Raw genomic sequence first — 124,653 nt, 5'->3', positions numbered from 1 at the left:
AGAAATACAAAGGTGTTCAATTAATGCCTCAGCCAACACAAAATGTACAGTTAACTACATGTGACAGCTCAGGGTGTTTTTTTGTTATTAGCCACATCTGCAGGAATAATATTGAAGAAGGTAGCTGAAACTCCTAACAATAGATGCCAGTCTTAAACACTATTTTTTCTAATACTTAAAGTTTTTGGTGTGAAGCTGACACTGTCCACAGACTCCATGACTTCACAGGGTTCTATAGAAAACATATGTCTTCTCATAAATACTAAATAATTATTTTTCAATTGTCATGTTTACCCACATCGCTGTTGACATCATTAAATATAAGACACAGACATTCCTCTTTTTGTCAGAACAGTAACATGAACTGTATGCTTTGTAATATTGATTTCTTCTGGATGTCTCATTTATTTACAGTCTATGGATAAAATTTTGTTAATGTATTTCTCTGCTAACACTGACAAAGTCTAACTGCTCTGACAAATGACTAATAACCATAGTTGTATATTTAAAAAAGTGTAGTTTTAATACTTTAATTAAATATTTGGGTTGAATATAATTAGTTTTAACTGTGTTGTAGAAAAGTTAAACGTTAACTCACTGTTTATAGAGTTCTCTCAGGATGAGCAGCAGTAGGGGATGATAGCAGCCTAGCCGTTAGCTATGCTGTCAAGTGGACTGCTAACGTCGAGCTGAATGGGCGGAGTTAAGTCACGCCAGTCCCGCCTTACTGCTGTAGCTCGGTTGATCCGAAGTTAGGTTGAGACTGCAAATCCAATATGGATGCGGCCGTCGATTGGACTCATTTTCTGCCTATGTAACAGACGGGTCAGGGTTCGTCCAGTAATATTTACAGTCTACGGGCGAGACAGACTATCTTGTATGTTCTATGTGTGTGTGTGTGTGTGTGTGTGTGTGTGTGTGTGTGTGTGTGTGTGTGTGTGTGTGTGTGTGTGTGTTCTTGTTACCTTCCTCTAATGGGTCAATTTAGAGACACCTCACATTTCTTTAATTATGATTGGTCGAGGGGCGGGACAGAAGACGAGAGCAAGAGAGAGTAGTGAGAGAAGCGGGGTGAACGTGAGCTCTCCTCACACCGCTGCGGTGTGTTTCCTATCTGAGTAGCCATGAGCTAAATAACTGAGTAAGTGTTGGATAAAGTGAACGTTAGTAAGGTGCTAAACAGCTACCAGCTTTATTTAGTATATGTTTGTTTGAAAGTTAACTGTAACCTCCTCGGCTACTGCTTGTTAGCCCGAATGCTAATTCTGTGCTAGCGAATGTACAGACAGTTGGAGCCGCCGCTTAGCACCAGAGAGTGCGTCGCGGGAGCGGACTGATTCAGAGGGAGACCCGCTTGTAAAAAAGGCCTGTTCAAGTTAGTATTTGTTCTGCATCTCCCGTTTCTGAGTGCACCTGAATGTGTTGCTCTTTGTCTGGGCGCCCCTGAACACAGCATGCACAGCGCATCTCTGAAGTAACGGCAATGAGGGAGACATGCCCAGACAAGTTTTGGATTCAACTAAAAGGACTCGTATTTCTGACGGACTTTTATTATTACTGTGTGCGTCCGTGAAATAAAACCACACACAAATACACATAGGTTCAATTATTTCAAGGAAAGGAAAGGCCTCAAACTCATGCCTTGTACTGTTCACCTGAAATTTATATAAATGGCTTGAACTGGAACCGGATTCTCCATCTTTCTTCCTCACACATACCTTTGCATCAAAAATAGTGTCCTGACCCGACACCCTGAGGTGATTGCTGCCACCCTTTATTGGATCCTTAATACCTCTCATACAATTTTTGGTCCTTCTAGCCGGATCCAAGCAACCGCTTCAGTCAAAGATGTTCAGGTCATACGAGAGAGAGCTTAAAAGAGATGGAAATCGTCCACGAAGACAGAGCCACCTGCTATCACATCTTCAGGATTATGAGGTTGGTTACCCTGTTAGGCAACCCCCGCATGTTGATGAGCAGGCCGGAAAGGCTACCTCTGCTGATGTTCTGAGCTGTATTCATAGCATTAGGGAGGAAAATGACCAGCTGCGAAAGGATGTGCAACGCCTGACTGACATAATCTGTAGCTCCCCTGTACTGGCTCCACAACCTCACACATCCAGGCCCAGTTGCCGTAAGGATGAGACAGTTTCCACCTTCGTGACAACAAATATCATCCCCAGTATGGACCTTCCTACAGTCAACCTGACGATGGCTACTATGCTCCATATGTTGCTTCCTATCAGAGACACGGTAACAGGGAGTACCCTCTTAATCGCCGCTATGGTGAAAGTTACAGTCAGTCCTCTGCTTATCATCGACAGCCTTCTGTGAGAGCGGATCATGATGATATCTTCTATTTGCAAGATAGCAGACAGTATCTTCCAGATCGCAGAAGCTTTGCTGAAGAACGCTATCTTCCTTATGTTGATCGGAACCAACATAATGATGGACGTTATCCAGATGATCTTCGCTACAATGCCTACGATCAACTGCCCCCTTGCAGAACGTCTTCCTGCTCTACCCCATTTTAGTAGACACCCTAAGGTAGACATCTACAGTGGTCCTAAGCCAACCATTCCTGACTTTGCGCACAATGACCCAAGAGAGTTTGCAAGGTTGAAACTTGCGTTGGACAACATCCTTCCACTAGGTGCTTCGGAGCATTTTAAGTTCTAGATATTGACAGATCACTTGAAGCTGGAAGATGCAGTGCTCATCGCTGATTCGTACAGCAACGGTCGCTACCCATTCAGTGATACAATGAGGGCACTGACAGAGATGTATGGTCAACCTCAACAACTTGCATTAAAGCGGATCTCCAATTTGATGGATGGACCTAACATCAAGAGTGGTGATATCCTATCCTTCAAGTCATTCACACTCCAAGTCCGTGCTCTAGTTGGTATGTTACATCAGTTGGGAGGCCAGGGATGGACAGAGTTACAGTGCGGCTCGCACGTGTCCCGTCTCTTGTCTAAGTTGCCACATGACCTTAGAGCTAACTTCCAGAGGTTTGTGATCCCCATTCGCCCTCCTATTCCAACGCTGCTTGACCTAGATGAGTGGCTTGAGTATGAGGTTCGTGTACAGGTGGATGGAAGCCAATATTGCAGCAACTTAGGTAAAGAGAAACAAGCTCCATGCAAAGATCGTCGTGCTGAGTTCCAGAAGTCCCAGAAACCCACTACTATTCTTCATGGTAGTGAGCAGAAGGAGAAATCGGAGAGCAACTTTAAAGTCATGTCAAAGGAACAGAAGACAGAGTGGATTGAGACAAACAAGAGGTGCTGGAGATGTGGTCGTGAACATCTAGCTGCAAAGTGTACCCTGAAGGCCAAGTGCAAATAGTGTGACAGGAAGCACCTTGAGGTTCTCCATGACGTCAATACCAGCCAAACCCCTGCAGCAACAGATAGGTCTAAACCAACTACAGAAAGCTCCTGCCTGGTGAGTTCCACCTCAGAGACACTGTACCTAGATCCAACAAACAGTAGCCAGGTGTTACTCAAGTTGAGTCGTGTCATCTTGCAGAGCGGCAACAAGGTCCTTGAGACCTACGCTATATTGGACGATGGTTCGGAGCGCACCATACCTCTACAGGAAGCTGCTGATCGCTTAGGTCTTCAAGGAGCAATTGAAGACTTAGCTCTCCGCACTGTTCGTCAAGAGGTTCGCACTATTCATGGAGCCACAGTATCCTTCTCTGTAGCCTCTGCATCACATCCTGGTCGCACATTCCAAATCTACAGAGCTTTCACTGCTAAGGAACTTGGTCTAGCCAGCCATTCATACCCAGTTAAAGCCCTGCAGAAAAGGTACTGTCACCTCAAAGATCTACCGCTTCCAACCATCAAGGATGCAAACCACTGTTGCTCATTGGGTCTGACTATCCCCATCTTATAACTCCAGTGGAACCAGTTAGGCTAGGCCCTCCTGGTGGACCAGCAGCAGTACATACAAGACTCAGATGGACTCTTCAAGGTCCATCAAGATTCCTTCGCCATCGTCTAACTCCACAACAGTGCTTGTTTACCTCCTGTACCCCTCCAGAAACTGAGCTCTTCAACCATGTTGAGAAACTCTGGCAACTAGATACGCTGCCTTATCGGAGTGAGCGGCTCATCACCAGGTCGAAACAGGATGCAGAGGCAGTCCGACAGCTTGAGGAGAAGACAACTAGAGTAGAAGTGGATGGGGTTAGACGCTATGCTACTCCACTTCTGTGGAAAGGAATTCTTCCTCCACTCCATGCTACAAATGAGGCTGTGTTGAATCTGCTACGTGGAACAGAAAGAAGGCTAACAAGAGCACCTGATAAAGCAGCAACTTACTCAAAGGAGGTTCACAAACTGCTTGATGCTGGCTATATTACACCCATTTCTCCAGGAGAGGCTGAAGAGAGCAGAAATTCATGGTTCATACCCCACCACATGGTACACCACAATGGAAAAGATAGGATAGTCTTCAACTGCTCCTTCACATTCAAGGGCCAGAATTTGAACGACCACCTCCTTCCTGGTCCCACACTGGGATCGAGTCTGCTAGGAGTTCTCCTACGGTTCAGGGAGCATCCAGTCGCCATCAGCAGCGATATTAAAGGCATGTTCCACCAGGTCCGCCTGCTGGAAGAAGACAAACCATTCCTCCGTTTCTTATGGCATGACATGCAGTTAGACAAAGAACCAACTGTCTACAAGTGGCAGGTGCTCCCCTTTGGGACAACATGCAGTCCGTGTTGTGCCATCTTTGCGCTACAAACTCATGTCCTGCGCCACACAGAGCCAGAGGAAGAGGCTCGCCTGTCTATAGATCGCTGTTTCTATGTTGACAACTGTTTGCAGAGCCTGCCCTCTGCAAAGCAAGCTAAGGAACTGGTGGACCGATTGCAATCACTCCTAAAAGAAGGTGGATTTGAACTACGACAATGGGCTAGCAACATTCCGTCTGTCATAAGTCACCTAACCGCACTCTCGGACTAGTGTGGCAGTGCAAGTCTGATACTCTGCGGTACAAGCATCAACAGAGTGAAAGTTCGGAACCTACCATGCGTAACATCTATCGGCTGCTTGCTCAACAGTATGACCCTCTTGGATTCATTGTTCCATACACCACAAGAGCCAAGATCATTGTGCAACGGCTCTGGGACAAGAAAAGGGGCTGGGATGATCCCCACCTCCCAGAAGACTTGCTCCAGGCCTGGCAAGCGTGGGTATCAGAGCTTCCTCAACTGTCGCTAATAACATTGCCAAGATGCTACACAGACCCGTACCAGGACTGTAGCGACAGCCGTCGCAGCATTCATGTTTTCTGCGACTCCTCTGAACGTGCATATGGATCTGTGGCCTACCTGCGCACTGAAGAGAATGGAAATATCCAGGTAGCCTTCATTGCTGCAAGATCAAGAGTTGCACCCAAGAAACAACTCTCTATCCCAAGGCTTGAACTGTGTGGTGCACTAACAGGAGCTCAGTTAGCTTCAGTCCTGAAGAAGGAGCTGACGATTGATGTCCTTGAGATAGTGTACTGGACAGACTCAACCACAGTACTTAACTGGCTTCAGTCAGACTCCTGCCGATATAAAGTGTTTGTTGGAACTAGAGTGGCAGAAATACAGGAGCTCTCCGACCCAGCTGCCTGCCGTTATGTTGACACAGTGACCAATCCTGCTGATGATATCACAAGAGGGAAACAACTGTCTCAGCTGGTTGGAGAGAATCGCTGGAGCAAAGGTCCACCCTTTCTACTACTCCCTCCCAACCACTGGCCACAGGCACCTGTTGGAGAATCTACTGAAGAGACTGAGGAGCTGAGAAAGACAGCATTCTGTGGTGTTGGGCCACGCAGGCTTAGGACAGTCAAACAATGGACTTGGGCCTGCACCTCTGTAAAAGCCTCATTTGAGTTATTCACTGAGATCACAAAGAGGCCTAAAAGGACTCTTAATCCCAGAATCCCCTGCGGTACTTCACACCTACGCGTGAAGTAAGGGGGGACCCGCGGCCGGCAGTGTTCTAAATTCCGAGCTCGGATTGTCCAGTGAACGCATCTCAGTTTCTCGGAGAGCGTCAGACTATAACAGATTATAACGGTCTTATTCCATCCTGCAACGAAAGGACGTCAAAGGACATCTTTCCACTCGACGGAGAACCAACGAAGCCGTTCTCGCCGTAAGGGACCCTCGCCGCCATCAGACGCCTCTGCACCAGGACGGACAGAAGATCTGCTCCATCGCCGGACTCTTTTCCTTCACCAATCGCGGACAAAGCGATTCACAAGTGAGGCTTAATTAGGTCTGGGCAGAATTAGCTTTAGAGAGTGTTTTTAACAATTGTTGATCGAAGCAGAAACTGTAATTTTTATCTTTGTTGGACCGCTGCGTCCTGAGTTTTAACTGTTTAAAACTCTTGTTGTTGTTTCGGACCGTTGCGTCCTATATGTGTTTAGCGTAACAGCGTTATAACCGGGTATTACTCTTCTGATCAGAAAGGCCAGCGTAAGCCATATGAACTTGAATTCGGCTATTGGTTTGTTTCTGTGAATGAAGGGAATTACTCCGAGTTGTGGCGTGGGAGTCGGACTGTGATCCGGCCTCTTCAGGCACGCATTTCTCTTTTATTCTCTTTTATCCTCTTTTATTTCCCCTTCTACGAACATACACACACACACATTCCCGTGTAAACGTACATCTGGAAACCAACTCCACCACCGCGCCATTACGCACAGAGATTTATACACTCGCGGCTATCCAGACGCCTCAGAGACACAGATCGTGTAGGGCCGAACTCGGCCTCTTTTACACACATACCTACATTCACACCCCTTCCACAAGCCTTTGCTTGATAATGTTTGTTGCTTAGATTAGTTTATAATAGTTATTTGTTTAATTAAGTTCATTGACTTTGGATTGGTGTTGCTTTGTTTAAATAAATTCTGTTATAATTTAAGAGAGCAGTTATTTGTGATTACTCGTGTATTTGCATTGTGATATAAGCTGGGTGCGAAGGCTTTGTGTACGGATTTCACGCCTTCAATTTATTAAATATAGTTATTCATTATTAATAATATTAGTAATTAAATAACTAATTTGAGACTGATTTGAGTGATATTTTGGTGCCCCAAAAACGAGATTAAACATAGTTTAATTATATTTTATTTATATTATTAATAATTAAGTATAATTATTAAAGAATATAACCAAAGTTGACTTGATACAACCCCAACAGCGGTCTGCTGACAGGAACTGCCAGTCCCACCTTACCTGATATCCAGCAATTCAGCACATATCAGGAACTCCTGGAAGCCACAACGAGGGCACTACACGGGGCAGCTGACAGCAGTTTTCACTCTACATCTGATGACTTCCGCGAAGCAGAGGTTGTCCTCTTGAGACATGCTCAGATGGAGAGCTTCCCCGATGAATTTGGATTAATCAGATCAGGGAAAGCCATCCCAACAAGCAGCAAACTGCTTACTCTTTCTCCTGAGTATGACAAGTCTGCTGACCTGATTCGTGTAGGTGGCAGACTCCGCAGATGTGAAAGCCTGAGCCCGGAGTTTCTGCACCCAGTACTTCTAGCTCCCTCTCACCCTGTCACAAAGCTGCTAATTCAGCACTTTGACAATCAGGTCCCGAAAATGGCTGATTTGCCTCCCTCAAGTTTGAGACTCTTCAAACCTGCCTTTTACTCCACTGGAATGGACTGTTTTGGACCAATGCTCATCAAAGTAGGAAGGCGCACCGAGAAGAGGTGGGGCATCCTGTACAAGTGTTTTACTACTCGGGCAGTGCACCTCAATCTTTTGGTCAATATGGATGCAGATTCTTTCCTGATGTGGCTCCGACGCTTCATTGGTCGCAGAGGAAGACCCTTTGAGCTTCTGTCAGATCAGGGCACTAACTTTAAAGGAGGCAGTACGGAACTGCATGACGTATTTAATGGCATGGAACCTGCACTTCGAGACCAGCTGGCAGCTGAACAAATCCGGTTCCGTTTCAATCCCCCAAATGCTCCACACTTTGGCGGGTCTTGGGAACGCGAGGTGCGATCAGTGAAGACTGCTCTCCGCACCAACTTAGGAGCGCTGCATGTCTCAGGAGGTGTTAAGGACTGTTCTTATCGAGGTAGAGAGCATCCTTAACTCCAGACCGCTGGGTTATGTTTCGACAGACATAGCTGACCCAGATCCTGTCACACCAAACTCCTTGTTGATGGGGCGGCCAGACTCCTCCCTCCCACAAGTCGTCTACCCAGAAACCGAATTGCTCAGTCGCAAAAGGTAGAGGCACACTCAAGTCCTTGCTGATCATTTCTGGAGACACTACATACAGCACTTCCTACCCACCTTACAGACAAGACAGAAGTGGAACACAGAGAAAGATGACATCACTATTGGAACTATCGTCCTTGTCATTGATCAGCAGTTTCCAAGAGCTCAATGGCAAGTTGGAACTGTAAAGGCTGTTATTCCTGGAGAAGATGGCAAAGTAAGAACAGCAGTTGTCCAAGTGAAGGACCGAACCTACACCCGCCCTGTGGTACGCCTCATCCGATTACCTGCGCTACCCCAATAAGGGACGGATACATGACAGAAACCTCACTGATGGCAAATTTAATTAACAAATTTGGGGGCGGCTGTAAAAAAGGCCTGTTCAAGTTAGTATTTGTTCTGCATCTCCCGTTTCTGAGTGTGTTGCTCTTTGTCTGAGCGCCCCTGAACGCAGCATGCACAGCGCATCTCTGAAGTAACGGCAATGAGGGAGACATGCCCAGACAAGTTTTGGATTCAACTAAAAGGACTCGTGTATTTCTGACGGACTTTTATTATTACTGTGTGCGTCCGTGAGATAAAACCACACACAAATACACATAGGTTCAATTATTTCAAGGAAAGGAAAGGCCTCAAACTCATGCCTTGTACTGTTCACCTGAAATTTATATAAATGGCTTGAACTGGAACCGGATTCTCCATCTTTCTTCCTCACACACACCTTTGCATCAAAAATAGTGTCCTGACCCGACACCCTGAGGTGATTGCTGCCACCCTTTATTGGATCCTTAATACCTCTCATACACCGTTGTTTCCCTCCTGCTTTACCTTTCTGTTTTGTTACTGGACTGTTCTTCATTGCCACAGCTGAGAGCGGCTGGTGAGATGAGCTACGGACTTTTCTTCAGTGCCACAGAGAGGAGGTGTGGACTTTTCTTCCTCCACTGACGGAGAGTGGAGTTTTCTTCAGCACGGCTGAACCAGTGGGCGCGCACTGTAGCTGTTCCCACTCAACGTTCTTGAAGCCAAAATACGCCGCTTAGGGGCGCTTCCATCTTGCGATTTTGACGTCATTTGGAGCCAGAGTCTGCGCAGTAGGGTCCGGGGGCAGGAGCCCTGGTAAAACGCCCCGCCCACTTAGCATACTGCCCTGATGACTTACGCAGCCCAGCCATGCCGAAAGCGCTCTGCCTGTCTACGATATAGAACTGTGTAAGTACAACAAACCACCATATTCAAAGTCTAATATTTAAACACACTGTGTTTTAAAAAATCCCGCTATTTTGATCATTATTGAAAATACGTGGGCTGCTGGGTCCTCTGTTTTTGCCGAAATTGTTCTATATTTAAGCTATATTTAAGCTAGGTTAGCACCACAGACCGTAGACTACAGGTGTTAAGATATGTTGTATTTTGTTAGAAACTGATAGTCTGCAATGTGAGTCATGTCTGCTTTTCTAATATATTTAAATGAACAGTAAATCAATTGTTTTTTGTATCTTCATTTAGGCAAAGAAGAGATAAAAGCAGCTGGTCTGACATCTTCCACAGAGGTGAAGTGTTAATTAAAATCATCTGTTAAAAGTTATATATCCTGTGATTTTTATTTAAATTTCATAAGAGGATTGTCAAAACAAGCGATTGTTAACAATACAGTCTTCTAAAAATAAAAATCACACTGAGTCATACACCAGCTAAATGTTAAATAGAAAGGTGATGTTTTCTTTTCCATTTTACAGTCAACAGAACCTAAAAATGACTAATTTCAACCTTCGTCTGCACACCCGTTACAGAGGTCTGGCTGGGGTCACATAGTTTGAAGGAACCTCCTCCTTTTTTCACCTGTGCTTGGACTAAGAGCTGTGCCCGATGCCCTGCTCATCCACTGTGGTAGAAATGACCTTACACCAGCAGCTCTCCCAGATGAAGAGTCCTCTCTGCCATCACCCAAAAGGAGCTGATCGACGTCTGAAGAAGGTGGACAGAGTCTGGTGTTTTGTGACAGTGAACAGTGAGAAGGCTACCATAGTCATCCTCAGATAAAACACAGAGATCCAGGTCAATATTTAATTTATTTTTCTTAACATAATGTTGCCCTGTGTTTGAAAGGCCAGATGCTGGAGGGTTGTGTTGGATTTGCTTTTCCATCATATTTTAACAGTCAAACAATCATCCAGGATCTCTATACTTTATTTGATTTTTGTTGGGATTTCTTTGTTAAATTATTTTTTATACTTTCTCCTATGTTCCAGCAATTCAACCTGATGGTCTCCCTTACTTATTTTCCACATGGTTAATGAAGCCAGGGGTTGTTTATTGAAGATTTCTTTTCATAAAATGTTTAAATAAACTTTTAAAAAATCTGATATGACTGTTTCTGATTAACTGGAGTAAAACAACGTGTTGGTCACAGTAAAATAATTTAGCAGTTAAGTTTATAGTTCACATTTGAAAAGGCCTTGAACTGACATTAATTTCTTCTTGACCAACAACAGCTAAGACAACAGCAAAGCTAACAGACGAGCTCAGCTGGTCTCGTCTGAGATAAATGGCCTTCAAACTTATTTAATATTAAACATTTAAAGCCAATAAGCATAGCAAGATACGTATGAGATTCCATTTCAATTTATTCAATCACAGACTTGTCAAACAGTCTGGCATTTTGTGCTGCTGTTTTCAAGAGTTAATAACTGAAGAGAAGAACTCCATCGAGGATAGGAAACGCTCAGGGGACGAGTCCTCCATGTTGTCAGTGGTTGCTGATGGATCTGAATCTGAGAGCATCTTCTGTAATAAAGAAAAACAATCACAGAGTTAAATGTAAAGTATAATGAATTTTACTGTGATGTTTATGCCTCAGACCTGAAATCAGATCTGTCCTCAGGTTCTGCTAAGCTTCAGGTTCTAAAGTTTGTTTTTATGACAGGAGAACTATTTATGAGTGTTAGGGTTGTGTCAAGTCAACTTTGGTTATATTCTTTAATAATTATACTTAATTATTAATAATATAAATAAAATATCATTAAACTATGTTTAATCTCATTTTGGGGCACCAACCTGTAATCAGGTAAATATAACCAAAATATCACTCAAATAGGTCTCAAATTAGTTATTTAATTACTAATATTATTAATAATGAATAACTATATTTAATAAATTGAAGGCGTGAAATCCGTACACAAAGCCTTCGCACTCAGCATATATCACAATGTAAATACACCAGTAACCACAAACAACTGCTCTCTTAAATTATAACAGAATTTATTTAAACAAAGGAACATCAATCCAGAATCAATGAACTTAATTAAACAAATAACTATTATAAACTAATCTAAGCAACAAACATTATCAAGCAAAGGCTTGTGGAAGGGGTGTGAATGTAGGTGTGTGTGTGTGTGTGAGAGAGAGAGAGAGAGAGAGAGAGAGGGGGAAGAAGAAAAGGGGGGAGATGGCTTCTTACCCACGTGGTCGTTCATGATGGCGCAAACCTAAGACCTGGGTGCGTGCGTGCGGATGAAAGGGAGAGAAAAGGGGGGGGGAGATTACTTCGTCCCACGTGGTTGCCCTTGGCGACCACGTGGGACGTGGCGCGGTGGTGGAATTGGTCTCCAGATGTACGTTTACACGGGAATATGTGTGTGTGTATGTTCGTAGAAGGGGAAATAAAAGAGGATAAAAGAGAATAAAAGAGAAATGCGTGCCTGAAGAGGCCGGATCACAGTCCGACTCCCGCGCCACAACTCGGAGTAATTCCCTTCATTCACAGAAACAAACCAATAGCCAAATTCAAGTTCATATGGCTTACGCTGGCCTTTCTGATCAGAAGAGTAATACCCAGTTATAACGCTGTTACGCTAAACACAAATAGGTTGCAGCGGTCCGAAACAACAACAAGAATTTTAAACAGTTAAAACTCAGGACGCAGTGGTCCAACAAAGATAAAAATTACAGTTTCTGCTTCGATCAACAATTGTTAAAAACACTCTCTAAAGCTAATTCTGCCCAGACCTAATTAAGCCTCACTTGTGAATCGCTTTGTCCGCAATTGGTGAAGGAAAAGAGTCCGGCGATGGAGCAGATCTTCTGTCCGTCCTGTTGCAGAGGCGTCTGATGGCGGCGAGGGTCCCTTACGGCGAGAGTGGCTTCGTTGGTTCTCCGTCGAGTGGAAAGATGTCCTTTGATGTCCTTTCGTTGCAGGACGGAATAAGACCGTTATCTTTCTGATAATCTGTTATAGTCTGACGCTCTCCGAGAAACTGAGATGCGTTCACTGGACAATCCGAGCTCGGAATTTAGAACACTGCCGGCTGCGGATTACCTGCGCGCCAAAAAAACTTAAAACAAAGGAAGATTGTTGCAGGAAACAGGAGGTGAGCTTGGGTCTCCGAGCACTAGAAGTCAGCGCGTGGAAAGAGGTCGAGCAATGGAAGTCTTGGAGTTTTTGTAGCCTGGCCTGCTCCATGGGGGGTCTACCTCAGGTCCCCTCCAATGAGGAGAGAGAGGTTCTGGTCCCCCACTTACTTCACGCGTAGGTGTGAAGTACCGCAGGGGATTCTGGGATTAAGAGTCCTTTTAGGCCTCTTTGTGATCTCAGTGAATAACTCAAATGAGGCTTTTACAGAGGTGCAGGCCCAAGTCCATTGTTTGACTGTCCTAAGCCTGTGTGGCCCAACATGAGGAAAAACAAAATATATAATAAGACATGATGAATTCAATAATATGATCAGCTTTATGAATTTATGTTTTAAGACAAAAGTGTTCCTGCCACTTTCTTTTGAAGATTATTTTAAACTGTCATCACATGGGCCAGCCTGATAAATTAAACTAATGTTAAACATTCTCATATAATCAGACAGCCAATTTGTGTGCAGAACCTCACCGGAGCTGGAATTAGAGTCTGGACTGCTGTTTCCTTTGAGCATTGATTTCCTTGAAGACAGAAAGAAGAACAATTTAAACATGAACTTCTTGCAGAACCGTAGAGGTTGTTAAAATCTTCTGCTAGTCTTCCTTACATTTTAGGAAGGATTATAAATTGTTACTAAAATTACTTTGATGCCGATAGCGGTTACAATAACACGGTCCAATCATATGAGAGATCATTTTACCTATGAGTCCTATGTGAAGGCGCTCTCTTCAGAATCAGCACTGCAAAGACAATATGATGGCGTCCACCTTCACAAGCTGCTGCTTCAGTCTGGCTGCATCATCCTCACCTACAGGAACACCACAGAGATGCAATCAAATTACTTCACTTTATGCAAAGTAAAACAAAATTAGCTGTAATTCCTCAAAAAGATTTGAGACTGCTTTGTTGTTTGAGAGCACAGATTGTTTCTTTTCCCTTCTCTCTGTTTGCCTGTACATGACCTTTTAGTGCTGTAAAAGATGCTACAGTAAATCCTGGATCAGCTGTGCGGATGGTGTGACTGTGTGGTAAAGCTTTGTTGAAGTTGTCACGCACATGCTCATATGCCTTTGGAGAGTAAAAGTGCAGTGTGGTGGCAAACTGCTTATAAAATATAAAATATAAAATAGTATTTTATTGGTGAGGTCCCCCAATCAGAGCGTCCTACAGAGTAGCAGCAGCTTTAGAGGGAGGAGACGAGCGCATTATAGAGAGGAGCGCACCGGAGGGGGCGAGCTGGGGGAGAGACGCGCAACCTGAAAAAGGAAATCCCTGTTTAAAATATAATGTTGATGAAAAGAGGGAAATAGGACGACATAAATGTCAATGTTGAAATTCTTTTGAATACAGAGGCTGTGAATGTTCAGTTTTCTTTGGCTATAAAAAGGCAACAATAGCCTGTAGTTTAATCCTGGTGTTTCTCTTCGTTAACGATTATTGAAGCGAAATAAAAAATAAATGCATGACATTTAAAACATATTAACGTGTGTGGGGGAAAACGCGATCTTTATGTTTTCTTTTATTGTCTCCTCCTATGTCTCCTCCTAACTACAATAACAGCAGCATGTTGTGTGTAACACTGGTCTCCTGCATTAACACCTTCCTTTCAAAGGTGTTAAATACAGACACAGTCACAATCACCGCAATGTTTGTCAGGTTTTGTAAATTTTTAGAACAATTTCTCAATGAGTGTCATTAAATTTACAATATGATCAACTTGTGACTGTTGGAATTGGTGTGTGTGGAAGCCAATGCAGAACATTTATCACGTTTAAGCAGCATGATGCTCGGTTAATATACATTACACCACCGCCGGTTAATGTTTGCGTTCACGTTTCGGTTTGTCTCTTAAATCAGTAACAGTTATATTAAATCACATCTTACCTTTAGTTTTATCTGGATACATAGAGAAATATTCTACCCTCGTATATAGTACTATGAATTTCAGCCTGCACGGTGAAAGTAAAACCTGTTACTCTCGGTATAGCCCACTTATCACTCAGACTGTAAACATGTACACATTAGTAATGATGCAGGCCAGATTACAATTACGTGACTTTGTTTTTGCCCTAGATACTTTTTTGAGACTTGACCAAACGTATTTATTTTTGCTGTAAAATTAACTGTACAGTCAATGAACCGGATTTTATATTACGATTCTTGGTTTTAAATACAATTTCAATCACAATAACGACATAACAATATCAAGAAACATAGCATGTCAATTATTAGGTTTGCTCATTTAATAAAATAAAATAAAAAGATAAATCGTGCCGGATAAGTAACCTAGCTTTACAACATTTCAGCTAACCTTAGACTGCTTATGTGTTAGCTAGCTAGATAACAACTTTAACCAACCAATGACACATAAATCACTTTTTTACTTACCGAAAAAACTGCAAAGATCCCTTATCTCCCACAGGTCGGTTAGAACAGTTTACTGCAGAACAACTCATTTTGCCAGCTCAAAAAAGACGAAAAAACTGAACAGAAAAATTAAATGGCGTCTCAGCTTTCCTTCACTACGTAACTTTTGCTATTGACAAAGAAAGCTACGCAAGATCCGCGGCTGTCAATCATCGTCAAATATGACGTAAAATCCCATTTTTCAACCTCAAAATGAATCATAAATAACTTATTTAAAAATAACTTATTTAAAACAAACTTCACAGAAAAATGAGCACTTGAACACAATGTAGGGTGATAATAACTAATGATCACAGCAGAGTTTATGTTTGGAAAAAAATTATGTGACGAGTATTTTAGCTTTACAGTTTGACCCACATCCCATCTGTTATCATTGAGGAGGCGGGGTTTATGACCTATACTGCAGCCAGTCAGTAGGGGGAGCTCTAAAAATAAAAGCTTCACTAGACCGGGGACCTTGTCCCGTCCATTATTTTTACAGTCTATGGGCTGAACCGGGTTTGGACAAGTCTTCTTCTTTATTGCCTTTTCTGGATTAACGTTGAACTGACTGTTCGACGTGGGTGAGTGAGTACGCCGTGCCGCCAACGTTCATTGCATCAAACTCAATTCAGGCCTGCAACAGGGTGTTGTTTATTTTAATGCCGGCTTTTGTTATTTTTGTGTGGGCCCACATTAAAGTGTTAAAGAGTGTATTAATGTGTTCTAACGGATTTAAGCACTTAAAGTGAACTAGTAATAGCTGGTTATTTCTTTTGGTCAGTTTAAATAGTCTCATGGTATTTTGATAACCAACTAGATAAGTATCATAAGAGTGTTTGTATGGTGGCTCAAGAGGGCCATTAGTCAGGTTTAAAGGGTACTTGCCTATCATTTCATTTACCTCGTGGTAGTTTTACTCTAATTGAGTGCTGAGAGTGTGTTTTGTTTGTTTTCATTTACTAAAAAGTAAATACATTGATAATTGTCAATAAATACTTTAAAATGCATATTCACCTCTTGGTCGATTTAATAAATAAGCATATTTAAAAACCGAACCAAATCATTTTGTGTACGAGGAAGCAAGGTAAGGTAGGTTCATTTACAGGACATATAAACTTAAAGGAGCAATAATAGTAATAAGATTAACGTGAGTTCTAAGAGAAGAACCCAGGGCGCTGTATCTCCGACTAGTTGATACATAGTAAGCGCTACACACACAACAAACACATACACACACACAACAAACACATACACACACACAACACATACACATACACACAACAAACACAGACACACAACATACATACACACACGCACAAACACAAAACAAACAGACACACAACACACACGCACAGGCACAACACACACACAGACACAACACAAACAGAAACACACACACACAAACAGACACACATGCACACAGACAGACACACACACACAGACACATGCAGAGGCACAATACACACACAGATATAGGCACAACACACACACCCACACAAACACACAACACACACACATCAAACACAGACACACACACACTCTTTGTGTTGTTGTGTATCTGTGTTGTGTCTTTGTGTCTCTGTGTTCTGTCTTTGTGTCTTTGTGTTGTTGTCTTTTTGTCTTTGTGTTGTTGTGTCTTTTTGTTGTGTCTTTGTGTTGTGTCTTTGTGTTGTTGTGTCTTTGTGTCTCTGTGTTGTTGTGTAGTTGTTGTTGTGTATCTGTGTTGTGTTTCTGTGTCTTTGTGTTGTTGTGTTGCTGTGATGTTGTTGTGTCTCTGTTGTGTTTTTTTGTTGTCTCTGTGTTGTGTCTTTGTGTTTCTTTTTGTATCTGTGTTGTTGTTGTGTCTTTGTGTCTCTGCGTTTTGTCTTTGTGTCTCTGTGTCGTTGTGTTGTTTTGTTGTGTGTCTGTGTTTTTGTGTTGTTGTGTCTTTTTTTGTTGTGTCTTTGTGTTGTTGTCTTTTTGTTGTGTCTCAGTGTTGTTGTGTCTTTGTGTCGTTTTGTCTATGTGTTGTTGTTGTGTCTCTGTGTCTCTGTGTTGTGTCTCTGTGTTGTTGTGTTGTGTTCTTGAGGACTGACAGTTTTGATTCTGTGACTGAAGCTGTTTATTTGTCCAATAGGAGCAGTGTTTCTTTGTGTTATGTTGTTTGGTTGTTGTGTCTTTGTGTTGTTGTGTCGTTGTGTTTTTATGTTGCTGTGATGTTGTGTTGTTGTGTCTATATGATAAAAAAAAAGCATTTGATAAAAAAAAATGAAAAAGCTTACAGCACCTGGTATTCCCAGGCGGTCTCCCATCCAAGTACTAACCAGGCCCGACCTTGCTTAGCTTCAACAAATACTATCACAATACATACACCATAGAAATCAAACCTCCCCTCTGAAACAAACGACAGCCTAACAAAATGAAAATAAAGCAAACAAACTCAAACCACCCCTGATTCCCACAACTCATCAAAACTCTCCTGAATCCCCCCCCCCAAAGTAAACAACCCCCAAAAACAAAGAAAAACCCCAAAATACTCTCAAAATCCCCTGAACCCCCCCCCCCCCCAAATCAAACCACCCATTTCTCCCCATGACCAAAAAAAAAAACCCTGTACCAAAAAACAAAAACAAAATAATTTACACATCCCACATAATTCCCTCCTCATTTACTCTACACACATTCGCCCCTTCCACACACATTCTCACAAACTCACTCTCATTTGCTACGTGCAACAATTTAAGATGTGCTCTCCATTCATTCACAAACATTCTCCACACATTCATTCTCTTGCTTTCATATAGTGCATAATTCCTCCTGTTAAAAATCGCTTTTCGTGCAAAAGCCAAAATTATATTCATTACATTGTGATTTTTTTGTTTTGTTCCCACCCCCAACAACACTGACAATTCCCACCCCCTTTCATTCCAACACTCATTCCCACTACATTTCCCCAACATTTCTCTTATTTTTCCCCAAAAATAAACCAATTCCCCACACGTAACAAACAAATGTACTAAATCCTCATCCATACTTTCACATACACAACACTTTCTTTCATACCTCTCCTTATGGATCTGATGCAGGACGATGCAGGTGAAGATCCTCCTGTGCCTCAGTTTGAAATCTAAATCAAATATTGCATGCGGTGTATGCGGAATGTTAATGTTCTTTCATATCATGTTGCTTGTTATGTCCGGGTATGTGTCTGTCCATTTAACTTCGGATGTGGGTTTCTGTATTCTATGTGTGATTGCGCATCTATACCAAATTTTTGTAGTGACATCTGTAATGTTGTGTTTCTTCTCCCCTAGGCACAGGGAGATCCCCACCGCATTGTCCTGCATCACTCCCTCCTTCTCTTTGATTAATTTTTCCCATTCACTCGACAAAGACAATTTTACATTTTCAAACACTCTCTCAATCACATCCTTTCTACACACACACACACACATTATTTTTTAACCCCCTCAACACCATTTGTAAATCAAAATCCCCCCCCACAGTTCAATAAATCCCTTATTCTAATATATCCCGCTTTCGACATAGCCTCACACTTAATTACTTTCTCCCCATTTTTTAAATACGGGCTCGAGAGGAAGGGCAGCCGTAGCACTGACCCTCTCGCTCCGCACTCTGGTACAGTCCAGGATGAAACCTGATACCACGCACTGAGTACTTCCTGGAAAAACCGTGGCAAGTGTTTAAATGAATCCGGGTTATTGATCTGGTACAGGTTGTCCTCGTTGTAAAGTCCAAAACTGCACAGATATTGTTTGAAGTGGTTTTTCCAAACTACGTTCCGGTTCTGGTCTATAAATTTGACTATCAATTTGACTCTTAGTGCTACTTTTTTTCTAAGTAAATCAATCAAAGCTAGCCCCCCCTGATCTTTAGCCCCTATTATTGTTTTGTGAGCTATACTCGCTGCTTTGTTTTTCCAAATAAAGTCCCTAATGGTCTTTGAAATCTCCTTAAAAGGCCCAGTCCGGAAGCGTACTCAGCGCATGATTCACTTTGGACAACACAAGGGCATTTGTTACGGCTACCCTTCCTCTCAGCAATAGACCCCTCGCTCTTCACAAATTCAATGTTTTTTTAATTTTACCCACCACCTCTTTCCATGTTACATCATCACATTCATTCTCATTTTTCCCCACATTCACTCCCAACACTTTTCTTCTCTCACACACCGTTTTAAATCCCCACCTATTAACATAATTTGATTCCTTACCTAGTAACATAATTTCTGACTTATTTTCGTTTACTTTTGTCCCAGATGCTCTTTCATAAGTTTGTACATGTTTTAATATCAATTCTATATCCTCCTCTCCTTTTACCATTATATTCACGTCATCTGCATACTGAATTATTTTTAGGTTTTCCTTACCTATACCTTTTATGTTTACGTCTTCCGATATCAGCGCTGCTAGCGGCTCTGCCACCAAGCTGTACAGCAGTGCTGACATCAGACACCCCTGTCTCACTGATCTTGATATTTTAAAAGAATCAGTTAAATCCTTGTTGCATTTTATCTTACTTTCCGCTCCTGTATACAACACATTTATCCACTCTCATTCTCTCCCCGAACCCAAACTTCTCCAACACCTTCCCCAAAAACCTATGATCTACTCTGTCCAAAGCTTTATTTAACTCAATCCCTAACCATATTCCCCCCTCCCCTTCCATGTCCCTGACCGTCTGTTTTATTGAAATGATTGAGTCTGCTATGTCCCTGTTTGGTATGCTGTATGATTGTGTTTGTTCTATGATTGTTCCTATTACCTCCCTGATTCTATTGGCTATTGTTTTTGCAGTCTGTGTTTAGTAAGCTGATTGGTCTGTAGTTGTCCAGATTTTTATTGTCCCCCTTGTTTTTGTAAAAGAATAGTAACCACCCCCTCCCCCAAACTTTTCGGTATACATTTTACTTTTTCAATATATTTACTTAATTTACTCAATAAGGGCACTAACTGCTCTTTGAAAGCTTGATAAAATTCTGCAGTTAGGCCGTCGCTACCAGGACTTTTGTTTAAACCTTCTAAAGCACTTTTAATTTCTCCATCTGTAAACTCACATTCACACCACATTTTATCATCACGTTTTTTCTTTAAGGCACCCAAAGCTCTGTTCACACTCACACCATCACACTCCTGTCTAGAGAACAGACTTTCATAATAACATTTGACTATTTTTAATATTTCATTTTTATCAGTCACACTTTTACCTGCTACATTCACTAATTCGTTTATTTCTGTTCTTTTTTGTTTTTGTATTTCTAGACCCAAGAAAAACGCTGTACTCCTCTCCCCTTCATACATATATTGTATTTTACTCCTAATAGCTGCACCCCTACATTTTTTTAGTTCACTTTTAACTGTTCTTTTAAATGTATGTATTTTTCAACACATACCTTATCTGCACTGTCAAGCAATAATATTTCCTCATTTAGTGGTTTTCTTAAATTCTCTTCCATTCTATTTTCTCTCCACTTTTTCTCTTTACTATAATTAATACACTTTTTTTTAATTCTGACTTTTACCCCATCCCACCACACATTCATATCTTCACTCTCACTCCACTCATATCCCACATCATTCAACAATCTTTGCATGCTTTTCACAAACATTCCATCATCCAACAAACTACTATTAAAACACCATATCCCTCCTTTTTGTACATTAGTTTCTTTTCTAAACGTGATTACCATCCCAGCGTGACCGCTCCACGTACTGTATTAATTTTATATTCTACATCTTTAATCCACCTCACATGTCACCAAAGAAAAATCTATTCTAGATTGTTTTAATCTATTTAGTACAATTTGTCTTCTAGAAAAGACCCTCTCCCATGGATGTAGCAATCTCCAAATATCTATGCAATGTTTGGTCATTATTAGATCTTTTAGTGCCCCCCTGCTCACATCCCCCTTAAACACATTATTTTTAGACACATCAGTGGGTGTCATCGCCACATTAAAGTCACCAATTATCACACAATTTCCTCCCCACCATTTGCTTATTTCAATGAAAAAAGTTTTCCTTTCTTTTTCTTCGTTTGGTGCGTATATATTTATGATTCTTAAATTTTTCGTTTCATACACACAGTCTATTATTATTACTCTCCCCATTCTTTTTATTGGTGATGTCGGGTTCACTCCCCAGCCCGTCAGCTTCCAAACTATTTCTTCGTCCGTGACATAAGCCGGCAATTTTAAAAAAGACACCACCAGCTCATCATTGTTGAGTTCTCTCGCCACGACTCTGGTCTCCCCGATCTTAAATCCGTCCAGCAGCCTTTAATGTTGCTCACCGTTACCTCCAATTTTCCAGGTCCCAAGGTTCTGCAAGCCAGCAGGCCCCCACAGATCATTTTTATATTGTTCATTACCTGGTTTAGAGGCACCTTGTCCCCCACCATTTCAGTGTTAGTTTTTTTTCGAAAGCTACTTTTGCCTCTCCTTTCTCCGCTCTCTCTCAACCTCTCACATTCTCCGCACCAATCAGTCTTTGATCAGCCGCAGCCGGAGCAATCAGCCCGCCGCTCCTCTCTCTTCCTCTCTCTCCGTCGTCCATACCGTTCCCTGTTTCATTTGCAGTGTTCATCCGTCCTTTTTGTCCGTCGTCCTTCTCGTTGTCGTTTAATCCATTTCGTTGTTTCAGTGCCGTGTTTGTCTGTCCTCTTTGTTGTCCGTTATCTTTTCCCTTTTCCTTCTCTCCGGTCCGTGGTCCTGTCATCGTTGTATTCCGTTTGCTAGCGACATGCTAGCAAACAATCACAAAACAAAACATCTTCACAAAAATACGGCAAAAACAGGTAAAAAGGCAAAAAAGAAAAACGATCCCCCTAACAGTCAGTGACTGCTGGGGGACATTCACTCACAATCTGAGGTCTTTAAACAAAACTAAGGCAAATACAAAAACGAAATCCAAATCTCCTACTCTCCGCACATCTGCTTTCCTCCGACTCCATGCTGTCTCTGCCATCAAAAGGGGCGTGTTCAGGGTGGTATGGCCGTAAACCATTATAGTGTGCAGAAAGGGGCCTTTTAAAGATCTCATGCCCTCGGCCATAATTTTCTCCCCCACATTGTTGATTCTGGCTGATTTTTTGGACATGTGAATATGTCTCTATATGATTAAAAAAAAAAAAATGAAAAAGCTTACAGCACCTGGTATTCCCAAGAGGTCTCCCATCCAAGTATTAACCAGGCCCGACCCTGCTTAGCTTCCGAGATTGGGCGTGTTCAGGGTGGTATGGCCGTAAGCCATTATTGTGTGCAGAAATGGGCGTTTTAAAGATCTCATGCCCTCGGCCATAATGTATTTTGATACATATGAATTTGATAGTTAATGAACTTGTAATGGACAAGTAACTCTGCAATGCTTGATTCATTAGTTGTCAGCTATTTAATTCATGTGACATTTTTTTTTAGCTTTGGGTTAATTCATTTTGCTTTGTTTAACATTCAAATCTTGAAATAGTTCATTTTTTTCTTTGTAATATGTAACAGTAACTTGATTGAGGATCAAGTTGAGGATTCTCTGAATGTCAAAGGAGTCCAAGATAGCTTTGGTAGCAGTTGTGCTGATTCATCAGAGGATGCAGGTTCTTGTTCTGCCACATCCAGTGACACCATTATTCTGCATTCTCCAGGAAGCGCCTCTTCCCTTCGTTGTGAGTCTTGGCCTGCTCAGTTTGAGGTACCTACCTTCTCCCTTGACACTGAGTTTATTCTACAAGCTGCCAATGAAGCTCACAAGAAGGATGGAACCCTTCTCAACAATCCTGCTGTAAAATCTAACATTCTGGACCAATAGTGGGCCCATAAACTGTCTATAGGCTATATAGCATATGCTGTAGCCTATATAGTAATATAGTATAGCATTTATGGTATAGTATCGGCTGTATGGAGATACAAGACGGGGCGGGACGAAGAGAAATGCCGCTGCAGATTACAAAGGGTGCTATTACAGTGACAGGGACTTATCAGTGAGTGACCTGCTGATATTTAAGCAGAACAAGTGCTGATATGTCTGTGCGCATATTCCACTGATTAAACAAGTAAAGCAGACTTAATTAGCCGGACGGGAAACCAAAGATAGAAGCCAACTACAGTTTAACATTCAATGAAGTTGGATGCTCAGCCACAGAGCCAAATAGACAATACAATAAAACCACACATTATCAACCCACACACCACAACAAACTTTGTAAACAGTGTGCAAGCAATGGCCTGCCGTTCATACAGTACGATAACAAAGCAGACACGGCGGTCTACAACACATGCACCCACAAACAAAAGACCAGCATCTAAGTGTAATCTCAAATCATAATGAAACAACTTACCAATTAAGTTTTCATCAGCACTGTTGCTTTCCTGCACGGAGCTAGCTGGGTGCTCCTCTCTAACATGTTTATTTGCTTGGCTAGTAGTGTTTACGTTAGTGGAGCTAGCAACGGGAGGAGACTTGCCAGGTTGAGTTGTTGAGGGTTGAGTTGTCAATGAGAAAACATTTTTTATTTAGTTTTTTACACTTTTAATGTTACGAAAAACTGCAAGGTAAACAGAAATAAAGCAGACAGACGACTAGGTTTTCAAAACTCCAGACAGCAGCGGGGGCCCAGCAAAGGGAGTGCTAAGAGGTGGAATCAGTGACATTACAAACAGGCCACAGCACCCTGCTGGTGCTGTTTGCTGCCGAAGTTGAGAACCCCCTTGGCAGTGGAGGGGGGCCCCTCTCTGCTCTACTAAATACATTGTGTGTCTTGATTGCGGCAAAATAAAAGAGAGACTCAGACCTAGTCAAACTAACTTTACTCGAAAATTCCACTAAATAACAAAATGCATGTTAAATTTGACTCAAAGTGGGCCCCTTGAGACAACAGTGGGCCCAGGGCGGCCGCACCTTCTGCCCCCACGCTCGCTCCGCTACTGGTGAAACACCTTGGACTACCAGAGCTAAATGTAAACTGAAGAGAAAATCAGCTGCAGATAAAACTCCTGCGAAAAACTTAAAGGCAAAGAAATCTGAGGTAAACTACCTCCCACCTCATCCTCAAAGTGACCCTTGAAAAAGAGAGAGTGGAGCTTCTCTATGAGCACAAGAAGAGAGACAACGACACGTTGATCAGTGAGAAGATGGCAAAAACATTCTCACTACGTCGAAATGATGTTATCCTTAATAAACCACCAGTGATTGACATCAAAGCTAGATGGCCTGCCCTCTTTGAGCCTTCCCAAGTATGTATATTTTTATATTGTCTTGAATGTTTTCAAATGAAGGGTCTAAAGGATTTTGAAATTGTCTTTTTTTCAGTTTTGACTTAATTCATTTCTTAGTTTGACAGAATCCCTTGTATTGCCTTCACTGTTGTTTTAGGGTTAATTTAATACCCGTCTTCCTTCCCTGTTTTTCTGGAATTCTTTCTGTGTTAAGTGATTTTTTTCCCTCTCTGTCTTGGTCTCTCTTAGATTGACAAGGAATTTCTGAGGATCACGCTGAAGCCATTACAGTCCACATTCCTGGGGAAGTTGAATCAGTTCTCACCTAAACTGTTGAGCCTGTACAGGAGGAAGGAAGGAGCTGTGGGGAAGAAACTTGATGCGACCCTTGACATGTTAGATGAGTTATGTACTTATAACTATTTACAAATGAGTTTATGTTGTAGCTATATGATGTCTGTGCATAACATTCTTAAATATCTAATTTGTTGTAGGACAACAGCATTGAGTCCCAAAGAGAAGCTGTAATCAGAGGCCTTATTCTCTATCTTGGAGAAAAGATGGAGGATTTAATCGGTTTAACCCTAAGGACTACCAGGTAAATAAGAAATACCTCTGCCATTACTATGATTTGAAGCCCTGCCTGTTTGAGACAAAATATTTAATTCTAGGATAGCTAAAGGTAGAAGTAATTATATGCCTTCAGGTTCTAAACTACTGGTAAGTATTTTAACATATGCAATAGGGTCTTTTTAGTAAGCCTTCTCTCTTTTATTTTGAAATTCCTATTAATTTAAATGTTCATAAGAGAAAATTGTTTACACATCCTTACCAAGTCATGAGTCTCCATTGGAGATATGCCAATGTTCTGTGGCTAGCACAGAAAACAACAACTAAACACAATGACATTTACTGTAGGTGAAATACATCTTGTAGATTAAGAGGGATTGTTTGATTTTTTGTGTTTTGTTTTTAGCCAATACCTTGACAACAGTTACCTGCTTCTCCTGGCTGATAAGAGACTTAATGATTAAGAAATCTGTGCATCCCTCTTACTGATAAAGATGTAGGTTTGATTCTCTTGTATGGTGTATTTCACAGATATATGATGATGATGATGATGCTGCGGATGTCCAGGATGCCCTTACGACATTTGTTCTCAACATCTTTGTGGTCAGCAAAGCTGGGAGCGAAGGCCAGACGCAAGTTGGGATAGCCATCGAGGGAGCTGAGGTACTTTTTGGGGTTCCCAATGTGGCACATGCTTGTGCTTACCTTATGGGCCTCATCTATGCCCTGGAACTAAGCTACCCTAAGAAACTGAAGTACACCTTCGAGCTCTTTCAGAAGATCTTCCTTGAGCAGGAGGATGGGAACAAAAGATTGTCCTCCAAGTAGTGCTGGGTGATAAATCGTGAAGCTCAATTCGATCGATATTTAATTAATGCTCGATATGGAAAAGGGAACATCAATTTTATTTTTTAAACTACTTCAAAGTTTTTTCGCGAGATTCCATTGCTCCGCGAAATTTCCGTGGCAGCGCTTGTTGCGCGGAGACGAAAGGGCGGAGGAGACTCCACTCCTGCCACTGAGTAGCCTAGCTCTTGTAAGCGACCAACACGGAGGAGAAAGAGAAAGATGCGAGCGAGTCCAAATAAAGGGCACATATCGGAGGGCTCGACATTATAACTGGCCCGCTGAATGGATGAATGATTGACAGAGTCCGGGCCAGCTGATTGCACGTTCAGCTGGCGGCTTCACTGCTGCTACACTTGAATTGTACACTCGCACACAGATCTTAGCGCAAACACACGTTTGGTAAAACGGTTTTAAAACGATCATATCCTGACAAAAACCGAGCTTAAATCAGCATTCAAAAGAAAAAAATCACCGGAAGAGTTGAGAGTGACAGCAGGGCATGACGAAAACAGAACAAAGGAAAGTTTGATCCACAGTGACAGACAGCTGGAGGAGCTGGAACACATTACAGTTAAAGACTAGATCATGGTAAAGATAAAAGTTATTCAGAAAACATCTTAGCCCTTAAGAGAGCTCCTAAAGTAAAGAATCAAGGATGAAGAGTTTCTCACAGAGAAGAAAGAAGGAGAGATTCCAGCTCTATCACAGCCTCATATTAATATCAGATTAAGTAGACTCTTACAGTTACCAGCATGGTGAATAAACAGGAGCACATAAATATAAGAAAAATTCAAAATATTTTTATAATTAGAGCTCAATTAATTAAATAAAAGTTGTAATTGACTTTTGCATCAGAATGGTTCAAGAGTAAATTGGTGACTGTTATTTTTCGAATCAAAAGTAATGTTCCTGGACCAGCTGAACAATGGTCGGGCCAGTGATATTATTTTTTTATACAGTGGAGATTCAGTTTCATAGGCTACATTTATAAACTTTAATACGATAAATATCGAGTCATATCGAATATCGACATTAGGCAAAAAAATATTGTGATATCAAATTTAGGCCATATCGCCCAGCACTACCTCCAATGATCTTAAGGTCAGTCTTCATGCCTAAAAGCCACACACACTTCATTGAAGGTTGTGAGTTTGGTTTTATGCTGCACTTTCTCAGGTTACACTGTAAACTATGACTTTTTATACTGGTTTACAGTGCATTTAGTTTTTTTGAAAATGTCATCGTTATTTTGCACTTTCAATGGCTCTGGTTAACCCAAGCAAATTAACTTGTCACTCATTTTTTTTTGAGAACCTGCTTTTGTTTTAGGTTCTAAGTGTATTTAAGAAATCTGACTCTTCAGGAGTGAATTAACAGTAATTTGTTTGGAAAAAAATTGTGTTAATTTTGTTCCATAATGCTTCTTTAGAGGAAAAACAGCTTAAAATGTACTCTTGGCTATCTCATGTCTTGAAGATTTTTTGAACTTATAGTTACATTAATGAATGTTAAATTTAAAGTGGTTGCTCACAGTTGTATTTAAGCCAGATTTGTTGTATTTTGTGTTGCCTCAGAAGTGTAATGGTATTATTTTGGATTTATGATGTTCAGACTTTCATAAAATAGTCAGTTTGTTTTTCATTGCTGTTTGTTTCTCAATGTAGACAAAAAAGGAACTTTACATCCGCAACACACCATCTCAAGGACTGAATTCGAGCCCAGCTCAGAGGTTGCTGAGTAGGAGAACCAGAACTCTACTACCAACAAGAAATAGTCTTCTGCGACCAGAAGTGAAACAAACACAAGCCCATGTCAACAACCAACAGAGACAGGCCAAATACTTCAACAGGACAGTGAAGGACGTGGACACACTGAAACGTGGAGACCGTGTCAGGATACAGCCGTTTGAACCCCACACGATCTGGAGGAAGGCTACAATAATGAATCCTGTTGACCACAGGTCTTATGCAGTGTTCTTAGGAGGGACTGCCATCACCTCAGACGTGACCAAGGCATGGTGTCTAGTGAGCCTGAACAAACTGGGACTGTTGAATCTCACACAACACCAGAGGCTGTCTCAACCACACAACAGGCTTTTACAACCAAGTCTGGTCCAGTGGTTATTAGGCCAAATGACTTGAAGGACTATACAGATTCAACTGTGTTAATGAACGTGAAACAGGGACACAGAGAAAAAAAATAAAGGAGAAAAAAATGTTGAAAATTGTTAGATTTTGCATATTTTGAAAAAGCATTGTGGAAAAAGGAGGGTTATGGTTTGCATATGTGGCAAAGCATTGGAAAGAGAAAGAAGTTTATTTTATGTAAGTTGGTAAGTATTTTGTAAGAAGTTTTGCTACACAGTATTATTTAAGTGCAAAAGTTCTATACTACTCAAAAAGGAGCTTTTAACGGAAAATCCCAATAACAGCAGCAACTTGTTTCTTATGTAGCTCCTTGTGGCTTCATCTGGATAAATGTAGTAAGTGGACTGAACAAGAACAAACTTTTATTTGATAGGATTGTTTATATATGTTTGTAGTATGTGATGTTTTGAAAGTTCTTTCGTTGAATAAGATCACACTTCAAAGGAAAAAGAAAGGGGATGTAACAGTAGTATTGTTATTGGGTTATTGTTTCAGTACGAACCCTTTAGAGTGTGACACAGGTTAAGAACTGTTGGTTTGCCATGTTGTATCAGTGTGTGTGCAAACAGTGTAAGCAGCTGGAATTGCTTATCCGTCCATTCTGTATAGTGTGAAGACAGAACAGAATGAAACACAGACTGCAGTGTATCGTCCACTCTACAGAGAGGTCGATTGGCTGCAACCTGCCATCTCTCCATGACCTGTACACCTCCAGGACCCTGAGGTCCAACCTACCATCTCGCCATGACCTGTACACCTCCAGGACCCTGAGGTCCAACCTACCATTTCTCCACGACCTGTACACCTCCAGGACCCTGAGGTCCAACCTTCCATCTCTCCACGACCTGTACACCTCCAGGACCCTGAGGTCCAACCTCCCATCTCTCGACACCTCCAGGAACCTGAGGTCCAACCTACCATCTCTCCACAACCTGTACACCTCCAGGACCCTGAGGTCCAACCTCCCATCTCTCGACACCTCCAGGAACCTGAGGTCCAACCTACCATCTCTCCACGACCTGTACACCTCCAGGACCCTGAGGTCCAACCTACCATCTTTCCACGACCTGTACACCTCCAGGACCCTGAGGTCCAATCTACCATCTCTCCATGACCTGTACACCTCCAGGGCCCTGTTGGGCCACGCAGGCTTAGGACAGTCAAACAATGGACTTCGGCCTGCACCTCAATTGAGTTATTCACTGAGATCACAAAGAGGCCTAAAACGACTCTTAATCCCAGAATCCCCTGCGGTACTTCACACCTACGTGTGAATTAAGGGGGGACCGGAACCTCTCTCTCCTCATTGGAGGGGACTTGAGGTAGACCCCCCATGGAGCAGGCCAGGCTACAAAGCTCCAAGACTTCCATTGCTCTCTCTCTTTCCACACGCTAACTTCAAGTGTTCGGAGACACAAGCTCACCTCCTGTTTCCTGCAACAATCTTCCTTTGTTTTAAATTTTGGCGCGCAGGTAATCCGCAGTCGGCAGTGTTCTAAATTCCGAGCTTGGATTGTCCAGTGAACGCATCTCAGTTTCTCGGAGAACGTCAGACTATAACAGATTATCAGAAAGATAACGGTCTTATTCCGTCCTGCAACGAAAGGACATCAACGGACATCTTTCCACTCGACGGAGAACCAACGAAGCCGCTCTTGCCATAAGGGACCCTCGCCGCCATCAGACGCCTCTGCACCAGGACCGACAGATCTGTTTTATCGCCGGACTCTTTTCCTTTCACTAATCGCGGGCAAAGCGATTCACAAGTGAGGCTTAATTAGGTCTGGGCAGAATTAGCTTTAGAGAGTGTTTTTAACAATTGTTTGATTGATGCAGAAACTGTAATTTTTCTCTTTGTTGACCGCCGCGTCCTGAGTTTTACCTGTTTAAAACTCTTGTTATTCCCGTTTCGGACCACTGCGTCCTATATGTGTTTAGCGTAACAGCGTTATAACTGGGTATTACTCTTCTGATCAGAAAGGCCAGTGTAAGCCGTATTAACTTGAATTTGGCTATTGGTTTGTTTCTGTGAATGAAGGGAATTACTCCGAGTTGTGGCACGGGATTCGGACTGTGATCCGGCATTTTCAGGCACGCATTTCTCTCCTCCTCTACTCTCCTCTTTTCTCCCCCTGGTACTAACTCCACCACCGCGCCATTACGCACATTGGCTACACACACACAGAGATCTATACATTCGCGGCCATCCAGACGCCTCAGAGACACAGATCGTGTAGGGCTGAACTCGGTCTCTTTTAGACATTAAGGCCACATTAGGTCTTTGTTAGGTGTGTGCCATCGGAAGGGCGACCACATGGGACGAAGCCATCTCCCCCCTCTCCCCCCCTCCTCTCTCTCTCACACACACACACCTTCCACAAGCCTAGCTTGATAATGTTTGTTGCTTAGATTAGTTTATGATAGTTATTTGTTTGATTAAGTTCATTGATTTTGGATTGCTGTTGCTTTGTTTAAATAAATTCTGTTATAATTTAAGAGAGCAGTTGTTTGTGATTACTGGTTGTATTTGCATTGTGATATAAGCTGGGTGCGAAGGCTTTGTGTACAGATTTCACACCTTCAATTTATTAAATATAGTTATTAATTATTAATAATATTAGTGATTAAATAACTAATTTGAGACTGATTTGAGTGATATTTTGGTTATATTTACCTGAGTACAGGTCGGTGCCCCAAAACTAGATTAAACATTGTTTAATTATATTTTATTTATATTATTAATAATTAAATATAATTATTAAAGAATATAACCAAAGTTGACTTGATACAACCCCAACAGCCCTGAGGACCAACTTACCATCTCTCCTCGACCTGTACACCTCCAGGACCCTGAGGCTGACCCCTCTCACCCCGCACATGGACTGTTTGAGACTCTCAAACAGTCCATGTGCGGGTCCATCAGGACCACCCCCCCAACATATTACAGACTCTCATCCAGCCCCCAAGTGAGACAGCATTGAAGTTTGTGAAAGCTGAAACTGTTTTTATGCGTTACATTAACGCTCACTGGACTTTTAATACTGCACCTTTTGTACAGTGTGTTTTTATATTTCTTATACTCTATTTTATATATATTTGTAATTACTTCTTATATTTGATTTTATTTAAGTTCTTGCTATTTTGCTTCATTTCCTTTGTTTACTGCTTTTGCACCAAAACACCATGTCAAATTCCTTATATGTGTAAATGTACTTGGCAATAGAAAACGATGACTGATTCTGAATAAATAGTTATACTGCATTAATTTTGTCGGCTCTAAAAAATACTGCAATCAGCCAGTACAACAGCTTACAGTATGCATGAGTAACCTATTCAATTCTGTGATGTAGGTTGCTGCCAAAAATCCTAAAAATTCCCTGAAGAAACGAGAGACAACGTCATGTTGAAGTTACAGCAAACGTTTGAGTTATCAATGCTGACAGTAAATCTCTGGCTAGTATCTAATATTTTGTCAACAGTTTTTTTTTTTACATAGCTGTTGCAAAAAATGTGTTTCTTTGAACTGGTTTTTGTTTTCATAGAGAAAATGTTTATCTTGAAATGTATTCAAATTCTTTTACTGACACCTACTGTTCGAATTGTGTATTGCGATGAGTGGTCAGCATGCGGCATTCACATGATTAATTGAGGCAATTAAGTGTGCTACAAGGAGCTATTGCCAATAGTAGGATACAGGTGAAGGAGACTTGTGTGTGAAGAACATTTCAAATACTGAAAAGACTAAACATTTCTGGTATGTTCATTTGTAAAGGAGAGTTGGTTTAGCTTTGGTATAGTTATTTGTGCTCATAAATGCTTGTGTCTTTATTTACTTCATTTTAGTTTGTTTGCTGACAAAAAGAAAATAATAAATATTGGTCAAACATCAGTTTGAGCGTGGCTTACCTGTACCAGAAGAAGAAACTTTGGGAGCAGTTATACAAACTTATGCATAGTGTTCATGACAGTTATCAATTAAACCTAGAACAGACTGCAACTAACAGTGTCATTAGTTACAGTTTTATTTTCTATTTACATTCAATTTGTTACATAAATATAATGCATAATCTTCAGAAAAGCTTTCAAATCAATTAATACAAGAGCTTGATCATAATACGATGAGATTAAACACAAAAACTCAGGGTGTATGCTGGTCTGATCAAACACATGCGCATGAAAAAAATGAGCTAGAGTGTTCAAAGATGAAGTCACACACAGAGAACAGGCTACTGTAATAGATCCAGTAGTCATTAGCCTTTTAGTATAGACCAAGAGAACTGATACCCAAACAATGCTAACTTAATGAAAAGAGAATTGGGTTGTGAGGAATACACTACTAAAGATGTATCGGATGTAAATGACATTTCAAACCAACGGTTCTGTCAATCCTGCTCTCTGATTCCCTCTACAGTGCAATATATTTGCAAACGGAAGTTGTTGTCAGTTATAGCTCACAAAATGAGTTCAAGTGCCTTGAAATACATGCCAGTCCAGTTGAGCTAGAACAAATGCACATATGATATCATTTTGTAGATCAATGTGGGCACATGTTTGAAACACCTAGTGCAGAAGTTTAATATAAACCCTTAATGCAAAGTGAGTGACAGGGTCCACATTTGGGTCAAACACTAGCACTTGTCTAAAAGATGACATACCTTGTCTCAGTGTTTGAGATGCAGGTCATGTTGGGTTAAACAATGTGGGTGGAAAATAGAGGTACTGGACTGTGGAAAGGTAAACATTGAAGAGTGGGCTCCTTAAAAAAAAGATTCATGCAGATGAAAATCAAATCAATGTAATAGTTTCTGTCCATTAACTGTCTGAAAAATGATTGAACAACATTAACTCTCAACTGTAGCAATTTGTTTTAAATAAATCTGTTTCTATTATACTCATTGGTACAAAACAACAGTTTCTTTTCCTGTTGTCCAGTATAATTAAGAAAAACAAAGATGTTCATGTGTGTAGAGAAGTGGCCAATATTCTCTAGTCAGCAGGTTCTGCGTCCACAATGTCCAGGCCTTCTTCCTCGCAGGCCATGTTGCTCTACTCAGGCATTATTGATAATAATGAGAGCAGGACTAGCGGTCTGCTGACTAGTCTCACACATGGCTCCCAGCCTGGCTGGCTTGGCAAGGACTCTTGGAGTGTTTAGGTTGTAGACTCCTGCCTGGAGGAAACAGGCCCGTAGAGTCAGGCAAAGCACCTCTTGAGGCTTTAGCTGCAGCTTGTATTCAGTCTGACCCACCCAGGTGAAAGAGCTATGGACCTCTAGAGACTCTTGGCTGAAAGGACATAATTGAAGGAGATAAATTAGTAAATATGTTGATGTAAAAGTAAGACTCTTTGTTTTTGCGTAAATGTAAACACTAACCAGGTGCTTTTGTGCCGCAACTCAATGATGACATCCACTTGAGCCAAGGAACAGTTTGACAGAGTCAATGTAACTGGCACCACACAGATGCTACAGACAGAGGGCAAAACATCATCAGCAACATGTTTCTCTTAGTGTTGCTACATTACCTTTATTTAAATCAACTCTGGTGTTCTTATTGCAAAGGGGCGCAAAGCCTTTTCAATACATAAAGGTTTATACATAAGACCGGAGGTTGCCGCTTGGGTAAAACACATCTAATTAAGAATTACTTCCTTTCTATTGATATTACTTACACTGATGTTGTAACTGTAAAATTGCTCCTCATTGTTCCTCTGGATTTGTCAAATCCCCAAGCTAAGTACCAACCTCGAGTCTGAGTCAACAAAGAAGAATCTGAGTTGGGTTGAGTCTGAGCCATTCAAAGTTGGGCTTCAGTTCTCCACTTGAAAACAACAATTATTTAATTCCTCATGTGATATACTTCTAAGCTTTAGCTCTATATTATCTGTGAGGCTTCATATCCTAAATCTACAACTTAGAGCCAATTCATCATCAAATGATTCTAAATATGTTGAGCAGTGCATGCTTTCCATGTTGTATTGATGTATAAATGTATTCAGTTATTTACTTTAAAGAATTAGAGAAGCATATACAACAACTTGAATGGTTTCCATGTGTGCAGTAATGTCACTATTTCAAAGCTATTGTAAGTGTTATGAACTGAGAGGACAATGGGAACTCTCCAGAGATAAATGACAAACTTTTAGCATCTCAAATAGAATTGTGAAGAAAGCTATAATGGAGCTTTGGATTTGTAAGGATCACCATATCAACCCCAACTGACGTGGACGGACATTTTGTATATGTAGAAAACACATTTAATATATGAAGAATACATTCTGATTGATCCTATCTGGAAATGTAAATGATTAATGAAGTTGCAGCACAGCCCACATTATGGAACACACAAACTGCTGCTGAGATGTGAATGTTCAATACAATTCTACTTATTGGACTCAAAGTAACAGTTTTACTGAGTGATATTTGATCAGCAGTCTCTATGGTATAAGTTGAGTACTTTGTTAACCACTGTTCCCTGGTGAATGAGGCATTTCACTATTCTGAAAAGATTTGAAAAATGCATGTGCGTGTGTGTGTGTGTGTGTGTGTGTGTGTGTGGTGCAGTCTGTGTCCCACCTATCCTGGACAAATGGATGTGTGTAGGTCTCAGGGTAGTGCAGGTTGCTTTTGATGAGCTGGGACAGCTCTGCAGAGGGGAGGACGACTGGGGGGGGCAGCTCCGACTTAAACTTGAGTAGCACCATCTCCTGAGCTTCCTGCAACAAAAACAAATCATCACAAAAACATAACATGCATCTTTTAATGATAGAAATCTTTCTTCCACCAGATATGTGTGCATTGCATGTCTGTTCCGGTCCGTTACAGCTCCATAGGCTGCCAGACAGCTGGAGTGCCGAGACAAATGAATTCCTGCGGTCATTTTAGAGATTCACTCGCAACATTGTGAAATAATACGATGTATGTGGTATAAAACTGTATTAAACCATTTCAAACACAAAAACTAACACACATACGGTCATAGTTCTGAACTGTTTTATTCTGAAGATTAAACTGTATGTTTTAATCTTGTTTCTCAGTCTGACTTCCTGTCCTGCTCGATCTTCTCTAAATTGATGCGCCTTGCTCCGGCAAAAATAGAAGCCTTGTGTATCTGCCACGTAGGGTCCGGACTGATGGAGCTGAGACGGAGCCAGTGGAAGCACACACATTGTGCTATAACAGAGCGGAGACAGACCAAACATGCATCTGGTGGAATTTAGGCTTGAGAGTGAATTCTGACCTCTGTAAATGTTTTTGATATCAAAATGCCTTGTGAAAATCATGGTATGTCACCATTGTCTGCTGTGTGTGCATTCCATACCTCTTTGGGAAGTAAAGAACAGGCCTCTTTGCCAATGGTCTGCAAGGCCACATGGAGCTGGCCCTCTAGAATCAGCTGTTTGTTGTCCTCTACTACGTAAGCCTGTACAAGCACACAAATCCAAAAGTTCATATTTGTAATGTAATGGTGAAATCTTACATAGTGAAGCCCTGTTCACACAGAGCTTGACAGTTCCTGGTTAACTTGAGAACGTTCAGACTCTGACATTTTTAGGAATTTGTCTTTCACTCATGCACCTCACAGCGGGATATTGTCAGTAACAACATACTCTGTTTGGTTTGAGGAGGTCGAGGGCAGCTATGTAGCATGAGCAGGTGGAGGAGTCTTCCATAATAATGACGGTTACTGTATTAATATCACTTAGAAGGCACATTAGTACTGTGTCTGTCCCCCGGTCCAGACCCCTTTTTATAAGTCATCCAAACGTAGAAAAAAAAGGCGTAAATCGTCAAAATCTCATTAGAATCAAAACTACGAATACGATTTTCCAAAAAAAACAGAAAATTCACTGCAGACTTTTGAACATTAGGTCCTTAGTATCCAAATCTCTTTTTGTGAATGATCTGATATCAGATCAGCATATTGATTTACTTTGTTTGACTGAAACCTGGCTGTGTCGAGATGAATATGTTAGTTTAAATGAATCCACTCCTTCCAGTCAGTTTAGTACTCATATACCTCAAGGCGCTGGACGAGGTGGTGGAGTAGCAGCTATTTTTAATTCTAGTCTTCTAGTTAACCCTCGACCAAAGCTGAATTTTTCTTCTTTTGAAAGCCTGTTCTTAGTCTTTCACATCCAGTCTCAAGAACCTTTCAGCCAGTTCTAGTTGTTGTAGTTTACCGCCCTCCTGGCCCATATTCTGAATTTCTATCTGAATTTGCAGAATTTTTATCAAATGTAGTCCTTAGCAGTGATAGAATAATTGTTGTAGGTGACTTCAATATCCATGTGGATGTTGATAATGATAGCCTTAGCACAGCTTTCATGTCATTATTAGACTCTATTGGTTTCACCCAGGGTGTAAACGAACCTACTCATCATTTTAACCACACCCTGGATCTTGTTTTAGCTTATGGCATTGAAATCCAAAACCTTACAGTTTTCCTAGAAACTCCTCTTCGATCAGACCATTTCCTTATTACATTCGACTTTGTCCTACCAGAGAATTATCTCTGCTAAATAAAAATGTGCTCTCTACAAGTTTATCTGATAGTGCTGTAGCTAGAGTTAAGGAAGCTATTTCAGATGCTTTTGATTCAGTTTCAACCCAGTTGGAAACTCTTATGATAGCTTTAGTCCCTCTCAGCTAGATCAGTTTGTTGATAGTGCAGAGGATTCGCTGAGAGTTACTCTTGATTCGATTGCTCCCCTAAAATAGAAGGTTATCAAACGGCAGAGACTAGCTCCATGGTTCAACTCAGAAACCCGTAGTCTAAAACAAATCGTCGCAAAATTTTGAAAGAATATGGCGCTCAACCAAAACAGTAGAATCTCGTTTATTCTGGCAGGATAGTCATAGAAAATATATGAAGGCTCTACGTCACGCTCGAGCTGCCTACTACTCCTCTCTAATCGAGGAAAACAAAAGCAATCCTAGATACCTTTTCAGCAGTGTAGCTAGGCTGACAGAGAGTCATAGCTCCATTGAGCCTTGTACTCCTTTGGCCCTCACCAGTAATGATTTCCTAAGCTTTTTCAACAACAAAATTCTAGACATCAGAGACAAAATTGGTAACCTCCTGCCCTTACCTGGTGCTGATACGTCTGACACGGCAGAGACAGTTCCAGGACCAGATATAAGTCTAGACTGTTTTTCTCCAATCGACCTTTCAAAACTAAATTCAATTATTTCTGCGTCGAAACAGTCAACCTGTCTTTTAGACCCAATCCCAACCAAGCTGTTTAAGAAAGTCTTTCCATTAGTTAGCAACTCTATATTAGATATGATCAATATGTCTTTACTGACAGGCTATGTACCACAGTCATTTAAAGTAGCAGTAATCAAACCTCTACTCAAAAAACCTACTCTAGATTCAAGAATTCCAGCTAACTATAGGCCTATATCCAACCTTCCCTTTATCTCAAAGATCCTGGAGAAAGTGGTAGCAAATCAGCTGTGTGACTTTCTCCATGACAACAGTGTATCTGAGGAGTTTCAGTCAGGATTTAGAGTCCACCATAGCACTGAGACTGCACTAGTTAAAGTTACAAACAATCTACTTCTAGCTTCAGACGGACTTCTCTCTGTGCTCGTCTTGTTAGATCTTAGTGCTGCTTTTGACACCATTGACCATCAGATCCTATTATACAGACTAGAACATTTACTTGGAATTACAGGGACTGCTTTAAGTTGGTTTGAATCCTACTTATCAGACCAATCTCAGTTTGTACATGTTAATGATAAGTCCTCTACGTACACCAAAGTTAGCTATGGAGTGCCACAAGGTTCAGTGCTTGGACCAATTCTCATTATATATGCTTCCTCTGGGAAATATTATGAGGAAACACTCCATAGTTTCATTGTTATGCAGATGATACTCAGCTTTATGTATCAATGAAGCCCGATGGCACCAGTCAGTTATGTAAGCTAGAAACGTGCCTTAAGGACGTTAGGACCTGGATGACCAGAAATGTTTTGCTACTTAACTCAGACAAGACTGAAGTTATTGTGCTGGGCCCTAAAAACCTCAGAAAGACTTTTTCTAGTGATGTGACTGTCCTTAATGACATCAGCCTGGCATCTAGCACCACTGTTAGGAATCTAGGAGTTCTATTTGATCAAGATATGTATATATTTTCACCTTCGTAACATATCCAAGATCAGGACTATCCTGTCGCAAAATGATGCAGAAAAACTAGTTCATGCATTCGTTACCTCAAGGTTGGATTATTGTAATTCTCTTTTGTCTGGGTGCTATGGTGGGTCTCTAAAGACTCTTCAACTAGTCCGGAACGCTGCAGCTCGTGTACTGACTAGAACTAGGAAAAGGGACCACATTACTGCATATACAGTACATCATATTACTGCATGTATCTATCTGTAAATCTCAGTCACTAACCACCTACTTTCCTGGGAGCTCTTGAGCTCGCTTAGGCTCCTCAAAATCGTTGGTTGACGGACTGCCAGAACAACAACCTAATAAAAATTGATTGATTGATTGATTGTGAAAAGCAGTAAAGTTATGAAATGTAGAAAAATTCTGTTGTGCATCACGTCATCATCCAGTCTACGTTTGGGAAATGTTCCATGAAATAACCTGTTTCATTCACACAACTGTTCTCCTATGCACGTGAACCTTTCCTAGGGCACATGCAGAAATAAGTCATTTTCAAGACAGTTGGAGCAGATTCTTCTGTTTGCATTCACACAAGCTTCCCACCCTGCCCCAGGTATGGAGAATGTTCAGGAGTGCAGTACAAATGTGAAAGGGGCTTCACATTCTTGCTAACTTACCTAGCTTCCCTTATCCTGACACTTAGTCATGAAGTTGTTAATTCTCTTTCTCTGTTACATGTACCTTCCAAATGACGATGATGTTGAGGTCCAGCTCATTACACTTCTTTACGATGTTGTTAATGTCAGTGTCCTCAGTGGAAACAGAGCTCTGACTCTTGTTGCTGGATGATCTCCCAGAGGGTGCCACATTTACTCGCTGAGATTCTGAGGTCCAACATCCACGGAAAAAGAAATCTCCACAGGGTGTAGAGGAACTGATGATCTACACAGCATGAAGAGGTAAGGAGAAGGGGGAAAGACAGAAACTCTTTTTTAATGTTTCACTCTAATCCAACTCATCAATATTTTTTCAACTGCAGCAGGGATCTGTTTTCATAGAGAAAGATCTAAAAACCCATTATACACAACTGCCATCTGGTTTATTATTCAACAGAGGTATTAACAAGGACAAAAAGAGATGATGCCTATGCCCTCTTGCTGGGCTTAATGGTCCCACATAAATATATCAGAGATCCAGTATATCCTGTGTAAATGTGTCTCTGAGTCATGACTGTCTACAATGAGTGAGAAGCTTGAGTCCCACTGGCTGTGTTGTTGTCAGAGCCGTGTTGACATGGACGGGACGGCCGGCTCCTCCCCTTGTGTATAAAAGCTGTTCTAGTCAAGGACTAGAGAGAAGAATATCATACTTTACTTATTGATTATTTGAAACGTCACCTAAGCATTTTAGGATCACGGTCATTCAGTGTAAATTTACATGCAATGTGACGCCACGAGCTAACTAAAGAGCGCTAACATTAGCATGCTAACACAACAATGCAGCTCGAGACAAGGACAATTTTGTCCACAGCTTGTGCTTAGCGCTTAATTATGGTGCGTTCTATTTGATAACGCCTTCATGTGAACGTGAGTGTAGGGGGGTTGGAGGTGTGTCTCTGGAGGAGAGCGGAGGCTTCAGTATGTTTGTGGCCAAACAGCAGTTTGTTTTGGTTTTAAGGGCGACATCTACTGGATAAAAATGTTACACATTCTTCCTTTCAAAGTATGATGCGAAATGTTAACATATCAAAAAATAACCAAACTTGTCCTTACGAGGTATAAAAATGAAAACATACACTTGAACTGAATTAAACTGAGGATTTATCTCACCTGTTCATTTCCCAGATTCAGGTCTGCAAATGTGTACTTCTGTACAGCATCTGAGGTAGCTGAAATAATATACAAAACATAGCCAAATGATTTTTTGAATAAAAACAGGGACTCTAATGAACGCGTGTCAAACTGGTACCTTGGAGGGGCTTGCATCTTGTGGCCCTGAAACACAGCTTGGCTCTCTCTCTGCTAGTGAGTTTACAGTCTGGAGGGGGAAAGGACAGAAGATGGTAAATAGTCAGTGAAAATACACCAGCAACAAGTTTTAGGTCATGATAAATAAAATGAGTTCATTTTTGTTCAATGTAGCATTAAAGGCCATTGCGCACTGAGTCAATTTTTTTTGGTTCAAAATTGACGCACGTTAAAAAATAAATAGGATCTTATGTTGTGTCAATCATGTTTGCACACTGCCCCAGAGACTTTCGTCCGTCATTATTATTTCAGAACAGGTTTAGATTTTTTGCGTTTGTCTGGAGCGTCCCTACCTGTCAGACGTTGTTCAGGATCGATTGCTTCTTTTTTTTGAATGTGTGAACAGAGTATCAAAGTGGATCATTGACATCCTGAAACACACCTGGGATTATTATTTCTGCACATCCTTATTGACAGCTGAAATTCTACTCGCTCTTGTCTTGTTTTCATTTGGACTGTACGCGTTGTTTTTTTCCAAGTAGTGAAAGAAGCACAAAGTCAACTTCACTGCTCGATCACACTGCATGGTGAGTACGAGACGTTTGGTCTCGGTGGGAGTGGGGTTGTTGTAAGGCTCATCTTCGTGATGGTAGCTTGGGGGAGCAGTGCCAGAGTTAATTAGCACAGTTGAGAACTGATAAGCGATTGCTCTCCTTCTTCTCTCTCTGTAGTAGCACACACACAGACACACAGACACAGACACAGACACAGACACAGACACAGGCACGCTGGAGGAGACTTTTCTGTTTGGACATTTTAGATAAAAGAGAAGTGAATAAGATGTGGAGACACCGGGCAGGTTCTGTAAGCATTTCTTTATGTAGCCGTGTGCATATGTTGTATTGAACAGAACCCAGTAGCACTCAACTGTTTCAGTCTCATATTGCAATTTTTTGCAATTCATAGAAAAATAAACGCGTCAGACTCATTGGGCATGGTGTCTATCCGTGATGGGTTTTTTGTTTTTTGGATAATGGATCCTAAAACCGCATCCAAAAAAAAGGGACTCAGTGTGCAAAGGCCTTGAATGGTATATAGCTCGAGCATGCATTATGATATACCACCACTGATTATCAAAGTTCAATTGTGACATCCAGTTGCGTTCAATTATGAGCAGAGATGTGGTGGAATACATGAATATTTTTGTTATCCTCTTATCAGGGTTCTTTTGTTCATTTTCAGTTGTAAGAGTTTCTTCCATCCTGTTGGGTTGTTAGCTATAGCTTGTCTTTCATGTTATGTCTACAATGATATGAATTCACTTTACTATGGCATACCATGATCATATATTTGACTGTTAACGCCATTGTATATACTTGTGCCACTATAAAGACAAAAACAACTTTTTGACCACTAGTAGCACTTTTATTTTTAGACTGTGTCCCTACATTATTTTAAACAAGTAAGTAGGATGTGACACACGATTGAAAAACAAGCAAACAAAACAAAGCAAGTAGCAAGGGCGACAAGAAGTATGAGCAGAAAACAATAAGCTGAAGGTTTGTTGTATGAATGGAACACCCTCTGCTTTGAGAGCTGATCGAATAGAACAAAAAAAAAAGAGAAACCTGTTAGATTGAAGAAATGAATGCAGACCCATTTCATGATTAATGTCATTATAGTAGTTTAATGTTACTCTAATAAGAGGGTGAAATACATCTACTTCCTGTCCTTGGTGTTCAATATATGTGAAAGAAATCTTACACTGTGACTCACTTGCTAGAGACCGAGACAAGCTGCCGTGGCATATCCCTTCTACAGCCACACGTCTAAAAAGTGAACTTGTCTACTTTAAAAATAATTTGACATTACTTTAACCTTTTACAATAAAGTAAGGAACTTGGGGAAGAACCTGTGGAGTTTTACAGTTTACTAACAGTTGGGAGTGTATGAGCGGACACTTCACACACCTCCAGCTCTCACTTAACAATATACAACCCATGTTGTCTGCGTCTCCCCCAACATTTCTTCACCAAAAACATTTTTTTATTTTTTTTTATTTTTTATTTTTTTAAGGGTTTTCTTCTGCACAAAGCTTTATAATGGCAAACTGAACGTGCCTGCTCTACTGTTTCTGTGAGGTAACGGGAGTCGGTGCATGAAATCCTGAAGTGATCCTGTGTGATGTGCCAACATTTACATATGTTGTAGTGTGAGCATGTTTGAGATTATGGAGAAGAATATCTGATATACCAGGCTGACTAGAAGAAGTGACTTTAAAGCCAGTGAACTACATATTCTACAAACCTTTATCCTTGGCAGGATTGATACACTTGTGGAGGCGCCAGTGTTGACTGCTGCTCGAGACTTGGACAATGTGGAACTCTTGCACGCCAGCTTCACTCTGGATCCAAAAGGAGGCAGAATGAAAATAGTTTGTTCAACTTGACAAAAGAAGAAAGCTGGGTACTAAAAGTGTGTTTCTCTCACCGTGTTGATGTTCTCTACATCAATAAAGACCAGCGTTCCACCACTGCCCTTGTCATCCTGACTGTGATGTGGAGGAACGCTGCTGCGGCAAGCCGAGGCCTGCACACTTAGAGAACGACTGGCACAGATAAACACTGTGTGACGTAACACACGATGACTTCACATGAAAAAAAGAGAAAAAGAGTAAGAGATCATCGAAACAGATAAAAACATTCAGATTTGCACCACTGCTAGATCAAAGCAGTGTCAGTGTGAATATGTACTTTGACAAATTTACAACCTATTTCCACCCAAAATAGTTCAAGAGTGAAGCCACCAGAAATTAATTCTATGTTCAATAAGAGCTCCAGCAGAAACTTTTGAAATAAAACCCGACCCAAAGTTATGATGAAAATGATCCAAAAGACAGGATCAAAATTGATTGTTGTATAAAAACAATGATAAAGCGATATCTGTTATAATATCAGACATTTATCTTCAGTGATAAAGACGAGTATATATGTTGAGGTTTTGATATGCCGCAAGAACTGAAATAGTAAATAAAGATTTACAAAAATTAAAGAAAATATCACAGATTACATTTAGTCAAAGTTTTCCCTTCTACTACAAGCATATTACATATTACACATTACATATTATATATTACATAATACATATATATTACATATTATATATTATATAGTAGAGGTGGGGAAAGAACCCATACAGCATAGTATTGGGATATTTTGCAGGGTGATAATATAACGTCTCATGGCTGCTTGTGTTCAGTTACTACCTTAAGGACCTGACACACCAAGCAGACCACAAAGAACTAGTGGGGACAAAGGTCGCCTGTGGCGTTGCCTCAAAAAGTTGCACTTGAACACACCACCAAGACTACAGCCGACGACCAATCACCACGTACATTCTGCAGTGAGAGGAAATAACTATCCATGCCAGCAGGGGGCGGTAGTCCGTTGTTATGATACAAGAAGACAATTTTCATACTGCTGTCGGTCACCACTCGTATTATAGGTAGTCTACTAATGGAGAATTACGTCTGATAAAAAGTAGAAAATGGCGCTGGCGTTGTCAGCTCTTGGTCTTTTAGTGGAAAAAGAAAAGAAGAGACTGAGGAGACAAATAAGGAGAAAGCACACTAATGGGTGAAAGCATGGATACTACAGCGGCATGCTCAAGGGGCTTTACTGAACCTGAGAGGAGAGCTGGAGAGAAATTAAACCTCCCAACAGCCAATCAGAGCGATCCCAATCACCAACCACCAACGTTGATTCAACATGTCGAATCGACAGATCGGCCAAAAAACGGTTAAATATCAAATTGTTAATAAAGATGTCCGGGTTTATCCTGAATATGGTTATACAATATAGCATGATATAATGATTCATTTGTGCCTGCTCCAATATGTCACATATTCCCTTGCCCTTGAGCAAGGCACCGAACCCCAATAACTGCTCTGGAGCATTCGTTGTGGGCAGCCCCTCACTCTGTGACCTCTCCATTAATGCATGTCCGTAGGATCCTGTTTGTGTGTGTGTAGCATGTTCATTAGACAGAGAGTAAAACTGAATTTTCCCCTCACGGGATTAATAAAGGATAAATTATTATTATTCATGTGATACAAGCTTATTTATTTGTAAACATAAATAATAATATACATGCCTTCTTGAGTTGATTTCTATGTTTACCTCATTTTGAGTCCTTTCTCTGTGCTCTCATAGTAAAAGAGGAAACTGATTTCATGAACTCCCTCCTGGTCTGGTCCCCTGAGCCACAGAGGCAGTTGGGTGGACCCCCCTGGCTGCAGAGTGTTTCCATCTATGGGTATCTCCATCACACCAGACAGTTGACTGAAGTCCTCAGGTGAAACCAGCACCTCTGATGCCACCCAGTTGGACTGGGGGGGCGCCACCATGGTTTTATAGGCTGAACAGTTTTCAGTTGAGCTGGGGCTGAGGGGTGTTGTGGCCTGGCTGCCAAAGGTAAAGAAATGCGGGTGCGTAGACACCACTCGAAGGCCACACAGAGCAACACTGCTGACGTTACAGAACTCAACGTAGGCCTTTCTGATCTCACCACACAGAAGAGCAGTGGGAAACTGCAAGAAAAAGACCTGAAGTACACACACCCCCAAGATAAAGTCAGGGTATGTCTAGAACTAGAACAGAAACGTAATCACACATACAAACAAGTTGTTAAGCTTAGATTTTGTTTGTCAGGACACATGATAATTATGACAAGAATGAGATTTAACTATTTGAAACAACCAAAATGTTACATTTTCAATTTGTAAGATATTTACTGAATTAAATAATAAAATGACTTTTATACATTTATATGATCAGACATTAAGGAAACATGCTATGTTGAAGTGCTGGCTTCTCTGACAACAATGCAGCAGCCAGCATGTCCTTCTAACTTTAGATTCTGCTCCTGAATGCTCTGGATTTGTTGGAAACAGAGAAGAATTTTAGGCACCTTTGTAGGTGTTTCTGTATTTGTCTCCCTCAGGAGGAATTTGTCTAGGATACGGGGAAATTGCTGCATAGACAATACATAGAACAATTAAAACGTTCACACTCCATACATATATATATATATATATATATATATATCTCAGGGGCCATTCAGACTAGATCCTTGTAGAGATGATCTAGTCTGATGAAGTTATTCACAAAGTGTCTTAGCCCTTAAGAGAGCTCCTCAGGTGTAAAACTGGAGGGTGAAGAGTTTCTCAAGCTGAGGAGGAAACAGAGAAATGTTCTCCAAACACTACATGAAGAATATTATTTTTAACTCATAGTTGGGCCAAACAGACTAAAATGATTTTTGCAGACATTTCAATCCATCTCTGAGTTTTTAGTGTTCACCTCCACAGGTGGATCAAATCACTAATTAAGACTCTTTACATGATGATGTAACTGTGAGCATGTGATTTCAAACATCTTGTATAGGCTATACACTTTCAAAGTATGTCTCACAAATTATCACACAGAATCTAATTAGAATCTAATAGTGTTCATTATAATATAATATCTGACTACATTCTATAATTGACTTTTCTGAGATTAACCAATCACAGCTTCTGAAAGAATGTGTTATACCTAGCAACAGGGTCAACCCCGCCTCTTCACTGAGATAAAAGTTTCTGTCTCTTCCTTGCTCAGAGTTGCTCTGACAATGTTCTTCAATCACTCCGAGGCTAAGGCTCCTTGCTAAGAATTTTTAAGCTAAGTTAAGTGCTCTCTCAGAGGATTCTCAGAATGTTTGTGAATACGAGCCATGGGGTTTTTCAGGAGTTTTCAGAAAGTGTGAAAGCCCTTTCAAGTGTGGATTTTTGGCAAAAAGCTTGGCAGACATGTTTTGGGGACCTCTGACTTAAGAATGTTTTCACTGCCAGTTGGGGTTACCTCCATTAGGGGCATGGGTGGTGTTATGATGGGATCCAGTCGATGATCAGGACCATGCCGAACCAACATCTTGTCCTCTTTGGTTTGATTGAGTCGAGGGCCTTGAATTTTCAGGTCTTGTCTGCCTCGAACCACGATCAAATCCAAAGTTTGCTGGCCTGTATACAGGGAGAAATCTGCAATGTGTGTGTGTAACTGTGACAAGAAAACAAAACCTAAAGCCCTGTTTCAACCTAAAGTTTATTCTGAGCGCCAGCTTCTTATTTCAATTGATTTCAATGAAGAGAGAGCAGACGGCTGCCCGGAGAAAAAGTGCACCCCAGCATCTTCATCTTTTTTATGAGGCCACACCGACTCCTCCAAACGCTTCAAGTTGAAAATCTTGCAACTTTTCAGAAAGGTTGTGTTAGTCCCTGTATTTTGTCTCCAATGGTTCGTGCCCTGTACCCATGTTCTCCACGATCTGAGTCCAGACAAAGGAGGAGGGCAAGTATCCTCCGTTTGATGCATATAGTGAAGGGAAAAAAGTATCTGAAATATAAAACCTTCAGTAAGAGCAACAGAGCAGTGTTGGTCATACAGCGGCTGTTTTGAATAGATGCTTCATCCGAGCGCTCCAGAGCGCACAGCTTTTCTGCCCGAAAAAATAAATTTAAATAAATTTAAAAAAAAACGCCAGGTGGACGCAGGGCCTAAAGGATCTGTAACCAGAACTCTTATTTTCTTTGACGACAGTTTTTAGAAAAACATTCACAAAAAGAAAAAACACAAACATGCAAAAGCAGGACAAGAAGTGAAACTACAAATAAAGCCATATCAGACATATCTTGACACCATGAAATTACGCTAAAGAAGAAATTAATTATTTGATTGATTAAAAGATGGAAAAAAATCAGCGTGAATTACCTTCAGTACTGGGAGCCTTCTCTCCAGATAAGGCTGTAGCCAAGTTGTACACAACACCCACGATGTTCAGCTGGCCTGTTCTGTGAGGCAGCAGCCTGAGGCGAGCCTGAGATCCAAAGGTTTAAATGACAGTTAACACTGCAACACTTTTTTATGTAACAGCCCCGACATTGCGTTTCGATTCTGGGAGTGAGGTCCCACCCACTGATCTGTGATTGGTCTGTAGCTTCAGTGGTCGAAAATATGAGGAACTAGCGTTGTAGTTTCACCCCGCTAACCACAACAGCTTCCAGTGACGCAATATGATGATTTCTGCGTCACTGGAAGCTCCTTTTTAGACTTAGAAATACAAAGATTTCACATCTCAGCGGAAAATGAGGGCAGGATGCACGACCATTCAAAAATACAACCAGGTTTCTGATGATACAAAGATTAATGCAAATGGGTGAAGTATCCCTTTAATTTTATTTAACCTTTATTTAACCAGATAAATAACCCATTGAGATCAGGATCTCTTTCACAAGGGTGACCTGGCCAAGAAGGCAGCAGCACACGTCATAAAAAGCATTACATGATAAAGAGACAGTTTACAAACAATAAGTTAAGCTACTTAACTCAGACAAGACTGAAGTTATTGTGCTAGGCCCTAAAAACCTCAGAGAGACTTTTTCTAGTGATGTGACTGTCCTTAATGACATCAGCCTGGCATCTAACACCACTGTTAGGAATCTAGGAGTTCTATTTGATCAAAATATGTCCTTTAGCTCTCACATCAGGCAAATTTCAAGAAAAGCCTATTTTCACCTTCGTAATATATTCAAGATCAGGAATATCCTGTCGCAAAATGATGCAGAAAAACTAGTTCATGCATTTGTTACCTCCAGGTTGGATTATTGTAATTCTCTTTTGTCAGGGTGCTCTGGTAAGTCTCTAAAGACTCTTCAACTAGTCCAGAACGCTGCAGCTCGTGTACTGACCAGAACTAGGAAAAGGGACCACATTACTCCTGTGTTGGCTTCTCTGCACTGGCTCCCTATACATTATAGAATAGAATTCAAGATCCTTCTTCTCACTTACAAAGCTCTAAATGGCCAGGCACCATCTTATCTTAAGGAGCTACTAGTGCCGTACTGCCCCTCGAGAACATTACGGTCCCAGAATGCAGGCCTGCTAGTGGTACCTACAGTCTCTAAGTGTACTATGGGAGGTAAAGCCTTCAGTTATCGGGCTCCTCTCCTCTGGAATTGCCTTCCAGCCGACACAGTCTGTATTTTTAAGAATAAACTTAAAACTTTCCTTTTTGATAAATCTTATAGTTAGGGCTGGTGCTGGTGTAGACCAGCTCTTAGTTATGCTGCTATAGGCTTAGACTCCCGGGGGAACTGGCACCTTGAGCCTCTCTCTCTCTCTCTCTCTCTCTCTCTCTCTCTCTCTCTCTCTCTCTCTCTCTCTCTCTCTCTCTCTCTCTCTCTCTCTCTCTCTCTCTCTCTCTCTCTCTCTCTCTCTCTCTCTCTCTCTCTCTCTCTCTCTCTCTCTCTCTCTCTCTCTCTCTCTCTCTCTCTGCATACATCATATTACTGCATGTATCTATCTGTAAATCTCAGTCACTAACCACCTACTTTCCTGGGAGCTCTTGAGCTCTCTTAGGCTCCTCAAGATCGTTGGTTGACGGCCTGCCAGAACAACCCCCCCCCCCCCCTGAAGATTTCTGCCTTTTAATAAGGCAGTTTTTTCTTACCACTGTAACTTTTGCTGCTTTGCTAAGTGCTCATGATAGATAGGCCGGATCTAATAAGTAATGTCTTTTACCTGCTTTTTGTAACATAACAATGAGTATGGTCTTTTTACTTGCTCTTTTGTAATGTTAAAAGACAAAGAGTAAGGTATTTTACCTGCTTTTTGTAAAGTGTCCTGAGATAACACTTGTTATGAGTTGACGCTATACAAATAAAAATTGATTGATTGATTGAAGAGAGAACAACGATTTATAATGTGCAAATTGATTTACAAATAGAACAGAATCTTGATCACGGATTACAAATCAGAAACACAGGCACTGTCCAATTGTCTCGCGTATTTTATCTTTTAAGATTGAGCCAAAGGCTTCAAGCGAGATGAGATCCGCCATTTTCAATTCATTTTGGAGAAAGTTCCATGTGGTGAGAGCAGCAAAACTAAACGCCCTTTTCCCGAGCTCCGTGCGGACAAGAGGCACAGACAGTTTAAAGACATCACAGGAACGCAAGTCATAGTGGCTTCTGGTTCTTTGAAGGTATGAACATAAGTAAGAAGGCACCAAACAAGAAGAGCTTTATAAATAAGCTTCAGCCAGTGTATATGCCTGTGCACCTTCAAAGATGGCCAATCTGAGTGAGTGTACAGGTCACAGTGATGAGTGAAGCGTCTACAACCAGTCAAAAATCTCAACGCACAGTGATACACGGTTTCCAATGACTGTAAACATTTGGCGAGGCGCCCATATATAGTACATCTCCATAATCCAACAAAGGAAGAAAGGTTGATGAAACAAGAAGTTTCCTTGCTCTGAGGGAAAAGCAGGATTTATTTCTGTAATAAAATCCCAACTTCACCTTAAGTTTAGAGGCCAAATTGGCAATATGTGATTTAAAAGACAGATCACACTCAAAGTACTTGTAGCTTTTGATAAGCTCAATTACATTTCCTTGAGAAGTTAAAATCAATGGGACATTTGTTGTTTCTCCACTTAAATGAGAAAACAACATGAGTTTTGTTTTATCAGTGTTCATGACCAACCTTAGTTCCCTCAAACGAGACTGGACAACATTGAAAGGTGACTGCAAAAACTCAAAAGCTTGTGCAACAGATGCTGAGCAACAATAGATGATAGTGTCATCAGCGTAAAAGTGATACATGGCATTTGACAAATTTTCACACATGTTATTGATATAAATGGAAAATAAAATAGGTCCTAGTATCAAACCTTGGGGCACCCCTTTTGAGATTTCTAAAAAGGAAGAGGTGGATCCTGCCATTTGCACGCATTGCGTTCCGTTTGACAGATAGTTGCCAAACCAAGATTCTGCTTGCTTTGATAAACCAACTTGATGGAGGATTTTGATCAATAATCCATGATCAACTGTATCAAAGGCCTTTGATAAATCAATAAAGAGAGCTACACAAAATTGCTTACAATCAATTCTTTCAATAATGTCAGCTGTAACAGTGCTATGTTTTTTTCTAAAACCTGACTGATACTTAGATAACACATTATTGGCATCCAAAAAATCCTTCAGTTGTTCACTAATGATTTTTTCAAATACTGCCAAAATGCGAAGTTTAGAAATTAGTCTGTAATTGTTTACTTGTGAGGGTTCACCCCCTTTTAACAGGGCAAGAACAAATGCTTATTTCCAGACCTTTGGGATTTCATTGCTGATCAGACTCAGGTTAAAAATATATGAAAGAGGCTCAGCAATAAAATCAGCAGCCAATTTAAGGAAGATAAAACGGCTCAAGTTTATCAGGACCTGCTGATTTCCTGGAATCCAGTTTCTGTAATGCTCTCTGCACCTCAGTGGTAGACACTGGCATAAATTGAAAAGGATGAACAGTAAGTTGACTATCAACCTCAGATGCCAGTGACGCATTATCCTGATTTTTGTCGGATTTGACCAAATCAGGGTGAAAGAAGTCAAATAAAAAGCCAGCTGAAATAAAATGTTCATTAAAACAATTTAGCATGGCTGATTTGTCAGTCAGGATGCAAGACTCTTTGACTAAGTGGGGTGGCACATCACTGGGTGACACATGGCCAGAAGAAGATTTTATGACTTTCCAAAATTTCTTTCCAAAAAAGGTTTTTTGTGGTTTCAGAGATGAAATACTCTGATTTGGCCCTCTTAATTAGGGTTGTACATTTATTCCGAAGCTGGCGAAAGAGGAGCCAATCCACTGGGGTTTTGGATTTCCTTGCCCTGGCCCAGGCAACATCCCTATCTTTAAGTAGATTTCCAATCTCTGTTGAAAACCAGGGGTTGTTTCGCCCTTTAACCCTGAATTTGCGAAACGGGGCATGTTTGTCTATTAAAAACAGAAATCCATCACAAAAATACTTCCAGGCTAGCTCTACATTGTCAAAGAGAGAAACTCTGGTCCAATCAAAACAAGCCAGATCAAAAAGCTTGTTCGTAGAAGTGTTTAAAATCTCTTTTAAGAAGAAGCCGAGGCTTGGTTTTGGGAAGTTTGGCAATTCGAACTGTTGCAATGGCACATTGCAACAGTTAAATCATTTCCTGTATCAGTATACTTATGAGGGGCATTTGTCAAAATTAAGTCCAGTAGGGTTTCTTTAAGAGACTCATGAGAACACCTTACCATTTTAGTCTCCTCCGGATCCATTTGAAACTCCTGGATGACCTCAGTGGTGACAATTTCATCATTCTGTGTCACCTGCAAATATTAAAAAATATTCAAGATTGTTTTTGCTATCATGCCTTTTTTTAGTCAGGGAATAAAATCACAATGTCTACAGGGAAATGTGCTTCCTATTAGTCACCCCTAGAGATAAGGTCTCCTCATTGGTGATGGACGACTCGTCAGACGTCTCTGATGGAGAAGCAGCATTGGCAGTGAATCTCCAGAGGAGCGATAGATTGGACAGAGCCAGAGAAACCTTGAGAGGGTTCCGAAACGTCAATTCAACTATGATTGGCTCTGCAGAGACAAAGACCGAAGAGGGCTGTAACTGAGTAGGCACAATATACAGTAGTCCAATTTGATTGCAAAGTAAACTGTTCTATTATGCTTTATAGTTTATCACAAAAGTACATCGGTCTAAGTTGTGGGTAATATACAAGGTTCTATTCAATTAGTCTACTGAGGACCATCTTACCCTCTACCACAGCCAGTGGGGAGCGCAGGTTGTCGGTCTGGCTGTTCAGGCAGCACTGGGTGGGCTGGAAGTTAACTGGGACAATCCCCCTGTTGGAGGCTGCCACGAGCTGCTCCTCCAGGTTGCACCACATGGCTGCCAAATCCTGATCGTACTCCTGATCGAGGGATACATGAGTAGCTGCCTGCTTTTCCCCTGAAAAAAAGAATCAGACAATAAGAATAAAGAAATTAGGATGTTATGGACAAGTGTTTTTTTTTATTAGTGTTTGTAATAAAAACAGTAAACCTTTGCACAAACACACATCCATTTGTAATATCCTTAAGTTCTTGTAAAAGGTTATGTTAGTCAGATATCTCTAGTAAATTGTACAGTATTATAATTATTAAAGCATGATGGGTTCACAAGTATAAATTAATGACTTTTTGGGACCATAATAGGTATAAACAAAACCTGTGACAGAGTGTGAATAGTATGATGGAAAACCACTTATAAACTTCAAATTAGATCTTGAAAAGTGGCAGAATAGAGAATATGGGTATATGGATGAACCAATTTAAATAGATTGTGTGCTTGTATAGTGCTTTTCTAGTCTTTCACACACTGATGGTAGAGGCTGCTGAGTAAAGAGTCCATCAGTATTAACTCATCCATTCATACTCATTCATACGCCGCCGAAGCTGCCCAAAAACACATCAGACATGTGGCTGTAGGACCTGGGGATCAAACCCTCAACCTGCTGGTTGAGAGATGACTGACTCTACCAACTGATCCACAGCCACCCCACTACTGGCTACAGCTGGTTTCCTCAAACAAAGGCCATGCTGACTGGTGTCACTGGTAAACTCAGTGTTTATTAGAATCTCATGCAACCCCACTTTAATTATTTGGAACTGTCCTTTAATGACACATTCTTGCAGATGTACTGTATAACACTCGGAGATGAACCTGTGTGCGTGAAGCATGAATAACCCTGATAACCCATTTAACCAAAGCAATTTGTTAAAGGTCCCATATTATGCTTTTTCTGGTTTTATATGCCCTTTAGTGTGTTTTCCAAGTGTCTTGTGCATGTTTAGGCACATCTATGTGCAAAAATTCAAAGTCCGCAGAAACACAGCTTCTCCTACCTCCTCCTGTTAGCTGTAGCATTAGCTGCATGTAACGCTCAGTTCTAGCCCCCCTCGAAAAAAAAATTGTCAGTGCGGCGTCATTGTCAGTGTGAGATCACTGATCTAAGCCCATTGGCTCGTTGTGGCAAGCCTAGCAGCTCATGTTGAAATTTCCAAGAAGCGTGCTGAGCAACTGACCAATAACGACAGAGCGGATCGGCAGGCCAATCAGAGCAGACTTGGCCCACGTGGGGTCTAACAGTGGGGGCTCAGCAGAGTGTAGCTGATGGACTCAGAGCGGAGAGGGAGCAAGGAGGAGCAGTACATGAAAACAGACACTTTTTTCGAACTTTAGCTATTGTGAACATACAAAAGTAGGTACATAGATGAAATATACGAACCCCAAAAAGGGCATAATATGGGCTCTTTAAAGGTGGTCAAAATGACATCATCAGTTTGATACCTTCTGCAAGGCGGCGATCATGTCCAAAATAAATTCTTGTGGCTGAGCTGAGGATGCAGGGGAGAGGCAGCGGGGGAAGGTCAACTTCATTTCCAGCTATTACACTCTAAGAGAGAAAAACACTGATTTGTTATTTCTGTGTCAACTGAACATTGCATGCATACACAGAGAGCTATAATGATCAATTGTATGTACCGTTTTTATCCTGTTTATAAACTTCATGAATTCAGTATGGTTGCTGATTTTGAAATACAATATCACTTGTAATGTATCGCCCTGCAGCGAACTGTATAAAATGTTGCTTATTCATTGACTGAGCAGAAATGTGATTTCTACTCATGTATGAGCTAAATGTTTTATATTATTTCACTTGTTGTCACATAATTAGTTTACAGTGTGTTTTGATACCTAGTCAAGCTCTGATGTTACTGTAAAAGGTGATGTTATTTGTTCTGGTATTCTACAATGTATTCAGAAAGTATTCCGACACTTATAGGGCTTTCACACTTTTTTTTTCCAGGAGGAGCTGCATGTGTGAACACAAACCGAGTCCAATTTTTCACTGGGACTTCACCTGGAGTTTCTCCTGACAGACCCCTGGTATTTTTTCCGCAGCAAGTCAGAGTGAGCTGATGTGCCGCAGGATATTCTCTGGAGAATTCACCTCGAGCCAGTGGGAAGGGGAGTGACGTTTGTATCCTGTGACTGCTGCACGGTGCATAGAACGTGTACAAACGACCACTACTTCTTCGTGTTCTAATTAAACGGCTACATTACGTTTCCTGTTGGTCAGTATGTTGTTCTCTGCTCCTTTGTGGATGTTGTCATTCCGTTGAACTACACATAGCATTGATATAAAGGCAAATATTCTCATTATCGTGTAGCGGACTCTGTTGCTACGCCTGCTACTTCTGCCCCCCCCCCACCCCCCTCCATCTGACAGTGATAGTCTCCAGCTGCATGTGTGAACAACCAGGACAGGTGAATATCTGGAGTCTTCTTGAAAATATATAGATATTTTCCGGAGTGCATATGTGAAAACGGCTTTAGACACCATTCACATTCTTTATGCCTCATGCTAAATTTGACTTGGAACCTTCAATTGCAGAAGTTAGAGATCCAGCTCTCTTTGCCAAGCCATTCTACCTCTGAGTCACAGCCAACGACACACATTTGTCTCTATCCTGTAGTTTAGCATGCAGACGTGATGATTAACTGTAGTTACCTTGTAAACAAAGAGATACTCTCTGAGAAAGGCACCCTGCTGTGTGGCAGTCTGCCTGCTGTCATTGGTCAAGATCTCTCTGAAAGCTGTCACAGCATTCTCTGGTTGCCGAAGTGTGAAGGACTGACGCCCAATTGTGAAGTTGATGTGGTCCTCTGCCAGAGACCAGCCCCTCTCCTTGTATACCTGCATGGCTTGGCAGTAACAGCGCAGTGCGTGCCTCTTCTACATGCAGGGAAAGGGACGAGACGAAGATGTAAGGTACACAGAGCAACCAACATGGAGCACAACAAAAGGAGGAAAAGGAAAACAAAAGTGAAAGTACAAAAAAGGCTGACCAAGATTCTCTGTTTGTCAGGTCATTAGTTCGACTTTTCATGTACGCTTATTCAATAACATAATGTTTAGCGCTGTTTACACCTCGTATAAACAGGTGACGCCTCATGGGAGATCAGATCACTGGTGGACAGCCTTTAGCACAGGTGACAACGCACTCAGGAGGATTTGAGATCCAATCAACCAGGCCACCTACAAACCCAACAGTGTAACAACTCAGGGTATAGTTTAGAGGGGACATATTATGAAAAATTCACTTGTACAGTGTTTCTGAACATATATTTGGGTAACCAAATGTGAAATAAACCCATCTAGAAATAAACCCATCCAGTCCTTTGTTTGTGGTCTGCATAAGTCTTACAACACAGAGAAAAATGCTCTGTTTCAAATGTGCTCTCCTTGTGATGTCACAGTGGGATTCTGGTAAAGAAATCCACGGACTTGCATTTCATTCTATTCACCAAGATAAGACCTCCAGAGCTCCCTTTTTTAGGACAGACCTCGTACAGTACATTTGTGATAGTGGAAAGGCTCACCTGTCCTGCTTTGCTGAAGCGATGACCAGCCAGGATCATATGGAAAGCAAACTTGCGTACCATTGGAATACGCATGTTGATAAAGCAGTGGGCAGCCTGCTCCAATAGCAGAGCACTGCGCAGGTCAGAGTCCTGAAACAAAAATGAAAATAAAAGATCAAAGCAGAATAAATCCACTGCAATTTGTAATTCTTGTGTTATAGATCAATGCTACTGCCCATCAACATAATAATTAAAGAGTTCCAGATGTTTATTAACGACACAGATGTGGGGACAGTCAGTCAGTAAAAATACTTGGGTACCATCCTTGATGAAAAAGTGACCTTTGAAATCTCTTCTAAAAATATTGTATTCATCTTTTATTGAGTCCATTTGAACTTTTGTGATGATATGCTGGTTTGATTACCTCAGCAACACAAATAAAAACAGGGGGCGGGGAAATGTTGTTCAACCATGCCCAAAGATTGTCGCCGTTGACTTGATTTGAAATTATGAGCCATGTTTTTCAAGAAAGACCCACTCAGAAAGCAAAGGCCATCTTGGAAGACCCTCTGCACCCTCTGCATGCAGCATTTAGACTTCTCCCGACAGGGAGGAGGTTCACTTCTGTTAGGAGGGCCAAATCTAACGAGACCTGAGGTCGTTTGTTCCATCAGCTGTTGGGTTTCTAAATAATCTGTAGGCATTGTTGCCTGTACACTTAACTATGTACTGTTAGTCCCTTATCTCACTCACGTCCATCATGATGATATCCATGGTAGTTAAGTATTTATGTCTTTGTGCTGTTTTTTAGGATATGTGTTGCCTGTTTGGACCTCTGTTGCAAACCAAATTGCCCCTCGAGGACAATAAAGATTTTTCAATCCAATACGTAGTTCAAAATTTCACAAATGTCATTCCCAAGTGAAGGTTGAAGTAATTTTTGATTGTCTAGCAGTGCATAATTCCATTATCTCATTATCACACATACACAAACAGGACCTGTGGACATGCATTAGTGGAGCTGCTACACATTGCTCAAGGGCACCCCAGCAGTGCTCAGGAAGTGCCCTGGCACAGCTACCAGAACAACGTCCATATTTTTGGTCCATACCGAGACTTGAACCGGCAACCCTCCAAGTCCCTACGGACTGAGCTTCTGCCCCTAAGCATGTTTCCTCACCTCGCTAGTCATCTTAATGAGAAGAGTTGCAGCCTCTGAGTATTTGCTCTGACTCTTCAAGATTTCAGCACTGAGTAAAGCACAGCGCTCAGCAAGCACCATGTTTCTACAGAGAACAGAAGAAAAAGAATCAAAACTACACTTCACACAGAACAAATCTCTGAAAGGATGATGGAAGTTAAAGGAGAATATTAAAGGCAGGGTTGGTCATTTTTGGAAAACTAGCATGATTCTGAAAGTAGCATTCCCTCAGTGCTCCGTCTACACACCCCCCCTCCCCTCTGTGCTCCCTCTAAAGCCACGCCCCCTCACTTACATGGACAAGAGCCGCTACGTTGTCTCATTCTCAACACTCAACTTTATCATTTAAAAAAAATTGACTATTTTATATGGAAGCGATTAGTGATCAAAATTCAAATGATAAAGCTAATTTGAAAATTCAAATGAATTAACAGAAATGCTTTTTAATTTTCAGAATGAGTGTATTATTTGACTCAAAAATAAAATTATGATTAATTTATCTAATTTGAATTTTAGTTTTCAACTTCAAAAATGCACATTCTTTGACTAAATTAAAATGAAGAAGAAAATGACATTTGCTTTATCATTTTTTTAAAATGCCCCGCTAAATTTGTATCATAATTCAAATGAAAAAGCTAATTTTAAAATGAAAATACAGTAACAGAAACACGTTTTATTTGTTTGCATTATACTTTTACTCTCTATGTATGCATATTGTATGACATAATTCAAATGAAAACGAAAAGGTCTTTGGCTTTTCGTTTTGAAACTTGTAGTGCTAAAAAGTGATCGTAATTCAAACCAACTCGAAAACGAAATGGCAAAGTGGACGACGCAGGAAAGTGACGTCAGACTTCAGCTCCCAGGCAGGCAAACATAATTTTTACAGTCTGAGGCGAGCGAGCAGAACGCGCAGTACGATGGGTGGCGGGGTGAATCTTTAACGCTGGTACAAGCTCCAAACTAGTTGTTGCCCTGATTTTTATTCAATTTTGGCGTTGTAGTTGATTATTCTTTTAATAACTACAATACAATCTCTGAAAGGGAGAGAGAGCTCATGCAGTCGGTTGAGAGGGAGAGTGTGTGCCATTACGCACAGAGGATGAGACATTGAAACTTTGTGTACAGAGCTGGAGAGATTATTTGAAACAGAAAATTCAATCGATAATCTTTTTTAATGTAATTAAGTTAAGCAGAGAAGAGAGTGATCTATAATCTATCAATAAACCGGTTTTAGGACACGTCTGTGTGAATTTCATGGCATGCAGATGCTGAGTGACTCTCACGGTCAGAGATAGTGGGCATGGTGTCATGCATGAGACTTGGCAGCTTGGGTCATAAAGCTGCTGCGTCATGCTTGCTGAAAGTTCAGTGTGCGCTGAAAGAAAACACTCAGATCGTGAAATTTAAAACGTGTTTCTTTTACTATATTTTCATTTTAAAATTAGCTTTTTCATTTGAATTATGGTAGAAATTTAGCGGGGCATTTTTTGAAAATGATAAAGCAAATGTCATTTTCTTCTTCATTTTAATTTAGTCAAAGAATGTGCATTTTTGAAGTTGAAAACTAAAATTCAAATTAGATAAATTAATCATCATTTTATTTGAGTCAAATAATACACTCATTATTAAAAAGCATTTCTGTTAATGCATTTGAATTTTCAAATTAGCTTTATCATTTGAATTTTGATCACTAATCGCTTCCATAATTTTACTACTAACAATGGACAACGATAAACTCACAGTATAAACTCCGTCATCAGCTCATGCTTTGAGTGTGGGCTAGAGCATGCAAGAGGTAGAGAACGAGCAGGGAGGCGTCTGATTGGTTCATCAGATTGGTACCTCGTGGCAGATATTGGTTGAAGTTTTTACAGACTGATACAGATGACAGATTTTCTTTGTTTCTTTTTCAGAGAACATGAGTTATAATTTCTGTCAGGACCTAAAGACAATTTCAACCAAAATCTTGAAAAGTGGATCTAGAGGAAATGACCAACCCTGCCTTTAACTATTACACAGGTATTACTTTGACAGTCGGTGTGATAGAGTTGTTAAATTACAAGTTGAAAGCCAATTAATTTGACAAAAACCACTTCAATTAAACAAAATTTGAGACACATTGTGCAATGTTGAGTCTCCTCAAAAGGCAACATCATAGTGAGGAGGGGTTGGTAAGCTTCCCAAGCGTTTTTGTAAAATTTGAGACAAGTAAACTAGCATTAGGTTTTACCAAAAGATTAGCACCATTAGACAGTTTTGTACGGAATAAGGATGCAGAACTAGAGGCAGCCTCAAAATCAGGAGTGTAAATTATCTTGCAATGAAGTAAGTGATTAGTTATTACCTAGAAACAACATGGATTGTTTCAATTGTGATCAATAGTTTGCAAATTGTCGGATGGGATTTATGAATCCAAAACAATGAGATTCACCATAGACCTCTACTCATATTCTCAAGAAGTGAACACACAGTATACCATTTAACATACACAGATATATCAGGATAATATGAAACTATATGTAACATTGCAAAAACAGAATAACCAGATACCATTATACTGATTTTAAATAAAATGTGAAGACATAAAAAGGCAGTTAGTTCATACTTGCAGACATCTCTGTACGTCTGTATCGCAGTATCCATGTAGTGTGCCGGGTACGGTCGAGGAGCTCCAGCCTGCAGAAACGCTGACACTGCAGCCATTTCCTACCGAGTTAGGAGGAATGAATGCAAAGAACATGAGGACAAATAGTTATCATGAAAGTATAGGGTCCAGAGAGGTGGGGTTACACCCTGGACTGATCACCAGCCAATCACAGGGCTGAAATAAAGAGACAGACAACCAGACACACTCACATTCACACCTACAGACAATTTAGAGTCAGCAGTTAACCTAACGAGCATGTCTTTGGACTGTGGGAGGAAGACGGAGTACCAGGAGAGAACCCACACATACACGAGGAGAACATGCAGACTCCACACAGAGAGGCTCCTGTCAGACGGGGATTCAAACCAGGAACCTCGTCACAGAGAGGCTCCTGACGGACGGGGATTCAAACCAGGAACCTCCACACAGAGAGACTCCGGACGGACGGGGATTCAAACCAGGAACCTCCTCACAGAGAGACTCATGTCAGACGGGGATTCAAACCAGGAACCTCCTCACAGAGAGACTCATGTCAGACGGGGATTCAAACCAGGAACCTCCTCACAGAGAGACTCATGTCAGACGGGGATTCAAACCACGAACCTCCTCACAGAGAGACTCCTGAAGGATGGGGATTCAAACCAGGAACCTCCTCACAGAGAGACTCCTGAAGGATGGGGATTCAAGCCAGGAACCTCCTCACAGAGAGACTCATGTCAGACGGGGATTCAAACCAGGAATCTCCTCACAGAGAGACTCATGTCAGACGGGGATTCAAACCAGGAACCTCCTCACAGAGAGACTCATGTCAGACGGGGATTCAAACCAGGAACCTCCTCACAGAGAGACTCATGTCAGACGGGCATTCAAACCAGGAACCTCCTCGCTGTGAGGCAACAGTACTAACAACTGGACCACCGTGCAGCTCCACAGCATCAATAAACGGAGAAAATGAAAACACTAACTGGAAGTTGCTTCTGTCATGCTGCACTGAATTAATCTGAAGTTGAATTCCCTGTTAAGAAGGATAGCTTGAGACCAGGGGTACCTAAATGCAACTTAATGATAAGTGTATATTATTTAAACATAGTCCTCATGGGGAAATATAGAAAGATGCTTGTGTGTGATTCTCACCAATGCTCCTGCAGCATACAGCATGGCCTGGTCTGACAAGAAGTCTTTCTTGGCAGTGTGGTAACAGTTGTAAGCCAACTCATAATGCTGAACCAGAAAGCATAGGTCGGCCATCTTCCTGATCTGCAGCTCTGGGGCTTCTGGAGGATATCTAATATTACAAATGTAAGAGGTCAAACCAACAAAAATGTATAGTGTTTATGATGTGTATAAATAAAAAGAAGCCATTTTTAAGTCTCGAGTCAGAATGGGTTAAGATGTAAGAAGGCTTACAGGAGGCCACACGTGCTCTTTGGTTCACTGATGCTCTTCTCTGGAACTTTGCCCCCGCCAAACCACTTCTTGGTGGCAGTGAACAGAGACCGACTCAGACCTTTCCTGGAGACCAACTGTGGGCAGAGAGACAGATCATATATTTGAACAATCTAGTTAAACAGCAACAGTCCAGCTGAGTTAATCATCAAACAGCTACTGTAGGGTTGTTCTCATAAGCTAATGGAAATGACTGATGCAATGTGAAAACTAACATTAATATGCACACTCATATTTGTGAAGGTGTGAAGGAATCCCTTAATACTTACACCACTTTGTTAATGTACATTAATCCTTAATATTCTTTCATATAAGCATAACATTGAGCATGTAAATAGCATGTTTATGAATTTAAATTTCAGCTTCGAGAGCAGAAAAAAATACTTTTCTTCAGTGAAATTTTCCGCATGCCTCGCCTGGCCTCATTATTGCCTGTCTCTTCATTTGTGACTTTTGCTACTATCCTGCTGGCTTGAGATCTGCAAATGTCTGTGGCCATCTGTCTGTAGTTTCCGATTCCATCCCTTTGAGCCGAGGTCACACTGCCAGGCTGGCCCAACTCTCCAGGGAACTTTCACAACGGTAGAAAATTAATATTCCCTGATCCTAACTACTAACAACCAGCAAAAATAAGGAGACCTCGGATTCATGACTTTTTATCTATCAAGATAAGGCTAGCTCTGAGCTCTATCAGCAACTTTGTAAACAAGCAATACAAAAAACTGATATGTATTCAAAAGTGTCAAATCCTAATTGACCACATACAGTAAAATCTACAACTCATTTCTCAATGTCACTGTACATCAAACTTCAGGTTGATGTAATCAGTTCAATCAGCTTTAGTTTTGGAAGTTTGATATAAGCTTTCAAGATTCCTTTTGTTATTCTATGTCTCTCTCCATGGATAATTTTAGGTTGAAATCGAACAACTTGCAGTTTTACCTGGTCATTGAGCTGTCTGATGTTCTTCTCTATGTGTGGCAGCAGGCCTCTGAAGGTGAACTCTTGGAGAAATTGTCTGATGTGGTCATGGTCATTCAAGGTCAGGCACACCCCATGGCTTCCCGATATCCCTGGCAGACTTTCTGGATCTCTTGCACCTGTCTTTGGGTCAGTGTTTACAGCACCGAGGGTGTAGAGGCTCCCAGAGGTGCTGACTGTGTCAAGCTGCAGAGGATGGCTTTCCAGACTGTTGGGTACCCCATCTGAGAGGAAACAGTGTTGCAAACTAAGTTCATTCATGGCTGTGTTAAATGTTGTGTTTTTTTCTCAGGTTTAATATAAGTAGATTGTTCTCGTTGATAATATACTGTATTTGTACTGTATATATTGTATACAGGAAACTGCAGCAAACGTTAGACTGATATCAGGGATATCAAATAAATGCTCAAATGACTTTCCAAATGGTTGCAAAAGTTCAACTAGTGTACTAGCGTTAGTACGCTGAGAAGAAAAGCGCTGCAGGTCCGTCCTGTCTCCATGACAACAGTCTGTTGACAACGCCCGCTGTGTGACCGACACTGCTCTGTTACTTTTTATTGCATGATTTATATTTGAGGTTGTTTATTTCCAGATCAGACACGGAGCAAAGAGGATGTAGGTACAAGAAATGATCAATAAGCGGCAAAACTACAGAGAATATCAAAAATTTAGAAAAGAACGCCGGTGACGTCAACAGAGTCTTTCTGAAAAGTTGAAAGATTTTAAACTTGAGTGCTCGGAGCGGCCGCACAAAAAAGGCAGAGCACTCCGAAGGGTGAATGCTCAAATTAATTACTATATCCCTGGAAGTAATGTTTAGTGAGTTAATTGCATCCTTTCAGATTGTAATGTGCTGCAGACACATAACTCTCAGCTGACTGACCTTTGTCTGTTGTTTGATGGCAGTCCACTTCAGCTGTGCTGATGTCATTCTCACAATCAGCATTGTTGACACTTGGAGCTAAATCATCAAGAATGTCCTGTAAAAAAGGAATAAGAGGTTACTACATGCTCAGCTTTTACTGATGGCATATCAGACCAATTCCCCTGGTGGATTCAGTTCAATTCAGTTTATTTGTCATATACATTAAAGAGGACATATTATGAAAAATCCACTTCTACAGTGTTTCTGAACATATATTTGGGTAACCTGAGTGTCTGCTGACCCACAAAATGTGAAATAAACCCATCCAGTCCTTTGTTTGTGGTCTACATAAGTCTTACAACACAGAGAAAATTGCTGTTTCAAATTTGCTTTCCTTGTGATGTCACAGTGGGATTCTGGTAAAAAAAAAAATCCCCTCCCCTCCCCTGATATCTCCACCCATAGACTCCACCCCCAGCCTAGTACTAAACTTTAACGCAGGTCCGCCATTTTTATTCTCGCTACAGAGACACACATACGCCAAGTGCTAATGTTTAGTAGTCTGAATGCCTGGTGGTTCGAGCTCTGATGCACTGTCAAGGTTTTTCTGGAGAAAGTAAACAGACGGTGTGCCAGGTGGCTGGAGTCTTGTGAGATGTGTAATGCCTTTCTCTTGCAGTGGGTGGTGTAAATGTTCTGTACCAGCCAGAGCAGTGATCCAATGATTTTTTAAGCATTTTTTACAGACCTTTTTATAAGTTTAAGCTACTGTTCCATTAGTATTCTCCCTGTAAGAATGCTTTCAATAGATGCTCTGCAGAAAATGATAGATTGAGTTCTTGTGGACTTGCAGTTTTCCTTGAGACACCTGTTGTACCAGTTTGACTACCTCTTCTATGTTCAAGGACCAGGAGAAGGAGTCAGTGATCTTGATGAAGAACTTAAAGGAGTTGATCATTTCAACAGTGGTGTAAATTCAAGCAAACACTTAATTGTCAGATTTATTTTTCCTAAAATCAAAGAGAGAGGTTGCTGTGTGTTGCCATTGGTGGCTGACATTTTTATCCATCTCTCTAAAATACCTATTCAAGCAATCTTCTCTCCTGAAAAGTGACCAATCCTGCTGTGACAGATTCAAGCTGGATACACCTTCACTTACCGTGAAAGCACTAATGTTTAGGCTGATTACAGTGTGTTTAATTAGCTCATCCTTTTGATGAAGGACATTGTTTCAATGTTCCCAAGGCTTTGGGAGAAAGAAACAAGTTCATCATAACTCTACAGCATGGATGTTGCAGTTTTGTGAGGTACTTTAACTTGCTTTAATTTCCAGTGTATTTTAATATGATAGTAGGCGAGCGCTGCAAGGCAGACCACCGAGCACACAGGGGAAGGTGCAGTAAAGTACCTGGTTTTGCAGATTACTCCTGTGAAGATATTGACTCCAGGGGTCTGGAATCTGTTCATCTACTTCATCTGAGAATGTACGAGAGTTCATTTTCAAAAGGTAGCAGCCCTGAGAACCGTACCTCTGTTTCATATCCTCATACACAGTTTCTGCCCTGGAGTGGAGGAGAGAACACTTACTATTACTAAAACAAAACCAATACAAAGTATGACCCATTTTAACATTAGCTCTGCATCTTTTATCTGATCTGATTTTATCTGATACATTGAGTAAGTTTTAATAATTGTGTTTAAGTACAAAAGGACAACAATCTCCAAACCAGAAGTTGTGTCATTTGAAGTTGTTTGCCAGTGAAATGGTATAACATGGACTATGTCAGCTAAGAAAATGATTATTATGTTACACAATCCTAAATAGTGCAAAGCTATTTAGTATACTACAACACAAACTACCACATCTGCAATTCTCTATAAATGCATCTGTAAAGAAACTTTGTTACCTCTGTTCATCCCCCTCGTTCATGTCATGCAGTAAGACGTAGTACTTGAGCGTGTTGGGAATAAACCACCTCGGGTTCGTATATTCTCCACTGTGCTGAATCCTGTGCTGCTCCTGAGAGAGCTTGAGGAATTGCTCCACAGGGACTGACTCTGTGGAGGACACAACCAATAGGCCTGACAGGACCGTTAGTCAAGGAAACAACAGGAGATTAGATCCACTAATGAAGAACAGATACACTGAGCCCAGAGCGCCTATGGGAACAACAAGCTGTTTTCACCTAGACTGATAAACAATTCTATAAAATGTCCAGTGAGGATGATAATGACCACCTCACCACTAGTGATGCTGTATGTCAACACACTCCCCTTCTTCCTCATAGTCTTCTAGCAGTCGGCGTGTTGGGCTCTTCTGTGGTCATTAGCATACACTCACTCAACACTATTTTTCCCAGAGACTAAGACATAACTGATGCTACGACTGAACCAGGGGCCGCATTCACAAAACATTATTATGAAAAATCCACTTCTACAGTGTTTTTTGTACATATATTTGTATAACCTGAGTGTCTACTGACCCACAAAATGTGAAATAAACCCATCCAGTCCTTTGTTTGTGGTCTACATAAGTCTTACAACACAGAGAAAAATGCTCTGTTTCAAATGTGCTCTCCTTGTGATGTCACAGTGGGATTCTGGTAATAAAAAAAAATCCCCTCCCCTCCCCTGGTATCTCCACCCCCAGCCTAGAGCTAAACTTTAATGCAGGTCGGCCATTTTTATTCTTGCTAGTGAAGGAGTGATGTCTACGGGGAAAACTTGGGGGGGGGGGGGGCTCATTTCATTTAAAGAGACACACACCAAAACGGAGCGTTCTGAGAGAGCTGGTTTATACAGGGTCACAAACCTCCTCTGGTGCTTGATTCATGTTATATTTTGAACAAAGCACAGCACAGATGTTTCATTTAGACCATAGGGGACTGTTTGAAAAGGCGGGTAATATGTCCTCTTTCAGAAAAACAATGTCTTCTTCAGACAAAATTCATTCATTTAAACACATTTTATAAAAGCCATTAGGATTTTCAGTTTGACTAAATTTGTCAACTTATTAATAACCTTAGCAAGTCACCATTGTTTTCGGTTTAAGTCTCATGTCTCTGGTTCTCCTGAACATAAGCTAGCACATAAGACAGTTCATTTTACACTCATTTTCCATTATCCAAAGGAACTAACTAATATTAAAATATTTTCCTTTACTCGGTTATTTATTTAAGTAACTGCAATAATGTTGACAAAAGTGCTTATTTTAATAGTTAAATAACCTTTAGTCAATGATGCTACACCCAATGAACTGTATATAGCCATACTGTAGGCATAAGAGCCTGCCCTATAGCATCTGAGAAGTTCAGAAGTGCCAAAATAAAGACGTTCTTAAGAAAATAATCAGGAATTATATGTAAGAACATTCCAAAGAACTTCCTAACTTCTTTATTAAGAATCTTCCCTCAGTTTCATCTTAAGAAATGTTTGTGAATCTGGCCCCAGGACACTGTGAAATCTTTTTTATTAATTACTTTTCATGACTTTTCAGTGGCCAGTTTTTTGTTCTGTTCAAAGGATACAGGCAAGGTAGTGATTGAGGAACTCGTGTTCAGAGGCAGGCATAGACTGCAGGAAGTTCTCCCTGTAGGTTTCAAACCAGGGTGTGGTTGCTAGAAAAAAAGAAAATAAAATTAGATATTCATCAAACAAAAGTAGCCAGTATTTTAGGAAAGTTATTCAAATCAAAAATTAGAATTTATGATTTTAGTATAAAATCTAATAATTGTATCTGTAGTCCTCACTAGAGACTGATAATCACAAGGATTTCCTTACAGATATGACGGCAGATATTGTGTTTTATATCATATTATGCACTAATACTACTCAGCAAAGGTCTTTAGAGGGCTGTTTTTTGAGTAACTGAAGGAAGAAAGATCAGCATTATTATTCAATATCAACCACATGTAGTTCGTACCACTTTCTGCTCAGCTGTGATCCCTTACAACATGTGACTGTAGTCCCTGTCTAGTCTGTGAGTCATTACATATTCCATGAATACGTTTTATATCAGTGTAAATCCAAAAGAATGAAGACCAAAACATATACACACACATTCAGTTATCAATATCTCAGCAGTCGTATATGTTTGGTAGCTTTCCCATGTTTACTGAGCAAACACAACAATAATAGAAAAGATTAAACGCTGTTTTTATTATGGCCTGCCTGATGTCATTTATAAAACAGACGATTGTGTTGAGTCTCATCTGCAGCTCTATACCCTTCCATGTGGATTCAACACATCCACATGGAAGGGTATAGAGCTGCAGATGAGACTCAACACAATCGTCATAGAAAGAGCCTCAAATCAAACTCTTCTTTTAACCCCTTTGAAGTCAGTGTCCAGAGTGTAAATCTAAAATGCCTTTGACAGAGAATTGACATCTCAACCACAACTGTTTAATCAGTTCAATGCCACAGTATCTGAGAGTAAAATCATTTGGAATGTACCACTACTAAAAATGAATTGTGCGTATGGGTGGAGGTTTGTGTGTAAAATCAGTAGCTCAGCCGGCAGGGACTTGGGTTGGGAACTGGAGGGTCGCCGGTTAAAGTCTGGAAATTGGTCTGGTAGCTGGAGAGGTGCCAGTTCACTTTCTGAGCACTGCCGAGGTGCCCTTGAGCAAGACACAGAACCCCCTCCCCCCGAGGCGAGGTACACCCTGGACTATTTGCCTGTCAATCACAGGGCTGACATACAGAGACAGACAACCAGCCACACTCACATTCAAACCTATGAACAATTTAGAGTCAGCAGTTAACCTAACGAGCATGTCTTTGGACTGTGGGAGGAAGACAGAGAACCAGGAGAGAACCCACATATGAACAGGGAGAACATACAAACTCCACACAGAGAGGCTCCTGTCCACAGGAACGTCCCCGCTGTGAGGCAACAGCGCTAACCACTGCACCACCGTGTATCCCTAATACTAGTTTATATACTGAAAATGTGAATGTATACTTTGCTTTGTTGACTCACTTTCCAACAGGTCAAAAACACAGAGTTGTAACATCATGCTACTAGCAATCTTACAAAAAGAATCCACCACTTTTGGCATAGAAGGGCAACAAGTTGGGGCAGCTAATGCAAACTAGAGGGAGTGGAGCAAGGTTAGTGCAGCAGAGCTAAGGGGACATTAGATAACCTACATACCAACCAACAGACAATGATACCTGTATAGTGCTTTGAGTTGCTGAGTTCCCACAGTGTTTCTCTCCAGGCACTGTACCAAGGGTTGCTAGCTTTTACAGAGTGATCTAATAAGTAGGAGCAGAGAACCAGGAGTGATGTTAGCAAAACCCCTTTTTCTTCAAGGTCTCCATGGTATACAGTAAGAATTTACAGAAGGTCAAAGTGGACAAGGAAGAAGTTTCTTAGAGGATTGACACAGATGGACAATATCAGGCTATTTCAGTTTAACTACAAGAAATGCACACTCTGTCATTGTTAAGGCCCTGACACACCAAGGAAATCGGTGGGCTACCCATTGGCCCCCGTCTGCCTTTTTTTTTGGACGATTCAATATCGGTCGGCCTCTGTGCGGCTGGTGAGACGAATCTCTCTGATTGTGGCTGTCTATTATCATTTTCAATTTAACTACAAGAAAGGTGGACATGGGGCCTAAGACTACAGGTCATTGTAGTAATTTACAACTCAGTTTGAATTTAGTATGCAGCAGTGTTTCCCCTACCATTATTATTTGTGCATTTATTATAGCGATATGATAGTGGATAGAGTCCGTAATCAGGGAAAGAAGTCATTTAAGGATACCTTTCCGATAGAAAAGGACAGCTATCATTAAAAGTAACACATGAACACCAAGATTCCTTCAAGTGTTTGTGTCAGCGTGTGTCCCCACCCCCCCCCAACGCTGTAAACCTAGGGGAAACACTGTGCAGTATGAAAAAACAGAACAAAAAGTAATATCTTAATGTAGTGCAAAGCCAGTAGCTTTTATTCTAGTCTAATGTTCTAGGTAAAATTCAGAGTATTTCCTGACAGAGGCAAGTAAGATCGCACTACAGGACATTAAGGCACAGTAAGGCAAGAAGGGAAGGAACAACAATAGACACCCATAACTAGTCTCTCTGTATACTTCATTCTTTTTGATCTCTGATTTTGATATTTGACTTATTTAAAGGTATAATATGCAACTAAGAGGAGATGTCTAGTAGATGTCGCACCAGCCTCTAAGACCAAAACAAAACTTGTTGTTGGTGGTACCTCCTCTCTCCCTCAGCACTCCCCTCTTCATGCGCCAAATATTGTAGGACTCTTTTTGTAGGAAGTCATTACTCCAAGATCATTTGCCATAGGGTATTTCTGATTTATGACTTACGTTTAGAATGTTGCATATTATACCTTTAAAGAATAAAAAGGACTATAGGACTGTTTCCCTTAGAGAGACTGGTCATGGTTGTGTTACTGGGTCGAGTTCAAGAATGCTCTTACCTAAGATTTATCCATGCAAGTAGAAAAAAACACAAAAGGTAATTAAGTTGAAGTAATGAATAGATAAAATGGCAGTGTTTATAGTTTGTAGAAAATAACTCCAAATAGGTCACAGTGGAAACGTGATCCGATCAGCTCACGCCACACATTTACTGTAGGGCATGTGACCTGCAGATCATTCCCTGAACATATAGGAGATCAATTCAGTCTCTGGAAATATATCTATACCCATATATCTATGCCCAGCGTTTCTGAGGGCGTCACGCAGAAACATGTTGTGAAGTGTTGATATTTCATTGTGTATGGTTACTTTGTTTCAAACATGACATTTCTCCGTTTCCTCTCACCCAGTCTGTATTTAACATGCAGCTATCAGCTGGAGAGGCACCAATCCACTTACCATACACATGTGTCCATACAAATGTTACAAGTTTATATAAACTGATATAAAAGACAAGTTTTATATCACAACTAATATTGTTATTGTTGTTGTTGGTGGTAGTATGTGTGAAACTACACAAAGATGAAGAAAACCCTTACTGAAGAGTAAGAATTATACTGTTGATCTTATAGAAGGAGCAGTTACATCTCGTCTGAACGTTGTCATTGAGTGGACACTTCTTACAGTTCAGTCTGAATGTCTTCGAGGCGCGACTGAGTGAAGTGAGAATGTTTAAAGTGCACTACCATCCTTCTTGATCTGTGACGTGGATCAGCACCGTCAGTCTGATATCCAATACGTTAATTACTTTAATATCGGACCTGATACCGATAACCGTCTAGTTACAGGTGACAACAATGAGAAATGTTCCTGTCAGTAACGTAACAGTCTGCTGTTGTCCGTCGCTGCAAACTTAGACAAGCACACTAAGTTGCAGTCTGAGCTGTGTTTGAAGACATACAGTGTCTCACAAAAGTGAGTACACCCCTCACATTTCTGCAAATACTTTATTATATTTTTTCATGGGACAACAATGAAGAAATGACAATTTGCTACAATGTAAAGTAGTCAGTGTACAGCTTGTATAACAGTGTAAATTTACTGTCCCCTCAAAATAACTCAACACACAGCCATTAATGTCTAAACCACTGGCAACAAAAGTGAGTACACCCCTAAGTGAAAATGTCCAAATTGGGCCCAAAGTGTAATTATTTTGTGTGGCCACCATTATTTTCCAGCACTGCCTTAACCCTCTTGGGCATGGAGTTCACCAGAGCTTCACAGGTTGCCACTGGAATCCTCTTCCACTCCTCCATGGCGACATCACAGAGCTGGTGGATGTTAGAGACCTTGCGCTCCTCCACCTTCCGTTTGAGGACGCCCCACAGATGCTCAATAGGGTTTAGGTCTGGAGACATGCTTGGCCAGTCCATCACCTTTACCCTCGGCTTCTTTAGCAAGGCAGTCGTCGTCTTGGAGGTCTATTTGGGGTCGTTATCATGTTGGAATACTGCCCTGCGGCCCAGTTTCTGAAGGGAGGGGATCATGTTCTGCTTCAGTATGTCACAGTACATGTTGGCATTCATGGTTGCCTCAATGAACTGTAGCTCCCCAGTGCCGGCAGCACTCATGCAGCCTCAGACCATGACACTCTCACCACCATGCTTGACTGTAGGCAAGACATACTTGTCTTTGTACTCCTCACCTGGTTGCCGCCACAAACACTTGGCACCATCTGAACCAAATAAGTTTATCTTGGTCTCATCAGACAACAGGAGATTGTTTCAGTAGTCCATGTCCTTAGTCTGCTTGTCTTCAGAAAACTGTTTGCGGGCTTTCTTGTGCATCATCTTTAGAAGAGACTTCCTTCTGGGACGACAGCCATGCAGACCAATTTGATGCAGTGTGCAGCGTATGGTCTGAGCACTGACAGGCTGACCCCCCACCCCTTCAACCTCTGCAGCAATGCTGGCAGCACTCATACGTTCTATTTTCTTCAGCACGGTAAACTTCATGCACAAGCACAAGCACGCGGGTACACAATGCTGACAGCCTTCATTATAGAGAAATCCAGAGCTTCATGTCTGTATCTGACTAACATGACATAATATAAGACACAAAGTAGCTGTCATGTTCTCTGTGTTGTTCTCCGATGTGCAGACGCGGACTCGACTGTGCATCGCTTTTTTTTTTTTTCTCGAGTCCGCCTGTTTGTAAACTGAGCACGCTTCTTGATCACGTAAAGCCATAATGCATGTGCTGTATTACAATGTTATGTACAAGAGGTTACCGTGCTTAGGCACAGTTAGTCCTGGTGCAGTGTGACTTCGGGGGGAATCGCACAGCGGGGGGCCAATCGTGCTTGTGTAAGGCACGGTACGGATTGTGTAATTGAAAAATTCTGTTTACTGTCGAGGACACATTTTACTTACAGCTCGCTTGAGAAATGCTACGATAATTTAATACGTAATATTCTTGTTTTATCTTTACCCAAGGATGAAGGTTTCTCACAAATAGCTAAATATCAAAGATACTCAGACTTGAAGTTTCCTTGACATTACTGTTGTGCGACGTGTTGAAATGTATGACAAAATGTATTTGATATTTGATTGTACCTGTATCTGCAATCCTTATATAGGCATGAGGGTTTTTCTGTGAAGCATGTGTATATAACCCCAAGCATATTGTGATTACTTCGAGCTTTCCTTCAGACTGTATTGACACTCTGAAGCTTTGTTCCTTCTACTTGCAAGAAGAATTAAACTAAACAAAGACTGATTGACTCATGATCCTTTCTTTTGCATTGTTGACAGAAATTTCCAGCACAATTGCCAGTGTGACCGCGCCCTGAGTGCTCCGATCCGTACACTTCCTCAGCCCTGACTGGCTTGGAAGAGGTGAGCTTCAGGACGGTACAGTTAATGCACGAGGGTCTAGCACGAGGGCCAGCACGGGTACACAACATGGACTTTATTATGGAGAAATCCCACAGTGTTCTGTCTGTATCTGACTAACATGACTCAGAATAAGACACAAAGTCAGTAAAGTAGCGCTCATGTTCTCTGTGTTGTTCTCCGAAGTGCAGATGCTGACAGTGCATCCCTTTTATTTTTGAGTCCGCCTGTCTTGTAAACTAAGCAGGCTTCATAATTACATAAATCCATTGATGTGTTGTATTAGGACGTTATGTACAAAAGGTAACCGTGCCCAGGCCATGTTAGTCCTGGAGCAGTGTGAGTGCTGCCTTAATGTCCTTAGCACTTTGGATTTTGGATATTGGAGCTTCAACATCTTGACTGCATATGTATCTATATATCTGTATAACAATAAATACATTTCTATATCTATCCATGAATGGATGGATGAATGGAAGTCTACAAATGCATATCGACCTTATAAATCTCTCGACCTTACCACTAAAGTTGAGGTTATAGTCTCCTGCTGTTATCACATGGGACACAGCACCCTCTTGTGGCTGGCAAGATAACACCACTTCATTGAGCATCCGTCGCTGTGCGGGGCTGAGAGCAGATGATGCTGTGTTTGGACTCGTTGCCACATTGTTGACACAAATGCGCAAGTTTTTCACAACCTGCATCTGGTTGTTGGGGTCCCGGATGTGACCTAGAGAAGAAGACAGAAAACAACTTTAGGTATATGACTGCAGTCAGAATGTCATTATAAACCATTACAAAAGTAAATACACAACAGTTGTGTTGAGACTTGTACCAAAGACATATTTTGGAGCTGTTAGCCTCCCTGTGACCACAACCTGTTTACAGTCTAACTGAATCTAAGTTGTTTGTCTTAAAAGAAGGAATATTATCAACAATCTGTTGTGTGTTGCTTTGCAGCAAAACTAAATCGCCCTTCACGGACGAACAAAGTTGAAGATGAAGGTGACTAACAACTTAAAAATCATCACTTTTGAGTATCAAGAGCACTGATGAGACTGTGAAATGAAGAATTCTATGATCGGATGTTGTTCGTGGGCAGCTGTGGCTCAGTGGTAGAGTCAATCATCTCTCAACCAGAGGGTTGGGGGTTCGATCCCCGGCTCCTGCAACAACATGTCTGATGTGTCCTTGGGCAAGACACTTAAACCCCTGCTTCGTCAGCGGCATATGAATGTCGCAGGGGCCTCTACTACCCACTGATATGTAATAGGTCTGTAGCTTCAGTACCACAGTCATTTAAAGTAGCGGTAATCAAACCTCTACTCAAAAAACCTACTCTAGATCCAGGAACTATAGGCCTATGTCCAACCTTCCTTTTATCTCAAAGATCCTGGAGAAAGTGGTAGCTAATCAGCTGTGTGACTTTCTCCATGACAACAGTTTATTTAAGGAGTTTCATTCAGGATTTAGCACATAGCACTGAGACTGTACTAGTTAAAGTTACAAATGATCTACTTCTAGCTTCAGACAGGGGACTTCTCTCTGTGCTCGTCTTGTTAGATCTTAGTGCTGCTTTTGACACTATTGACCATCAGATCCTATTACACAGACTAGAACATTTACTTGGAATTACAGGGACTGCTTTAAGTTGGTTTGAATCCTATTTATCAGTTCGATCTCAGTACATGTTAATGATAAGTCCTCTACGTACACCAAAGTTAGCCATGGAGTGCCACAAGGTTCAGTACTTGGACCAATTGTCTTTACATTATATATGCTTCCTCTGGGAAATATTATGAGGAAACACTCCATACAGTTTCATTGTTATGCAGATGATACTCAGCTTTACATGTCAATGAAGCCTGATGGCACCAGTCAGTTATGTAAACTAGAAATGTACCTGTTAGGTGGGGTTTGTTTCTAATGTATAAATCCAATGAAGAAATCGTGAAACAGACTGGAGATTATAACACCATTTAATCGGCCGAGGTCAGACAACTTCATCAAACAAGCATGCTTCCAAATCACTTGACTGACAAAGTGCTGACCATCGCTGACCCATGCTGACCAAGATCTCACAATCATTGACAATCATTGACAAAGTGGCCATCATGGGCAAAATGGCAAAATGGCAAAGTCTTCATCACACAGTGTTGCTTATATTCTGCTAGAAGGTACAGCCCACAAATTCCTTTCCATTTGGGTACATCACTATAAAACAATAAAGATGACATGTCACTGATTTGTATACGTAACAGATGTAGACTCTCTGTCTAGCAAACAGTTGCTGACAACATATAGTTGGCTCCTATCCATTTATAGATCTGCTACTACTTAGGTGCTTCACCCATATAAGGTTAACGCTTCACAGACCCAAAAGTAGAATGTGAATTACAGTACCTTAAGGACGTTAGGACCTGGATGACCAGAAATTTCTTGCTACTTAACTCAGAGAAGACTGAAGTTATTGTGCTCTCGAGATAACACTTGTTATGAGCTGACGCTATACAAATAAAGATTGATTGATTGATTTTTTTCTCTAGTCCCTCAATTTAACAACTTTTCTACGTAAGGGGATGAGCCAGCCGGCCTTCCCGTCCATGTAAACACGCTGTAGATAGGGCTCGGACAACATTACAGACAGTGGGACTCAGGTGTCACACTCATTGTAGACAGTCATGACTCACAGAGTTATTTTACTTGACTGTAAAATCGCATATTCGTCCTTTAAGGAGCAACAACAACACTTTGATAGTAACTGTTTAAAGCTAAATGACTTCTCAGACAGTACAGGTGACTCTTACACAACCCTTTACCTCATGTGCACTGCAAGTTTGGCCACTTGAAGGATAGATTTCACATTACAAAAGCTACCTCACGTAACTGAACCCCTGCTCCTATCATCCAGTTGAAATAATCTGTGACTGGGACCAAACAGTTCAGTTGCTATGTCCTCTGGTGAAAGGGGGCATAACGTCACATCAAACTGAATTTTCCTTTTCCTTAGTAAAAAACAGCTTGCAAGTTTTGCTTTTGTACAAAGCACAGTTTTGCTTTTGTACAAAACACACAATGTATTATGACATGTTTGAATTTATTTGCCTTTCTTGACATAGCAGATCATGGTATATGACTGCTGCACAACCGGTCATGGACCTGGTAAATGGCCATCAGCTTGTATAGCCATTTTCTAGTCTTCTGACAACTCAAAGTGCTCTTACACCGCAGGTCACACCTAAACATTCACACACTGCTGGTAGAGGCTGCTGTGTAAAGAAACCATCAGAAGTAGCTAATTCCATTCATACACACGCCACCAATAAAGCAGTGGGAGCAACTTTGGGTTAAGTGTCTTGCCCAAGGACACATCAGACATTAGAGGAGTTTGGGATCGAACCCCGACCTTCAGGATGTGAGGTGACCAACTCTACCAACTGAGCCACAGCCGCCCGTCATCACTATGTTGATGCCTAAACAAATATATATTTCTGTAAAATGTGAATCTTTGTACTTGCTTGTTAAGGCAAAATGGCCACATTGTCAGTGATGGCAAAAAAAAGTATCTACTTTCGTAATGATTTATTGATAGAAGTGACTGCTACGTAAATACTGGTTAATTCTTTCATACATGCTACCGCTTACTTTTTCCTTTCAATATTCTGTATTAAGTCAGCATTAAATAGTTATCACAATTAATTCAGGTCTGAAATTGCATGAATTTCTTTATTGCAATAAATGTCTGCTATTTTGTCCCTTACGGCTCTCCGTAGATAGAGGAGGTAGGTCCTCAGTGTCTCCCTGTAGTCTCAGTGATGTAAAAGAAGGACACTGCTGCATCTTTGAATGTCTCATTTCACTTTAACAAACTCTCAGACAGCTCAGCTGACGAGTCCAAAGTAATATCCACCTTATGACATCACACATTGACCTTATGACATCACACATTGACCTTATGACATCACACATTGACCTTTGTTACGGTTCCTTTGAGTTGTTTGACGTCAGTTTGTGATCCCTAACCACTTCCTGTTTCTGTGCCCATGCTGCATTCAAGTGCCGATCGGGTGGTCCAAGTTTCCGAGATGGTAAGTTGTTCAACCGACTTCAGTGTGTTCACGTTATTTCAGTTCGTAAAGTCTGAATGCTGTAACAACAGCAAAAAAAGGCGTTGATGCTACAAAGAGGATCAGTGGAATGTAACTGTTGATGTGCAATACGTGAATTAATAAAAGTATTTTAACAATAACAAAACATATTATGCCCCCCAGGTGATAACAATTCTGACGTCAAGTCGGGCACCTAATTCTTTTCTGAGTTTCCGAGGTGTTATTCCGACTTGAGCAGGTCTTTATAAGGTGCATTTTAAAACACAGAAACTTGTTTTTCTGATGTGTCCGACACCACATGAATGCAGCATTAGCATCATGTCTTAACCTTCCATCTACCAGAAGCTCTTTACTTTAGTTCAAAATAAAAGCAGGGTACTCTATATTTAAGACAGTACAAAAATAAAAGCCTAACAATTATTATTCTTAAATGAAAAATAATGGAATTTCAAACATGTGATCAATCACGACTAACTTTTGAAATATTGCTTATAAATACTGTACATATATATACAGTATTTACACATAAACACACGTACACACACATATTGTACATTTCCTTTAGCAGACGCTTTCATCCAAAGTGACAAAAATCAGAGATGGCATGCCAATTGACACTTTTTGATCTGATGAGCCAGTCACGCATGGAATGAATCCCATAGACTTTTCAAAATTCAAGATCATAACCCACAGCAGTTTTGGGAGCTTGGTGCCACAGTTACTGGTCTACAACATAAACATGTTCCTGGAACTTGGGCATTTCTGAGATGAGTTCATTTGTTCATATTTGGGTCAAGACTTTTTACTGAGACTTATCTTTTTCATTTGAGACTACAAATTCCCATAAAAACTACAAATCCCACAGTTGCAGCCAACAAAGTGCTCTGTGGAAGGAAGTATAGCAGCAACTTGAGATAGGAGAACATCAGAACGACTGAAGAGACAGCACACAATGTGTACGAGTCTATAGAGCAGTCTGAGTTTCCGCTGGTCCTAGGTCAGAAAACAGCTCTAAAGCAACAGATTTGATAAACAGACAACACTAGGTTGTACATAAGCACACCCCTCTGTTGACTATCTTTTTTTTCCCCTGGCATGTCATTTTCTGTTCATGTTTACTGTGTAATTGGAAAACAATTGGGATTCTTCTGTTGATAGATATAAGTGTTTGAATGTGTTTTTACCATTCAGAAGGCTCATCATTTCGTTTGTATTCCAGATTGTTTTTATAGACTTAAACAATCGTATTGTTTAAAGTTTATGAACACAATCTGCCCTTCTGCCCCCTTTAACAATTACATACATGCATGTGGTAGTCCTGGACTGCAATATGAATTTTATTTATTGTGTACAATGAAGCCACACAAAGTGTTTGCTATGAGGATGTGATGTGAAGCCCTGACAGTCTAATAGAAAGAACTTCACTGCTTCTCAGCTGGCTACATTGATCTAATAAAAACATGCTCATAGTTCTGCGCAAACCAAAGTAAACTGTTCGTGTTGACTATGAAGTTTTAGACACAGGTCGAATATTGCCCTGATCTCAAGCCTTCATGTGTTGACGGAAACAAGTTAATTGGCTAACGTTAATAGGTTTAGTTTCCTTCTTCTGCTCACTCTTTTGCGGTCTGATGACAAAACCTTAGCACACATGTTAACTGGCTGTACGGACGTTATGTCTGAGAAAAGCTATAAAAACTGTCACTGTCATTCTCAGATGTCAAGTATGAACATCTGTCCTCCTGTCACAATCCAGTCAGCTAGGCGGCTATTAGCGCAATGCTAACGTCAACTTCAACCCATTACCGGTTAGAAACGCTAGCACCATAACTCAGCTCATTGTAGTACATATTAGATCCTGTCAGTCATGTTGGACCTTCGTGGGTTCAATGTTGCGTGTCTTACCTTCGGACGTTAGTCTGCAGAAAGGCCTTAGAAGCTCAGCGAAATTCAGGTTGTTCTTGCGAGTCACTCTCTCCGCTTCTTCACTACATAAGACGGCAACCATAGGGACGAACGAGTCCTGAACGAACTCCTGCACGGACTGAACACATTGCGCCATGTTGGACCAGCGGCTACACTACACTGTACTTAGTATACTCTATTGTACTTTAAAAATCCCTGATTATTTTATTGCTAAAGACAGCTCCTCCTTAATTTTCAGACAGCAGCCATGTTGAATTTGAAAATCCACTTCCTGTGTAGAGCTGAGACGGTCAGGTGATGCCTGACGCGATCAGATCTACTGTTGCATTCAAGTGGCGTCGGACGAGTCTCCGAGTTGTAAAATGCACATGAACGCCTGCTCAAGTCAAAACAACTCGGAAAAGGTGGCTTCCCGACTTGACGTCAGAATCGTCATCACATGGAGGGTAAATATGTTTTGTTAGTGTTAACATACTTTTTTATTAATTCACGTGTTGCATCAACTTTTTGCTCAGGTATAACTTGTAGCCAAGTGTTTACTGAATATAAATGGCAAAACAAATCTCTTGATGGTAAAACCAAACACGGAACACAGTATTTACTTTTCCCTACAAATATATATTTCCTAACAAAATTAAAGAATTGCCATTTCAAATAAGCTATACATAATAACCCTTAAACTCTATTTTATTTATATATATTCCAAACAAAGCCTAGAAGATAAAGATAGATGTTCCTTTAGTAAATGTATGTTGAACATCTGTTTATTCAAAGTGTAGGCTACATGTGACTGTTTCTGACTGATTTTCGGTTAGATCTTAATAAACACTTTGGTATAGAAGCAGAACTTAATCAACGTGATCTGTTATTCATTTTGAACAATACTAACTTTTCCAGCAATCTTACAGAATGTCATTCATTTACATATAATTTAACCCTTTTCAAAAGAGTTTGAAGAAATTACCTTCTTATTCCATGTTTGAATTATTTATATTCTTTATAATAATAGGTAATTTGTTTCAAATAATATCTACATTATATTATTATCTATTATACATTATTGCTTATTAGGAAGCACTTTAACTTTGTGGAAATAAAGATTTAAAACGTCAATAAAACATTCAATCCAATACTAACGAAATATACATGACTACAAAGAGGGCCACTCGATCTGCCGACACATTTAAAAACTGTTTGCCTCCATTCCCACCAGGTGCCAATCACGAGTCATGTTTTTATTCCCATCACAAACCAAGACTTCACCTAGTGTTCAGGGCCGGAATTACACCCGTTATACGAAATCCCAGTTTACCAAGGTCCAAGGAAGAAATCGAAGAGCAACTAATAAAAAATACACATTTCGGCTCTAACAAGACTTTTTATTCGCCTTTATCGTTAAGTGAATGTAAGTGTATAGCATACACAGCTCAGATCAGATACCAATTTTCATGGGAAGTAAATCATAGCTATTACTAACATAACTGTATTCAGTTTCTACTGCACAAATAATGTATAGATATAGTCTCATATTCTTACCAGGCAGAATGACAACATTACAACGGAGCAAAAACTACAGATTAAGTCTGATACAAGTTTAATTTACGAGATTTGCAGCTTCATTTTTGATTAATGTTTACTTTACTTTCATGAATTACATTTACAAGATACGAAACTGGCAAAAATTAACTACAAGATAGGCTTTGGGGAAGAGCCTAATAAAAAATTAAATAGAGCAATAGGAAAGATAGACCTACACAGACAACTTTTAAGTCTTAAGTTACATCATATGAATAACTTTTGATTTAGTGCCGCCCCAAACACCCGATAAAAGAAGATTTTATGTCCTGGAGAGTCCCAGAGGTGGTGGTACTGATTCTTCAGTGTGCATACAATAAAGGAACTTTCAACAGGCACAAGTCTGAGGAAAAAAAGCTTAAATTTAAATGTTAAAACGATTTTAAACTGCAGGTCACATCTACCCATTCACACACTGATGGCAGAGGCTGGTAAGCTATGTAAATTGTCCAACAATATTAACTAATCCGTTTATACACATGCACACACCACCCAGAAGGTAGCAGAAGCATCTTGGGGTTACGCTTCTTGCCCAAGGACTTATCAAAGAATAGCTGCAGGAGCTGGGGATCCAACCCCTGACCTCCCAGTTGAGAGACGACTCCACCCAGAAAAAAGGCAAATTGGACTACTGACATGGGACCCACTCAGGTGTCACTTAAAGGCATCTATAGCAATAAACTTTTGATGAAATCCTTGTAATAAATGTTAAAATCCCCTTCACAGCCTGAAAACATTAAACCCATGGTATTCTAATAAACTTACTTCTTCAACCTGTGCACTCATTGCCGATTATCAGAATATTCCACATGCTAGAGCCAGTAAGCTCTAAGTAACCCCACTGATTAGTTTAACAACTGAACAAGTTTGGCACTTGTAAACGCCCTCTGGTCATTCTGAGGGAAAGGATCAAAAAGATCATGGATGGCTGGTTTTGGTGCATTCTTTATTCTTGCTTGTATTTAAAACTTAAATGTCAATAAGGTAATACCAAGAGCAATTTGTTTGGATGTCTAAAGAGGACATATTATCCTCCTTCTCTACCTTTTCAAACAGTCCCCCTGTGGTCTAAATGAAACATCTGCGCTGTGCTTTGTTCGAAATATAACATGAATCAAGCACCAGAGGAGGTTTGTGACCCTGTATAAACCAGCTCCACAAACAAAGGACTGGATGGGTTTATTTCTACATTTTGTGGGTCAGTAGACACTCAGGTTACCCAAGTATATGTTCAGAAACACTGTACAAGTGGATTTTTCATTATATGTCCCCTTTAAAAAAGTAAGTAAAAAAAAGTGTCAAATACAGAAAACGTACAGCTTATTTTGGCTAAGTAACAAAACAAGACAATGCTGGCAAAAAAGTTCATAAACATTACAAGATACAGAGGAGGCTAACCATTACAAGGAGTGTAGGATGTTATTGTTACTCTTATTTCTTCTGTTATGTCATTTGGGAAGTTTTTAAGCTACTAATATCAAACATACAGCAATAGGCTCTTCTACTATCCTGGTTGTAGTTGTTGGATTTCCACAGCTATGATTGGCTAAGATATAATAAACCTGGATCTTGCAAAGATTCATGAGGTCAAGTTTAACATATACGCTGGCTGGATGGTTTTGTGTAATTAAAAAAAAATGCCAATAGTAAAAAATTCAACCCCAATAACAACTAGCTCTGAAAGTTCTAACAAACTATACTGCATGATGAAGTATACTTTCCATTAACGTATTCCTATTCATCTAAACTATGTGATTTTATTGCTATCTGGTCTATTGCATTTAATGAAAACCAAGTTGTTGTTTAGTTGCTTCTTGACCTCTCAAATACAGGGATGACTTCCCATCACTCATTATGTAAGATTGACCTCTGTGTGTACTGTAGGTCCCTGAAAATGAGCAACAACCCTCCAGTATCCATCTGATGTGTTGCTGTTTAACATTAACATGCTCATGAAAAAGGCATTGACTGTCTGTTTTCCAAATTGCCCGATACCCTTGTCAGTTGTATCAAACTGTGGTGCACACTGCATACAAATATATATTTTGGTATATACTTTACTGCTTTCTGGGAGAACTCACAAAGCAATCCGCACCACACCACCCAACATCTCTGACTGCTCAGGCACAGCAGGGTTTAGGGGCGCACTCACAACAGTCAATCTGTACTGTGTCTAATCACGCTTCACCCCTAAAGTCGTCACTTCATTGACCAGTGTGAGTGCTCCAGTCTCGGCCCCGGCATGCTTGGAAGAGGTCTGCTTCAAAACGGTACACTTCACGTACAAGCAGGCTGGTAAACGTGGTCAGTCTTCATTATGGAGAAATCACCCAGTGTTCTGTATCTGACTAACATGACTCAGTATAAGCCAGAGTCAGTAAAGTAGCTCTCATCTTCTGTGTTGTTCTCCGATGTGTGGACGCAGACTCGACAGCGCGTCCCTTTTATTTTATCATTTTTATTTTAGAGTCCTCCTGTCTTTTAAACTGAGCACGCTTCATGATCACGTATATTACATATATACTTTTATATCAGTAGCACTGTAGAATATGAATATACAATCATCAATACAATTTGGTCGGAATCATAATTTAAGGGTTATAAAAGTGATGAACATTTGGCAGTCAGATTGGCAAAAACCTAGTTTAACATGGTTAAAGGACAAAAAGCAAATGAAATAAAACACTGCACTGCTCATTATTCTGCTCAGGTATAAAGGCATTGTGGCACAATGTGATGTGTTGCAAAGGGACACTGTAATGCCTTTGGGTTATTTGATGTTGCGTAATATGCGACGAGCATGACTGGTTTTCATGGCAGCCAAAGCGATCTCCAGTGTGGCGATGAGGTGCAGGAGGGTGCTCGGGTCTGTCTGGAGAACTCTGCTGCTGTTGTCACAGCCTCTTGTTAGGAGCAGGCGCATCGTCAGTTTGGGAACAACCTGGTGACGGACTGAACGACTCGCCAACTGGCAGGAAGGAGTCGGGAAGAAGACAAAGGGAGGATAATAAAGTTAATGATGAATGTGTTTTATACACACAGCCCATGTCTGTGAACTTCCTTTCACTTGTGTCCAACAAAGTGAGAGATTGTCTGATGAACGTGCTCTCACAACTTGAAATCCCCGACTGGTTTAGTGTTTTAGATGAGGAGTGTCTGGGTAGTGCACACAGGACAAAGAGGAGTCTGTAGCCATGGTGACTGAGCTTGGGTTAACGTGTGAAGTTATGTATCAGCAGTACAAACGCCAAACTAACAACGCCACTACCTAACCAATGAACTGGTAGTGACTGTTCCCGGATTTGACTTTTTTTGAGTTCTAACATCGGCTCACAGATTTCACTCAGGGACTGACAGAGCAAAGCGTGACACTGGGATGAGTGGATTCTATTTGCATTTATACATACATCCCTCCCTATGTCGAAACATTTAGTGACAATGTTTGTGTTTATAGTGTGCCCCGTCTTCCTTCTGTTATGACTGAGTCACAAGTGTATTTAAATGTTTTGTTAATCTTGGTGTTCTTTGTCTTGTTTGTGCGTCTGTCTCTGTGCTGTGCTGCAGATGATTGGCCGGCCAGTGATTAGTGCTTGAGCCTGATTCTTACACCTACTAAATGATCCCATTGAATCCCCAGTTGTTAAACTATCTCACAGAAACACATTCACACCTGTACATCCAGTCTCCATTCCAGGTTGTGATATGCCGGCACATTGGTGGGTAGCTGACTCAGGACGCTGCGGATCTGGCTGCGGTGCTGCAGGTAGAGCTGCAACAAAAAAGAACCCATGATCAACAACAGTGCAGTAATGCTCAGACATCTCAGATACAAAACCTAATGAAACTTTACCTGTACAAGCAACTGGTTCAGCTCCTCATCAAACCCCAAAACCAACACAGAGTCCAGGAAATCCACTTCAGAGATCTGGAAACAAACACATGCACACGAAAGAATTATTTTTGAAACTGTTGACTCCTTCATGCTTTTGTGTAGAACAACAAAATACAGTTTCATCTGTGGTCATAGTGGAATGACAAAGAGTACACAGAAACTGGTAATAATGCCCCGTGCACATCTATGTCTGCCCCATTATATAAAGTCTCTAAAGAAATGTAACAAAGATGTATTTATCGGCAAAATGGAATATATACGTAGATCAGATAGTTATAAGCATCAGTCAATCATCAATAATACTGTCTGTTCCCCAAACTTTCATTTAGTTTAATCGTCTCTCTCTCTGTCGTCCTCTCAACCACCACCTGACCCCCAGCCTCCACCATCAGACTGTGTCGTCCAACCACCTGACCCCCAGCCTCCACCATCAGACTGTGTCGTCCTCTCAACAACCACCTGACCCCCAGCCTCCACCATCAGACTGTGTCGTCCTCTCAACCACCACCTGACCCCCATCCTCCACCATCAGACTGTGTCGTCCAACCACCTGACCCCCATCCTCCACCATCAGACTGTGTCGTTCTCTCAACAACCACCTGACCCCCATCCTCCACCATCAGACTGTGTCGTCCTCTCAACCACCACCTGACCCCCATCCTCCACCATCAGACTGTGTCGTCCAACCACCTGACCCCCATCCTCCACCATCAGACTGTGTCGTTCTCTCAACAATCACCTGACCCCCAGCCTCCACCATCAGACTGTGTCGTCCTCTCAACCACCACCTGACCCCCATCCTCCACCATCAGACTGTGTCGTCCTCTCAACAACCACCTGACCCCCATCCTCCACCATCAGACTGTGTCGTCCTCTCAACCATCACCGTCCTCATTCATACACGACCTGCTCCGACCTCCACCTCAGTAGAGAGGAAGTGTGGACAACAGGAACGAGAGGAATACAAAGGAGAAATCCTTCCTGCATCTTAGCACTTATGCTCTTTTGTAAAGCGCCCCGAGATAACACTTCTTATGAATTATGAAGAAACATAAGAAAGGTACATATTCAACTGTGGGATGACTCTATTGTTGCACTCCTAGTATTAGTAATGTGGGTCTCTATATTCTTCTTTCTCTACAGATTGAACCAGGAACTTACAAAGATATCGGCCAATAGAATCTCCCCAATATCGATACCGGCCCCAAAAATCCCTTATCAGTCAGGCCCCACTAAGTTTAGAATCTTGAATTCAGAGTTGTCAACAATTGAAAGCAGTCTAAATGAACAGTCTTAATAAATCACTACACATGCATAAAGAAGTGTCAGAATGTGTGGGTCACCATGTGTTTGGAGCTCTCCGTCATCAGAAACATCAGGCCTTCCACTCCATGCTTTACCATTTCCACAGGAACACACAGCTTCCCTGCAAGAAGTCCGTAATTATGTTTTTTTTTTTATAGTTCATGGTTTTCAAATCCTGGTTGTTCAAACAAGACTTTTAAAAAAACCTGTCAGCCTACCTCAGAAAAGAAGTACGTGTTTTCATCTTTTATATGACATTTAAATCAGGACCATTGGGAAATATAATTGAAAAATGTAAAAATAAAAATGCTGACAACTATTGGATGAACTACCCGACCACTGACACACCGTGTCCTATTCAGCATGTCCGTCACACTGTATTCAGCAATGGTAATGAAAGAGGGTTTAAAATGTCTGATTTTTATAAAGTACCCAAAAAAGGTTGAATTCTAAATGTAAAATAAGTTATGACAGTTAGGGAAGCCCCTTTTGAATACTATTGCATAATCTTCAGTGTGATAAACCATTTGAACTTTTTGAGGTCCCTCTTATAAAATCTACTTAAATATTCAAGAGGTTTTGATTAAACTGTTTGGTCATTTTGGACGATGCGTTATTCAAAGCTGGTCCATGTGTTGCATTATATTCAAAGGTGTCATGCCTGTCCTTAGTACATCAGTTAAAGGTAGACCTTATGGAAATATTATTATTGCAGGGCTGTGGGTAAGGTGAACTAACTAATATAACAACTTCATAAATATTAAGAGGCACAGGTTGGTAAGGTCGCACCCTAAACACAGGCAGTCCTCCAAGCGGACGGCCCAGGTTCAGGTCCAACCTGAAGCTCCTTTTCTGTGTGCCATCCCCCACTCTCTCCTCTGATTGGTCTCTCTATCCACTGTCCTATCTCATATAAAGGCAAAAGCCCAAAAATCTATTTGGGGAAAAAAAAAGATACATGTGTAAATCAAGATAAGAATAAAAGCTAGCAGTTAAAGTGTATCAGTAGCTGCTTGATTAGTATGAGTATTCAATAAAGAGACGTCTTACTGGCTGCTCCCTCGTAGATCCTGGTGCTGGTTCCTCTCCGAAGAAACTCCAGCGCTATGCGACCAAACTCTCCTACCACTAAGGAAAAACACAAGACACATATGTTCGCTTTATTAACACAAAAAACACAGTATACATTCAGTATAACAACGTGTCAACCTGCTCTTTTCTAAAGCGTCTATTCAAATACATGCTACACACACACAGGCTGAAACACACACACATGCTACACACATACAGGCTGAAACACACACACACACACATGCTACACACATACAGGCTGAAACACACACACACACGCTGAACACACACAGGCTGAAACACACACACATGCTACACACATCCTATGGACAGGCACTAATGGAGAGCTGTCAGAGTTACGGGGCTGCCCACATTGGGCGCTCCAGAGCAGTTTTGGGGTTCGGTGCCTTGCTCAAGGGAACCTCGACAGTGCTCAGGAAGTGGACTAGCTGGGTCCACCATCACTTAGTCCAAAGCTCCCTCTAGAAATGAATACCTACTTGTGATGTGGTGATACAATCTGCTCTACAATAGTGCTGCTCGATTGTTTTGCTTGTGCAGATGAATAGTTTGAAGATAGATAGTGAGGACAAACAGCTGACTGTATGTCTCGTAGTTCTCTACATCAGCTGACAGTCAGCTGTTCACACAGCCCACAGGAAGTGTCTTACCTGCGGCGTCCACCTTCGGCAGGAAGGAGAGGTGCTCTTTATGGTCTTCAGACAAAACAAGCAGCATCCTGCCCAGCTACTGCCCAACAACAGATACGACAAGCGATTCAAACTCAACAACTATCATATCTATCAAAGCGGAACTTCTATTCTTCTTCGTTGAATGTGTCACTGTACATGTTGCACTAGCGCCGCCCATAGACTGTTCATGAACGGTGCAGCCCCAAATTATTTTCTTTCTTCTTTCTTTTCTTTGAGTTGCGGGGTGGCAACCATAGACTGTATAAAGATTATTATTATTTACAGTCTATGGTGCATTACCGCACACCTTGTGTGTTGGAGTGTGGGCCAGAGTACCTTTAGGAAAAAAAGATAAATGAAGGCCTACATTGAAAAAACAACCACAACTAAATCATTACAGATTCATTAGCCTAATTGAATTCTCTTAACTAGTCTAGTTTCTTTTAGAGTTTTAAACAAAGCTTTATATTTCCCTTTCTCTTTATTTCAACCCCACCTTTTCTCAGATCTTCCTTTAGCTTTTCTCTCTGTGATCTGAGAACATGTCCTGCCCACAGTCACACAAACCTGTCTGTTTACCTGTTAAGAGTGTATTGTTTTATTGAACCCTGTGTAATTCTCCTTCGATCTAAGTGAGCTTTTTCTTTATAAATTAACAACATTGTAAATTACAATTTCTCTTAGTGATCAAATGTGCATCCCTCAGTAGAAAATATGCATTACATAAACACAAAAAAACAATAACAAACAAACAAACAGCAAGGCAGTTATAGGAAAAAGGCCTACTTTAAAAAATATGTACAGAGTTCAACATTTTGATACAAAAACAGTAACAAAATATAAATAAACCCAGACAGAGCATCTTTACATTCCTCCTACAAGAAGTTCTCAGTTTATCTTTTTTCTCTTAAAAGACAACAATCATGAGGTAGAGCACTCACATAACTCATTTAGCAATCAAGCCAATGAATGCATCAGCAATACATTCATGAAGAATGAATGAAGAAAACTTCTCCATTCAAAATCAAACTCCACATGTTTTCACACACACTCTCCACCCGCAGGTGTGTATCAGACCTCATTTGTTGCAAAATTATTTTCAAATTTATTCTTAAAGAAAGTAAATGAGGGTTTCTGTTTTCTCCAATTACATGAGTGGATATTATTATAATTATAGTGAATAAGACATTTCTTTTGTTTGTCCAGTCATGCTCCTATGTCCTACTGCTGATAAGTCACATAACCTAGCCTATGGCCATTAGTTGCTACCGCAACCAAAAGAGCATTTCCAGGGAGACAGGGAGGCGTGTGATTAGTTCATCAGATTGGTACCTTGTGGCAGACATTGGTCAAAGTTTTTACAGACTAACAACTGATACAGATGATGGATTTTCTTTCTTTTTCAGAGAACATGAGGACCTAAAGACAATTTCAACCAGAATCTTAAAAATTCTGGTTGATCTGGAAAAAGTTACCAACCCTGTCCTTATATAGTCATGAAGGTTTTTCTGTGAAGCATGTGTCTATAAAACCAAGCATATTGTGATTACTTTGGGCTTTCCTTCAGACTGTATTGACACACTTTGTAAGCTTTGTTCCTTCTACTTGCAAGAAGAATTAAACTAAACAAAGACATTGATTGACTCATGATCCTTTCTTTTGTATTGTTAACAAGAAATTTCCAGCACAGTTGAAATATGGAAATCCAAGTATTGGTGGTTCAACAAGACAGTCAATCAGTTTTTCCAGTATCTGTTGATGTTTGTCAGTCCATGTGATTGGTTTGTGTGAAGGGACTCCCCTGTGTTTACCTTTGATTCTCCTCGTCCTTGAGTTGTTTTCCTTCTGTTCTTTAGTTTCAGAACCCCCTTCCAGCAAGGCATACAGAGGTCCGACTATGCGGGAGAAGTCTCTTATATACTGTCGATAGTAGCTCAGTAGTCCCATGACAGCTCTCAGCTCTCCCACAGTCTTTGGTTTCTTCTCCTTCATAGCTCTGACAGCAAGCGTATCAGCAGGGTCCATTTTGCTGCCCTCTGCAGATACAATACGTCCTAAATAGCGACCCTCACGCTTGAAGACTTCACACTTACTTGGCTTCAACTTCATCCCATGCTGACGTAGTCGCTGTAACACTGTTCTCACGTCCTCAACATGGTCCTCAAATGATTTGCTAAAGACAAGCGTGTCATCCAGGTATGGTATGCAGATCTCATCACGCAGCCCTTCCAAACATTCTTCCATACATCGCTGGAAGGCAGCTGGGGCATTCATCAAACCGAAGGGTATTCCAATCCATTCATAAAGACCCCAAGGTGTCACTTAAGCCAGTCATAGGTCTGCTTTCTTTAGCCATGAAGCCCTGATGGTAAGCTTTACCTTGATCTAAGAGAGAGAACCAGGAATTTCCACCAAGGCCATCCATGATGTCTTGCACTCTGGGAATCGGCTGGCGATCAGGAAGTGTTTTTTTGTTCACTTCACGGAAGTCAATACACAGCCGCAGAGTTCCATCTTTTTTTCGTACACAAACAACTGGTGATGCATACGGTGAGTTTAACTTCTCCACCCAGCCTTGTGCGATGAGGTCATGCAAGTAATCTTTCATCTCTCTGTAAAGTGGCTTAGGTACAGAGAGGTATGTTTTTGCGACAGGCTCAGTGTCTTTCAGAGATATGCTGAGTTGTAGTTTCTCTATGCAGCCGATATCATTATCTGTTTTTGAGAATGAAGCCGACTCCTCCCTCAACATCTGGTGAGCTATCTCCTTCTCTGGTTCACAGTGCTTCCTGCCAGCACTATGTCATGGTCTGTAGGATTCTGTACACTAACAGTAATAGATGGTTTATTACCTTTTTCCACTTTTACAAGCGTGTCACAGAATTGAAGTCCCTCAGCCCAGCGCGGGTTCACATCTGGCTCAAAGATAAGTGATATGACCCTCTGGAAGGTCAGAGAGTCTCTTCAAAGTATTTATTCAAAGGACAAACAGATTATTTAGAGCTGTTTTATAAAAAAAAGAGCTGATACTGATACTAGAATAAACTTTACAGGATGAATCCATTCAAAACAGTTCAATCTGTGCTGAGAGCGGACCATGACGTCTGTTTCAGGACACACTGGTTTCTCATTGGCCCTTACATGTCAGCTGATCACAGATACAGCCTCTGATTGGTTGACCGGGCAAACCAAGATGAGGATTGGATCTGGGGTGGTGACTGAATATACTCTGATCTTCTCAGTGAAAATCACCTGAAGGTCGCACACACGCAGTTTATCAGAGAGCTGACCAGTTGCTTCGTTGTTTAATTTTTATAAACACATCCCCGTTATGTTGTGTATGACAGCATCAACCTCAGAGGGCTGGAGATGATTTGAAGTGAAGTGAACCTTCATCATCAAATATTTCAATGTTTTGATGAAATATTAGGTATTTAGTTTGATCTCTTTTGATTACCTATGTGAACTTCAGGTAGATACATAATTAAATGAAGTACATTTTTAGAGATTTCATTTTGATAACTTAATTCTCAGTCAACTGTTTTTGAGCATGAAAATAAATTTGAGCAGAATTCAGAAAGAATTTGACAAATATGAAGTTATCAGAAAAAAGAGAGAGGTCCGCACACTGTTCAGCTGCCAATGAGCAATAATTTAAGGGCAAGGATCCAAATGCTGTCCTTATTAAAGTTGCAGATTAGGAGCTGAACAGAGTGAAGACCTCTCTTTTGTCTGCAGGTCATTCATTTTTTTGTCCTGCACCTGTATGCATTTTGCTTGGATGTGTGCACAGTATTTTTTTTTTTTTCTAAATATGAAGTCATCACCAAAGACCTGAAGAGTCAAGAAGTATTGAACAACTTAAAGCTTCAAATATTTCAGATGGGGGACAGGATTTAACGGAGGCTTCATTGTGAATGAGGAAATAAAGTTAAAAATGAACAGTGCTGCTCCTCGTCCTGGAATAAACCAGCTTGATAACTCCTCCCTCTCCTGCCTGCTCTCAAACACAGCCAGCTCCACTCTGACCCAGTATTTCCTGGTTCCCTCCCCTTCAGATCTACAGTTTGCAGATGGGTGTGACCGACACCAGCTGACATTCACAGCACAGACACATGTTGTGTAGATCAGTGGTGAAAGTTGTTTTCAGTTATGAGGAAGTGAAACTCAGACAGTTGAGTCACTGAGAGGAGAAATGGCACAGAAAGGAGTTCAGCTGGACCGGGAAACCTTCTCTTGTTCAATCTGTCTGGATCTCCTGAAGGATCTGGTGGCTGTTCCCTGTGGACACAGTTACTACATGAAGTGTATTAAAAGCCACTGGGATACAGAGGAGGAGAAGAAAATCTACAGTTGCCCTCAGTGCAGACAGGTCTTCCCAGCAAGGCCTGTCCTGGTGAAGAACACCATGTTAGCAGTTTTAGTGGAGGAGCTGAAGAAGACTGGACTCCAAGCTGCTCCTGCTGATCATTGCTATGCTGGATCTGAAGATGTGGCCTGTGATGTCTACACTGGGAGGAAACTGAAAGCCTGTAAGTCCTGTCTCTTCTGTTTGATCTCATTTTGTGAGAAACACCTCCAGCCTCATTATGAAATACCTGCCCTCCAAGAAGCTCCAGGAGAACGTCTGCTCTCGTCATGATGAGGTGATGAAAGTATTTTGTCATACTGATCAGCAGTCTATCTGTCTCCTTTGTATAATGGACCAACATAAAGGTCACGACACAGTCCCAGCTGCAGCAGAAAGGAGCGAGAAGCAGAGAGAGCTGGAGGTGAGTCGACGAAACATCCAGCAGAGAATCTAGGACAGAGAGAAAGATGTGAAGCTGCTCCAACAGGAGGTGGAGGCTATCAATGGCTCCACTCTCGAGTCAGAGCGCTTCAGGAGAAGCTGGAGCAGGAGATCACTGAGCTGAAGAGGAGAGACGCTGAGATGAAGAAGCTGTCACACACACAGGACCACAACCAGTTTCTACACGACTACCCCTCACTGTCACCACTCAGTGAATCTACACACTCATCCAGCATCAAGATCCGTCCTCTGAGGTACTTTGAGGACATGACAGCGGCTGTGTCAGAAGTCAGAGATAAACTACAGGACATCCTGAGAGAGAAATGGACAAACATCTCACAGACAGTGACTGAAGTGGATATTTTACTGTCAGGACCAGAGAACATGACCAGAGCTGAGTTCTTAAAATATTCATGTAACATCACACTGGATCCAAACACAGCAAACACACATCTGTTATTATCTGATGGAAACAGAAAAGTAACAAACACGGGTCAACAACAATCTTATTCTAGTCACCCAGACAGATTCACTAGTTACTGTCAGGTCCTGAGTAAAGAGAGTCTGACTGGACGTTGTTATTGGGAGGTGGAGAGGAGAGGAGGAGAAGTTGATGTTGCAGTCTCATACAAGAATATCAGCAGAGCAGGGAGCTCATATGAATGTGTGTTTGGACGTAATGATAAATCTTGGGTGTTAGATTGTTCCAACAATGGTTATAACTTTTGGTACAACAAAGTCAAGACTCCTGTGTCAGGTCCTCAGTCCTCCAGAGTAGGAGTGTACCTGGATCACAGAGCAGGTATTCTGTCCTTCTACAACATCTCTGAAACCATGACTCTCCTCCACAGAGTCCAGACCACATTCACTCAGCCTCTACATGCTGGACTTATACTGGATCTGCTGAGTTGTGTAAACTGAAATAGACAGAAGTCATTTAAAGGAACAATGGGTTAAACTTTCATCCTTCAACTTGATCATTATTCAGTTTGTTGCTGAGAGCTGATTGTGGTTACATTGTTCACCTGTCAATCAAACTTTATGGGCGGTTCTTTGACATCTTCTCACTTGTGTTTGAGTCTCTTTAAATAACTCTCTTTAGCTGTTTATGATTAGTCACAGAGGCTTTACCGCTCATGAGGATTTGTGTTCAGCTGAACTGACGTTTTCTCTGCATGAACATTTAAACTTTTCTTCACTTTAAATGTGTTTACAATTAGTACTGATTGTTTTTGTTCTAATTAAATGGTCTTAAGAGAGAAAGCACCAGGCCTTTTCTTTAATGTAGATATTATGTTTTCACCACTTTGTACATTTTATTTAGAAAGATCGCAAATGAAATACATACTATTTCTTTTTGCAGAATTAATTTTGTTGTTTAAACTTAAAATGATTAAAATGTACTCTAAAGAATGAAATCAATGAGATCATTATTTTATTTTTTATAGATGAGATTCTGATCAAACTGATTGTGTGGACTGTTCATGAAATCATTAAAAACAGACAAATTAGCCCCTATCTTGATTGATCTCCATGACCTGTATAAAGTCAGGTCACTGAAAAAAGCCTGTCTTATTATTGCTGATTCACCCCATCCCTTGAACTGTGAGTACATGTTGCTGCCATCAGGGCGCAGATACAAGCTGCCATTTTGCAGAACAAACAGATTTAAAAAGTCCTTCATGCCTGCTGCGATCAGTCTGGTCAACGACCACATGTAATTGTGATTTTTGTCTTTTTGTCTTTTTGTTGTTTGGTATTGTTGTTTTATTTATTGTTTGTTGGCTGTGCCTCTTTTACTGCTGGCTGTACATCAAATTGCCCCTTGGGGATAATAAAGATACCTTGAACCTTGAACCTTGATATGTTTAATTAATCATTTGAATCTCTTTCATTGCCCCAGACACTTAATCAAGCCTCAATCTCCCTTATATTGAAAAAGAATAAAGACCCTCTGTCCTGTGCTTCATACCGCCCCATAAGTCTTCTAAACGTGGACTCTAAATTACAATCCAAACTTTTAGCCTTACGCCTTGACTCAATACTTCCATCCATAATTTCCCCCAATCAAAAGGCTTTCATTCCTTTTTTTGTTTTAAACTTCTCCTTATTGGGGTTCTTTCTTTTTTCAAATACAGATAAAAAAAACAATCTCAGACATGTTTATTCATACCTCAAGATATATTAAAAAAAAAGTAAAAACAAATATAATACCAAAATAATAAGATAAAAAAAAAGAGATTTAAATAGTAATAATAATACAACTTGGAGGATGTCAAGTGCTCTTGATTTTACTAAATTATTATTTTTTCATGGGGTTGTTTTTGTTATAGTAGTCTATAAATGGCTGCCATATTGAGTAAAACATATTTATCTTTCCTCTCAGGGTAAATTTTATTTTTTCTAACTGCAAATGCTTCATTACATCATTCATTAAAGCCTGATAAACTGGAGGATTTTTTTGTTTCCAGTTCAGCAGAATTATTCTTCTTGCTAACAGCGTCACAAAGCATATCACATTCTTCTGGTTGTTTGATAAAGAGAGCTCCATAGCAGCTGACCCAACCCCAAACATTGCAAGAACTGGGTCTGGACTGATATGTTTCTGGAAAATCTCAGATACATTTTGGAATATCTTGATCCAGTAGTTGGCAATGCTTGGTCAAGTCCAGAACATATGTGCCAGTGAGGCCGGTGCCTGTCCACAACGATCACAGAGTGGGTTTACAGTGTAAAATGTTGAATTGCATCAGTCCATGTCTGGTACATACAGATGAAGAGTGCACACAATCCTGAGTTTTTCCATTGGTTTCCTGAGATTTCCACTTTTAGATGTTCAAGTGTGGCTGTACAGTCCATTTTTGACAGATTGTTATAAATCTTAGATATAGACCCTTTTTTTAATGGATCAGGTAGGAGCACTGAGTTCATGATACATTCGGGGGGCTGATCCGGGAAGGACGGGAACCTTTCCTTAACAAAACTTCGGATTTGCAAATATTTGAAGAAGTCTCTATTATGTATGCTGAATTTTACCTGTAACTGACAAAATGTTGAAAAGATCTTATCAGTAAACAGATCTTGTGCAATTGGTTAAATGTAGAATCTAAAAGTGAAGGAGTGAATGTATGATTGTAACTCAGTGGAGTGTGTACTGAACATTCTTTACCTATTTTAATTTAAGACGTTTGTTTCATACAATTTATAACCCACCTACATCTACTGTGTCAAAAGCTTTAATATCTTTGGACGCCGAGCAGGCTTTTAATCATGTGGAGTGGGGCGACGTTTTTCACACACGAGACAGATTTGGTTTCGGTCAAAAGTTAATTTCCTGGGTTAAGCTTCTTTATTCTTCTCCCAAAGCCTCAGTTAGAATGAATGACACGCGCTCTGAATATTTTCCTCTCCACAGGTCGACGAGACAGGGTTGTCCCCTGAGCCCCCTGTTATTTGCCGTAGTAATGGATCCACTTGCGATTGCGCTTCGTTCTAACCCCCTCATATCTGGGATATCCCGATGCGAGAACAGAGTCTCCCTTTATGCGGACGACCTTCTTCTATATATTTCCGATTTACCTATATCCATCCTTGCTGTACTTACCACACTCAATATTTTGGTTTTATATCAGGTTATAAGATCAATCTTGGTAAAAGTGAGTTATTTCCTCTGAATGCAACGGCACACAATTTGCCCCTACACAGTTTTCCATTTAAAATATCTCATCACTGCTTCACTTCTCTTGGCATTCAAATTACAAGCAATTTTAAAAATCTCTTTCAAGCAAATTTTGCCCCGTTTAGCACGTATGCGGAAAGATTTTGATCAATGGTCATTACTCCCACTGTATTTAGCTGCATGGATCAATTGTGTTAAAATGAATACTCTTCCAAAGTTTTCCTATTTATTTCAATGTATACCGATTTTTATCAGTCAAAAGTTTTTTAAGAAAATTGAAAGTCTTCTGGAGGGATGGCCTTACCAAATTTTAGGTTCTATTACTGGGCTACAAACCTCAGAATTGTGCGCTGGATCAGATCTGATACGCTTCACCCCCACCCCTCTTGGTCCCCTCTTGGTTGGCTATGGAGTCCCTCTCCTCGAAACCCATGTCACTGATATCTTTGGTACACTACCCCATCAACAGCCCACTCTTCTCCTCCTATGTTAAAAATATAATTGTCAAAACTACCGTAAGGAACCAATTTAGGCATAACTTTGGTCTGCATATTTTCTCAACCTATGCTCCTCTGGTTGCAAATCCCTGCGTTCCCTCCCTCCATATCTGATGGTGCTTTTGCAATTTGGTCCAATCTTGGCATTAAACGGTTTAGATTTATACATCGATAATGTATTTGCATCTTTTCAAACAACTCCAGGAGCTGTTTTCTATTCCTAAGAGTTACTTTTTCCGATACCTACAAGCTCGTAGTTTTGCTCGCAATACATATGCCCAATTTCCAAACCTGCCTGCCGATACAACCCTAGATACTTTCTTTATTCAAGTCCCAATCATGAGAAGAGGTATGATTTCACATATTTATAGTCAAATTCAAACCCTATCCTCAACCTCTTTGAATATTGTGAAGGCTCTCTGGGAGGAGGAACTGGGGGAGGGCATTTCAGACGAGTTCTGGGGGAAATTCTTAAACAGGTTCATACCTCATCTATCTGTGCCAGGCATGACTTAATCCAATGTAAAGTGGTTCACCGCACTCACTGGACTAAGGTTAGACTCTCCAAGGTCTATGACACAGTTGACCCTTCCTGTGAGAAATGTCACCAGATGCCTGCAAACCATGTCCACAAGTTCTGGTCCTGCAAGTCTTTGAATAATTATTGGACTGCAATTTTTAAAACTCTATCGGAGGTAACTGGGACATTTCTACAACCTAATGCTATGACTGCCTTGTTTGGTGTCTCTCAGGTGCCCTTACCTAAACCACAATCAGATATAATCGCCTTTGTTACTTTATTGGCTCGACGCCTCATTCTAATGAGGTGGAAATCAACAACACCCCCTTCCCACACCCTCTGGGTAAAAGAGATTTTTAATAACTTAAAACTCAAAATAATGCGATATACATTAAAATGATCCTCTCGTAATTCAGAGAGGTGTGGGGCCCCTTCCTTGTTTATGCAGAAAAGATTACTGTCCCACTTGTTCCTGAATAAGAAGATCCTGCTCTGTCCTGCTGCTAGCCTCTGTTTGTCAATAAAGCCTTGTAATTATTGTATTGATGTATGTATTTATTTATTTATTGTTTCCTCTTTTGTCTTTCGTGTTCTACTCTGCTTTAAGGACTGACATTGTTATGCACACTAACAGCCGTGATCCATAGTATAACCAGGCTGACCACTCTGTTCCAATGTTTGTTTTTGTTTGTTGATGTCACTCACAAGTATTGTGAACCTATTGCCTCTTTTCTATACAAACATTTAATAAACAACAGACATTTTACAAACTTTACTGATCTGATGCTTAAACAAACTCAAGTTTTACATGGTGAATACAATAACAGGAACAGGAAGTGTTTTCTTTTCATAATTTTGAAAAAAAATTGGACTTTTATTTAATAATTTGACTGTATCAATGCTCTGCTCTTCCCTGTACACCAAAAGCTGCACCTCCATTCACCAGTCTGTCAGGCTCCTAAAGTTTGCAGACGACACCACCCTCATTGGACTCATCTCTGGTGGGAGGCTGACCATCTGATGTGGCGAGAACAATCTAGAACTTAACACTCTGAAGACAGTGGAGATGGTTGTGGACTTCAGGAAAAAATCAGCCGCCCCCATCACCATCGATGAATCCATGGTGTCTACTGTGGATACGTTCTGCTTCCTGGGGACCATCATCACCCAGGACCTCAAGTGGGAGCTGAACATCATCTCCCTCATCCAGAAAGGACAGCAGAGGATGTACTTCCTGCTGCAGCTGAAGAAGTTCAACCTGCCAAAGACCATGATGGTTCACTTCTACACTGCCATCAGAGTCCATCCTCTCCTCCATCACTGTCTGGTACGCTGCAGCCACAGCAAAGGACAAGTGCAGGCTGCAGCGCATCATCCGCTCTGCTGAGGTGACTGGCTGCAACCTGCCATCTCTCCACGACCTGTACACCTCCAGGACCCTGAGGTCCAACCTACCATCTCTCCACGACCTGTACACCTCCAGGACCCTGAGGCGTTCAGGTAAGACTCTCATCCAGCCCCCAAGTCAGACAGCATTGAAGTATGTGAAAGCTGAAACTGTTTTTATGCGTTACATTAACGCTCACTGGACTTTTAATACTGCACCTTATTATATATATATATATATTTGTAATTACTTCTTATATTTGATTTTATTTAAATTCTTGCAATTTGTACTTTATTTCTTTTAACTGTTTGTGCACCAAAACACCAAGACAAATTCCTTCCTCCTGTGTAAATGTACTATTCTGATTCTGAAGTTATTACAAAGGAGTATTAGGGCCCCATTAAGGGGAATTCCTTTTTTAGATTTTGGGATTAAAGGCATACATTTACGAGAATAACCTTAAATGTATGAGACTAAAGTTGTTATTTTAGTCTTTAGTTATACTAATAAAAATGACTAAGGAAGTAGGTCCTTGTGTAGTCTGTAACACGGATTGACTGTGTATTAACTGACCTGCTTTAAAACAGTTTGACGAGGTCTCAAAATAGTGTTGGGGCTTTACTTACAGCATGCAGCTATGAAACTACACATTCTTTTGGCACATCAGCGCCACATTGTCATGAGTATCAGGACCCTGAAAAGATACTGCAACAAACTGGGGCTTTTCCGCAGAAAGAACCACTCTGATTTGGAGGAAGTTGTCTCTTCTGTGGCAGAGGAAATGTCATGGTGATGAACGCTGGTTGGAGGGGCCCCCCATTAAATGTTTGCCTAGGGCCCCATCAGACTCTAGAAAAACCAGAGGCAGAGCACAGGTGCTGACAGCAAGTGACCAGAGGCAGAGCCCAACATTGACGGCTCTTCTTGAGAGTTCTAATCAGAATAGAAACCATATTTAGTCGTTGTTATCAAACAAAACCATCGTCATTGTCATCATTAAGGTCATAGGTCTTTAGCTTTTTCTTAAAGGTGAAGGGGTTGAATGAAAACACTCAGACGTACATATATGTAAAACGTTTATTGTGTACAAAAGTAACATAACAATAAAACAAACAACCCCCCACCCCGACCCCAGTGGTTAAAACTTTGGTGTTATAAAATTCTGGTTCAGTTCAAAGGAAAATCCTGAAAAATTGAAGGTTATGGCAATTATAAATGTTAGACCCTTGTCTATAATTGGATACCCCCCCCATCCTCCCAAATTCAGCTCAGAAAACAAGTTTCAATATCCTGCACTTAGTGAAGTTTAGGTTTGAAACTTGGTCACTACAGGATGAAATACATTTAAGGCCGAAAAAGTTTTATTTTTATTTTCAGGTCAATAACACCAAACCTTAATCACCATAGAAATCGTAAATAATACATGAAAGATTTAATTTCAACAAATTGATTACATTGACACAAATCTATAGAAAAACAACTATCAGTTTAAAGCACAGCATACAAGCACAAGAAAAATGTGTTTCCCAAATGGCCGACAAGTTGTGAGAGCAACACTCGATATAAAGAAAATGTAATCTATCACAACATCGTCCACGAGTATCAAGTGTTGCTTTCACTGTTCGAATTGTGTGGACTTTAAAAAATGGTGGCACTGTCGCATTTTCCACAGAGCCAGTCACAGAAGACTTTGTAACAGAAGGCTACGTATCACATAAAGTTTTAGCAACCCAGTGAGGATTAAAAAAATCAAACCCACACAAATTCTGAGTGAAGCCTTTAATGGGACCATTCATTGTTCTAGGAGCAGAGACGCTGCTCCGCATTGTGAAACAAGCGAAAGAGTCAATGTGGGAAAGTCTGTCTCTCGTTAACCTAGCAGAGAAATCTGCTCAGTGTCAGTAACAACAGAACTCACACATATGAAAGAAGTTAGCTAACTCGAGCTAACATGAGCAAGCTAACTTAAATAAAATTTTAAAACTGCTTTCATACAGAATACGGTATGAGCTTGTTCCTAAAGCCCAGTTTCCACCAAGTGGTCCAGTTCAGTTCGGTACACATTTATTGGCATTTCCACTGTCAAAAGTCGATTTTTTTGGTACCCTTCTGTTAGGGTACTAACCCGACCCTAAAGGTTGGAGCTAGAAACACTGCAGTCTGTTGATTGGAAGAATCTTTACTTCCTGTGCGCGGTCGTAATAAAGGACAAACACAAAACGCACCATGTTTAAATATCTCCGATGGACGACCTCGGAGATGCAGACCCTCCTAGCAATTATTGATTTTTGTTTACTGTCACCTTCTTCTTTGTTGAATTTATTGGCGGTCTACACCATATCTCGCCGCTGTGAATTAGTGATGTCTAAGGGTTGACTTTGGAAACACAAGCAAGATCAGGATTTACGGTACCAAACTGTCCTGAACAGAACCGGACCGCTTGGTGGAAACTGTCCTTTACGACAGCTGTAACAGGATCATGTCTGTTTGTCAATGTTAGCAGAAACTCTCATCTGCAGTGTACTTTAGACATATTTTAAAGCACAGTCTCTTGTTCTCTCCTCTGTGCGTTTCCTAACTCTATAGTCAGTGCAACTTCTGCCCAGGTCAAGGTTCACAGAAAGTCAACATCAAGACCGGGAGCCACGTATAGTTTAGAAGGTGTTGGCGGCCTGAAGCCGAACTCTAAGACCCCGTATCCACCTGGTGTTTTTTCTGGTCAGAAAAGCGCCGGCTGTGCACTCTGAAGCGTTTGCATGAAGCGTTTGTGTTCTGAGAAGAAAAGCGTTGCACGTCCGTCCTGTCTCCATGACAAGTCTGTAAACAACGGTCTCTGTATGAGTGACACTGCTCCGTTACTTTTTACTGCATGTTTTATATTTCAGATCGTTTATTTCCCGATTAGACACGGAGCGAGGAGGTTAAACTACGGGGAATATCAAACATTTGGAAAAGAACTCCAGTGACGTCAACAGCGCCTTTCTGAAAAGTTTAAAGATTTTCAACTTGAGCACTCAGAGCGGCCGCACAAATAAGGCAGAGCGCTCAGAAGAACAGACACTGGGCGCTGTGCTTTTTCTCCAGGCGGCTCTCTTCTTCAAGAAAACAACTGAAAAAAAACTGCTGATGCTCAGAAAAAAAAACACGCTAGGTGGAAACGGGATCTTACTTCCAAAGAGTACACTGGGCTGAGACAAAATTAGGAAAACGATTATCTTTTAGAACAAGTAACAACTCCCCTTCACTGAAAAAGATAAGACTGTTTTTTATGGATTTGTTGTAGAACCTCAGATTTGAGAAACGTCTTGAGGGTCTTCATTCAAAAGAATCGAGTATCAACTGACCACTGCGACTGATTCACAACTTCATTCCCTAACTTAAAAAAATGGCTCCATTATTCTGAATTTTAAAATGTATGGTTGGGCTTCCAGGAGGACTGAGTGGCAACTGCCTTTTTCCCTCACTAAGAACCCCCTCCCCAAGTCCACACAAAGGAAGCAAAGACAACTGATCTCCACATATTTCTTATAAGAGATATCCGAAATCAAAGGTCGTCAGTCAAAACAAACCTGTAGTGTTTCTTAAAAAAGAGGAGTGTAACGTGGCTGAGAACGACAGCTCTATCAAGGAACACATGGCATGTAACGTGCTCAGGATTCTGACAGAAGTCTGAGTACTGACCTTGAAAGCCTGAAAGGTACGGAGCGTTTTCTTAGCTATTAAGTTTAACATTTGTCATCAAATCAGTTATCACTTTGCACTCTGAATTTGCAGTCAGTTTTCACAATAGCAAAAGAATCAGTAACTTAAACTTTTCAAGCAGCCTATGATTTGCAGATTTTTAAGATTTAATCCATAAAAGGACAATACAGAGGTAAAAATGTGCAGCCAGGAAAAATCCATCTGCGTAACCAAATACATTTAATTTAATATTACATTTAAAGGCAGGGTTAGACAGAGTAGAGGGAATGCTACTTGGAAGATTTCGAAAATGACCAACCCTGCCTTTATGCCTTTTAGTCAGAGTGATGGATTTGTAAAAAACTTCATATTTTGTTAAAATCTGTACTTCATCATTTAACACTGATGGTTGTGAACACAGTGAACCTGATTTATCTCAATAATCAAGTTCTTTTAGGTCTTCTGTGCAAACCCTTAGACATCGTGTTCTACTTTGCAAAAAGGATGAAACAAAAAAAGCTTTCAACTAAGAATGAATTGAAGCCAATCAAATAATCAATGACTTGGAAAGCGTGGTACTTTAAAATGGGCGGGACAATTTGCTGACATTCTCACAGTTGATGTTTGTATCCAGTGTTCACAGAGAAAGATGATGTGATGTTTGAATCAGGTCCAGGTATTTCAGAGGCAGCTTTACAGAGTCCTTAAAGTCTTATACTGTCTTTAAAAGTTAAACACCAAATGGTGATGCGATGGACATGATCATATCGGAGTAGCTCTAGAGAATAGAATATAATGGAGCTGTCAAACCAATCGTCGACTTCAAGGCTTTACATGATGGCACATTCTCTGGAGGACGCCTTGCCCTGTGGATAGAACAAACACAATTATCATCTAATGTGCCATTTCATTTATCCTCTTTGGTCCTCTTTCAATTAAAATAATTGATAACAAATATTACGAGAGTACCATAAAATCTGGAATATAAGTCGCAGTTTGTCTTTAAATATCTCTCAGAGAGAAAAACAAGTTTAAGCTTTCTTCCTGCTTCACGATTACATCATGTTTAGCTAAGTCTACAACGTTCAGTTTGTGTCGCTCTTATAGTCCGTCTGTTTTCTCTACTTGCAACAATACGGTAGTCGAGCTCTCAGCCTGCAGTGAACGTTGCAAAGCACAGACTCCTAGCTTGCGAGCTCGCTGCCCATTGATACGAGAAGACCATTTTCACACCGCTATCGCTCACCACTCATGTTATAGGGAGCCTACTAACTGAGAATTATGTCTGATAAAAAGTGGAAAATGGCTAAAAGCCCTTGGTCTTTTAGTGGTGTTATGTAAGACCATCTAACAACAATATACGATCATGCTTTTTTTGTTGTAAATAAACCATGACAAAAATTCAATTTCCCCCTCCCCTTTACCTCGTGGTAAATCAAGTTAAAATTCAATACAGCCCTTCAATGAACCCAGCCATCATGAAAGTAACAATGTTCAGCTTTGGCTGAATCATTCCTTACACGTGTAGACTTACATATACAGAATATCTAGAAGTTGCTGTTGTTCTACCTGGTGCATTATACATCATAGAGCGCTCTTTTTTTTACTTTAACCTCATCGATATAAAGGGGGAGGGAAACTAAAGGAAACGAAATATAAATCCACATTATCACAAATTATTACATTATTACAAACACAAGTGAAGGACTTAAATTAGGAAAGGTTTGCAAACTAAATTTGTTTCATACACAAGCAACTAATATAGACATAAAGAAGTCAAGCTGTTTAAACAAAGGCAAAAACACTGATTATGCATTATTTTCAAAAAGTCAAGGAAGGAAGGAAACAAGTATACTAACCGTTTGATCCACTTCCTCCTCTTCTTCTCCATCATCTACCTCCACCTGAGTTTTGGTTACACTCCTACTCGCCACCTCCTGCAGAAAAGATAGTAAATGGACTTCTTTAATTCTTTTCTAGTCTTCTGAAGACTCAAAGTGCTTTTACACCGCAGGACACACCTAAACATTCACACACTGATGGTAGAGGCTGCTGAGTAAAGAGACCATCAGTACTAACTCATCCATTCATACACATTCACACACTGATGGTAGAGGCTGCTGTGTAAAGAGTCCATCAGTATTAACTCATCCATTCATACACATTCACACACTGATGGTAGAGGCTGCTGAGTAAAGAGACCATCAGTACTAACTCATCCATTCATACACATTCACACACTGATGGTAGAGGCTGCTGAGTAAAGAGTCCATCAGTATTAACTCATCCATTCATACACATTCACACACTGATGGTAGAGGCTGCTGAGTAAAGAGTCCATCAGTATTAACTCATCCATTCATACACATTCACACACTGATGGTAGAGGCTGCTGAGTAAAGAGTCTATCTTTATAACTCTGACGAGTCAGCGGGAGCAACTTGGGTTTAAGCGTCTTGCCCAAGGACATAATGGATGTCAATGTAATGCTTTGTGTGGACTGTAGTGCTTAATTATGTTTCCAATGTTGATTGTATGTTACTGTGATTGTTATTTAAAGCGGACCACAGGAAGAATAGCTCTCAGGTAGAGCTAATTGGGATCCTAACAAATAAAAAAAGAAACACATCGGACACGTAGCTGCAGGAGCTGGAACTCCCGACCTTCTGGTTGAGAGAAGACCGACTCGACCACTGATCCACAGCTGGCCCAACAACATTAAATAGGTCATGTCTTGTTGTGTGAACCAAGCCAAAAGCGATATTGATTAGTTAAGCATTGATGTATTTACCTCGCCATCAGCATTGACTAAAGTGGTGATCATTTCATTTCCTGTGCCCCAGGAAGCCTGGCTCTTCCACAACAAGTCAGATGGTGGACTGTGGGCCATGCCAGCATCGGCAGACCACACCTGTAAACACACAGAGAAGGTAATCATATAGTGATGTAAATGAACTATTTATGCAGTAAAGCTTCATAAAGTACTCAGAATATTTTTCAATATAGTCCTCTGAATATTAATTTTAGGGGTTTGACGATACACTCAGCTAACATGACGAGACGATTAGCGATAATGAGTACACAAGAATGAGAACGAGACTACACTCAGTGTTTCCCACACATGGACGATACCTCTGCAGGACGCCCAGATATATATAAGGCCACTAAAGTATTTTCCCCAACATTTTTTATCACTAAAAGAAAGAGATAGAGAGATGTCTGCTGGTAATGTCAACGTCTCATTTTAAAACAAAAGCTTTGCATACCTCCGTTTAAATATTTTTCTGCAGCAGCTTGCTGTGCTGATGTTCTTCTGCACTCGGGTTTTAAGTCTCTTGACGAACCATTACATCACACTCACCTGTCAATCATGTCAGCTACGCCCCTAACTACGGAAAACACATATTGTTTTCAAAATCAAAATGGAGCTGTTAAATTTTTTATTTTTTTTAATCACCCCCTGTACAGTGTGTGCCAGTGATGACAATAACTAATCAGACTTATTTCAGACGTCACAAAATACACACAAGCAAATAAATACATCCGATTGCGCTGCAGAGTCAACCTCTCTTTGCACTAGTGCTGGTTGTGCACATTTAAATAAGCCTTTACGCATTCATTTGGGTAAAAACTGTGCCGTTTATATGAAACATCATTTGAAAGTGTATAAAAGACAAACAGCAGTGCTAACAGCTACGCACAGTTAGAGTGGAGACCAGAGGGCAACAGCCCGCAGTATTTATAAGATATGTCACACAAACTTTTCCAGTGATTAGGAAAACAATTCCACCTCTGTATGTCTTTAAAAATAAAGAATAAGTATAATGAGTCTGTAACTATGACTTTAGAATTTCTATTATTAATATAGCCAGGGGTGAGGTAAGTCCGGGGCTCGACCCTCCATTCATGTGTGTTGAGAGGCTCTGGAGCCGCACAAGGATAAAATGTTTTTGTTTTTCAGAGTTGACCTTGTTTGCTCCATTCAGAGGGGAAACTTTGTTTTATATGTTTCAAGTCTGGCATCAAAATAAACCCGTTGTAAGTGGCCAAAGGAGCCTTTTTCTAGTTTCATTGGGCTTGAAATGAGATGAATACAAAAGTCGCACCAGTTAAAAACATGCTGTGTGTAACATAGGAGAGGTGCAGGTGTGTGACTGTGCCAGTTCCCATAGGAGAATGGAGGGAAGGTGAGCAGGCTGCACTGAATTCAGCACACTGTCTCTCTCTGTTTCACATGTTTTGTTCTCACCGTGACGGACTGTCCAGCCTTGAGGACAAACTTTGGTGAGAACTTGTAGGTGATCTCATCACTGCTGTCGACCTGTCTGTTCAACCTCCAGTTGCCCAAAGGCTGGTCCTGCAAAACACAAGAAAGCTCAAAATACATATGCATAATCTTCCTAATTTCTAAGCAAACTGCTGATCATATTCACTCAAACAAGGAGGCTAAACTTATAGCTCAACAGCAGTAATCTGAAAAATCTGATCATTCGAATACCCTTAAATTCAGTTTTTTCATCTACTGCTGGTCGTCTGCAAAGACGAGAGAAATAATAAACAGTTGTTTTTTTGAGTCAAAGTCCAGTCTTTCACACCTGATCAGTATCGTTGGTCAGTGTGACTGCATTTCCATCCATGTCAGTAGGTGAGATGGTAACTGCTCCACTGGCTGTGGCCTCTTCTGATACCAGCAGTTGTCCTTCTCCTCGTCCCCCCTCTGACACATCCTGGGCCTCCACTTCCACTCTCTTTCTCTTGGAAGATCCTGTTACCCTGGAAACAGTGACTCGAGCTGATGGGCTGGGGGACAACTTCAGTCTTAAAAAAAAAGAAAAAAAAGAAAAGAACACATCAGCCACAAGAAGTTAGTATCTATCCATGACTTCCTGAGTCATATCATTGACACATCAAGGTCCAAACTTTAGCCTTCTGCCATTTTGATGAGAAATTAACAATAGCCACAATAAAACGTCTACTTCAAGAAATATTAAATCTTAAGACAGTTTAAAATCCTGACAAAAGGATAAATTAATGTTAAAGGCCATCCCCTCCCCTCTATGCTCCCTCAAAAACCCTGCCCCTCTGCTCATCTCTTGCACTTTGTAGAAACTACGTTGTCTCATCAGCGATTAGTAAACACTAAACTTCATAAAATCATAATACTTTAATAAATAATCATTTATCTCTCTTTATCAAATAAAGGTAAAAAAGGCAAACAAAAAACGTAAAAAGTGACTTTAAAAAACCCTCATGTAGTTAAGCCTATAGATGTCCTGAAAACATGTAAGAAACCCCAAAATGTATTAGGAAAAGACTGTTATGTTTAAGTTAATTTAGTAGGCATATTTATTCATTAATGTTTGTATGTATTCCTTGAATGATGAACGTCATGGTTGTGTGCGAGTTACCTGTGCTCCTCCCCCTCCAGCAGTTTCCTGTATGCATTGATCTCCATGTCCAGGGCCAGCTTCACATCCAGTAGTTCCTGGTATTCACTGAGCTGAGCGTTCATCCTCTCTCTCAATTCACTCATTTCCTGTTCTTTTCCTTCAATAGAACGACGGTGCTTTTCTCTTTCAGCTGACAGAATTTCCTCAAGCTCTCTGATACGATCCTCGGAGGCAGCCATCTATAAATTCAAACACACACATGCACCATCAGCATAACTGTGAGAGTGGTCAAGGACTTCTAAAATGAGTGTGTAAAGGTGTCATTATACATTACCTGCTTCTGCAAAGCACTCAGCTGATATCCAAGACCCTCTATTCTGGTACGGGACTCCAGCAGCTCCTCCCTGGCCGTGCTCATTGCCTTGTCATTTATCTCTGAGGACACCTTTGCATTTTCCAGCTAGAAGAAGACAGACTATTTGTAAGAAAGGGACCATTTTACATATTCAGGATGTATGGAAAAGACAGGACTGGGGAAGACTGGAGGTTTGCCCTCAGGCCGACATCACTGAACTGTTATACATGTCTGTTCTTTTATACAATGACAATAAAGAACATATATAGCCATTCTACCACTTTTTTTCACTTGAAATATGAAAAAAAAAAAAAGAATGTTTCCCACCTTAGCCTGGAAGGTATTCTCCAGTTCTTCCTTATAAAGAGATACTTGTCCATCATGTGTTTTCCTGAGGTCCTTGTGGGAAAACACAAACCTGATTAATTCTCACATCAAACCTCGTCTTTCGCATGTCATTCCCTGCTCTCTCTCCCTGGTTTCCGACTCTATCCACTGTCCTCTCTCTGCATTAAAGGCACGAAAAGCCCAAAATAAATCTAAAAAAAAAAAAAAAAGACTGAGACAAACATGATCATACGTATGTTGTAGAGATATGGTCATAAACAGACATGACATGTTGCTTTGCCATTTGCCACAAAATTGCAATTCACAGGCAAACTAAGGTTTCTGGGCATTTCATAGATAGACCTGGGGTAAGCACTTTTATTTTTAATTAATACACACAATAGATGTGACAACTGAAGCTTACCTGTAGAGCCTGCGCCAGTTTAAACTCATAGTCCTGCCTGACTCCAGAGTCCACCTCAACTATCCGCTGCTCCTGTCGACGTCGAGACTCACGCACCTCCTGAACACAAGAAGAAAGATGGCGGAGTTTGAAAAGTTTGACCCCATATTCGACTGCTGCATTTCCATCTCTTTTCTCGCTTGTTTTTTTAAGCTATTGTTTTATTATAGCTTATAAACTTTTACGGGTGGGTATCAGGAAGTGGTATTTGTAAGTACTGGTGTGGATTTAAAAAATGCTACTTGTTGTCCTGTATATTTTAGAAGCACACACCTTCAAATCAATTGATGAACATCAGAAAGATGTCTGTAAACCCCGCCCCTCAGCGTGTGACGCCTCCTCAACCAGAGGATCGTTTTACGAGGAAGCTGTCACTCTGTCACAGAGATACAGTTCAGTCATTTTCTCTGATAAACCTGAGGGTTGTTACCTACAGATTTTTTATCTTATTTTTATTTTTTATACATCAGGCTCCAACATTAAATAACCATTTCTTTAAGTCCAGTTTGTTCTTCTGTCTATATGCATGGACATGCTCCTCTGTCTCGATCTCAACCTCGTAGGGGGTCAGGAGGTTAGTCTGTAATCTGGTGCTGGCCCTATTCAAACTTTAAAAGGGATCACTTGAGTTTTAAATTCTTAAAACACTGGAAGCCAGTGAAGTGAATTTAAAACTGGATTGTTGGACCTGGTTTTGAATCACTGTAGACACTGACACCAGCTCTGACACGAGGAGGCGGCGGGACGCTCTTTGTGTCAGTGAGCATGTAGGGCTCTAAGAGTTGCACAAGAAGTAAACTGGGGTTCAAATTGCTCATTAGTTTTCTACCGTGGCTGTTTAGTAGAGCCAATTCACTCGATTATGCACAAAAACCACAGCACTGGGGAAAGATTTTCATTCGTCTTAAGAACATTTTGAATCGTCCCCGGGATGACGGGAAGTACTTAGTCTCAAGCCCTGAGATTGCATACTGTACATCAGAGGTGAAATTCACCGGTTTCATCACGATACGATATCGAGATTCAAGACTCAAGATTTGAATTTGTCACATGCTCATACAGATGTGCAGTGAAATGTAATGACTGTTCTGCAAAGCCATGCAATAAAACACTCAAAATGTACTATTAGAACATATAATCAGTAAAATGTGTGTATATACACACACACACACACACTGTATATGGAAAATATACAAAAATAATATTTTTTGGATATGGACACGATATTTGCCAATATCACGAAGTCTGCCGTTTTGATTAGGGACCTATGATTGATTTCATGTACCCATACAACAGTTACATTTAACCTAAAGAAAAAAGGCAATTTGATATGTTTTGACAAAGCTATTGTTGAAACTGGATTCCTTTAACTCAACAATATGTGCTTTATTATCTATTTATATAATCACTGTACCTCTTCAAACATGCTCTTCCTGAACTCCAGGTCTTCACTCAGTGACTGACAGCGGTTTTCCAAGTCTACACGCATCAGCGTCTCTGCCTCCAGCTGACGCTTAGCAACAGCATGGCTGTCCTCTGCCTATAAAACAGGTAACAACACAAGACAAAAAGTCAACATGAGCATAAGCAATCACCCATCATATGAAAGCTGTGGAAGAAAAATCTGAAATGACTAAACCAAAATACTGGCATACTGTATTCTGGGTTATTATGGTATGTAATGAACGTAGATTTATTGTTTTATTCTAATATACAATCCTCAATTCTGTCCCCTCCTGTGCAACTTAATGGTTCCACAGTTTCTGTTTCCAATCCCGACTGATATCACCATCAGTAGTCAGAGAACTGAGCATTGTGTGTCCCCTCCATGTAAACATGTAAAGGCTGTGCTCCTGACACAGATTCACTGGCATGACGCTCAATCACAGATTTGAAATGAGTGTATTCCCACTACCAGCAGCACCTTTACCCGGTGCTCATTAATGCTCTGGCTACATATATGCACTGTATGTGTCGCTGATTGTTAACTTTTTAGCAGCTATAAATGCAGCGCACCCAGTAAATTTTTGTGTGTGAATCCAGGGAAGCTGAACAGGGCCTTTTAAAGTTGGGCCTTGGATACGTAGACTTACCGAAACCTTGACAATCGCAACCATCTTTAGTATATAGTAAAAGTTGATGACGTATAAGTAACACAATTGCAAGTCACAAGTTTATTTGCAAAGTTTATGAATAAAGGTGTTGTTTGACCTGTGTTCTCTCTCCACTTTCTCTCCTACAACTCTGTCTGTATCCGAGCCGAGCTGTATCCGAAATTTGTATACATTTCAGTCAGAGAACCCAGAGTGTAATCAAAGTAGGAGGGGTTTAGTTTTGAAATCAGAAATTTGCTATTTTTATCAAGAATAAAAATATAATTGTTTGATTTAAATTGTAACTGGTGTACAAGAAAGACACTGCGTGTATCTGGTATAATTTCCATTTTTCTTCAAATAAATCACAAGATATATCACAGGAAGAAAAATGTGTTTTTTCCAATATTGTCCAGCCAAAATTTGTATACATTTCAGTACGGCATTAATCAGGGATGTGATTAGCAAACCAGGAAAAATGAAAGCAGTGGGTTGACTAGATTTAGCAAATATAATAAAAGGCACTTACATCTAATCTTTCTTTCAAGCACACAAATGTTTTCATTACACATTTTCCCCTGATTCTTTCTCAAAAGAAAACGCTGTAGTACCCACCTTAGCCAACAAGCTCTTGACATCAGCCAGCTCAGAGGTCAGAGACGAATTTTGGCCTAGAGCTGTAGAAAGAGCTGCTTCACTTTTGTTCAGCTGGCCTTCCAAAGCATTGGCCCTGGACAACGCTGCAGCAAGATCACTCTCCTTCTTCTTGGCACTGGATCACAAGAACAGAAGAAGGACCCAACAGTTATTACTTAAAAAACTATCCACTAACCCCGCCCTACCAAATGACCCAAGGGTTTGCCTTACACTAAAAAGAAGTTGATTTTTACAATATGATGTGAACAGTGAAAAGGTGTACAGTGTCATGTTACCTGCGTGTCACTTCTTCCAGTTCAGACTGAGCTTTTCCAAGGTCTATCTGGAGCCTGGCTCTATCTCTAGCAGTTTCATCCAAAACCCGTCGCGCATCAGCCAACTCTGCCTCATACAGAGCCTTCAGGCCGGACACCTACAGAGTGAGAATAGACAACAGGATCTTCATTATTATTTCATTAATTATTTCTTCTCTACTCATTCAATGTTGCCCAACTATTTATAAATAAACATAGCCATCGATATATTCTCATATTTGACCAGATTGTATAAGGCTGCTGTACGGGATTGCTGAAAACAAAGTTTTGTTCTGCCTTCCTATCTTCATACTTGAAAATGGGTTCACATTTAACTCCTTAAGAAAATGACTCGACTCATATTAAATCTGCTCCTGATCAACATCTTTAAATTTAGAAAAGAGCATTTTGGTGGAGTGGTTCTATTATTAATCACAGTGTCAGAAATGCCATTAAAGCCGTGAAAGTAGGAGTGATACAGTACAATTTCATTTTAAGACATGTAAACACAATCTTCCTTCACCAGATATTGATTTTTCTTTGTAAAACCAAACACTATCTTACACACCAAGATGCACAGCCACCATGGATGCCATTTGAGTTCATTTAATAAAGTTCATTTAAAGTTATTTCTTACTTTTTTCCTCCAAAAGAATTGATAATATTGATGTTAATCAAAATGCCATCAGTTTACAACCAAAACACACCAGAGCAGAAACCTTAGAAAAGCACCACAAGTGAAATCACACAAATCTTTAGTTTGTGTCGTTTAGTAAAAGGTGTTGCTGAGCTTCAAGGTAATAAGACATTGACTTATGTTAACTATGTCATAATGAAAACAGGGACCAAAACACCCGGAGGTCATATTTATAAATTGGCGCGCATAACCACCCGCTCAATCCCCCGTCCTGTTACGTCACATGCAGACAGGAAATGCAATAATATATGTAAAGTTATATTATGTACTTAAATAAAAGTGTGAAAGCGAAAAGTACTTCCATCAATGCTGATTAACTTAAGATGATTTGTCACCATAATCAGGTAAGTGTCGATTTATGGCCAGTTGCTGAAATAATGTAATATTATACTGGTAAGGGATAGTTTGTCAACATTTATTGGTGTGCACTTTAACTGACTCTTTCGTAACAATATGTGAGCGTAATTTCAGTATCATTCACTGAAGCTCACGTCAAGTGATTCTACATGTGTATTACTATTTACTGGTCTCACCTCTCTGGTAGTCACGTCCTCTTTCTCAGACACTTTGACCATCAGCCGGTCGTTTTCCAGTTCCAATGACCGCACACGGTCGATATACACGGCCAGTCTGTCGTTCAGGTGCTGCAGATCCTGTTTTTCTTGTAAGCGTGAGATCCGGGTCGGGGAGAGAGGTGTCGAGGCCGCCGATCGGCCAGCATCGCGGCTTGGGGTAGAAGTCGCCATAACGGTTCTTTACACAACCCTAAGTTTGCTACACCGCTCCGTGAGCAAATAAAAACAAATGTACCTGAATTGTCCGAGAAACAAGACACAAAACAGTGTATCTTCGAGAGAGAGAGATAATGTGTGTAAATGACTCTACTCGTGCAGGCTCCCTGAGAGTTGACTCAAACAGTGATTCCAAGATGGCGGACACCGCTATTAGGACCGCGCCAAAAGCAGAGGACGCTTCCTGTCTCGCAATGGATGATGGGAGCGTTGGAAACAAAGAAACTGAAACGTTACCTATTAACAAAAATGTTAATTGTTATAGAAACTGCACCATTTTCTGACATTTTATAGCATAACGTAGTATTCCGGGATGGAATACTGCACACAACCTTTGTAATCTTTCGCACTGATGACAGTGGATGGTTGGATGTGGATTTTTCTCATCACTTTGTTTAGTTTAATAACTTCATTATAATAAAGAAATGTATGGTCACCGAGTTATAGCCTGAATTATTTTATATCCTACTGAATCTAAAATAAGAGATCAAAATTGTTGTTACAAACCGTTAAGAACGAATGTCAATAGGTGAACGCCTTAACTTAAATATGTACAACAGTACGTGAATGCATCACTATTCAAAAACTCTTCAGTCCGTTATTTCTGTAACCTAACTCTATTAATATGTTTATTTTTATTTAATCAAAGATAACAGATGGAACAGGACGGAAGCAAGTAAAAAGCGAGGAGGACAAGTTAAACTCCCTCTCCAGTTAACCAAATTTAACAGACAGGCTTTTTTAAATTTATACCATTGATCCCGCGAGGGGAAATTCAGTTTTACACTCTGTTTAATGAACATGAACACACACATGCACAAACAGGATCCTCTATGGACATGCACTAATGGCGAGGTGTCAGAGTGAGGGGGCTGCCCACAGCGAGTGCTCCAGAGCAGTTAGGGTTCGGTGCCTTGCTTAAGGGCACCTCGGCAGTGCCCAGGAAGTGAACTGGCACCTCTCTAGCTACCAGACCATTTTCCGGACTTGGACTTGTGCCGGGACTTACAAAATGAGCAACTGCCGCCCCAATGTTTTATGTTTTATGTTAGCCTCTTACAAACACATTTTCTTCTCCCCACAAAAATGTAATAGCCTATGGAATAATAAAAAAATATAAAAACAAATATAAAAGCAACTTATTTGTATATAAAAATGGGTCCAAAACAGAATTGTGTTTCATTTCCAAGCTGATAATGAGAAAGGTCACTTACTCACATACTAATATATACAAATAGTTCTTACAGACATCTGTTATTCCAATACCTGCAGGAGAATATTATATAATTTTTGAGACTGTTATTTTAGACTGTAGTACAAAACAGTAGCATGTGTCAAGCGATCAGTCAATAGGCAACTTAAGACTGATTCTAAATACTTTTAAGATAAAAGACAACATATGTAACAAAAATGTTGTTAGACACTTGATTTATTGCTTTGCAACGCCTTGTAGCAAACACTATTGGAATAATCACTTTTTCTATATCATTGGAAACTGATATGGACTCATTGTAACAAACATTTGATCAACACTAAAGTCACTGAAGTTTACTTAAATTGGAATGTAATTTAACCAACCAATTTCTTGAAAAACATATAAATGACTTTTCTGAATCTTGTTTGTCTTCTAAAACTAACTCAGAGACTATTCATTTATTCATAGGAATGTAACAATGTTAAACATTTCTGGATTGATTTTGAACACCTCCTTTTAAATAACAACTATTATATAAACGCAACTGTTCTGAAAGAAAAAACAATATCCATCAGTTTAAAACTTAAAAACTTGACAGCATGGGTCAGAATCAGATCAGAGATTCAGTTGTTACCGTTGCTCTTAACACAATACAGCAGTAGGAAATATAGAAATAATTTAAGGATGTAAAAATAAAATAGAATAGAGATAATAAAATAAGTAATAAAATAAGCAATAAGCTAAAAGAAGGACTACTATTATAAGATAAGTACAAGATATGTATAGATATGTAGTGTGTTATACACACACACACACACACACACACACACACACACACAGTTGATGCATATGACTCTCTCATCCCCCCCCCCCCCCCCCCCCCCACTACGCTCTGCCAATGAAAGGCGTCTGATCCAACCTTCACAACAGGGTCGTAAGTCTCAAACTAGACTCTTCTCCTCTGTTGCCCCCCAGTGGTGGAATGAACTTCCAAACTCCATTCAATCTGCAGAGTCCCTCTGAACCCTTGACAAAATGTTATTGATACCCCAACAGGAGATTCATTGTCATCTCTGTTATTGTGATATTGCAAGGAATCCCTCACTCAATTTGCGAAAAATTATAACAAAGAAAATACATAGGCCCAATATATATTGTTGTTAGATATGTTTTTTGGTTGAGTTAGCAAATTAGAGTTAGCACAAAAAGGTAGAAAATGTAAACTCAGTTATTGTCCACTCTGTTATTTGTCTGAAAATGTTTACCATAACAATGACCATGAGTCAAATGTGTTTAATGAAATTTAAGGAATTTGCATAATATCAAATTCTTACAGTATCTGTGTCATCTTATTGTAAAGCATACAGTTGTGGTATACCATTTCAGCTTAAAGAAATGAAATAATACAAATTCTGTAGGCCTATGAAACTGTCAGCAGCAGATATGCAGCATAATACAGGTCTTGACTTGATGCAGACTCTGTAAGGAAGGGTTAGGTTAGGGGACTTGCAAAAGGGTTTAACTTTGATCACAGTGTTGGTCAGTCTGTGGAATTAATTCCCCTTTTGTCGAAATGAAAAGACTGAAGAGAAATGAATAGACTGAGAATTGTTTCTTTTTTGACAAAACAGTTCTTGATTTTTGCAGATATAATATGCAGTTTAAAAAGTTAAACTGCAATATAGGCCTTTTGTATTGCAAATCTCAGCATATCACAAAATGTAAAAAATCGGAATGAAATCGTATCATGACTCAAGTATCGTGGAAATATCGCATTGTGGGGCCTTAGGTCATTCCAACCCCTATTAAACCATATTGAGGCTTGTTATAAATATATATTTTTTACGTAAAAACAATATACATGTTCATTCGATTAAAATACATTAGATGTTTAATTGATTTAATCTGGGACCCAAAAAACAATGATAACACCTCCAGTCCAGCAGGAGCACTGCTCTGATAACGCTACATGAGTACTTCCGGGTCAGACCTTTTTTGTTCCTGCTTCGCTCTTCCCACAGTCCTTCCGGTCTGACCGCCATCGCAGATAGCAGGTATGAATTTAATGTGGACAAGTATCAGCTAAACCCGTGAATAATCTCAGCCATCCGTAGATTTCTGTCCAAAAAGATACAAGTACATTAAACTACTGCCTTAACCAGACATATATTCATAATTATTGTACCACTGGTGGAGAAGACATTTAGCAAAGTATCCGCGTTAAAGCATCGAGTATGTGTGCTTCTTTTGGCCCAACCTACAACAACACGAGTGAAATCCATTGAAATAAGTCATTTTTACAAGCTGCGAACCGTATTAATGCAGAGTGTTTAAGTGAAGCCAGGGGAGCCTGTCTTTCAGATGTTTTTTGTTGTAAGGTTGCCTACAGAATTCACGTCGTAACGTAAGTTAGTGTGCTTATACCTGAGCGTCAGCTTCTATACGTCGGATTTCAAGTCTCCCCACACGAAACCTAATAATTGAGACTTTCTCTTGTTGGGTCAGAGAAGTGAACTGATGTATATTAGCAAAGCCTTAGTCTAATAATAGCCATACCATGCTAGCTGTTAACACGCAGCACATGCACGTCATGATTCATGATTTTCTTGGAGAAAAAGTAATGTGTCAGAAGTTTGAATGCAGTGCTGTGTAAAATGCAGCTGTAGACCTTGTAATTAAAAACTGTAGAAATCATTGGATGATGTGGTTAGTTGAGGACATAATGTCATATGCGTGCTAGGTTGTGACTGTTTCACTTGGCGTGTGGTTGTAAGAAAAAGCTTATGTTTTTCCCCTCACTTGCATTTGTGTGTCTTCAACAGATATGGCTATTCGCTACCCTATGGCTGTTGGCCTTAATAAAGGCCATCCAGTCACCAAAAATGTCACCGCTCCAAAACACAGCCGCAGACGTGGGGTGAGTACATCCTGCTGTACGACTGAAGTGTCTCAGTTAAAGATGCACTATGTAGTGTTGTTAGAGAAGTGTACAGTGGTATATGTTCATAACTCATACACACAAACTGTCCTCAGAGGAACATGTGGTCCCTGTAACTGAAGATAAACTGATACACAAGAAGATATGGTGGAGGATCTGTAACACTCGTGGTAGCCTTTAAGCTCCAACAGTCTTCAAGGGACCCTTTTTTTTTTTTTTTTTTTTTTTTTTGAGTTTGTGTATTTAGTTCTGAAAATATAGCACATATTTGTTTCACTTCTCCAACTTTCACCACCAAATCTACATAGTGCACCTTGAAGAGTGATCAAAGGTGACTGTAGTTTCTCAGGTTTTCCTTTTTTAATGCTGACACTATTTTGAATCATAAACGCATGGATGAACTGAATAACAATTCTGCATCAATTGTCAGTAAATTATTTAGGAATCAAGTTTATTTTGAAAGTTGATTGAAGAACTTTGATACTAAATGTGGTCAGTTATTGGTGTTAAAAAATGTACTGTTCTCAGTTTCTTGACATTGGAGTTTTGTTGCTGCCCAGTTATGTCAAACTGGATCTTTGCCTAATAAGGTAATAAGAACCATCAACAATTGCGCTTGAGAAATATTCACTTAAAAAAAATTAAGGAGCAGGTTGTCTTCTCTTTAACACTGTAGGATGTTTTTATTAACCATTAGGAATGTTTACTTAATCCCTTAGATTTCCATTTAGAAATCAAAGTTTATTCTATGTAACCCAGTTTTCTGATGTTCAAAGAACGTGGACTGTTTTAGTGTCTACATGCTGCAATTCAGGATTTAACTTTAGAGCTTAATATGTACCATGATGTCAACCACAATCATCTGTTAGGGTTTCAAAAGGTTCAACTTTTGAAATAGTGGATTGTATTTTAAACCACGTCCTTCCTCTCCTTCCTCTCCAGCGCCTGACCAAACACAGCAAGTTTGTCCGGGACATGATCCGTGAGGTGTGTGGGTTCGCTCCGTATGAGAGGCGAGCCATGGAGCTGCTGAAGGTGTCAAAGGACAAGAGAGCCCTGAAGTTCATTAAGAAGAGGGTGAGTTCATTATTGTGTCAGCTGCAGTTTTATCATGATGCATTCACCATAAACACATCTCAAACCTGAATAAAACATTACGTGAACTATGCTCTCATATTTAGCAGACATAAGTTTGATGTGAAAACAAAAGGCTCGATGTTTTTATTCATTCATGGCTACAAGTTTAAAATGTCATCAGGCTGCACAAGTCATGGAAGTACGTCATTATATATCGACATACATCCGCCAAAAGTCTTTCAACTGCACAACAGAATGTGTGGAATTATCCGCTGTAAATGACCACGCAGTGCTCCTCACATTGATATGGTCTACATTTCTTTCTCTGCTTTAAAACCATGTTCATACTGTCAGATGAAGCTCTAGTTAACCAGCTACTCTGACATTGAGTTCTGCCAATTCCTTAGTTTAACAAACTTTAATCAGGGATGACATGTTGGAAACAGCTATTGTGTAAAACCTGCAGATAAACAAAATGAAATAGCAATTGAATGATTGCTTTCAGGCTCGTTGATATTTGTTCTTTTATTGCACTTGGTACAAAATTGCAGGAACAATACAAAATAATTGCATGTTGCATAACTGTCTGGCCTAATTGCATTAATGGAGCCATGTTCTCACACAGCTTTATAAATCTAGAGTGTGTGTGTGCTCTCTTTGTTGTACTCTTGAACATTTGCAGTTAATTTCACATCCCACTGCCTACTTAGAAGAAAGAAATCTTAGTTTTCCCAACACTGAACTGAGTCTCTGTTTCTTCCTCAGATTGGTACTCACATCCGTGCCAAGAGAAAGAGAGAAGAGCTGAGCAACGTGCTGGCTGCCATGAGGAAGGCTGCTGCCAAGAAGGACTAACCTGTCATTTAATAAAGTTTGAGAACTACAAAATCCCGGCTGATGGTCTGTTTCTCCTTCTGCTTTGCAGATATATCAGCAGTCATTTGGTTCTTTGTCTTAATGTATGGTTCCATGCTGCTCTTCTCTGTTTAGAAGTAGGGCTTTTAAAAATGGCTGTATAGTGATTAAAATTTCTTAAAGGCTTTAATCCCAATCACAAAACACAAGGAACATGAATCAGTTGAAAGGCATTTTTTATGCTTCTTGTTAAGAAGATAAAATATGTCTGTGATCATTTGGAGGAAACAAAGCTAGTTTACTGAAACCTGAAGAACTTTGTTTAGGGTTCTGGGATTTAAGTGATCACCATGTATGTTTTAGGCTTGAAGATGTATAAAAAAAAAAAGTTCAAATAATCTTTTACTTAAACTTACAAACACGTCTTCCAGGTAATACGCTGCCTTCAGTTACTTAACATTTCCTTTAGGCAAAAGGAGCATGTTCACTCCTGAGCCCTTGTTTACATAATAAACTTTTAATATAGTAAAATAGTTTTGTGTCACTTACATAATTAGGACATCTTGCAATCCATTCAAAGCGACATTTTGTGTACAAGTCGATCATCTTCCTCTCAAAGGTGCTCCATCTCTCATCAACAGGCTCTTTCCAGCTACAGTTCAGTATGGACTTTTCAGTATTCAGTTCGTTTTTAGGTCCACCTCAGTAGACTGAACATTTAAGTATGTAGACATGGGTCAAACAGGCACCAGAATGAGGAGAACAGTTGATTTAGTGAGTTTGAACGTGGTGTGGCTGTTGGTGCCAGACAGGCTGGTCTGAGTATTTCAGCAACTGCTAATCTACTCGGATTTTCACACACTCTGTAAAGTCTCTTTACAGAGACTGTTCAGAAAAAGAAAATATCCAGTGAGCGACTGTTCTCTGGGCGAAAATGCCTTGTTGATGCCAGAGGTCAAAGGAGAATGGTCAGACTGGTTCAAGCTGATAGAGAGGCAACATTAACTCAAATAACCCCTTCAACCAAGGTCCCTGTGTACTAATTAAGCATAATTTAAAACACCACAGCCTACCAGAGCATTGTTTCTGACCATGTCCAACCATTTATGAACACAATGTACTCATCTCCTGATGGATACTTCGAGCAGGATAACACACCATGTCACAAAGCTCAGATCATCTCAAACTGGTTTCTTAAACATGACAATGAGTTCACTATACTCAAACGGCTCCACAGTCACCAGATCTAAGTTCAATAGAGCTCCTTTGGGATGTGGTGGAACAGGAGATTCCTCTGATGGATGTGCAGCCGATGAATCTGCAGTAACTGTGTGATCGTATCATGTCAATATGGACCAAAATCTCAGGAATGTTTCCAGCACCTTGTTGAATCTATGCCACGAAGAATTAAGGCAGTTCTGAAGGTAAAAGGAGGTCCAACCCTGTACTAGCAGGTACCTAATAAAGTGGCTGATGAGTGTAGATTGAATGTGTTACCGAGGACACATTGCTGCAGGAGCTGGGGTTTGTACCCTTTACCTTCCAGTTGAGCCGATGACTCTACCAACTGAGCCACAGCTGCACCACTTTACAAAGAGAGCAGGTCCAGACTGTTCCCTGTTATATTATTTAGAGACCCAACATGAACCCACCATGAGAAAAGCACTTGGCAACATGAGCATAAGTAACAGTGGCAAGGAAAAAGCTATGTGGTATTAGATAGTGTATTTATATTACCAATATGATTACACAGAAAAGGGGGGGGGGGCTGATCATTTGAAGTATAGCAGCTAAAGTTGAGAATGTCCAGAATTCACATTAAGAATTATAATAATGGTAATAGATATGAGACAGATGGTTACTTGAGGCTGTTTGAAACACATTTCAATGTATTGAAACCTTAAAGCTTTACATGATTCAGATGTGGCCGATTTGAGAGACAGGTGGGTTCAACTAGCTGTCTATAAGGTGTCACCTAATCTCTTTTTGATCACTGAAGTTATCACCTCTGCTTGTTTGAGCTTGTTTTATGCTTTTCTAGTCTTCTGACTACTCAAAGCACTTTAACACCGCAGGTCACACCTACACATTCACACACTGATGGTAGAGGCTGCTGAGTAAAGAGTCTGTCAGTATTAACTCATCCATTCATACACATTCACACACTGATGGTAGAGGCTGCTGAGTAAAGAGTCTGTCAGTATTAACTCATCCATTCATACACATTCACACACTGATGGTAGAGGCTTCTGAGTAAAGAGACCATCAGTATTAACTCATCCATTCATACACATTCTCGTGCCAAAGCAGCAGGAGCAGGTCATGGTTAAGTGTCTTGACCAAGGACACATCAGATGGGTAAAATCATATCCTTTATTTTAATACAACTTATGGGTTGTTAAGTTCTAATAACACATGCCAGGGGTTCCAGTTCAAAAATAAAAATGAGTGGTGAGGGCGGCCATCCTTGCCTTGTTGATCTTGTTAACTCAAACAGTAAATGGTAAATGGACTTGAGCTTGTGTAGCGCTTTTCTGACTACTGAAAGCACTTTTTACAACGCAGGTCACACCTACCTTGTGGTTCTCAAAATCAGTCTTTTTGAAGGTCTCCATCTTATCTTGGAATCAAAAGCATTTTTATTGGGTCTTGTCTCGTTATCTGACTGGGCTATCTCGATCTCTAAAAGTCTTGGTCTTGTCTCGGACTTGGAGCACCCTGGTCTTGGGTATGTCTTGGTCTTGGTTAGCGTGGTCTTGACTACAACACTACGCTGATACCCACTGACACACTGATGATCCGCTGTGACAGTGAGGGACGTGTGCTCAGAAAGATTTCTGGGCGGTCTTACTTTCAGGAGTGCTTGTGCAGGCTATGACACTGCCCCTAGAGCCTAGTTTGTTGAGAAAAGGACTGGGCAGGATATTCAGGGTATTTTCAAGATTACCCATCAGTCATTGTGCCATGGCATTTTTTCTTGTGTTAACTTTAACAATGACAACATATAGGCTATTGTAAATTAATTAAGTATTTGAAAAGTATTTTCCTATGACTTTCTGGATATGGATGACCTGTACGTCCGCCATCTTGTCTGCAACAACAACAACAACAACAACAACAACAACAACAGACTGGTTCAATTTTTGCAGTTGATTATTGTCTTTGAAACATCCCACATCCTGAGTGCATGACAGGTTTCTTCAGACAGAATGCTTTGGTCTATGCTGTGAGCCAGCTTAATTTATTCAAACTGTTGGATTAAAACCGTTTCCAAATATTAAAATGCTATTTATGCTGTTTTCATTTCATGACGGGTTTGTTGTGTTCAAGAGTCATAAACTTTAAATCTTACACTCAGTTTTGGACGACATTTTAAAGGAAGGGTTTTGCTTTCAGAAAAATGTTGTAACTGGTCATTCACGTTGTCTGCATGTGTGTTTATATCAGTCTATGGTTATATAGGTTAAAGAAAGGAACACGCACGAACCGTACCGCCGTGCTCTCATAGCGTGTGCGGCGTTGCCCCTGGTGACGCGTCTCTATCCATTGTAGTCCCGCCCATGTTTTGTTTCCCAGTCTATGATTGGCTGTTCGGAGTTGCCCAGTGCCTTTGACTGGCTAGGCTTCCTGCCCTTAGTTAGCTTGGTATATTAAGCTGATTGCATTATCGGATCAGATTTAAACTGCGGTCCAACAATATAGTCAAGTACACATAGTTTATGCTATTTTCTGCAAACATTGACTTTCAATGTAGTTAGCTAATAAGATAAGCTAACATCAACGGAGCTTTTGTTATTTTGACAGATCCTGGATTTCTTATAAGGACCGAAAGAGACGGTTTCTGAAATGTCTTCAGACGAAGACAGGGCCAAGGAGATTTTAAGGGGCTTCAAACTGTATCCTTTTCTTCTCTGCTGTGTTTGTTTGTTCTGGATGTTCTGTGAAGGTTGGACACATACCATTAAGCTAGCGCTATGACCCGTTTATTATAACGTCATCTATTATTGTTGTGTTGAGTCTTATGGTACCTCAAGCTTAGCAGTTGTTGCTAACTTTCGCCTCTTAGTTGATAACGGAAGCTATAAAACTGTTTGTCTGTGTCGGAGACAGCCAAGCGAGCCTAAGTTCTCCTCTAAATGATGGCCTACTAGCTAAATGAATGGCTTAGCCTTTTGGCTAAATGGTCTTGCTAACTGATCGGTGTGCTTCCTGTGGCAGCTGGACGCGTTGAAGATAAAGCTAAGATTGATGCAGGTGGTTTTCAGATAGCAAAGACGGATCTTATTTGGTCAGCACCTCCCCGAACATTTTACCCTGAAATGAGACTTGTGCATTCAGTTCGCAAAGATAACTTGCTCGATGATATTCTTAAAGATAGTTTTAAAAACCCCGACTGGACGCTTTAGGGTGCAGAAAACATATCAAACTGTGATACTAAACAGAAAGCTTGGCATATATTCTTTAAGATTCTGCAAAATGTGTTTCCATTACGCAACATGTGCTGTTGTTATGGACAGGGAGATCTGTTGTTGTTGTTGTGTGCAGGACGTGCAGTTAGATTTCAATCAGTCTGCGCGAAATGAAAAGAACCCTTAAAATAGACTCATTTATGTCATAATTGAATAGTTACGATTTTTGACTTTTTAATTGATGAAGTAGTATAAAAAGAATAAGAAAGTTGGCTGTGAGTGCCTGGGATCAAACCTTTGTTGTTGCATTTGTCCTGCATGGGCTCTACACCACAAAGTCACCAGAATGAACACCTATTTGTTTTTACTGTGTTGTTGTCTTAGCATACATTTGTTATCCAGAAGAGTCTGCGAGACATATGATGTCATCTTTGCATTGTATCAACACACTAATGTGCCAACAATCACATGTAAACACATCAGCACAAGAAGCGTATTGAGCATAAAGGGAATCTTTGTCCTTGTTGCTTTCTGATCATATTTTCACCTTAGAGCTCATCAGCCTTTGCTGAACAGTTCGAGGAAGACTCAGACTTTATGATTTTATTCATATCAGTTCAGTTTTGGTTTTTAAGTTGCAACATAAAGCCACACTAACTTAAACCCTTGCTGAATGAATTATACTGTCAAAGTTTTTTGGGTTAAATAATCAAAAGCACCAGTGAGGCGTTCTTCTATCTCAGATATTAACTTTACTATTTTATCATCCAAGTCCTTCTCTCCTTTTCTTTATGAGGGAGGAAGCTCCAGGCGAAACACGTTGTTCGCTCACATTAAAATACAGTAAAGTTATTTTCAGTGTGCAACAGACTTTTGATTAATGTTTTTATGGTATGTTCCTGCAGCCGTGCACACCTGAGAAGGTGTTTAGGCTGTGCACGGAGTACCCTGTTGGCCCTTTAGATGAGTCAGGGTTCTTCCTCTAAGGTGCCACAGTATGTTATCCACAATCTCTCTAAAAAAGATGTGCAAGAGTAGCCCATGAAATGATTGAAGTGGAATTGTGTTGTTTAACAGCTAAAAAGGACCTTTACTTTCAGCCATTAAGATGTCTTTAAAAATGAATGCAGACTAAACATTGACAGCAGCTTTACACTGGGGACTCATTAACTGGAGTGTGTCTTATGACAGATTTGAGCGTGCACCCTGGTGGTTTACACATACACCACCTGCAGCTAGTCCTGAGGAGGCCACAGTACAACCCTGTTTGATGGTCTTTAATGGTGGAGGGCGAGGCTTTGTTTTCTTTGTCTGTGACATTATCTTAAGCTGACTGTGTTCATAAATGTGGACGTGTTAATAACTCCCATGTTCAGAGCACGTTCAGAGGAGGTCTGGGCTTACTATGGTTGGATTCTTCTTGATGTCCTGGGGATCATACAAAGGGCTGTAGAGTCTTTCTTAGAGGAAGTGAAAGAGTCTCCTTTAATATGTCTTAGCTATGCCTCATGAAAGCCTTATTTTATTTTCATGTCATTCCAAGCAGCTGAAATGTATTATTTGCTATATTGTGTATTACATCATCCGTCTGTTTGCCATTAACAGCAGAGACTTCAGTCTGCAGGGGAACTTTTCTGTTTAATTACACAATTACAAAGTCAAACTAATTAATAGAGAGTTTTTATATCCCCTCAACACTTCTTCTTACATATCCATTTGATCTCTCTTTGTCTCACTACAAGTCTGTGTCACACTCAAGTGGCATCCTCCGGTCTTGGAAAATGAATGAATGAATGATGCAGAAGTGTAAAATCCTGCAGTCCATCGAGTGTCCACTAGAGGCTGGCTCCAGGAACACAGGAAGTCACATGACTGGCAAAACAGCTGTTATTACAGCATTAATAAACATGTTTACATCCTGGTACGAAAACTAAATAGGTCTGATTAATTATTGTCATCACTGGAATGCACTGTGTAAAGGGGGAGATTTTTTTAGAATCGGCTCTGTTTTGATTTTATAAACAATACGTCTTATTATTAGTTAGGTGTGTAGCTGACCTGATTGACAGGTGGGCGTGGTGGAACGGTTTGTCAGGAGGTTTAAAACCCGCCTCAGCTCCAGCCCTCAGCCTGTCGTTAAGTTGACCTAAAGTTAGACTGAGACAGCATTTCCAACATGGAGGCTGCTGCTGATGAGCCTCCAGCGCCCCCTGCAGAAACAGATGGCTGACATCACTCAGGCTTCAAATATTCATATTTACAGTCTACCGTCACA

General features: G+C 40.5%; 6 protein-coding genes, 1 long non-coding RNA gene and 2 pseudogenes across 9 annotated transcripts in view; 4 read left to right on the top strand and 5 right to left on the bottom strand.

The window, feature by feature from the left end:
* Positions 1-10,003: 10,003 nt before the first annotated feature.
* Positions 10,004-17,584, bottom strand: LOC136179438 (uncharacterized). 2 transcript variants are annotated; one of them, XR_010666583.1, is made up of 4 exons: positions 15,068-17,584; positions 13,380-13,487; positions 13,151-13,200; positions 10,004-12,930 (listed from the first exon to the last, which is right to left on the bottom strand). It is a non-coding gene; the product is annotated as an uncharacterized lncRNA (long non-coding RNA). The 2 variants fall into 2 exon arrangements; XR_010666582.1 differs by having other exon boundaries at positions 10,006-12,930; positions 13,380-17,578.
* A 4,642-nt stretch (positions 17,585-22,226) lies between these two features.
* LOC114920979 (5S ribosomal RNA) lies at positions 22,227-22,335 on the bottom strand (annotated as a pseudogene).
* A 3,070-nt stretch (positions 22,336-25,405) lies between these two features.
* Positions 25,406-30,415, top strand: LOC136179492 (uncharacterized). Its single transcript, XM_065956349.1, has 2 exons — positions 25,406-25,526; positions 27,377-30,415. The coding sequence occupies exon 2, from the start codon at positions 28,486-28,488 to the stop codon at positions 29,131-29,133; it is 648 nt and encodes a 215-aa protein (XP_065812421.1). The 5' UTR covers positions 25,406-25,526; positions 27,377-28,485; the 3' UTR covers positions 29,134-30,415.
* A 1,448-nt stretch (positions 30,416-31,863) lies between these two features.
* trappc8 (trafficking protein particle complex subunit 8) lies at positions 31,864-78,014 on the bottom strand. The gene is made up of 29 exons (XM_020646918.3): positions 77,727-78,014; positions 72,233-72,442; positions 65,948-66,037; positions 64,328-64,502; positions 63,829-63,982; positions 62,439-62,535; positions 61,517-61,779; positions 60,536-60,651; positions 60,263-60,413; positions 59,087-59,187; positions 56,458-56,563; positions 55,296-55,427; positions 54,424-54,648; positions 53,199-53,304; positions 51,624-51,818; positions 51,288-51,445; positions 51,107-51,181; positions 46,751-46,856; positions 45,845-46,002; positions 44,123-44,547; positions 42,435-42,591; positions 42,252-42,348; positions 39,946-40,014; positions 39,807-39,865; positions 38,719-38,919; positions 35,179-35,280; positions 34,434-34,573; positions 33,234-33,323; positions 31,864-33,144 (listed from the first exon to the last, which is right to left on the bottom strand). The coding sequence occupies exons 1-29, from the start codon at positions 77,881-77,883 to the stop codon at positions 32,910-32,912; spliced, it is 4,350 nt and encodes a 1,449-aa protein (XP_020502574.2). The 5' UTR covers positions 77,884-78,014; the 3' UTR covers positions 31,864-32,909.
* A 1,098-nt stretch (positions 78,015-79,112) lies between these two features.
* Positions 79,113-86,421, bottom strand: commd2 (COMM domain containing 2). Of its 2 annotated transcripts, none has more exons than XM_020646924.3 (6): positions 86,262-86,421; positions 85,570-85,647; positions 84,558-84,640; positions 83,173-83,247; positions 82,993-83,091; positions 79,113-82,290 (listed from the first exon to the last, which is right to left on the bottom strand). In XM_020646924.3, exons 1-6 carry the CDS (start codon positions 86,326-86,328, stop codon positions 82,093-82,095), a joined length of 600 nt encoding a protein of 199 aa, XP_020502580.1. In that variant the 5' UTR covers positions 86,329-86,421; the 3' UTR covers positions 79,113-82,092. The 2 variants fall into 2 exon arrangements, with proteins under 2 accessions (XP_020502580.1, XP_020502581.1); XM_020646925.3 differs by lacking the exon at positions 86,262-86,421 and adding an exon at positions 86,091-86,234.
* A 4,504-nt stretch (positions 86,422-90,925) lies between these two features.
* Positions 90,926-92,931, top strand: LOC109993824 (tripartite motif-containing protein 16-like; annotated as a pseudogene).
* A 5,289-nt stretch (positions 92,932-98,220) lies between these two features.
* lmnb2 (lamin B2) lies at positions 98,221-112,061 on the bottom strand. The gene is made up of 13 exons (XM_020646919.3): positions 111,647-112,061; positions 110,399-110,535; positions 110,082-110,238; positions 108,788-108,913; positions 107,335-107,433; positions 106,911-106,982; positions 106,563-106,688; positions 106,247-106,467; positions 105,434-105,656; positions 105,088-105,195; positions 103,630-103,749; positions 102,698-102,775; positions 98,221-101,704 (listed from the first exon to the last, which is right to left on the bottom strand). Exons 1-13 carry the CDS (start codon positions 111,857-111,859, stop codon positions 101,669-101,671), a joined length of 1,716 nt encoding a protein of 571 aa, XP_020502575.1. The 5' UTR covers positions 111,860-112,061; the 3' UTR covers positions 98,221-101,668.
* Positions 112,062-115,076: 3,015 nt separating this feature from the next.
* Positions 115,077-118,002, top strand: rpl36 (ribosomal protein L36). Its single transcript, XM_020646915.3, has 4 exons — positions 115,077-115,153; positions 115,922-116,016; positions 116,980-117,114; positions 117,880-118,002. The coding sequence occupies exons 2-4, from the start codon at positions 115,924-115,926 to the stop codon at positions 117,967-117,969; spliced, it is 318 nt and encodes a 105-aa protein (XP_020502571.1). The 5' UTR covers positions 115,077-115,153; positions 115,922-115,923; the 3' UTR covers positions 117,970-118,002.
* Positions 118,003-121,572: 3,570 nt separating this feature from the next.
* The window catches only part of pde6d (phosphodiesterase 6D, cGMP-specific, rod, delta), a 12,701-nt gene continuing 9,620 nt past the window's right edge, over positions 121,573-124,653 (top strand). Inside the window, exon 1 of the mRNA XM_020646911.3 lies at positions 121,573-121,865. Coding sequence (XP_020502567.1) covers positions 121,816-121,865 — 50 coding nt within the window. The 5' untranslated portion in view covers positions 121,573-121,815. The remainder of the gene's footprint in view (positions 121,866-124,653) is intronic.

Source organism: Labrus bergylta, chromosome 6 (genome assembly GCF_963930695.1).
Source record: "Labrus bergylta chromosome 6, fLabBer1.1, whole genome shotgun sequence".
Classification (NCBI taxonomy): Eukaryota; Metazoa; Chordata; class Actinopteri; order Labriformes; family Labridae; genus Labrus; species Labrus bergylta.
This window is presented reverse-complemented; position numbering and strand designations above follow the sequence as displayed.

Excerpts from the sequence above, each read along its gene's own strand:
- commd2 (XM_020646924.3), bottom strand. The coding sequence starts at position 86,328 with ATGCTGCTTGTTTTGTCTGAAGACCATAAAGAGCACCTCTCCTTCCTG. Across the intron at positions 84,641-85,569 it reads GATCTACGAGGGAGCAGCCA|GGAAGCTGTGTGTTCCTGTG; the intron begins GTAAGACGTCTC and ends GACTTCTTGCAG. Across the intron at positions 83,248-84,557 it reads CGGAGAGCTCCAAACACATG|ATCTCTGAAGTGGATTTCCT; the intron begins GTGACCCACACA and ends GTTTGTTTCCAG.
- trappc8 (XM_020646918.3), bottom strand. The coding sequence starts at position 77,883 with ATGGCGCAATGTGTTCAGTCCGTGCAGGAGTTCGTTCAGGACTCGTTC. Across the intron at positions 42,592-44,122 it reads GAGAAAGGACTCAAAATGAG|TCATCGTGTGTTACGTCACA; the intron begins GTAAACATAGAA and ends TTTCATGTGAAG. Across the intron at positions 35,281-38,718 it reads ACATCATCGTCATTTGGAAG|GCTTACGTAGTAGAGGACAA; the intron begins GTACATGTAACA and ends GTGCTTGTACAG.
- rpl36 (XM_020646915.3), top strand. The coding sequence starts at position 115,924 with ATGGCTATTCGCTACCCTATGGCTGTTGGCCTTAATAAAGGCCATCCA. Across the intron at positions 116,017-116,979 it reads AACACAGCCGCAGACGTGGG|CGCCTGACCAAACACAGCAA; the intron begins GTGAGTACATCC and ends CTTCCTCTCCAG. Across the intron at positions 117,115-117,879 it reads TGAAGTTCATTAAGAAGAGG|ATTGGTACTCACATCCGTGC; the intron begins GTGAGTTCATTA and ends TTTCTTCCTCAG.
- lmnb2 (XM_020646919.3), bottom strand. The coding sequence starts at position 111,859 with ATGGCGACTTCTACCCCAAGCCGCGATGCTGGCCGATCGGCGGCCTCG. Across the intron at positions 108,914-110,081 it reads TCAAGAGCTTGTTGGCTAAG|GCAGAGGACAGCCATGCTGT; the intron begins GTGGGTACTACA and ends CCTGTTTTATAG. Across the intron at positions 105,196-105,433 it reads TGACCAACGATACTGATCAG|GACCAGCCTTTGGGCAACTG; the intron begins GTGTGAAAGACT and ends TGTGTTTTGCAG.
- LOC136179492 (XM_065956349.1), top strand. The coding sequence starts at position 28,486 with ATGAAACACAGACTGCAGTGTATCGTCCACTCTACAGAGAGGTCGATT.